Source organism: Rhipicephalus sanguineus, chromosome 4 (assembly GCF_013339695.2).
Source record: "Rhipicephalus sanguineus isolate Rsan-2018 chromosome 4, BIME_Rsan_1.4, whole genome shotgun sequence".
NCBI lineage: Eukaryota > Metazoa > Arthropoda > Arachnida > Ixodida > Ixodidae > Rhipicephalus > Rhipicephalus sanguineus.
The window spans coordinates 177156311-177281124 of NC_051179.1; the positions used below are offsets into that span (position 1 = coordinate 177156311).

The following is a 124814-nucleotide window of genomic DNA, read 5'->3' on the forward strand; positions in this document are numbered from 1 at the left end:
TCCTTCATTCATAGCGAAGGTCTCTTTCTGGCAGACTTGATGCCTTCAGGTAGTATGCGAAGGATTATTGGTCAGCTGCCAGCTCGTAAAAAGATCACGTGCTACGCGATGGCGACAGGCAGAAAAAGAGTGTTACACATTCGCCGTCATGGCTGCGATCGGCGCTGACTAACGCTCCTAGATTTCATCATCATCATCATCATCATCATCATCATCATCATCATCCTGTCTACGCCCACTGCAGAGCAAAGGCCTCTCCCATGTTCCGCCAATCAACCCGGTCCTGTGCTTTCTGCTGCCACGTTATACCTACAAACTTAATCTCATCTACCCATCTAATTTTCTGTCCCCCCTTCACGCGTTTGCCATCTCTTGGAATACAGTCAGTTACCCTTAATGACCACCGGTTATCCTGCCGACGTGATGCGTGCCCGGCCCATATCCATTTCTTCTTCTTGATTTCAACTATGATATCCTTAACCCCCGTTTGTTCCCTGACCCACTCTGCTCTCTTGCTGTCTCTTAAGGTTACACCTATCATTTTCCTTTCCATTGCTCGCTGCGTCGTCCTCAATTTAGGTTGAATCCTCTTTGTAAGCCTCCAGGTTTTTGCTCCGTAGGTAAGTACCGGTAAGATGCAGCTGTTATATACATTCCTCTTGAGGGATAGTGGTATGATTTGATAATGCTTGCCCAATGAGCCCCATCCCATCCTTATTCTTCTAGTTATTTCACTGTCATGGTTCGGCTCCGCGGTTACTACCTGTCCTAAGTAGACGTACTCCTTTACAACTTCCAGTGTCTCGCCACCTATCGTAAAGCGCTGTTCTCTGCCAAGATTGTTCCACATTACTTTAGTTTTATGCATATTCATTTTCAGACCTACTCTTCTACTTTCCGTATCCAGTTCAGTATTCATGAGCTGTAATTCGTCTCCCGCGTTACTCATCAATGCAATGTCATGAGCGAATCGCAGGTTACTGAGATACTCCTAGGTTTAAATGCACCTATATATACCCCATAATGTGGACGGGAGGATGACCAGCACCGTAGCTCAGTGGTAGAGCATCGGACGCGTTATACGAACGTCGCAGGTTCGATCCTTGCCGGCGGCAAGTTATCTTTTCGTCCACTTTACTTTCTTCACATTCATATTATAATTACTGCAAATAAGGTCCCCTATACTTTCCTTGGCATTATTGTCTGTTAGTTCTCATTAATATTGTGTCTAACAAAGAAAAAACGAGCCCTTAAAAGTCACGCACTTTATGACATTTTTAGTCATTCTGCGGAGAACCATGGTACCGCTAAATACATGTAAGGCATTATGTGCACTTTGTTGGTGCTGTGCCTGATGACGATGAATTAGGGCAGAGCCCTTTGTAATGGGTTGGGAGCATTCAACAACCCACTCGTTGCGCAATTCGCTTTGTGTGTCACCTGGTGGTTATTTTACTCTTCTACCATGCTATATTACATAGGTTAATGTGGTTCCTTCCCAACATTAAGCCTGTATAGGGTATTTTTGCAAAGCAGTTTCAAGCACCGGCATTGCTCTGAGGTGGAGTACCGCGCTCCCACGCAGAGGGCCCAGGTCCGAACCCCGTTTCTTCCTGGGTATTTTAGAGCGACAGCTGTTATGAGATCATTACAATGACCGTTTTTGGCGCCGTAGTTGTCCGCCGCCGCCGCCGCTGGTGTACGTAACCGCTATCGCACGAAATAAGAAAAAAGTAAATAAGAAAAAATTTCGAGGATGGAACGAGGTTCGAACCTGGGCCCACTGCGTGGGAGCCCAGTGTTCTCCCTCTCAGCCATGCTGGTGCTTGAAAGTGGGCTCCAAAAAGACCCTATACAGGCTTCATGTCGGGAAGGAACCACATTAACATATGTAATGTAGTGTGGTAGAAGTGTAAAATAACAGCCAGGCGTCACACAAACGCAAATTCTGTAACCGCGCGTCACACAATGCGAATTGCGCAACGAGTGGGTTGTTGAATGCTTCCAACCCAGTACAAAGGCCTCTGCGATAATTCTTCATCGTCATCAGCGCACTAGGGCGCGTCCCGCCGGACCTCATTAAAGTTATTTCAATCAATCAATCAATCAGCCACGGCATCAACAAAGTGCACATAACGCCTCACAGGTGTTAAGCGAGTAACACGGTTCTCCGCAGAATGACGAAAAATTGCATAGTGGCTGCTTCCCTACTTCACAAAAATTATGATAATTTATAACGTAGCGGGTTCGTCGCAAGTGCATTTCTATTGGTTGCCAAGGAAGCCCATAAGGCTCTGCCGATCCATTTCCTCGGGCTCTCAATAAAATTAATTCCCCCTCTCTCTCTCTCTCCCTCGCTCTCCGTTTCTGCGGTTAACGTATGTTATAAAGCGTGGTGAGACAGGTAAATAACGACCGAGCGTCACACAATATGAATTACGTAACTAGTGGGTCGTTTAAAGCTTACAACCCATTACAAAGGGCTCAGCCATAATTCTTCATCGTCATCAACTGTCGCATCAACAAAATGCGCATAATGCCTTACAGATGGTACCTCGCTTCTCCACAAAATAACGAATAATGTCGTGGTGGGTGCTTCCCAACTTCCCAAAAATTATGATTTGTGGCGTAGTGGGTACGTTGCTAATGTACTTGTATTAAGAGAGTTTATAACGTGCTCTAGAAATGCCGCTCTTCCAGCTTTCGCTGTGACTGTACTTCAGGCTTGATTACTTCAGGCTATGCGAAACGTCGCAGAACGTGCCTCGTCTGCGGCGTGTTGCGATGATGCGAGTTGATACTATAATACATATATACTGCATTATTTCAGCTTCGAGAACCTATATATATACTAGTATAAAGAAAGTCTCGGTTTCCTTCTAAATGGTAGTGCTTCGACTGATAACGCTCCGCTATATTTCAACGATCATTTTTGTAGCAAAGAAGCAAGTCAGCGTGGCGTGTTGAAACACGTGGATTTACATGGAAAATGGCGGGTCCTTGCGCGTGGCAATGGGGAGTGAATGAGGCATGGCAGTTGTTTCCTGTGAGGACTACCGTGCATTGCACAGCCTGGATCACCTCTCTTCGCGACCATTTGACGCGGCGAGACATTAATTGCCCCATTTACTCCAAGAGCGAGAGGCCACAGACACACGCTCCTCACGCCTTGCAGGAAAGTCTTCTCCAAGGAGCGCGAAAGGAAACGAACTAAGGTTCACTTTCCAAGCATCAGGAAAGCAATCCACGTCTCCTCCATTGTATACGCGATACGGCTCTGCTCCTGAATAGTGCGCCACGCTCCTAAGTGATTCCGTTCAGGCGCGTGAGCTTGAGCGCACCGAGGCCGGAACAATTTTTTGTGTCCACAGATTCGGGGTGTCGGCGCATAGCGTGCTCCGATCCGCTTGGGAGGTGGCGCCCTTGGAGGGACAGGAGACCTTCGCGCCGTCGTCGCGCGAGTCCCGTGCCGAAAGAGCGGACTCATCCTTGACCATGAAGTCGCCGGAGGCTGTCGGCCTACTTTCTCTCACATCGCGAACCTTAAGCCTAAGCCGGCTTCCTTATTTCGTCATAACGGTTTGCGTGAGGGGACACGTGGGAGAGAACAACACGGCCTCGGCGCTTACGCTTGGGGCGAGAGCGTAAGCGCCCGGAATGAATGCGATTGGGCGCTCACATTGCCTGGAATATCTCAGCGCGACATCAAAAGTGTGCGCACCGTACACTTTCTGTGAGAGCCTTACGCGAACGAACCACGTGGGCATTTGGGAGCTGCTTGTGGCTCACGAAACATCGGCTCCTCTAGGCTCGATTACAGTGGTCAGAGTGCGTGACTTCTCGTGCGGGGCTCAGCAGCAGCCATGGTGTCCAAGTCGGACATTCTGGCCGTGACCATGATGTTCGCCTACATGAACCCCAAACAATCGCCAGAGCATCTGGACACGCCTCTCAAGCAGTTGAGAAAGGAGTACGACTACATCATCGGCAAGTGTCACGTAAAATATTCTGCACAGTATTGACCACAAAGCGCTACATGATTATCACTATATGGTGACGCAATTGTCGTTATAAGGCTAAGTGCTTTCGAATTAGTTGGTGCCTGACATAAGTTGGCTGCTTCAAGTGTGCAAGCTAAATATAGGAACAACATAACTTTCACAACAAATTTATCGCTTAGCCGTAACAAATGCATGCTATAACCTAAACTTCCGCATTGACGGAATCATATTTCGCATCAGCGTCTATAGGAGCTATACTTCTAAATTACATATATCAGCGTATGGTAGTGGGCCATAGGCGTCGGCTTGTGGCAATATAAATATACCATATTGTGACTAGTTCTTTGAAAGGTCGTTAATTTTCGTTATAAAATAAAAAGAGAAATCGAAAGAAATATGCGGGCCATAAAATGTGTGTACGAATGTCTAGTTGTCTGTTGTTTTGTGTAAAATTTACATGCAGCCTGTACTGAGCAATCTGCATTGCTTTACTGCTTTCTGTCGTCTTTGTGTAGCTGGAGCTGAGTATGCTCACTGTGTTGTATTTCGTAGCATTTTGTTCCACATCTGGTCTTCATCTTAACTTCTTTCTTAAGGTTAGTTTTTTATGAGGCGATACCTCCGTGAAGCGGGAAATTAAATGATATACACGCAAGCGGGATTCGTCGTTCTGTTTTTATCGCAATGTAGCGCAACGTGTGATGTCAAGCAACTTTTCTTTTTTTTCTGACCTCATCGAACGTGGCTTCATTGCCGCGCAATGTTTATTTGGTTTTTGATGTATTCTCAAAGGAAAGGAGTACGCTGCAGTGGCATGGGCACGAATGCGACGTTTGATGTTTCTTTTTTTTCGGGGCGCCATAGAAAAACCACTGCAGTGCATGGAAGTGCAATGTATTCGTAACTAAAATTGCGGCTTTTCTGTCCTTTATGTCGGAGTAGTGCATACCGATCGGTCAAGGAAAAGCACGTACCTTAGTGGCCATAATCAAAGAAGCTTTTTTAATGTCGCGCTCGTTTCATTCACTTCTTTTATTTAGCACACACTACAGTCTGAAGACCAAGCAAGGGGGGCAAGAAAAATAAAGGAGTATAGTGAAAGAAGTGAACAAATTATGCAGCAGGTTATAATTAAGCATTACTACTGAAAGGCAAGCACGTACTAACAAAGATTCGTAAACATACATTTCTAGAAAATTTTGCACAAATTTTTAGAAACAGTTTTATATACGCAAAGGTAAAGCAACACAATTGAGAGAATGAGTTGTCATAATGTAGTATGGTGGCATCAACAATGTAGTTTACACGAAATTATTTTTACTTATTTAATTTATTTGAACATACTACAGCATTGAAGGGCTATCGCAGGAGTGGAGGTAGCATACAAAAATTGCAATAAAACACAAAATGTGCCGAACATAAATATCAATGGTTAGTAACTTACAAATCCAATTCGTCAAGTGGTAAAGATCTAACATGACCGGGTAAAGCATTCCATATTTTCATAGTGTGTACAAAAAACTGTGTTTGCGCTCATTAGTTCGGTGAATAAAAGGACACATGTTCAGCTCATGATGACCTCTGGTGAATGTTGGCTTAGCGGGTTTGATTTAGTTGCTTAGTAAAGGAGATCGTATACAGTGAATAAGAGTGTAAAGAAACTTCCAAGATTCAACGTGGCGACGAGAAGAGAGACTAGTAAGCTGAATACTGTGAAGATGAGGACTAGGTCATCGAGGCGTAGGCAGAAATTTTTTTCGGGGGGGGGGGGGGGGGGGGGGGGTGCACCTTCTCGATCTGAAGTGAGGGCCAGGCAGGCAGATGTGGTCGAGCTTCATTTTGTGCACTGTATGTCACTGCACAAAAAAAAAAAATTCAGAGGGAGGGGGACGGCACGGGTCTTCAGCTTACTAGTCTCTCTTCTCGTCGCCACGTTGAATCTTGGAAGTTTCTTTACACTCTTATTCACTGTCTACGATCTCCTTTACCTGGCTAGGCTACTGTTAGGGGCGAAAAAATCTATCGTAGCGATGATATATGAGGCGTATAGCTTTCTTTTCGACATATTGACTTTTTTACGTCTGTTACTTTGTGATGGTTTCATATGACAGAACCGTACTCGAGTATTGGACGAACCAAAGTTTTATAAGTGAGGAGTCTTGTGTTAGTTGGGCGGAACGTAATGTACGTTGTAGCTACTCAAGCCTTCTAAGCGCATGGTTACACATGACATCAATGTGATATGACGAAGACAAAGCCCTAGTAAATACAAGACCTAGATATTTGTATTGAGACACATTTTCTAGAGGCGAACCATTAAAGGAATACGTAAAAGAAGAAGGAAGAGAACGTTCTGTTTCGGTTTCGCTGCGGAATGTGGGTGAATATTCATCCCTTCGCAATTATTACTAGAGGCCGTTTTTGCGAAATCTCAAAGCTGCAATGGCTTCTTCGCAAGAAGGACTTCAATTCGCCCTTCTGGCATAACCGCCTCACTGCGCTAAATAAAACGTTAATTTAACTTTCTTTATTACTGTCCCAAAAGACGTCTTTAGCCATCTTAAGATGCCTGCGGCTACAGAAGAAGTAATTGTGAAGGCATCGAACAAATTTCGCATATCCCTGTTTTTTTAAGAATTTTGGACACATTTCTTTATCTTATTTCTTCATCTATTTAATCTTAATCTTACTAAGCTTATATCTCTCCTTTGGACAATTTCTAGTTTATAAACATCCTTTATTAAATATGGGTCCATGTATGCGTACTCTAAATGGGGTCGAATAAAAGTATTATTATAATCCATCCCTCAATACTTTTCACTGGTCACTCAATGAGAGAGCTTTGTGTGCTGCCAACTTTGACCACGGGACGGCGCCACCGGTGTTAAGGGCGCGAGGCCCACCACTGGAAACGCCGGCGCCACCGTCGGCGTGACGTGCATGGCAGGATCACGTGGTCTCAGCGGCCGCGTCGGCTGCTTGTGGAGCGCTGCCGCGCGCTTTGAAAACGACTTTCAAGTTACACCTGCGCTGCGGCCTGTTCAAATGCGGAGGTTTTCTCTAATTTTGAGCACAACTGAACACACTTTAATAGGAGTGGCTTCCTCCGAAGGCGACGAACATGCTGCTCTACTGCTCGGTGCCGCACTTACGCAACGAAGCCCGGTGTCAGCCTGCACTGGTACCCGCGGGACAATAAACTGCGTGAAGCGTGGGTTGTGAAGCTAAAAGCCGGCAAGCAGCTAAAGGCTATGTGTGCAAAAAGCGATTCCGCGACGAAGACTTTTGACACTGCGTCGGGGCTGCGATGTCCGGTGAGCATCAGGAAGCGGCACACTGAGGCGATCGTTCGCGCGCGCTTCCCGCCGGTAATGGTGCTTATCTCCGACAGGATGGATGAGGCGCTACTTTTTACCTGTTGCGATACCGTGTCAGAACCTTCCCGTGCGACCTCTCAATCGACAGCCCCGTGCTCTGTGTCCAAATTGGCTGCATATATCTAAGTCATCGTTTAGATACACTGGATTAAAAATACTCACAGGGTCCCTTATGCATTCCCCTAATATGACTTGAATGCGAAAGCCAGTTTCTTCTTCTTCTTGACAGTCAATGTATTCTCCCCCGCCCCCCTCCAAACGCTTTCTGCACCTAACGCGGTTTTGCGCTATACCTCCGTGACCGGCCCACCGATCACGGAGGCAGCGCAAAGTGACCATGTCGTGTGAATACGCCATCGTGTGAGGTCACGTTATGTGACATCATGATGACCTCATAGTGGCAGAAAACGGTAAGCTCACTGGAATGCAAAGAGCGCGGTAATTAGGGAGAATATTAAAATAGGCATCGCATTTGCTCACGCGTTAGTGAGCACCAAACGAAACAAATGCACTGAAATAAGAAACAGAAGCAGCGGCAATTGCCCGCTCAGAAGACCGATCAACATGCAGTGTGCGGCAACTTGTCAAATGACACTGACATCCCCCCCCCCCCCCCCAAAAGAAACATATCAATTGGCGGGACAGCACAATACGTTACCATAGGCGCGTCAAAGTCATAGTTGTGACGAAATTGTTTTTGAACTGCTCTGATAGCATCTGCGCAACAACAGTTGTTTGTGTACTCGCAAATTCTCATATTTTGCGGCCTGTAGTTGACAGCACGGTGCCAAAACGCGCTCGTAGCGAAAGCGAAGTCATGAGTACGGACATACATGCAGACGCTCATACATTGAGAAGCAACGTCGGTCGCCGCGAAAGCGTGCGATCGCTGGCTTGAGGCTACTTTCTGTTATGCTCCGTTTGGTTATGCAGGCAGTTCAATAAGATATTTCACACAGTTTGCACTCAGCGACTGACTACCTTTCACGCAAGAAGCCGCTCCAGCGGTCTCCATCGCTGTGACCGCGTGAAGTGGGCGCCCGTTTTCTGCTAAGAGACGGCGACTGTATACTAACTTGTGCTTTCTGTTCGTCGAAATTTATTATTTTGACAGTAAAGAACATATTTCGTTTCGAAAGTAGTTACAGAAATGTCCCGGAAGGCTCCCGCGCGGTGTTTTTTAGAGCGCGGACGGCAAAACCTATGGGGAGCGCCCCGGCAGTATCCTGCCTAGCACGCAATAGAGGCGCGTCCGACAGAGGGCGACTCCGTAACTCCTCGCCCGTAATACTCCAGCGTAAAGTCGACGCGCGCTTACGTCATCAAAGAAAATATGGCAGATCCCACGCACTGTGGGAATCGATGTAATTCGAAGCAGCCAGCAAAGTGCTGCATACATCGCATTGTTTTGTCGTTGGGGTAAATGAAGTCATTCATACCATGACATCTAGTTTACTATATATCGCATGTTTTCCATGCATAAATACATGTACAGTCTGGTATATACCATGGTAATGAAGCCAATTTCGGTATATAACCAGTTAACAAATCGGTCGGAAGTGCACCATGACATTGTCATGTAAATCATACCGTACATTACATGCATGCTATGATTCGCATGTTAGGACCTGTCATTCATGTTCGTCATACAGTCGCGTCGCGCAATACCGAACTTGGTACATGTCAAGCCAGCGAAATGGCCGCGCGCGCACCATGAGCGTGGCATGTAAATCATGTCGTATATGACATGTATATCAGGATTATCATGTTACAACCTCTCATTTATGTTAGCCATACAGTGTCGTCCCGCAATACTTATATTGGTCTGTATCAAGCTAGCCAAACGGCCGCGAGTGCACCCTGAGCGTGTCATGTAAGTAGTGTCGTAAATGACATGCGTGCCATAGTTTTCATGTTACCACCTGTCATTTACGCTCGTCATACAGTCACATCGCGCAATACCAATTTTGGTGTATATCAAGCGGGCGAAACGCCGCGAGTGCACCGTGATCGGGACATGTAAATCATGCCATACAGAAATGCAAGTCATACTTTAATGTTGCCACATCTCATTTACGTTCGTCGTACAGTCACGCAATACCTATTTTTGGTTTTATATCAAGCGAGCGAAATGGCCGCGAGCGATCCATGAGCGTGGCACGTAAGTCATGTCGTACATGACTTGCATATCATGATTTTCATGTTACCACCTCTCATTTACGTTCGTCATACAGTCGCGTCACGCAATACCTATTTCGGTGTATATCAAGTGAGCGAAATGGCCGTAAGTACGCCATGAGCGTGGCATTTAAATCACGTTACACATGACTTGCATGTCATAATTTTCAAGTTTCCACGTCTCATTTATGTTCGTCATACAGTCGCCTCACGCAATACCAGTTTCGGTGCATATCACGCGAGCGAAACCGCAGCGATCGGACAATGAGCATGGCATGTAAAGTATGTCGTACATAACTTGCATATCATGATTTTCACGCTACCACCTCTGATTTACGTTCACCATACAGTCTCGTCGCGCAATACCAATTTTGGTGTATATCAAGCGAGCGAAATCGACGTGAGAGCACCATGAGCGTAGCATGTAAATCATGTCGTACATGACATGCATGTCACGATTTTCATGCTACCATGTGTCAGTTATGTTCGTCATACAGGAATGTCTCAGCATACCAGTTTTGGTATGTATCCATTCATTCAAACGGCCTCGAGAGCCCCGAGATCATGTAATACAAATCATGCTGGACATGACATGCATGTCATGATTTGCACATTTGGACCTGTCATTTGTGTTCGTGACACACTATTGTCAGGCAATACCAATTTTGGTATATATCAAATTAACGAAACGGCCGCAAGAGCCCCAAAAGCGTGGCATGTAAATTATGCTGTTCATGGCATGCATGTCATGATTTTCATGTTATGACTGGTCATTTATTTTCGCAATACGGTCATGTTATGTCATACAAATTTTGGTATACATCCCATTAACGAAACGGCCAGGAGAAATCAAAGTGGAAGGCGGCTAGATAGATAGATAGATAGATAGATAGATAGATAGATAGATAGATAGATAGATAGAGATAGATAGATAGATAGATAGATAGATAGATAGATAGATAGATAGATAGATAGATACGATCAATGCCGCAGAAGTTCGCTAAGAAATGCTTCGCATTTAAAACAGCCCTCTATTACCTCTATAGTCCGGCGTCGGCTGACCGCCGACGCGGGCGACGGCTCCTGGGCCTGGCGCGCTCGGGCGTTGCTCGGATCCTGCTGCATTTCGCGCCGGACGCGCGCGGCCGGCGCGGCCGCGCTCGACTCGCATGCACAGGAGCCTGCTTCGGGGGCTGTTTCGTCGGTTCCCGACAGGTGGCGCGGCGCGTTCCTCGCTTTACCGGCTTTACTGCGCTTGCGCTCCTCGAGATGCGATCGCACCGGCGCGTTGGAGCCGGCTCGACTGTAACGGACGCAAATTTGCGCCTAGCGTAGCGTCGCCGGCTCGACGTGACGAAACGCACGTCGGGAAAGTCGGAGTATAACAGAGCCTTCAAGGAGGCGCTCGTCGACGCCAGCGAGGCGACGGCGTGGTGTGTTGGCTCTCTTGGCGTCGTGTTTTATTGCGAGTGTGCCGTGCTGTCTGTGCCTGTTACCGTTTTCGAACGCGACGAATAGTTATGGGTCTTACTACGAGTCTTACTACGAATAGTCTGACTACGAATAGTTAGCCGCAGCTTGACGGACGTTGCCGAAGACATGCTGTGTGCCGCACTGTCGCTGGGGCTGCAGAGGAACCACCGAAAAAGCTTCGTTGTTCGCGTTGCCCAGTGACCCCGAAAGCTGAGAGAAGTGGAAACGGGCGCGTCAAGAAACGGGTACATTGTCGTTTAGCTCACCGAACGTTCGCGTATGCGAAAGACATTTTGATATTTTGATAAGGAGGACATCATTCGTGAAGACAAGTGCGTTATACAAGGCACTGTCGATGAACAGTGCGTTCATCAAATATTGCCGCGTGAAAGAGCTAAGCCGAGGGCCGACGCAATTCCTCGATTGTTCGAAGGCCTCCCGGCTTACTTGAATAAGTACGCATCTCGCCAGCTGCCACATAGGCAGCCGGTCAAGCGTCCTCAGGAGTCATCAGATGGTTCCAGTGGGGAAAATGCGCATGGAGGCCTCCGACGAATTGGCTGGAGTAAATGACGGTAAATATTGCAGTTTTACAAGGCTTGCTCTGCTGTGCATATCCTCGAAAATCTATCTGCGTTCATCTTGAACCTCACTATATATTTTACTGCTGTGATTATTATTTATCGATTTTATTTATTATTTATTCAATACTGTGAGCCTTTTCAGGCCTATACAGGAGAGGGCATACAAAATAAAGTGGACTTCATATTGGGAAAATAAAAAGGGAAAATCCGTAGTACAAGGTAACCATAACAGCGACAACAGCAAAGAAAGAAAAAGTAATAGATGAGCCATGCATATAAGTATTTCAAGGGCGTAAAAAAAAACTAGCATACATGTTCAAGATAAATAAGAATATAGCATTAACAAGGTTATGCCCTAGGAACAAGATAACATGAAATACATACATGTGAGAACTGTTGAACACGTGTAACAATGTGCAGGTACATGCGCGATACAGCGTTTTTGCCTTTATTTGCGCACCGATACCAGTCAACTTATTCCAATGCCTCTAAATGAGATTCCAGCAGCGACAAAAATGAATCAAGTGATTGAGCACTGACGACGTCATTCGGCAGGTCATTCCACAACTCTATAACTGCGGGAAAAAAAGAATACTTAAACGTGTGACAACGTGACAAGAATGGGCGTATGCATTTCTCGTTGTTAGTTCTCCTGGAGTGACGGTTCGGAGCTTTTAGGTATATGTCCCTATTTATATTTACTGAGTTGTTCGAAAGAAGGAAAAGAAACTTCAGACAAGCCAGCTGTCGTCGGCCAGCGAGAGTTGCGATACGTGCTTGCAAACGCAGCGCGGAAACACTCTCCTGCCTAGCATACTTTGAATAAACGAATCTAAGAGCCCTATTTTGAATTTTTTGTAATACGTCAGTCATGTTCTTTTGGTGCGGGTTCCAAACTATTGCTGCGTATTCTAAGACGGTTCTAATTAGTGTTTTGTATGCTGTTAGTTTAACCTGAGAAGAAGTGCCAGTCAGTTTACGCCTTAAAAAGCCTAGTTGCTTGAATGCTCGTGCAGAAATCTGATCAGTATGAACGTCCCACTTTATAGACTGCGTTATTGTGACCCCCAAGTATTTTAAGGTATTCACGTGTTTCATGTCTCCCCAGAGAGAGTGTACTTAAAGTGGAGTGGTGTCTTTCTATAGGTAAATGTAATACACATAGTTTTATCTGTATTAACTTGCATACCGTGTTTCTCACACCATTTTTCAATATGCTCTAAAGATTTGTCGATCTTTACCTGGTCCTCTGTTGTGATAGTAGGAGAGTATATGACGCAGTCGTCTGCAAAGAGCCTCATTGTAATACCTGGTTCCATAGCCGTGTAAAAGACATTGATGTAGATGAGGAAGAGTGTTGGTCCCAGTACGGGTCCCTGGGGAACTCCAGAAAACACACCGGCGCGGGTAGACTCAGCATTATTAAAAAATCCGGCAGATCCCACGCACTGTGGGAATCGATGTAATGCGAAGCAGCCAGCAAAGAGCTGCATACATCGCTTTGTTTATTTTTGAGCCAAATGAAATCATTCATGCCATGGCATCTAGTTCACCATATATCGCATGTTTGCCATGCACGCATGCATGCATAATGTGGTATATACCATGCCAATGAAACGTATATTCTGGTATATACACTGCATGACCGGTCAATTATGTTCATCACGCACTCCTGTCATGCCATACCACTTTTGGTATATATCCAGTTAACTAAACGGCCGGAAGCGCACCATAACAGTGTCATGTAAATCATACCGTACATGACATGCATAACATAATTCGCATGTTAGGACCTGTCATTTATGTTCGTCATACAGTCACATCGCACAATACCAATTTGGTGCATATCGAACGAGCGAAATGGCCGCGAGTCAACCATGAGCGTGGCATGTAAATCATGCCACACATGACATGCATGTCATGGTTGTCATGTTACCACCTGTCATTTATGTTCTTCATGCATTCGCGTCACGCATTGCCAATTTTGGTGTATATCAAGCTAGCGAAACGGCCGCGATCGGACAATGAGCGTGGCATGTAAATCATGCCGTAAATGATATGCATATCATAATTTTCAAGTTACCACCTGTCACATATGATTGTCATAAGTCACGTTGCGCAATACCAATTTCGGTGTATATCAAGCGAGCGAAACGGCCGCGAACGCATCATGAGCGTGGCATGTAAATCATGTCGCACATGACTTGGCTGTCACAATTTTCATGTTACCACCTCTCATTTACGTTCGTCATACAGGCGCGTCGCGCAATACCAATTTCGGCGTATATCAAGCTAGTGAAACGTCCGCTAATGCACCATGAGCGTGGCATGTAAATCATGACATGCATGTCATGGTTTTCACGTTACCACCTGTTATTCATGTTCTTGGTACAGCCACATCGCGCAATACCAATTTTGGTGCATATCAATCTAGCGAAACGACCGCGAGCGCACCATGAGTGTGCCATGTAAATCATGTCGTACATGACACGCATGTCATGATTTTCATGTTACCACCTCTAATTTACGTTCGTCATACAGTCGCGTCGTGCAATACCAATTTTGGTGTATATCAAGCCAGCGAAACGGCCACAAATGCACCATGAGCGTGGCATGTAAATCATGACATACACGACATGCATGTCATTTTTTTCATGTTACCACCTGTTATTCATGTTCTTCATGCAGTCACATCGCGTAATACCAATTTTGGTGTATATCAACCTAGCGAAACCGCCGCGAGTTCGTCATGAGCGTGACATGTAAATCATGACGTGCATGACACGCGTGTCATGATTTTCATGTTACCACGTGTCAGTTATATTCGTCATGTCGAAATGTCTCGTCATACCAGTCAGTTTACGTATATATCCATTCATTTAAACGGCCGCGAGCGCCCCGAGACCATGTCATGTAAATCATGCCGCACATGACATGCGTGTCATGATTTGCACGTCACGACCTGTCATTATGTTCGCCATGAACTCTTGTCACGTCATACCAGTTTTGGTATTATGAAGCTAACGGAATGGCCGCAAGAGCCTCAAGGCCGTGGAATGTAAATCATGCTGTTCATGACATGCATGTCATGATTTTCATGTTATGACCTGTCATTTATGTTCGTAATACGGTCATGTTATTCCATACCAATTTTGGTATACATCCGATTAACGAAACGGCCAGGAGAGCACAAAGTCGTAGGCGGCTAGATAGATAGATAGATACGCTCAAACTCGCAGAAGTTCGCTAAGAAATGCTTCGCATTTAAAAGAAACATACTGGGTACGATTGGAGAGATAAGCAGCAATCCAAGAGTCTATTTTCGAGTTAACGCCAAGTGATTCAAGTTTTTGTATGGTCAACGAGTACACGACGCGGTCGAATGCCTTAGCGAAATCAATAAATATCGCATCTACCTGTTGTCTAGAATTAATAGCTGCGGCAAAGTCGTGAGTAATTTCCAAAAGTTGTGTAGTGGTCGAAAGCTTCCTTCAAAAACGGTGTTGGTTGGGGTAAAGCAGGTTACTATCCTCCAGGTAGTCCATCAGTGATTTATTTATGATATGGTTGTTTGTGGTTATGATGATGGTTGTTTGTGCTGCTAAATTCTTCACTGTTTGTGATATATTTTGTGAGCATGTAATCATGCATATTAATTTGCATTTCGGCACCTGTATGTATGCCTTCTTCCGTTTCTGCTTTGAAAATAAAATGTTTACAGCCTGCATCGAGTTGTTAGTTAATAAATTATGAAATATTTGAAGAGTACTGGTTTTCACTAAGGTGCTAAAAGGTTCCAATAGTTCGTAGATGAATCAGCCGCAGAAGACCCTTGTTTGACTTTCGTTCAAGTGAAAGGAGCTGTTGTACAGCACGGCTGGGAAAATACGTTAAACAATCGCTTGGCACTTTGCGGCGTGTGAGGGCCCTTAGACATTTTGCATGAAAAGAACTACCACATGTGGTTCTTCATCGTGCCCGTAAACCTAAGTACACGTGTCCTTGCGCTATCTATCTATCTATCTATCTATCTATCTATCTATCTATCTATCTATCTATCTATCTATCTATCTATCTATCTATCTATCTATCTATCTATCTATCTATCTATCTATCTATCTATCCAGTCGCCGACGTCTCGGTGCTCTCATAGTCGCCTCCTTAACTTGGCGTAGACCAAAATTGTAATGGCAGGGCAATAGGATTTCACGAATATGACTGTCGGGTAATGACATGAATAACCTGAAAATCCTGTCGCGTACGTCGTCAAACCCTTTCCTCCAGACACATGTGGCACATACCCGTTTGCGAGTTTGTAATATGCAGAGCGCTCAACGCATGGCAACGGCAGCGGCGCGCTATTGGCTGCGCGCACACAGGGGACGCCGCTGCGAGTTCCGCCTAGCAAACGCCGCGCCGCGCTCATCCTTCTCGGGTGCCTTCCGCGGGAATTTTAAACGGTGAACGCGGCCGCTGGGCCCCGTAGAATTTCGGTCGCCGCTTGTGAAGTGCTACTGCTCTCTCGCGTTGACCGAATACGCCGTCGTCCGCCGTATGGTTCGACTGTGCTTTGTGCATTTGTTTTGTTATAACGGTGAACACGTTCGCCCATGAACATTTGTGTTGTCGCCACTGTCTTTTGTGCCTTGGCGCTGCAGCAAGACGCGATCGCCGTTGTGTTCCACTGTGCGTTCTTTTTTCTTTTTTTAACAGTGACCACGCTCGCCCTTGATATCTGTGCTGTCTGCTGTGGTCTTTTGAGCCATCGCGTTGTCGCAAGACATAATCGTGTTGTGTTGGACTGATTGCTTTTGTTTTTTTTTTTTAACGCTGAACACGCCTTCACGTGAATATATGTGTTGTCGCCAGTGTTTTTTGTGATCTCGCGTTGTCGCAAGACGTGATCACCGTGGTTTCGAGTGTGCCTTGTGTTTTCTTCGTATTTTTTTTTTCGCGGCTGATCTTGCCAACGCATTTCGCAGCCCTGCAACGCCGGTCGTTGTACGGCTATGACCACGGAAAGCAGCGCATGTGAGACGCCGGCGCGCCGCGCGATCGAATGCGTTGAAGACAATGACAGTTCATCGCCTGACGTTGACGTGCCGCTGCCGTTGCCATGCGTTGGAGCGCTCTGCATATTACAAAACTCGCGACGTGGTTCGGGCGAGCATCACTGATGAACAAGACGCCTGCAGCTGTGTAAAAGATTACGGCTTGAAGACAAACACATCGTGGGTTGTAGACTTTCGTGAAGTCAACAGCAAGGTGTGAAAGGTAATACAAAAATGGTGTTTCATAACTTCAAATTAACTTGCGGCATCTTCTGTGGTGATTTAAATTCATGCTTTGGGGATAATGTCCAATGATGAGCCGTCTCAATGAGGTCGTCTTATGTGTGCACTTGAGCCGTCTCAATTAGGTCGTAATTAGCTGTGCTCGTTCTACTGCCCTAATTGAATTTTGGTTTGTATTTCTTTTTTAAATTTGCCATGTCAATCTGGCTCCCCAATCTCTGGCCCGATGCCAACTTGGGTCCTTGCGGTTATTCTTTGTAATTTATCTATATTCTGTCAGTCGCGGTGCTGTCAATTCTTTCCAACTGAGCTTCAGTCAATCCTTCTAAGGTGTTATGCATGCCCAGGTGCGTTAATCTCTCTATGCTGGTGCTTTCGGGCAAGCCTAGGGCCCTGCTTAAAAGCTTTCCTTACGAAAATATTGATTTTGTCCTTTTCTGTCTTGTTCCATTTAAGACTAAGAATGCTAGCCTCCTTCATTCCGTGATATACTTGTTTGTGATTTTCCTGATCAGCCAGTTGCCTTAGTGACCTTAGCCACTATTTTTATAAGGTATTGCTGTTAGTTCGCTTCGGACTCAATGTTGAGTACAAGGACCCTCACTGTTCAATGATGGGGACCTTTTCGTGCAAGTCTGTATCTCCTCGCACTCTCTCTCCTTCATCTGTCTCTTGGGCCACCTCCTGTTAAGTATGGGCCTGTAAAGTTCTGATTTCTCTGGTGAAAATTCAAGCCTAGTGCCTGTGAGGTAGACTTCCACTTTATCTACGACTTCCTGTAACTTCTGTTCTATTTACCCATCACTGCCTTGCGAGATCCATATGGCAACATCATCCGTGTATACGGAGCGATTGATTCCTTCGATGTCTTCACGTTTTTTCTGACAATCCTGTCATAATGAGATTAAGAGCATGAGCAATGTCATGGAGCCCTGAGGTGTAACTAAACTGTCCATGCCCTCACCTCAGACTCGAGTTCCCCCATGTTGAAGGTAACCTTCCTATTCGTTAGGAAGTATCGGATGTAATTGTATGATATTTCTCCTAGGTTTAAGTTGGTGACCTAAGTGAGGTTTAAGTTGGTGACCTAAGTGAAATGTGCAGGTTTGGAATACTTTCGTGAGATCCAACCATAATGTAGATCTGGTTCACATTGCGCTCTGATTGCTCTCATTTTTTTCCCATCCTATGGTACCTACGCCATAACATATGAATATAACTAGAACACAATTACTTATTGTGGCTGCGGCACTTTTTCGATTTTGTTTCGCCAACCGCACGCCACGTATAAGGGGGGCCAAGTGCACATAATACGACCTAATTGAGAACGGCTGATCATTGGACATTATCCCCAAAGCATGAAGTTAAATTACCACAGAAGATTCCGCAAGTTATTTTTGAAGTTATGAAACACCATTTTTGTATTACCTTTCACACCTTGATGTTGACTTCACGAAGTCTACAACCCACGATGGTTTGTGAACCACGGTGATCACGTCTTGCGACAAACGCGAGATCACAAAAACACTGGCGACAACACATATATTCACGTGAAGGCGTGTTAAGCGTTAAAAAAATAAACAAAATCAATCAGTCCAACACAACAACGACTATGTATTGCGACAACGCGAGGGCTCAAAAGACACAGCAGACAGCACAGATATTCAAGGGCGAGCGTGTTCACTGTTAAAAAAAGAAAAAAAGAAACGCACAGTGGAACACAACGGCCGATCGCGTCTTGCTGCAGCGCCAAGGCACAAAAGACAGTGGCGACAACACAAATGTTCATGGGCGAACGTGTTCACCGTTATAACAAAACAAAATGCACAAAGCACAGTCGAACCATACGGCGACGACGGCGTATTCGGTCAACGCGAGAGCAGTAGCCCTTCACAAGCGGCGACGAAAATTCTACGGGGCCCAGCGGCCGCGTTCACCGTTTAAAATTCCCGCGGAAGGCACCCCGAGTAGGAGAGCGCGGCGCGGCCGTTGCTAGGCGGAACTCCGCAGCGGCGTCCCTGTGTGCGCTGCAGCCAATAGCGCGCCGCTGCCGTGGCCATGCGTTGAGCGCTCTGCATATTACAAACTCGCTACCCGTTTACCACGGGCCGCGGTGTACGGGTATGCGCCACAGGTGATGGACAGTTTATATCTACCCAGGAACGGAGAGAACATACATTGGTAATTTAAATGCGAGAGCGTTAAGAAAAACCGACGCCGGCAGCTTTCACCCGACGAATGGAAATAATAAAAATTAGGATCCCAGCAGTGTTGGCTGTTGGTTTCTGTGTTGGCTCCGGTTTTATAGCAGTCTAATAAACATTGCATTTGTATCCCTATGGTTCAGGGTGCAAGCGGGGGGGTATATTTAAACATTGCTCGATCCCGGAGGAATACATTAAGGAAAGTTGGGTATGATATTTCCATGATTGCACCATAAGGTGCACTTAGTTTCAATAATACTGACGTATGTACTAACGTGAGGGCTCACGTTACGTAGCACCATTAGTTACTCTTTAAAAGCCAGTGTTGTCGACGTGCTTGGTAAGCCTACGATGTGCACACAGCTACTACACTTACAAAGACACGTCGATCCACCTCGTAACGTTTGGCTCAAAGCCATAAAATACAGCATAGATGTACTCGCTGACTGCTTCGCATGAAACCGATTCCCACAACGCTTGGGTTCTGCCGAATTTTTACAGCGAAAGCTGTTATGATATGACAACAAGGGCCGTCTTTTAGCGCCGTAGTTGTCCGCCGCCTCAGCCGCCGCCGGTGTCCGTAACCGCTATCGCGCGAAATAAGAAAAGAAAGACGAAATAAGAAAAAAATGTTTAGGTTGTAACGGGGTTCGAACCTGGGCCCTCTGAGTGGGAGCCCAGTATTCTACCTCAGAGCCATGCCGGTGCATGAAACTGCTTTGCAAAAAGGCCCTATACAGACTTCACGTCGAGAAAGAACCACATTAACATATGTAATCTAGCGTAGAAGAAAAGTAAAATACCAAACCGACGTCACACAACGCGAATTCTTTAACCAGGCGTCACACAATGCGAATTGCGCAACGAGTCGTTTTGTTGAATGCTTCCAACCCAATTCAAAGGGCTCTGCCATGATTCTTCATCGTCACCAGGCCCAGTATCAATAAAGTGCACGTAATGCCTTACAGGTGTTTAGCGGGTACCATGGCTCTCCGCAGAATGACGAAAAATAGTATAGTGGCTGCTTCCCTACTTCACGAAAATTATGATGATTTATAGCGTAGTGGGTTCCTCGCAAGTGCACTTCTATTGGTTGCCAAAAAGCTCACAGGCCCTCATGATTCATTTTCTCAGGGTCTGAATAAAGTTCTTTCCCTCTCTCTCTTTCTCACGTTAACGTATGTTATATAGCGTGGTGGGAGAGTGAAATAACGACCGGGCGTCACACAATGCGAAATACCTAACTAGTGGGTCGTTTAAAGCTTCCAGCCCATAACGAATGGCTCAGCCATAAATATTCATCGTCATCAGCCGTCACATCAACAAAGTGCACATAATGCCTTGATGATGGTACCTCGCTTCTCCGCAGAATGACGAATAATGGCGTAGTGGGTGCTTCCGAACTTCATAAGAATTATGATTTGGGGCGAAGTGGGTACGTCGCTAGTGTGCTTGTATTAGTAGCCCCAAGAGAGTTTATAACGGGCTCTAGAAATGCCACTCTTCCAACTTTCACTGTGACTCTGCTGCGCTTTCCGCGCAGGCCTGGCGATTTTTTTTCCGTTCTAAGGCGGTATTTCCTACGGCGAGCGTCGGTGCTACACGGTAACGTACCCGAAAGTAACTTTTAACTCGGTCATATATATTCTGAAGAATTTACCCTAAGTATTTTTTTCAACGCGTGAATACATCGTCACGAAAAAGCATCACCGCGTAGGTTGCGCGCGTCAGTACGCTTCTCGCTGAAGAGGCGTGATGCACGCCCGCCTCCGACGGTACGCGGCTGCGTACTGGCAGTGCTGGTCCCGGTTCTTCCGCTGACGTTGGCTACAGCCTCGACGAAAATAAAAAGCGTCAAAAAGGCGTGGCCAAACAGTGTCTGCTAATTCGGTGTGCAGTGTGGGGCTGCACGCCGATTTCGCCACGATCGAAAGGAATGGAACACTGCCGCCACCGAACAGACATTTATGGCCGCTACGCGCAGGTACAAGTTCCCTGCCTGTATGCGATGCAAGACCATAATATGAAACAGCGCTGCAATGTGTCCTTGAAGCCACCAGAGCGAGTCTCCGCGACGGAAACCTTGTAGTGCACCAAAAACACGCCGTTTGAGCGGCTGCCTTGAAAGCCTAGATGGATGCATGCTATGAGCGTCCCCTTTATAACGGTGTGGTGACAAGCGTGCCACCAGGCTCGACAAATAAAAAAAACTTTTTTCCTTTCTTTTTTAAATGTTGGCCTGTTGCCTCTACTTCGATTAAACCTATTATCGATTAAATTATCAGCCCAGTTCTCTGCCCTTTACGGCAGAATGTCTTTATTTTTTTCCAATATTTATTTTTGCCCTTTCTCTCTTATTATCAGCCACCAATACTCTAACCATCTCTTGCTTCAATCGCGGGTGTGTTCAGCTTTCCACTGTTGTCCCTAAAACGCAAGGCTTCATGTAGGCTCGTGCCCAAACGTACACCTGGGTGGATATCTCCACATTCAATCAGAACATGCTCCGCCCTTTCCTTATCTTCCCCACAGCATGTGCATTGTTCTTCTTTAGTGAATCTTGCTTTATAACTATACGCGTTCTAAGGCAACCCTACCTCGCTTCAAACAGTAAACTCTTCCCCTTGAGTTATCGTAAAATGCCTCTCTCCTTATTTCATTTTTGCCCTTTCGGTAGTTACTGAGAGCCGCTTTTTTCTCCATGGTTGCCGTCCAGTAAGTCCTCTCCGCCTCTCTGACTTTTCGCTTAACGCTCTTTGTCGCCATATCGCTTACACTACCAGCCATATATTTACTAGTGAGCCTCCTAGTTCTTTTTCTCCACTGTGTGTCCACGCTCTTCCCATACAAATAACGGAACACCTTCTCTGCCCATCTACTCTCCTTCATATTCCTTAGCCTTTCTTCGAACCTTATTTTGCTCTGAGCTTCCCTCGCCTCAAAACTTGTCCATCCCATTTCGCCCTTTACAGCCTAATTTGTGGCCTTCCCGCGATCTCCCAACGCGAGGCGTCCAACAGTCCTTTGATTTGCATCCATTCCTGATTGCACCTCTCTCCCCATGCACGCCACCGAGTTCCTAGAAGTAAGCCTCGGAACCATTACACCTTTCCACAGACCTCGAAGCACCTCGTACCTATTGTATCCCCACAACGCTCTGTGCTTCATAATTGCGGGATTTCTGTTTCCTTTTGCTACCGAGGCTTTTTTCTGTACCTCCATGTATCTATCACTCTCATTTACCCACACTCCGAGGTACTTGTATTCGCTTACCCTTGGTATTTCTTGGTCATGTATTGACACCGCCTGATCACAAGGTCATTGAATACCATCAATCCACATTTCGTTACACTAAATCCTAGTCCCAACAGCTTCACCTTCCCTTCCGCATACACCTGCCAGCCGCTGTATATCATCTCGACTGTCCGCGAATAAGACAATATCGTCCGCATAAAATAAACCTGGAAGCTTCTGCCCAATCATCACGCCGCCGTGTTTGTGTGACAGACTAAAACCGATGTTGCTATTTCTAGCGCTTTTTTCCATACTCACCATGTACAGCATGAATAACAGCGGGGACAAAGGACATCCCTGTTTCAGCCCTTTGCTTACATGAACGTTCTCGTTGCTACATATTCCTTTCCATTCTATGCAAAGTGCATTTTCTCGGTATATCTCCCTCAAAAGCTGCACGCAGTCGTCGCCTATGCCCATTTCTTTCAATATATATCCCACAAAATTTCCTGATTAACGTTGCCGTACGACCCAGTGATGTCTAGAAAAGCCACGTACAAGGGCCTATTTTCTATTTTAGATATTTCTATACACTGAGTCAGAACAAACAGGTTATCATCTAACTGCCTGTCGACTCGAAATTCATTCTGAAGTTCTCCCAAAATATTGTGTTCTGCCCACGCGTCTATTTATATTATTACTGCGCGCATCACCAACCTGTATAGTACCGATGTAATGGTTAGTGGTCTATACGAGCAAATCTTATCCTTTTCTTCCTTGCCTTTATAGATTAAGTTTATTCTGCTTTTTCACCAACTGTCCGGTATTTGCCTTTCCTGTAAGCATTTTTCTACGGCTTTCAGCAGTGTTTCTTTAGTGTTATGTCCTAGTTCGTTAATGCGGCTAACGGGAACCCCATCTAAACCCGGGGCAGTGCGCCTTGGAATTTTTCCTTCGGCCTTTTTCCAGTTGAAATTCTCAAGTACTAGCTCTTCCTCGGTTGCTCTCTCCGCCACACTTTTACTCACCGGGGAAATCCCCTGCACGCTCTTTTCAGACGAATCAGTTGTTACCTTTCGGATGTAACCTAGCGCTTCGTACCCTTCCAATTGATTTCCTCCTTCATCTACAATGTGTTGTTGCATAGTGAAAGACTTCCTACCTAGCGCCTTTACGTGGCTGCAAAATATCCTAGGCGCAACCTTCTTTTTTTCGTGAATCTCTGTCACCCAGCGTTCACTTTCACCTTTAATTTTTGCCTCGACAAATTTATGTACAATGGACTTTTTCTCTAAATATGTTTCCCATATTTCGTTGACTTTGTCCTGCGGTGGCTTCTCCTTTTTCTTGCCTTTCTATGCTCCCGTGATACTTCACGTCACCTCTCGATCGTTTCCCGGATTCCTTTGTTCCACCAACTTTTTGGCTTCCTCTTTCCCTTCCAGCTAATAGTTTTCTTCTGTTTCCCTATTTCTTTCGTCATTATATGTAATTGCTCACTATACTCCCAGTCCTTGCCTGGTATTTTGCCTACTTCTTCCTCGACTCTTGCTGCTATATTTTTTATTTGTTTGTAATTTAAATACGAGGTGCCAGACTTTGATTCTATGCTCTCATTTCCAGTTTATATCCCATTTGCAATGTTATTCGTTTATGATGACTACCCAAGCTTCTATTCTCTTCGTCGTCTATTTTCATTTCTCTCAACTTGTGATAAGTTCCTTCAGTCATGAGACAATAATCAGTACTTGATTGCTTGTTTCTGACTTCCCACGGGATCTGCCCATCGGGGTCTTCCCATCAGTGTTTGAATATCCGTCAAGGTCATGTATGTAAGCATTCATGTCCCCTAGAAAGATGATTTTGGCCCCATTACCAAATTCCTTAATATCCGCACTCATGCAATCCACTATCTCCTGATTCTTTTCTCTGCTGTTATTCCCCTTCCACAAGTAGTCTACCCCTATCCACGTTTTCTTTCCACCAACTGTGCCCAAAACCCAGAGGTGCTCTGAACACGTCTGTTTCACTCTAACCCATTTGGCTCCGCTGTGAACTAGCATTCCTATACGCCCACCTTTCCTTTATGATATGATCCTGTTGCACCCTCCCCAAACGTAACTGTCAATATTTGGTGACTCTTCCAAAACTCCAAGGTGTGTTTCTGTAACCGCATAAATGCGTATCTGTTCTTTTTGTAGCTGCTCCTCAATCTCTAACAATTATGCCTTTTTTCTGCCACCCTGCATGTTAATGTAACTAAGTGCAACACGCGCCTTCTCCCTTTTTTTCCTTTTACCTTTTTTCTGGTTTTACCAATACTACCTGTCAGAGTCCTCCTGGTTGTTTTAAATGCGAGGCATTTCTTAGCAAACCTTTGGCACTTTGAGCGTTGCTATCTACGTGTCTATCTAGTCGCTTACGTCTGGGTGCTCTCATGATCGCCTGCTTAACTTGGTATAGACCAAAATTGGCATTGGGGGGGGGGGGGGGTGTAAGAGGATCTGACAAATATGACTGTCGGGTCATTACATGAATAACGTGAAAATGCTGTCGCGTACGTCGTCAAACCCTTTCCTCCAGACACGTGTGGCACATACCCGTTTACCACGGGCCACGGTGTACGGGTATGGGCCACAGGTGATTACTGTTTATATCTACCCAGGAACGGCGAGAACAGACACTGGTAATCTAAATGCGAGAGCGTTAAGGAAAACCGACACTGGCAGTGGGTTGGTACAGCATAGAAGTACTCCCTGACTGCATCGCATGAAACTGATTCTCACAACGCGTGATATCTGTGGAATTTTTTTGTTACTAGCTACCCCGGACTCCGAAGGGCCCGCGTGCCCCCCAAAAAAGCTACTGCGCGTCCTGCCAGTCGCCAGCCCACCTCACGACCAAGCCTCTTATCGAAGTGGATTCTGTCTCTTTGGAAACCACCCCACCTGTGCACCTCCCTGTTTATTTCCACTACCTCGAAACCCTTCTCTCGACTAATTGGCAATATCTCTTTGTTTGCGTCGACAACCGCTCTTTGCAAGTTGCGGTTGCGCACTGGTACTTCTGGTACTGTACATAATACAATCTGCACCTGTGGTGGAGGGGGAGGAGTGCACGGCGCGCATCTCATCGACCCCTTTCACCAAGGTCGTCGTTAGTCCTGACTATTCTTTGTTCAAAACGGCATTTAGTCCTCTCGGAATCACCACGAGGGGACGTCTCTGTGCTTTAGTTGCGAGTTTTTGACTAGCTTGCCTCATGACTGACCCCAGTGTGTCCTGGCAACGTCCCTATCGAAACTCTTTTATCGCCTTTCACCCTCTCCTTGATTGCCTCTGTGCATAGAACTAAAATTCGAGTCGGCGGCAATAACAACCTGCTGAGACATTTCTTTTGAAACCTGCACCTGGCTGTTGACCTGGTGACTACTGTGAGTCGCGACTGCCGCTTTGTCCCCTCCCTCCCTCAAAACTACCTCCCTGAAGCTGGACCCTGTGACCACTGTATCTGCCTTTTTCATGCCTGATGCTCGTTTCGCCTCTCCCCCGCGTGGGGTCGTCGCCCTAATGCTTCCGCCATCAACTGCGTCTTCTTTGTTCACTTTGACGACCTTCGATAGGCCCTCCTCGGTTGTCCTAAGTCTTTCTCCCATGGCTTTCGTCTTCTCTCGCTCTGTCGCCAACGCATTCTCCAGCTCTGCGATTCTCGTCATGAACCCACTGTGGACCGCCATCATGTTTTCTATGTTCTCCTCGAACTCGCAATATCTACACTTGGCGTCAGCTTTGTCTGCTTTCTCATCCGCACAAACTTCCATCTTCCAACCTACCCCGCACCCTGAACACGTTACGGTTTTTTTGACCATGTCTACATCAGTTCACCGATGTCCACGTGTTAGAAAACTGTCACATCAAATAACCACGGCGTACTAAATACACTGCTCTAAGGCAAAAGAAACTACAAAAATCAATGAATACGCTACACCTCAAAGTACCTGTGCATGCACGTGGTCAGTCTACACGCACACCTAAGCCACGTGGTGGCAGGAAAACAAAACCGCAGTACAAAGTAATACACACACGAAAGAACAGTACGAAGTAGTAAACCCAATCAAGCTTTACGTTAGCGCCTTATGTGCTCACAAAGCTACAAACAGAGGCTACAAACAGGATTCAAGAACCGGCCAGCACTCTCCACCACTTGTAAGGCAAAGTTTAGGACGCGCAAGACACTTCTTTACTGTGTCGAGTATGAGCCCCACAACTCAAGCCCAAGCTTAATAATAATTACTATAGGGTTTAACGTCCCAAAACCACGATATGATTATGAGGGACGCTGTAGTAGAGGGCTCCGAAAGTTTCGACCACCTGGGGTTCTTTAACGTGCACCTAAAACTAGGTACACGGGCCTGAAACATTTTCGCCTCGAACGAAAATGCAGCCGAGGCGGCCATGATTCCATCCCGTGACCTCCAAACCCAAGCAGTGATGATGAGTATGTACATATCGGAAGATGAAGCGCATAAATACTGCCAACGAAAAGCATCGAAAAAGGCTCGAGTGGCAAAGAAGCTGCAGCTTAATAGTGGCACTTCTTCCTGTGACACTGAACTTCCGTGGATTCGGTGTATGGTGCGATGATTCCTTTAACTGCCAAGCTGTGCCATTCAAGCGCTTATTTTGCTTTGGCAGCGCCAATCTGTGACAATGAAATGTCATTATTGTTATTGGTATTGTAACGATGTAACGATGGTATGGATTTATTTACAGGCTGAAAATAATGAGAGATGTTTGGTGCAGCGCAAGGGACAGGACGGTCAGCCCCACAACGGCTCGCTGCTCGTGCGCCCTTCTCCTTCCTCTTCTTCTTGGCTCCAGCGAACTCATGCAGCGTGACAATTTCCCGGGGTGCAGACGAAGCTCTCCGAGCGAGTTACGTAGCCCGATGGTGGTAATGCTTTAGGCGGGCAACATGTACAGCTTGGGTTCTACGTGACCGCCGGTTGTCAGAGGACACTTTGGCGATGACGAACGTGACGTCACTCAAACGTTTCAATATGACGTATGGTCCGGTATACCTGGACAAAAACTTCGTGCACAATCCTTTTTTCCGCACAGGCGTCCAGAGCAAAACAAAGTCTCCACGAGCAAATGTGACAGGCGTGTGTCGAGCGTCATAACGAGCTTTGGCTCGATCTTGTGACGAAATAGTCCTGAGGCGAGCCAGTCGACGAGCTTCTTCAGCACGACATAAAGTCCGGGCTACTGAGAAGTCTTCATGTGGAGACCAGGGAAGTATCGTGTCGATAAAGCTTTGGGGATGGCGAGCGTAGAGCAAGAAGAAAGGCGCATACCCGGTGACTTCGTGCTTCGCCGTGTTGTATGCGTACGTAACAAATGGCAAAACAGAGTCCCAATTTTTGTGGTCATTGGACACATACATGGCAAGCATGTTGGTCAAGGTGCGATTCGTGCGCTCAGTCAGGCCGTTTGTTTGAGGGTGGTAAGGTGACGAATGCCGATAGTCCGATCCACAAAGGCGTAACAGTTCTTCAACGACATCCGCTGTAAACTGTCGTCCTCGGTCACTAATCACAACACGCGGAGCACCGTGACGAAGAATGACAGAGTGCAGCAGGAAGAATGAAACGTCAGCTGCTGTAGCGGAAGTGAGCGCCGCCGTCTCAGTATATCGCGTCAGGTAGTCCACACACACTATAATCCATCGACACCCAGCAGATGACTTAGGGAAGGGGCCAAGCAAATCGACGCCGATCTTTTCAAAGGGAAGGGTTGGTGGCTTAACTGGCTGCAAGGCACCCGCCTGAGGCGTTGTTGGTTGTTTGTGACGTTGGCAAATAGCACAGCTGGCAACGTACTGTTTTGTTGTCTTCCAGAGCTTGGGCCAGTAGAAACGCTGACGCACACGGTGCAGCGTCCGAGCGAAGCCTAGGTGACCTGATGTAATGTCATCGTGCATGGCGCGAAGGATCTCGGGTCTAAGATTCTGGGGCACGACGAGGAGGAGTGGAGCACCTTCAGCGGAATAGTTCTTCTTGTACAATAAACCTGCGGATATGGTGAAAGGTGAACTCCGTGCTGCTGACCGAGCGGCATCAAGAAGAATCCTTACGGAAGGGTCTTGCTCCTGTTCACGCTTGAAGGCGGCGGCATCGGGAAACTCCGTGGATATTCCGAAAAGATATTCGTCCAAGTCATCCTCCCCATCTCGGGTGCTTGCTGACGGAAGTCGAGATAAACAGTCAGCATCGGTGTGACAGCGACCACTCTTGTATGTGACGGAAAAGTCGTATTCTTGCAGCCGTAATGACCAGCGAGCTAACCGGCTGGTGGGGTCGCGTAGTCCAACCAACCAGCAAAGTGAATGGTGGTCGGTGACTATCCTGAAGGGACGGCCGTAAAGGTATGGTCGAAACTTCTGAATGGCGAACACTACCGCGAGGCATTCCATTTCGGTGACGGTATAGTTCCGTTCTGCCTTTGTGAGTGTACGGCTTGCATAGGCGATGACTTGTTGGCGTCCGCTATGTATCTGTACAAGTACCGCTCCAATGCCCACACCACTAGCATCGGTGTGAAGCTCAGTTGGTGCCTCAGGATCAAAATGGCGTAAAATTGGAGCAGAGGTAAGTAAAAACTTTAGCTCACTGAACGCAGACTCGCACTCAGCAGTCCATGCGAAGGGTGTGTCCTTGTGAAGCAGAGACGTGAGTGGATGAGCTAGACGTGCAAAGTCCTCGATGAAACGTCGGAAATACGAGCACAGCCCAAGGAAGCTGCGGAGGTGTTTCACTGTCTTCGGTTGCTCGAAGTCTCGGACGGCGGCAAGCTTCTGAGGGTCGGGACGGATACCTTCCTTGTCGACAAGAAAACCAAGGACAAGCGTTTGACGCTCACCAAAGTGACACTTTTTCGAGTTAAGGATCAGTCCCGCACGGCGGATGCAGTCGAGAATAACTTCAAGCCGTTGGTTGTGCTCGTAGAATGTCTTGCCGTAAATGACCACGTCGTCAAGGTAGCACATGCATATTTCCCATCGGAGGCCGCGAAGGATCGTGTCCATGAATCGCTCGAAGGTTGCCGGAGCATTACACAAGCCAAAGGGCATTACATTAAACTCAAAGAGGCCATCCGGCGTAATGAAAGCGGTCTTCTCTTTGTCTTGTGGGTTCATAGGTATTTGCCAGTAGCCTGAGCGCAAGTCGACAGATGAAAAGTATGAAGCGGAATGTAGGCAGTCTATGGCATCGTCTATTCGTGGGAGCGGATAGACATCCTTTTTCGTTACTGCGTTTAGGCGTCTATAGTCGACGCAGAATCGCCACGAATCATCCTTTTTCTTGACCAGTATAACGGGAGCTGCCCAAGGACTACAGGACTCTTGGATGACACCTTTCTGTAGCATCTCCTTAACTTGGTCGTCGATCACCTTCCTCTCGGTGGGAGAGACGCGGTACGGCTTCTGTCGAATGGGGGCTGCGGCCCCAGTATTGATGCAGTGGTGCACGCGGGACTGCGGTGGTGAAGGCAGACGCTCAGGTTGTGCAAAGTCAAAGACTGAGGCATAGCGCACAAGAAGCTCGTGGAGTGCGCGTTGGTCGGACGAGGGGAGCGACTTGTTGATCATGCCGTTGAACTTTGACGAGTGGTCAGAGAGTGGGGAAGTTTCAGTTTTGTCGGTAGTGACAGCAACTGCACGAATACCCACAGCGGTATCTTCTTCAAAGTACGCTAACTTCAACCCAGCAGGTAAAATAACGGACTCGGAGGACACGTTCACCGTCCACACGTGAGTAGAACCGCCTACGAGTTGGACAAGTGAACGAGGGACTACAAGGCTTTTCTTTAGCGTGTTAGAGTAGTCCGGCTCAATCAGTCCACAGGACAAACCTTCACGCGGGCGAGATGAAGTAACTGGAACAAACTTTGCTGTTCGCGCAGGCAAAAGCACATCACTGGACACGGAAAATACCTCAACTCGATCAGATGGCATTTCGTCACAAGCATGTGGTAGTAGATCAGTTCGCAGGGAAATTTCACCAGCTCTGCAGTCTAATGTCGCTCCACAGTCTCGCAAAAAGTCGATTCCAAGAATCACGTCATGAGTAGCGCGTGCTAGCACGGTGAATTCAGTTCGAAACTCCTGTTCACCCACGGTAACCAAAACTGAACATACTCCAACAGGTCGCAACAGTTCGCCGCCAACTCCACGAAATGTGGACTTCCCGTCCCAGGCAAACATCACTTTCTGTCCTAGGCGATTCTTGAAAGAAAGGGACATCACAGACACGGAAGCACCAGTATCTACTAAGGCAACAGTACTAACACCCTCAATACAAACACACACTTTGTTCTTTGACATGACGACAGGCGGAGGAATTTGCGAAGATGACCGTCCTGCGACCTCACCTCCATCGGTCGCACCAGCTAGTTTCCCAGCTGGGGTGGTGTAGGCGGGCGGCGCGGTGATGGCGATCGACGCGTCCGGGTTGGTGGCGGAGTCAGGCTGCGGTCAGACACCGGAGACGCATTCCTGGGCATGTATTCTCGAGGTGGCAGACGAAAAGGGGTAGCGGGGCCAGATGGTTGCCAGGGTGCGGCGTCTTGCATGCGAAGCGGATACGGACGATCTCTTGCAGTGCGTTGCGGACGACGTCTGCAGTACCTGGAGATGTGTCCCTGAACACCACAATTGAAGCAGACAGGTGGGTTACGGTGGTTCTCGTTGTTGTAGGACACAGGTCTCCTGGGCATTACGTAGTCGGAAGACACTCGCCGAGGCGGCACGTCCTGTCGACGCGTAAAAGTCGTCACTTGAGGCTGTGTCATGGTGCTCTCCATATGGACGTCATCGCGGTTGGTGTATGCAGGTCGCGACCAGGAGACCGGTACTTCCAGATAGCGCTCATCCAATGCACATTGGTGACACACGCGTTTGGCATCTCCACCTTGAAAGTGAGCCAGTTCGTCTCTGACAACACGCCGTATCATAGCGGCGAGGTTGTCAGAGGAAGAGATGTCTACGCTTGCTACAGTCGTGACGTTGTCCAGTCGGCCGAACTTCGGAAGTACCCGCCGTGTTTTGAGAGCTTCAAAGGCACGGCAGTGACGCCTCAAGTCGGATGGCGTCGTGACATCTTCCTTAGAGATAAGAAAATTATAAACATCTTCGGCGATTCCCTGGAGCAAATGTCCCACCTTGTCCTCATCTGACATGTTCGGATTCACTATTCCACATAGCTTCAGTATCTCTTCTATGTAGGTCGTGCACGTCTCTCCAGGTAGCTGTGCTCGCCGTGAAAGTGTCTGCTCGGCCTTTTTCTTTTTCGAGAGCGAATCACCGAAGCACTTCTTTATTTCGTCGACGAAGTTCTCCCAAGTTGTCAGTACATCCTCATTGTTGTCAAACCACAGAAGTGCAGTTCCGGCAAGGTACAGGACAACATGCGACAGTTGTGCAGAGGCGCTCCATTCATTAAGGCGGCTCACCCTCTTATAGTGCCGCAACCAGTCGTCGACGTCCTCATCCTCTCTTCCCGAGAATGTGCGCGGCTCCCGATAAGGAGTGCAGCCCGCCTGTCTTGGGCGAGCAGTCTCTTGTGCGGTTCTTTCATGGCCATCATCACGTCTGTCCGCGTCATTCATGGTAACGTCTCCCGGTGGTAGCCCGGCCAACCGTTTACTGCGTCGAGGGGGCGGTAGAGCTCGGTCGTCCAGTGTTACGTACCCCGCACGTCCACCAAAACTGTAACGATGGTATGGATTTATTTACAGGCTGAAAATAATGAGAGATGTTTGGTGCAGCGCAAGGGACAGGACGGTCAGCCCCACAACGGCTCGCTGCTCGTGCGCCCTTCTCCTTCCTCTTCTTCTTGGCTCCAGCGAACTCATGCAGCGTGACAGTATTATTAGTGTTACAATATTGTTAGCGCTGTTTGTTTGTCAGCGAAATAAACATGCTTGCTCTCGCAGTGGGCGGTGGTTCTGCGGGCTCTGTGTTGGCCAACCGTCTGTCACACGACCCCTCGAATCGAGTCCTATTGCTGGAGGCCGGTGGTGTCGAGGATTCAGTGACGGACGTGCCCATGATGGCCTCTGTCAGCCACCATACGGATATCGACTGGAGCTTCGTCAGCGAGCCGCAGGAGGGCTGCTCGTTCGCGCTCAGGGATCAAGTGAGTCCTCCTCCTCAGCCGTTAGGAGAGCCGCGCTTGGAATCGTTAGCACTCCAGGTATTCACGCTAAAAAGAGTATAACCTTCGATATGTCAGTTAGTGTCAGGAATGACAGTCTTCTGTTACTCAATACAGTCCATATAGACTGTGACCACCTTAAGCACTCCGGGGCAATAAATGCGATAGCAACAAATTGGAATGCTTTGCGAAGTGAAGCTAGCAGCTAAATCTTTTGGATCTGATATCGCTTAACTGTACAAAAAGCTGGTGCAAGCGGATGCGGCCGCTCCAGGAAGCGAAGCGGTTTTCGTGCTGTCTGTCGTATCAACGTTAAGTAAGCGGTGACAACGCACAACACGTACAATGGTACACGAGCCGTTACTGACATCTGTCGAGATAGCGCCCTTGCGACGTACAGCACCCCAAGAAGCACGCTATGTTGAAGACCAAGGCTGATATTAGAGCCAAGGCAGACTAGACACTTCCGGCGCCCCACGAGTACGCACAGCTGCGCGTGAAGATTTTGAGGCACTGTCTACATGGATGCCGCATTTGCTCGCGTATAACCCGCCCCTGCGTGTAACCCCGCATCCCCAATTACAGACTGCGGAAAAAAAAATCCCGCGCATTGCCCTGACGCTGTCTTCCTTATATTATCATGACACAGTGCCGTGAAGCGAACTTGCGCACCGGAATTCGGACCGCAAGTACTATGATTTCATTAAAAGATGTATGTCGAATTCTACGATATATCAAACTAATTATAGTTTTTTTTTTGCGAGATCGATATATGCGGGTTCGACTGTACAATATTGCTAAATGATTTAGTAGAAAGAGTACAGAAGATACTGGTTCTGGGAGGCAGCGTCGTAGATGATAGACATTGCAAAACACTAGATTTAGGCCCTAGATAGTGTTCTAAGCTACCTCTGATCCACCAGAACACTGCGGCGCGTAGGCGTATCGGGGGGAGGGGGGGCAAGGGGGGTGCCAGCCTTTACACTGAGAAAATCAGGGGGGCGGAGCCCTCCCCCCCTCTCGACAGTGGTCATTGTCGTCTGCGTAGTGGGAAAACAACCTGCAACATGTCCGGTGGAATTCGTCTATATCCAAGCTGCTGTGTGTCGATGAGTGTGCAGAAGTGTTGAGTGCGTTAGTTATGCCGAACTGGGTGAGCCAAAAGTTTTCTCCGCTTTCGTGTCCGATGAACATGCTTCGCGTTGCTTATCATAAGGTAGCTTGCAGTGATCGCGGTGGCTTGAAACGAATCTACGAATTAGGCAATGAACTCGAACGCATTGGGAAGCCTAGTTTTCAAGCTTGCCCGCAGCTTGATCTACCGGACTAGAGAGATAGTCAACGTCCACTGTTTTCTGAACTAAGCAGACTGAATTAAAAGCCGTGCGTTGGTGGCCATTAATCTAAATTGACTTTTACAGCGCACAGCGCAAATTACAAATAGGACGGCAAAGAAGCACTCGCGCAGAGTGCTGTTTCTATATATATATATATATATATATATATATATATATATATATATATATATATATATATATATATATATATATATATATATATATATATATATATATATATATATATATATATATATATATATATATATATATTTATATATATATATATATATATATATATATATATATATATATCCGCAAGGATGAATGCACAAAGATGTATACGGGCACAAACAGCTCAACATCGCTATACTACAACTGAAAATATTTATTATACTCACGTGAGTTCATCTCGCCAGCTGCTATAAGTAGATCCTTGGCCTTATGTCAACAGGACAGATGTGGTTATAAGAGCGGTCGTGGCCTTCCTACAAGTCACTCGACTGGATGCGCGTCTTTCGAGTTGGCCCAACGTGACGGGGCTATATTCGCTCCTCCCTAACTTGCCGTCGCCGTTCATTACTTTTCCATGTCCCCATTCCGCAGTGTAGAGTAGCGTGGGAGAGCAAACTATCGCTCAGGCCGACCTCCCTGCCCTTCTGTCGACAAATTCTCTCTCTCTCTCTAGGTATAGTTCAGCATAGTAATGCGCTGTTTAGTGTGCACAGGTCATTTACCACGTCGCATAACAAGCAGGCGATCTTAAGGCACACCGAAAATTTTTGTCCAATAGCGAATACCCATGCAATGGCCAAAAATATGCCATATTTAAAATAGCGCATTCCCTTGTTTACGTAGTCGTGCAAGAGCGGTCATTACGCGATGGATCATTTTCGCGTCATTTGTTGCATCGCGTTACGAGCAGGTGCTGTGCGCGTGACTCAGAAAATTTCGGCTAATATACAGCTAACGATCAATGTGGAAGGAAAAAATGCGCGGTAGTTTAACGAGATATTCGCCCACATTTTTTCAAACAAAATTTGTACTTACACCATATGCACAAGGGCATTTACTTGGAGCCCAGCAGTGTTGCAAATACAAATACCATAAGTACAAAGATTGTAGTACGCCTCTAATACCAGAAGTTTAATGAGACTTCTGGATGACAAGTTAACAATGCTAATAATATGCAATAGTAATATAGTAATGGCAATAAAAAATCAGTTTCACCACAAGGGCGAAGCAATAAATGCGAAGCAATATTGTAATGTTATACGAAGTAAGGCTCGCAGCTAACATTTTTGGATCGGATATCGCACAGCTCTACAAAACGCTTAAGAGAATAAGGTCGCTCCATGGACAGACGCTCTTTTCGAGCTGTGTCTTCGCGTTGAGAGTGCAGCAGGTACAATGGTGGTATAGGAGCCGGGCGCTGATGCTTGTCGAGATAGCGCGCGTGCCAGCGATCGCGACCGCGCCCTTACAAATCAAAGTTCACACTTGCTTCTCGAGCGACAACCCCCCCCCCCCCCCATGCGTCTTTTCATGCTCGTTCAAAACGGCCGGGGTGTTTCCTCTCTGCTTAAGCATTCGTCGGCAGGTCTAGCACGCGGGGTATTTTAGCGCAGACGCCCTCCGATCGACGGAGATGGGCCGGCTCATATGTGACATCTGCTTCAGCAGCGTTCATCGCCCCCACTCGCACGCGCTTACCCGCGGGTAGGACATACGATGCGCGGGGGAATGTTATCAATTTGGTCTTTATATGGAACATCACGGCGACGGCGACGGCGGCAACAAAAACCCGTCGAGAGTGTCCATATAATTGCTATCGATATAATAATAATAATAATCAATCAATCAATCATTTATTTAACGTGCCCAGGAACAACCGTGAGGTCTTTGTGCAGGCACACGCAAAAAAAAAATCAATAAAAATAAACAATACAATACAGACAGTCTTCAGAAATAAAAAGAGCAAAAACACGTAGACAAAGAGAAATGAACACAAAAGGGGAGGAGTAAAATAAGACAATATGAGAAATATTGAAGGGGAATAAAAAATTAGATTGCACATATACAACTATGCGGAAAGACGGAGAAGGGAAGACTTCGTACATTGTGCCATACTATGTCAAAACAGTGCAAAGCTCGGATAAAAACAATGATTGTGGACTATGAAAAACGTCAAGATCAAGAAAATTATTATTATAAAGACTTTGCATTCTGTGAACGGTAGAGTGTTGGAAGAAGCAGGCGGGTACATGAAACGGTCTGTTCTCTCTGGTTAACTTACGCGGAATTCGAAAATTAACACAATTGAGAAGTACAGGGCAGGATATGATACCGTGGACTAGCTTGTAGAGAAATAAGAGATCAGAACGATTTCGTCGGCAGTGAAGTGATGGCAGTGATAATGATTCAGCAGTACTTGAACGAGATTCAGAGTCATTTTTAGCAAAGCGATGGTTATATATGCTGAGGAATTTTTTCTGGACTCGTTCAATGGTGTTACCGCTGGATTGAGCAATGCCATTCCATATCACGGACGCATACTCAAGTTGCGGAAGACATATTGCCGTGTACAATTTGTGTAGGACCATGGGAGACCTGAATTCTCGAGATATTCTACAAACACATCCGAGAGAACGAAGGCCCCGCATAGCAGCACGCTTAACGTGAGAAGAAAAGTTTAACGCGCTGTCAACAATAACACCAAGATCACTGATTTCATAAACCTTGCATAACGGCACAGAATTGACAAAGTATTGAAATGACACGCTAGATGTTTTGCGAGTGATAGACATGAATTTTGTCTTTGAGGTATTTAGAGAAAGGTTATTGCCGTTGCACCATTCGGAAAAAGAACACAAATCTGACTGCAGCAAGCGACAGTCGTTAACTGAATGAATTTCCTTAAATATCTTGATGTCATCGGCATACAAGAGGAAAGAAGAATTACGGATGGCAAAAGAAACATCATTAACGTAAATTAAAAAAAGGAGTGGGCCTAATACCGACCCTTGAGGGACCCCACTAGTCACTTTATACAAAGAAGAGGTTTGGCCATTCACGGCAACATAACAAGATCTATTGAGCAGATAGCTGTGCAAGAGATTCACAATCGACAAGTCAACGTCAAAGTTCGCAAGTTTAACCATAATCAGTGTGTGGCTGACTACGTCAAAAGCCTTGCTCAGGTCACAGTAGATTGCGTCAACCTGTCCTCTCTGAGAAATAGGTGTGGAGATCTGCGTCATGAAACTAGCAAGATTTGTGGTAGTTGAGCGGCCAGCAAGAAAACCATGTTGATTTGGAATCAATGAGTTTTTCACACTAAAAGACAATATTTTGTGAAGAGCCAGTTCGAAGATCTTTGATGTGGCACATAGTAGAGAAATCGGGCGATAATTAGAAACATCTGTCTTAGAGCCCGACTTAAATACTGGGAAAACACGAGCAGTTTTCCACATGCTAGGAAATGTGGAAGTGCCCAGGCAGTTATTAAATATCGTAGTCAGTACTGGGACAAATATAGTACCATATGCTTTTAGTATGGCGGAGGGGATGCCATCTGGGCCACATGATAAGGATGGTTTTAAGCGCTTAATGCATTCGCTGATAAGATTTTCATCCAGCGACAAAGCACTGGATGAGCTAACTGCCTTGGGCTGTTGTCTGATATCAGTGCTGGAGTCTGAGGCCTTATAAATGGATGAGAAATGTGTGGCAAAACAGTCAGCGACGGCATGCACTTCTACCCCATTTGAGTAAAAGTCTGAAGGACTCTCCGCTTTTGCTAGACCGTTTACGTACATACTTCCAAAACTCAGCCGGCCTGTCAGAGGCGCTTTTTTCTAAGAATTCAATGTACGAACTATGATCCCGTTTATATAGGCGTTTAGAGAGAGTTCGAAAAAAGCTGAACTCTTCCTTCCACTCGCTGGATGGAGAACATTTAGATTTCCTGTGTGCGTGATCTTTATGCTTCAGTGCACTGATAAGTTCAGATGAGAACCAGTGGGGGTATTTACGTTGTTTAGGTGTATACTGAGGAATAAAATTAAGCATGCTGCTCAGTACAAGCTCCGTAAACCGATCAACCTGGTCATCAACATTAGGTTTGTCAGTAACCTGTGACCACTCAACGGTGGACAAGTGATGATAGAGGCCCGTGTAATCACCTCGCTTGAACGCAAATCTTGGAGATTTGTTTACGTAACTGCTGTAGCTCGTTGTTTCGGCTGATGCAGATAATCTTACGTTAAGTGGTGGGTGGAATTTGTCCGGACGTACAAGAGAGATGTTGGAGCGGGAAGCTTCAAGGGGTTGATCGTTTGACACACACAGGTCTAAGACGTTGCCACTGGAATTGACGACTGAATTATGTTGCACTAGATAATCAAAATCCTGACTTTGATAACTATGTATCTTTCTGTTCTTAACCGTGAAACTCAAAATCTCAGACTGTCTGACGTTGTATTTGATTTGCATTCTCTAGTTGCGTTTTGCATTTTTTTGCTCCCATTTTGCTTTGTTCAATTGTTGTCCTGTGTTCTACTGCGTTAACATGGTTATTACTTGAACTTTTTTTTTTATTGAAGTTACATTGTGAATCACTTTTTGTTATGCCCCCCTGCTTGGTCTTTCGACCGCAGTATGCTGTAAATAAAATAAAAATAAATAAACGCCAGAAAGTCCAAGAGCAGGCTGCACTTTTTCTCTGTGAAATGATTGTAATGAGAAAAGGTAAGCGTGCTCCAGTCAATTCCAGGTGCATTGAAATCCCCAAGAACAATAATTCTGTGCCCACTATGAGAAGATATCACAAGTTCAATAGAAGGCATGACATCGTGAAACGAGGCAGGGGAAATGCTGGGCGGTAAATAGAAGCATCCAATCAACAATTTTTCACGGCGCTCAAGGTTGATTTCTAGCCAGATCGATTCTTCGATAGTTTCTAGGTCTTTCCGTCTAACGGATTTCAGTGAATTGTCAATGGCAATCAGCACGCCACCGCCTAATAATAACAATGATAATAATAATAATAATAATAATAATAATAATAATAATAATAATAATAATAATAATAATAATAATAATAATAATAATAATAATAATGCCCTAGGAACACTAGTTCGACTAGGATCAAACAAGGCAAAATATAATATACGCAAACCTGAATATGTGCAAGAAAGTGTAGTACTAATTACTGAAAAGGAAAGGTGCAGTTATTGCTACCTACATTAAAGAAAAACAATTATTAGTGAGCAGCTTTTAGACATTGAAGAAATTCCGTAGAATGACACAAACCTATACTACTGGGAAGGCCACCGTCGACAACATTGTATTCATGCATTAAGTTGTGCGGGTAATGTGTGAAATTGTTGCCTTGATTATTATTTATTGTTGTTAACCGCCGCTACAGTATATACAACTCTCATCAGAGTGCGATAAAGTTCTGTGACGGTATAAGTGTATATATATATATATATATATATAGATATATATATATATATATGTGTGTGTGTGTGTGTGTGTGTGTGTGTGTGTGTACTGGGTGTCCAAGCTATTTTTAGCCCAGGGTTAAAAATACACTATTAGAGGCAGGTGAGTCAAATCGGTCGCCAATTGCTGAGAGCCACCTTGCGCACTACAGACAATTGTTTGTTGTGTTATTAATTAATTTGTTAATAATTAGGATTCATTAAACACATTGCTCAATATTGGCCTTAGTCAAGAAATGCGACTCGCAAAGTTCGAGAGCGTCTTCAGAAACACCCATTGAATTATTTGCGATAAAAAAAGCCTCGCGTATACCATTTTTTCCAAGCTGAAAAGAAAGCCCGCGAAATGCAAAAAAAAAAAGAGTTCACGTGACTAGCGCTTTCGCGCGCAGCGAGGGTGCTGCTCCCAGCCGTTGTTTGAGCGAACGAAATTAGCTGCGGCCGCGACTCGCCGACTCCGTTGCAGCGGTAGGCCGATAAGTTGGCGGTGGTTTCTTGGCCCGCGCCAGCCAGTTGGCGTGCGTGAAGGTGCAAGTTGAAGTTCTTTATTGATGAGCTTGAAGAACTTCTCACTGACGGTTGTATACTCATGGTGTTACCGGGAATCGCCTGTGACTTTACGATAATTCACAACGACGAAAACAGCAACAACCACCACCACCACAACAACAACAACAACAACTGCTACTTCTGCTACTACTACTACTACTACTACTACTACTACTACTACACTACTACAGCGAAGCTTAGCGGACCATGGTGGAACATTGGTGCCCGCTCTTATTGCCAGAAAGATCCACAAACACAGGCACACACACGCCTAATCGAATATGTGCCAAGTGTATACACCATACGCGAGCATACGTGCGCAAGGTGGCTGGCAGCGGATACCTTGATACAAAAATTCACAGGCGGAAATTTATAAAGCCGCTAAAGCACATTTCTAATCGCGGCTACAGACCATGCACTGAAATAATTGCCTCTGTGCCAATACTGACTGAGCGCGCGCCTTTCTTTCCCTGACCTTTTATCCATGGTGGCCAGAAACCTGTATGGACCCAGGGCAAAGTTCTGGGTGGCAGCAGTGTGCTTAACTTTATGATCTACAACCGAGGTAACCGGCGCGACTACGACACCTGGGCTGCAGGCGGCGCCACGGGATGGTCTTACGACGAGGTGCTGCCCTACTTCAAGAAATCTGAAGACAACACGAATGCCAGCTACGTGGCTAACGGTATGTGTTTATTGCATTTACTGTTGGAAGGCACGTGTCCAGCGTTGGTATGTGAAGCAATTTAAGCGCAATTGGATACCTGTGACTCCTGAAAGCAGCATTTGGCAGACAATAAAACAGCGCCGCAGCTTGTCAACCGCGCTTAATATTTCACGTTGTAAGCTGGAATTCCCTCGTTACACCGCGGCAGCTTAACCGCGGTTAGTCTTACCGGTAGTCAGGGGCGTAGCCAAGGGGGGGGTTGGGGGGGTTCAAACCCCCCCCCCCCCGAAATTTTTCAGTTTTGCTTGCGTATATAGGCACGCACGCATACAAACGCACGCACGAACATACATAAAGTATGGTTGAACCCCCCCCCGAAAAAAAATTCTGGCTACGCCCCTGCCGGTAGTTGAGCTCGCTCAGCCAAGGGTTACACCATCCATTATATCCGCTGGAGCTACACGGGGTATTCCGTTCAAGGTTATTGGCATAACGATGCCTCACGTGATCGCTGGTGCACAGGTTTTATTTTCGTCGTTTTTATTGCAAGAGTTTTCTTATTCTGCTAAAAAAAGCATATGAATTTTCCAAACTAAAATTGACAGAATAGTGTGCTTTAAGGACCCACGCGCCAAATGGGTGATTAACCCTCCACCATTTCGCCCATGTGGCAAACGTTGGGTTGGCAAACGTTGGGCCTAATTGAAGTTGTCCAGCTATAGCTTGACAGTTTTAACATATTGCCACGCCCGCTTCTTGCTTTATTTTGATGTATTCGGGTTTGACCCGCAAGGACGGTTAGCAACGCTGGGCGCTGACCGCGTCGCAGTGTTCGAGAAGCTTCGCGATTGTAGTAGATCATTTTGTTAAGATTGCGCACATGACGCGAATAGTCTAGATTATTCCAGAGCTTGCACGACCACCAGTGATAAGGCTGGAAAGTTCGATGCGTGATGTATAAAAGACGGCTCGTCCCAGCGATCGTCAGTTTTCCGACGGCCGACGCCGCTATCAGTGTACAGTGTGTATCGCTGTAGTATGACTTCCGTTTCCCGGCCCCAAGTTGCCAAATAAAGAGTTTCTACTTGGACACGTTGCCTGCTACCTTCGTACCCGTCACGACCCCGTTACAATATAGGTTAACGGTAAAAGTTGTTTGCGTTGTAACCGCCGTTTTTGCGAGTCGCGTAAATGTGATACACTAGTTTATCGATAACCGCGATTCAGGCTGCCCTTGCAACAGAGGAATTAAATGTGCAGTGACTTGAGCGGCCTAAAAACCGGAGGCTTTAAATTGTACGTGACCGTTCTAGCGCCTAATGAGGCATACAAAACTTCATGTACTCAACGATGCACGGTCATACACAATGAGTGTACAGTTTCAGGCAAAGAGCCCAAACGCAAATTTCTGTGTGTTTCACGGGAACTGAAAAATGCGCAGCTATATCACAGTCCCGAACAACAATGTGTGTGTGACTCTTATTCTCAGTGTATTGAATGTAGTGTGGAACCGCATTGTTACACTTGCTTTTTAACGCGCTCATGGTCGACCGACAATGGCTTTATGTTGTAGATAAGAAGCATATACAAGTTTCTAAGCCATAAAAGGACACAATCCGATGCATTAAAGCTTTAGTCTAAACATTTCCCATTGTCATCGCCGTTAGGTTAACGGAGTTTCTTCCTGCAGCCTTCCTTTTTCCTTGACACGCATGCCATTTCTTTGCTTTGTGCCCGTAATAAGAAGTAAGAAATATCCTTCTAAAGCAATTAACTGCATGAGTGCTCGAGAGTGAACCGAAGAGTTTCACACAGACGAGCTAGCGTGACGTGGCGCCGATTAGCTCCAGCTGGAAGAGGCCAATGGCAGCGGCTATGCTGCCAACCCTGCGTGAGCATTGCGCGCATTGTCGCGTTATCAACGGTTAGCGAGCGAAGCAGGCACATGATGCTGTTACGCGCCGGTATCTCCAGGAGAATACGGGATATAATGACATATATGACGCGTTCAGAAAAAGACCTCGAGCCTTGCCGACTTGATTGCTCCAAGGAAAGCCGTGAGCGTAAGCCTTGCGTGACCCACTGACACGCTGCACACTCACCATTTTCTTCCTTTCTTTTTAAGCATGCAGAATATACGCCATTCTTAAGTGCGGACAGTAGACACCTTCAATTACTTACCGTTGTGAATAAAATGGAAATATAACTAATGCAGATACATGCCAAGATATACGTCGTAGAGGCATTATGAAAACCTTGCCAGTTTCTTCTGAAGACCAGTGGCTAGCGAAGAAAGCTGGAAGCCGAAATATGAGGCATGAAAAGGAAATTCTATTTGATATATCAGCGACAACTTGCCGCAGATGGCCTCGGAATGTTCGTTATGTTAAACTATTTATAATACCTTACCAATACCTTCCGTTTCAAGCCACTAATTAAGATTATGAACCCTCAAACATGAGTTATGAGACCGCACCTCATTAATTTTTGCGTCCTGGTTATAGGAAGAAAGTTTTTTGTTTTCCCAGAATTTTTTCCTAACAGCATTCGTCACTAAAAATTGCCTGCGTTTATGCTGCTCACCTTCTAATAATTCTTGCGCGAACATCTCAAGCTGCGATCATCCGTGTTGCACTGTATGCCAGGCCAAACCCTTTGACAGAATTAGACAAGAGACTGGCAATAGTTTTTGAACATTCATGGTTTTGCTTCATCGTCACCTTCCTCCTCACCATCAACGCCTTCTCTCTCCTCTATTTTCCACCCCTCCCCTTTCCTAGCCCTGAGTAGCAGGTCAGAAAATTGGTTCAGATCGACCTCTCAGCTATTCTGCTTTTCTCGTTCCGGTCTGCCTCCGCATTATTATTACCGTTCAAATTGGCACAGTGGAAACACCAGCCGTGCTTCACGTTATGCTACGGATATTGCGTAACTCAAAATACATAGGAATAAAGAAATGTATGTTACATAGTATCCGCATTCTGATTAATATACTGTTGTTTCAAATAGTTGAATGCAATATTTATTTCTTTATTTATCAAATTCCCACAGCGCCTTCATAGATATTACATGGGGGGGGGGGGAATCACATAAAGTACATAATACAAAGTACAGGTTACATGGAGTAAAGACCGGAACATGATCGTAACTATACTATTACATAACATTGTGATACCTATACGACAACATCCTGGAGCACCTGGGAAAACGCGGCATTTGAACTAATCTTGACGACGCCACTGGGTAGCCGATTCCAGGCTCTAATTGTATTGGGGAAAATTATTTGTTATACGCGGCGCTTCTGCAGAATATTTCTTTCGCTTTGAGATCGTGATCCACACTCGCAGACACGTAATCAGGGCCATGCAAATATTTTGTCCGATCACTCCCTGTTCGTGAATGGCAGATGTCATGGAATAATTTCAATTTATGAGTGAACCATCGTTTTTGAAGATTGTCCCATCCAATTAATTTTTCTTGCCTCAGATACACTGAATTGCTTTTGAATAATTTCGAAATGCAAACCGTACTTCAGGCGTCTAATTTGTTCAAACAGCTTTGAGGGTGAGCGCCCCGCGTAGCTGCAGCTATGAAGAAGATAAGTCTCACTGCCACTTTCGAGTCAATGAGAAAACAATGAAACATGTCCGCGCGAGGGATAATCTAGCCGAGGAGATTTAAGGGGTTACAGTAGGGTGAGCAGGTTTTCCTGGTTTCAGCTTTATATCTCTGGGACTGTACCATATTTTGTAGTAAAATATTGACCGTGAAATTTAGCACGCTTATTCAACATGATATTGCTATTAATCCTAACTCATGAAAACGGGCTCCTACATTTATCTCACCAGAAAAAAAATTGTCCTCACTTGTCACGTGCCGTGAGATAGACTTTCCTATTAATCTCTTTTTCTTAATTATAACTTAAATAGTTTATCAAAGGTTTAGGTTTAGACTATTTGGAATAGTTAGACTATTTGGAAGCGAATTAGGTGTAATCAGGGAAAATTTGAGCGCAATCGGTCGGATAGTTTTCCAGAAAAGGTACATGAGGTTGGAAAATTTTTCAAAAACTGATTGTAAGAAAAACACTATTTTATGTTTAAAAACACGCGCGGAACATGCTGGCACCGTACAGCAATAATTACGCTAAAATAGCACTTTGGTGGTAAAACTTGCGGGCAAAATCTATGAAAAAGAGAGGAAGTGAATATATTCAACTGCTCTAGCCAGGGTTACTATTGAGAAAAAAATGCGTACACGCACAACAATGATGGAAAAGAGCCCGCGTATCCGTTAGGAGACGCGGTCTTTCGCTCCATTTTTAAAGGGCTTGGAGCATTTCTACGCGCTCGCCAATGCATAATTTTACTCCTCAGAGTGTCTAATATTTTTTAGTTATGAAGTGAAAAATTGCTTTTTTGGTCGATACCATGCCCCCTGAAGAAAAATATTTGCACGAGTTCGCCATTGTAGGCGGTACGCCCTTGAAAAGGAAATAAAAAATTGGCAAAGCTTGCACTAGGCCGCTCAAGGCTTGAAACCGCGAAACCGGATGATTTTGAAGACTAATCTGGTTGCTTCTAAGCTGTTTCTAGGACTTATTTAAGTAATGCAGGTTGTTTCTGGGTTGCTTCATAGGCTACGCTTTAGCTAGGTAATGCTAGGTGGTTTCTACGTTGGTTCTCGGCGCAGAAAGGTTCGAGTTAAACCACAGACGCTCACAGCCACGACACGGATGTCCAAACTGCAGAGACAGAACCTAGCGCTGAAAGCAAGCGTTCGCACACTTCATAGATCTACGGGCACGTCGTCGTTTACCCAATTTCTGTAGCGCATAACCGTTTGTGGTGATAGTTTTTTTATTCGTCGAGCAAGCAACGATTTGCTAAACAGCTTGGCTGTTAAAAACGAAAATATCGAGTACCTTCGCTGCGGAAGTAAGTGAAGTAAGGCACACGCTGAAACCATGCCATAATTTCCCAGTGATACTATGCATGCTTAAGAAATTTGCAAGTGTTTAACTACAAGAAAACAATTATAAATCACGAAGATTGTTTCGCACGCGACGCGTTTAGCGAACGTGCAGCTTGCAGCTTTTTCGCTGCAATATCTATGCATTACTTCGTTCATAGCACAGATCACAGTGATAACAGGGATCTGGTCTCGTGCCCATGTTCTGTACCGCTGTTTCGGATGACCTCCTGCCCGCGGCTGTAGCATGCGTTCATTACCACGCTGTTTACAAAGGCTGCTTCTGAAATTGTTCAGGCGCGGCTGTTTAGATGCGGCAGGCATCATTAGTGCGTGTCCTTTTTATATATGCCCGAGGAAAGGAGCGCTAATTTATTTTTCTTTTGTTCGCGCTCGCCAGGGTCATAGCTGGCCGGTCCAGTGTTCTGTCAACGCGCGCAGACTCTTTCCAACTCGTCCTGGCGTGAGAGAGCGCGAGCGCCAAAAGTTTTCCCGTGGCTGCGTTCTCCGTTACATCCGGGGACTCTGACCTCGCAGAACCGTTCTGTAGCCTTGTCCCGTTAGGTGATGCCTGGAAGCTTGGGCTGGGCCTGCGCATGCATTGTCCTTCTACACTGGCTGCCTTGTTTGGCTCACTGCACTTAAGCGCGTAATACGAGGCAGTGATTATGAAGTCTGAGCCCTTTTGTAGTACGTGAAGAATGCCTCGAGCACCTAAAATGCTTTTCCGTGAGAACATCGTTCTGCTGCAGCTCTAGTTCTTCATTCAGAGCTGCTCTTCAGACGATGCGTGAATGTCAAATAAATTATTTTCTTCGCATAACCTACCTCATTTGAATGCAATGTCCTTGTAATCAAGCACTATGAAGAGTCGAATGACAACGCTTTGCGCCAGTTTTTCAGCTACAGTGTGATACAAGAAAGTTTCCGTTGACGGTTTACGATGCCGCTCTTCTGTCGCTCACCAAGAATATCAATGAGAGGGGTGAATTCCACATATGACAATGTAGAACAGTAGCCTTAGAAAAACAGAAATACTCTCCATTATTGCTGTGCTAGTCATGTTTGCGCCAATTGAATTTCTCATAAAGTGTGGTAACTGTACATAAAACACGGCTCGCCTTTGTTTTAGATAACAGGACGCTGCGTTAAGATTTTTCACGCCTTCTTACAATATCGCAGAGTGCTTGCAAATTTCTGCAAACCCCACCATCATTTCGGCTGTACTGAATATATTTAACGGCCGTGTATTAAATGCGAAGCATTTGTTGGCGAACCAAAAGGTACTTTGACCATCGTATTTTTTCTAGCCCCCTACGTCCTGACGTCGTTATTTGAAAATGAATAACCATAAAAAATAGTTTTCCGACGGTAGCATTTGAACTCAGGCACTCCACAGCCAAACCAATATTCTAGCTGTTAAATTTTGATTATTTTTTTTTTCATTGACAGCCTCTCTTAACACACTGAAACGTGCTTAACAAAGAAGCAAAAGAACAATTACATTCTTGAATTTCACGTGCAAAAACAAGGGACGCCGTAGTGATGAATTCCGGATTAATTTCGACCACCTGTAGTGCCGCATAGGAATAGCCGACACCGCATCATGTGACCACTGCGGCACTGATGAAACTATTCAACACGTTCTGTGCGACTGCCCACAGTACTGTTCACAGAGACAGTCACTTTGCAACGCGCTGGACAAATTGGACGACCGCACTCTGTCAGAAGAAAGAATCCTACGCCATCGCCCGGACCCAACGTCACAGAAGAAGGCTGTGCAAGCGCTACTGCGCTTTCTGCATTCAACCGGTCTCTCAGAACGGCTCTGACTGGAACGTCTTGCATGTGTGTGCATGTGTGTGTGTGTGTGTGTGTGTGTGTGTGTGTGTGTGTGTGTGTGTGTGTGTGTGTGTGTGTGTGTGTGTGTGTGTGTGTGTGTGTGTGTGTGTGTGTGTGTGTGTGTGTGTGTGTGTGTGTGTGTGTGTGTGTGTGTGTGTGTGTGTGTGTGTGTGTGTGTTTTCGTCTTTATTTTATCGCTCTCTCTCTGTCCTCTTTCCTACCCCCCTTTTCCCTACCCCTGTGCAGGGTAGCAAACCGGTCACTCGCGCCAGGTTAACCTCCCTGCGTTCCCTTTTCATCTATTTCTCTGTCACACGGCCACCACCGAACTCCATTTCACTCCGTTCGGCAGTTAACTTCCTCATGGAGCATTACGAGAATGGAGTTGTGGCCGTGCTACACGGCTCGGTGCAAGCTTTCGACGGTTGCCGCATGGGGCAGAAACAGCGCTGCTGCGCTCGTGGAAACGTCCAATTTCTTGCCTGTGTAGTCGCCTTTAAAGCAACAAAAACGTGTTTTTGTGTGTTGATGAAGTGCTCGGAATCACCTTTGCTGTCACAGTGCTTGTGCGTGCGCCTCACGCGTGCAGATACAAATATGGTGCGACGCTTCACAGCGGCGGCTTGGCGAGGCGTTGGTGTGGAGAGTACAAGCGCTGATGTCCGAAAAAATACAACTAAAACTTACATTACGGGGCGTGAAATGCTACGCAAAAAAGAGCATAGTTTTTAAAATTATAATTGAGCTCATTAGGACGATTTTGCTAGTGCGGTTTTCAGCGCAGCAGTAGCTGGCTGGGAACGAGAGTACTCCGTCGAGCCGAAATGGTCATTACCGAACTTCCTCCACCAAAAGCTCCATTTAACTTCCTCAGCGAAATGGTGACTGTGTGACATGAACCCCATCTCCCTCGAGGAAAAGACGAGGTAGTTAAACGGAGTTCACGGGTGCCCGTGTGACAGGGGTATAAATCTAAGTACATAGGCGAGTTTGCTTGCGGCTCTTATCGAAATGCGCTGCCGGCGCAGCTGGAAATCAAATCCCCGTCCACAAGCATAGCAGCGCGACACCTTAGCCGCCAGTTGCAGTTGGTGGTTACTTTGCGACCCCGTCTGGCCACAAAAAATTCCGCTTGGCTCCATGGCTACTTTTTTGGCGACTTTTGAACCTCGAGTTAGCGCATTTAGTAGCCACTTTACTTGTTGTTTGCATGAGAAACAGAATGTTTCCAAGCTTTTTCGCTCGCGTCAGCCGATGCGCGCGTGCGTCCTTTCCGGTGAGCGGGCGGATGCGCATCGAGACACCCCTCCCCCCCCCCCAACAGAGTGCGGCGCGCATGCAAATGCAAAGTGGCGAAGTTGCGTACGCGGGGCCAAACGCGTGACTCTCACGCTGTTCACGGTGCCCGCAATCTATGCTGATGCTACTTGCCAGTTCGAATCTTTATTCGCAGCGCGTGTTCTCGTGTGAGGTTGACAAAAGCGGAGATCCTCAACAAAATGAAACAGGGCTCTCCATATTGAACCCGATTTCACTCTCTAAAGCTACACTGATACTAGAGAGTTTGAGAATTCGGGGCCCAAGGAACCTGGGGACCCAAGACGTTTGCGAGCCGCCAAGGCGCATGCGCAGAACCCAAGCCACTATTGGGCTCTTGCGCTCGCGTTGACCCAAGACCCAAAAATCGAAAACTAGCTGGGGTCCCCAGGGCGTCTTGAGTCGCCAGCGAGACGAAGCAAACGCAGCGCGGGCCATGACACAGTATGGCCCGCGTCTCGCATGATTTTAATTTCGCCACGTGTGGCGCCCCGTACGTTTGACTCAACATAGCTTCCATCTGACCCAATCCTCAAACTCTGCTGCTCCTCCGAACGCAAGAGCAGCCTACACAACGCTGCTTGGAAACCCAGTGTCTGGGGTCCCCAATTCTCAAACTCTCCATTATAATGTAACCTCTTCTAATCAAATTCAGTCTCCCGCTTCAAGGAAACACCAACTTCAAAGTTCAATGTTCCGACTGACTTTTTGGCTGCAGTGTTACGAAGTTACTCTGTATCTAGTATGAACTCTCTATTCCACATCAATATGCGGGCGCACTGAATGTATTATAATTTAGGCATTCCTTTCCAACTTACCTTGGGCTCTATGACCAAGCAAGAGGGGAAAATTGTTCTGCCCTTTCTATTCTTTATTCTTTGCACATCATGTACCCCGCCGCGCTAGAGGCGTTGCAACGGGGTAACTACAGCGGGGCGTAGGGGGTGGGGGGGTGGGGGTGGGGTGCTACAACATGAGCTAAGATACATGTTCGTTCACACTGTGCGCTTGTTTCACTGGTTATTTGCTCGGACAACCTGTTCCACTGATTAACTGTTAGGACAAAAAATGAGTCAGCATACATGTTTGTCAGTTGGCAAGGTACTTCAGGATTTTGCAACCATAATGCAACCGCTTTGAGATGTAATGACATTTGCTTAGCTAAGCTTTCTTCTTAATTCCAGCTTTATCATTGTGCACTGTACATAAGAATTTTAATCTCACTTTAGTACGATGTGTAGGAAGAAATTTCCGCCGAAGTTCATCCTTCATTGTATAGTGCAGATCTCTCTCTTTCCGTACCGAGACAAGAAGAACCTGGCAGCTATTTTTTCTTTTTTGCTTTTTTTGTATTCGCTCTAGAGCAGGGGTCGGCAGCATCTTGACATGGAGCCGACACGCCGAGGGCCGCACGGCGAATAGGAAGGGGGAGGTAGCAGGCAAATAGAAAACATTCGGCGATTTGACAATAATTTATAAAACTCGAATAGAAAGCATGTTTATTTTCAGCATGCATGTCACGAGGTTGCAAATTAAAAACATAGGTTACAAGCAAAGAAAAATATTTCTAATTTGCCAGAACGCAAGGACTAATGGCCGCCATCCTGGCGGACATGCCCCTCCCGCCAATCTGCTGCCTATCATAATTGATTTTTAAGGCGCAAAGCAGGACATACACAAGAAAGGACACGGGACGGAGCGCCACTAACAACTGAAGTTTATTCGCAGAAATTCACATAAAAATATATGTCGTCCTCAGCGCGTGCGCAGAAAGATGTATTGCCATCAATGGGGGCGGGATAAAGCATGTTCAATGAACTATTTCTCTGATTTGTACAATACTATAGACGTGTCGCTGACGCACATGTCACCTTTTTTATCGATAAAAAATGCTTCCATTAATTCTCTGGCAGTTTGGTCTGAGCTTTTAGCGATAACCCGCACGTCAGTAAATCGCGGTCTACAAGAGCTTAACGGGCACTGCCTAATGTGCTTAGGTAAATTGGGGCCCTGTTTATTTTGCTCTACATTTCGTTCGTGCTCCCTGATTCGCTCATTTAGGCATCTGCCGGTTTGTCCAATATAGGAGCAGCCGCACGCAAGAGGAATCTCGTACACTACCCCTTCAGCACATTTCGTGTAGGATAGCCCATGTCGAGTTCCACAGCCTCTTACATTCTGAAGGTCTTTTTCTTTTCCTATTTGAGAGCAAAGCCCTCCGAGCTTCCTGGGCGCAGAAAAAACGAGCGGAACACCATGTCTGCTCGCAACATTTTTCAGGTTATGGGCCAACTTGTGCACATACGGCACGGCCACCGGTCTGACCTCTTGACGAGGGACCTCAGCAGCTGCCCTAGGAGCCCTTTTCTTCATTTTTTGCAAGAGGCTTTCAGCGACTCCGGTGACGAGCGAGCCAGGGAACCCAGCTGAAGCCAGCCTGACCAATTGGTTGTCGAAACTAGACTGCATCTTGTGAATACACGACTGTCTGACGGCGGATTCCAAACATAGCGATGCGATTCCCCGTTTAACTAACTTTGAATGACAGGAGTCATATGGCAGAAGCGCCTTCTTTCTACGAGGGGCATACCCCCAACAGACCTGATTGGCACAAAACACAATTTGCAGATCTAAAAACTGCAAGTGATTACCATTAGGCAGTTCACTCGTAAATTCCAAGCCTTTTCCATGTTGTCTGAATAGCGATAAAATCTGGTCCACAGCCTCATCGAAGTTAACGCTTCCTTCCTTGATTAAAATGATCAAAAAAACCACAGCATATCCACGGAGTGAATGATGATGAGTGGGCGAAGCTGCGGAGGTTCATCGGTAAACCGTGAATCTTCCGTGAATTCTGCCCAGTACATCATCACCGACGTGAGATCGGGCGCGTTTATACTAAAGGTTCGATGAGTTATGACGACTTGCAGCTCACTTTAATTTTACATGTACGCTGTGAATTTTCATTGTTTAGAAAACCATTGCTTTAGAAAACACCTTGCGTCTTTCGTTAAGCAGCTGGCGTCTTTTTCGTTTTGCTTTAGAAACATCTGGCGTTCTTTCGTTTTGTTTTTACAAAACATCTGGCGTCTTTCGTTGGTTTATTTCATCAATTAACGGCGTTTTGAACAAAATTTTTATTGTTTAATCACGCACAGGAGAAATCTCACCAGGCACTACCTTGGAGGTAAACAATGGCTGCTAATGGGAATGAGAGACAGAAGAAGTCGGCTTTTAGCTAACACTTACACTTCTACAGAGACAGAAGAATTAGGCTTTTAGTTAACGCGCACGCTGCGAATTTTTTATTGTTCAACAACGCACAGGAGAAATCTCCCACCGGCACCACCTTGGAGGTCAAAGGGTAAGACTTGTTACTCACTACTACGAGCACGACGAGGGACGAACGGGTGCCGCCTTAAGGAGCTTCGCCCCTAAAATCGTCCACGTACCTAAAAACTTTAAGAACAGTGTTAGAAGGTAAAAGCTGCTGCAAGACCCGGTCAATTTGTGAAAGGAAAATATTACATAAAACAGGCGCGACACAGGATCCAATGCATATACCGGTTTTCTGCAGATAAAACTGCTCGTCAAATGCGATAAAAGTCGACTTCAGGTAAATGTTTAAAAGGTTTAAAAAGTCATCAATGGAAAGGGCAGCAGTGTTTTGAAAGGAAACAGGGTCATTTCTTTCAATGCACTCTCGAACTGCAGCAAATAAGGCTTCATGTGGAACAGAATAAAATAAATCAACCACATCTATAGAAAAGGCCCGTCCAACATCATCGTTTGCATGGAAAAATTCACACACATCATCGGACCTTTTCGTTAAGAACGGGTCGTCTACGTTTAACATGCGCAAGAGATTCAACAGATAAAGGCTCAGCTGGTTCTGCCATGAACCCTTCTCGGTAACGATTGCTCTAAACGGCAAACCATCCTTATGCGTTTTTACTGAAAAGAAGACTTTGAGTGCGCTACTTTTACATTTGTTGATTCCTTTAGCGAGGTTGTCCAAGCCGAGGCGTTCACACAACGCCACAGCTTTGCTTTTAACCTTCGTAGACTTAACAGGTATGGGTGAAAAATTCTTATTAACTGCCTGGCCAGCTCTTAGTTTAAAGTCATTATCAGCCATAACAACAAACCCACCCTCCTTATCAGCTTGGAGCAATGTTAAACAGTTTCTGCTAAAATAGGACACGATACATCTGGTGGACATTTCCTTCCCACGTGCAGGCTTCGGAAAACCTGATTTTAGAAGGCAGTCTACTCCTTCTAGCAGGCACTTTTCTCGCTGTTCTGCTTTCCGAGCGATTCGGCGATTAACGGCGATCAGTTCGTGAGGGGTAACCTTTGGTTCTAAACCAAACTTGGGTCCTTTTTGAAGCACCGACGACACTTTCTCAGGTAGGTTAATATCCCCCACAATCACTACATCACTTCCTACTTTCCTCTTGCTCTTTCTAACTTCCCTGAGCAGCGAGTTCAACTCCTATACCAAACCAAACCAGTAGTTATTTCTCTCTTTCTATGCGACTTTTGGTGCTGAACATTCCAACCAACTATTTGATGTTGCTCCCCGAAAGACGAAGAAAGTCGTGAAGGAGTTAATTGGTTACTGGGGAACGCAAGTTTTGTTTGATGAACCTCTCGATAAAGTCTGTTCCTCAATGAAGCATGTTGCTGGCCGAGTCGGTCGTACATCATTAAACACGGCGCTGCGCGGCGGAAACACGGACAAGGAAGTGAACGAGGACGGGCGCAGACTCGCGACTGAATTTCATTGAAAAGAAAACACATATTTTTAAAACAGAGACCGCAAATTCCTCTATGCGCGTGCGAGAAACCTGTCATCATTATCATACAATCTTATGGAGGTATCACTGACGCAAGTTGTGATGAAGAAAGCCTCGGCAAGCTCATGTGCCAACTGGTTCTGACTACGCCTCAAGAGTTTCGTTGTCGCCAGCAAAGGCTGACACGGTTTGCCACAGACAGCCGACGGTCATGCGCGGCAGTGAAGAGGCAAATTAGAACCTTGTCCGTTCTTTATCGAAAGTTGGTGTTCCCCTAGTCGTTAACTTATACACCGGCCCGTTTGGCCGATGTATACTTTCCCGCATGTGTGAGGCATTTCATATACCACCCCCGTCGAGCACTCGACGAAGCGAGTGGCGTGGCTCTTAGTGCAATGTTGCACGCTCCTATCAGGGGGAGGTTACTCCGTATACCTCCCATAGGACGCCTTAATTCATGACGTCAGCGCTGGCAGCGCCAAACGTCCCTTCAGTTAATATTCTGGCGGCTGGGATTCAGAGACTCGAACGGCAGAATTTTTCAGTGGTTATTCGGGAAAGGAAAAAGGCACCTAATTTCTGTCTGCCTATAGGCGACACGGCGCAGTGCCTTGTAGGGGTGCGCGCCGGGTTTTTTTCTTTTTGTTTTGTTTGCGTGCGCTGGCTCCCTCTCCTTTTCTTTTATGACCCCCTCGTCCGCGTGTGCGCCGTGCAGCGCGCCGGGCCCTTTTTTTTTTCTTTGCATCAGCTGCGCGTACTGCGCCGCGCGTTCGTTGCGCGTTTGAATGTGCGCAGTTTGCAATCAGGCATTCTGCAAACACTGCAGTCGTGCAGCATGTGCCAGAACGCAAAAGAATGAATTGCACTCACAACACAAAATATCTTTGGTCTCGTTTTATTGTCCTCGTTTCCGAAAATCAACATTTTCATCAAATGTGGTGCGATACAGGCTCAGGACATTAACAGAAGTTATCAACAGGAGATTAACATACACGTGTTCATGATCACTAAACAACACGAAAGTTCTTGGCAAAGTTAGGAACTTAAAGAACAGTGGAATAAAAAACAGAACATAACACTAGGGCGCATATTCAAAAACACAATTTTTATACTGAGAAAAGTGCAGAACAGCTTCTGATATATGCGCTAGATATTGCACAAAATTATCATAACTAACAAAATTGAACATTTCTGGAATGCACAAACCATGAAAGCAGTTGAAATACATAAAAAAAGAACAATAATGTAAAGATCATTTTAAAGATGTCAAAATGAACTCCACATCTAACACAACTAATATTGGCCGCACTTTATTGACTACATTTCCAAAAATGTTGATTTTCATATAACTAGTGATAATGAACGCGGAGAAAATGAACGGCTGATATCGGATGATTCATGGCATCTCTTAAGTGCGCCGATTCTGCAATTCTTCAGCTTTTCTCTGGGCGCACCGATCAGCTGTGTTGCGTTCCGAAATACACCCTGAAGAAAAGGGCAAGTTTCAATCAGATAAAGAGCGCCGTCGACTCGTGCAAAAGCGAACTCGTTTGCTCGTCTCAGAGCAGCACAAGTTTTCATACATCCACCTAATGTCTCACAAACGTGGTTATGGACGATGGCGAGTAATTAACCGGAGACAAATGCAAAGCACACACTCAAGCACGCGGTTCTGCGAGAGTTGTAAACCTGTAACTATAGTTACGTCGCATGGGCTTCATGTCCGCTGCTTGTTCGTATAACGATTTAAACGCAGCGTCGTGCCCTTTTCAAATCAGTCATTTTTGAAAACATTAACTGAAGCCCCACTGCATAGAACAGCTACTAGGTATGGACGTGAATTCAAATTGACACAATGAAAACCGCGACTCAAAGGGCACGCTCACCTGTCGTTCTTTTCGGGGCCGGCACATATATTCCGGGACTTGTTCTGGAAGTATTCGAGCAACAAAGCACTATGCACGAACAGCGCGAGTCGTAAAACATCGCGTCGCACAAGCACACAGCGAGCGAGCACCATGAAACGGACGAGCGACGACGGCTAACACATGTCTTATCAGCGCCAGACACGAAACTTTTTAACGGATTTCAAAGTCGGCGGTAGAGGTGTGCACGGGCTCCGGGTAGCCCGAAAGCCCGAGCCCGACCCGGCCCGCGGGCCGGGCTCGGGCGGGCCGACGTATATTCACCTCGGGCCCGGGCCGGGCTCGGGCTACTTGGAGTTTTATCGGGCCGGGCTCGGCCCGGCGCAAAGCCCGACTCAAGCCCCGAAATATAGAGAATGAGCGGGAATTGTTTTCCAGCACGCATACAGCGCCTTTTCCGCGACCGCCCTTTACCGCTTTTCCTTTCTATTCGCTACTTTGAACAAAAGGGGAGCAGGTAAAGCACTGCCTCTGTTGCACTCCGACAAACAGAGAAGTAACACCACCTGAGCGGCGCCACGCGATTGGTCGCGTTAGGTTTAAGGCCAAATCCCATATGAGTGGAAATGCACGCGACAGCGACGAGCGACCCGACGTAGATCGCCTTCGTGGAAGCTGACGCTTGCATGGGCATACCTCATACACGTGACGGCTTTGGCGAGCGAACTCCATTGTTGCTGGCATGAGGCCGTCTACTTGCAAATTGTAATCTGTGCAATAGAGACTGTTCGTCGTGTGTCGTTTGATCATATTTGATATGCTCAATAAAATGCCACATTACCGGAAAATGATGTTTTGTTTTCGCAGCGAACCTTCAAAAAGCCGGGCCAGGCCGGGCCCGGGATTGTGTTTTCGTACGTCGGGCCGGGCCGGGCGGGCTCGCAGCCCTTTGCCGTCGGGCTCGGGCGGGCCTTCGACAAAGTCAGCGGGCCCGGGTCAGGCTCGGGCTAGGAAATACGGCCCGTGCACAGCTCTAGTCGGCGGCGCCAGCAAGGCGGCGGAAAGCGCGCCTCCCGCAGGAAATGGAGTTGATCCCACCAGAGAGGGGGTTGAAGAGAGTTGGGAGGAAAGAGACGGAACGCAGATTTTAACTCTGATCCCAGTCAATAGATGGCGCCTCAATTTGCCATACCGGTCACGTGGGTTTCTTTCACTAGCCTGCTCCTATTTGCAGAGGCGATGAGGGAGCATAGTGAAGCCAGTTTTCTTGGGGCAGAAAACACCACCGGTGGTGTTTTCTGCCCTCTACAATCTCGTGAAATGCACACGACATTTTTGCAGCACCGACAAACTTGTACGCGTGTAACGAACACAGTTTTAGCTTTAGTCAGGGCTGACCTCAAAGCCGGTAATTTATCTTCCCAAATGCGTATCAACGCCTCCGTCGTCTCAACGGTCCAGTTGACACGCTTTTGGCTCGATATTTCGCTGGGAGCCTAGCTGCTCGCGTCCTACATGGGGGCCGCCATGTTGTCAGTTTACGGCGCTAACAGGGGTTGCCTACCTCCGTTTACGAAAACGGTCGTTAGCGGATTAACTGCGGTTAGGGTTGTCATGTGACAAGGTACAACAGCCGTTAGACTTAACGGCCGTCGTAATTAACTGCGGTTAGACTACCCGTGTGACAAGGGTATATCGCTACCTGGCAGGAATTCTAACGGCAGATACGCGATACCTACACTAGTCTCGAAAAAAAAACAGAGCGAGCAGAGCAGGCACTTCAGAGCCGATTTCAGAAGCTGAATGAAAGCGTAGCCATGTTCGTCGAGGACATGTTGCGAATTTTCAAGCGTTCTGACCTATGTATGGTGGAAGCGAAAAAGTCCGTCTGCTGATACGTGGCGTAAAGGAGCAATTGTTTGCAGGACTGATGCGAAGCCCTCCAGCTACGGTAGCTGAGTTCGTCAGCGAAGCATCATCTATGGAACGAGCCCTTCAGCAACGCTCCTCAGTATACGACCGCCAAATCACTCTGGGATCAGCATCGTGACCCGCGTTGCCGTGTGACACTCATGCTCTTCGCGAACTTGTGCGCAGTGTCGTGCGTGAGGAACTCGCTCGACTTCCGGGAGGGCGATTTCAGCCACCCGTAATATCCCTCACGGATATTATCCGCGAAGAAGTTCATCAGGCGGCACATCCGTTCGTGCCAACTAGACCCGAAGCCCCCGTGCTAACTTACGCGCAAGCACTGCGGATACCCGCGACGCCCATGAACAACCGTTACCCTCCCCCCTCTGAAGTACAGCTGTGCCAGTTCCACAGACCCTCTGCACATACGTCTACGTACGAGTCCACGAGCCCCCAACTGAATAGGGAAAAGTCAACCGCGTGGCGCACATCCGACAATCAGCCACTCTGCTTCCGCTGTGGCGAAGCGGGTCACTCGTACCGTGCCTGCTATTACAGAAGAATGGGATGCCAGGCATTACACCCCAATGCTCGCCATCCACGAGAGGAAGAGCGGCCAAGAGAAATTCAGCAATTTCTGGCCAGCCAGCATTCATCGCAGTATGACAAGTTCCCGCCTCTCGAACCGTTCTTGCCGACTGCCCGATCTCCTTCTCCACAGAGGCGACATTCCCGATCACCACCTCCTCCATAATTCACTATGATGGTCCCCTTTATAACGGAGCGGTGACAATGTCCGCCACCGTGTTCAAAAAAGAAAACGCGCCGTTGCTACGACCACCCCATTCGGTACGTTTCTAATCGAAGTGTAGTTTCGTCAACGCTTTAACACGCCGCGAGGTGGTGGCTTTAGTCCAAGCCTCGCTCATAGCATCCATACATATCGAAAAATACCTCTCCGACGCTCGCCTGGCTGTCGCACCGCGGTCCCCACTCGCCCTGTGAAAATTAATGGCGAGGCTAGAGGTAAGACACGGTGAGTGAAACACACAGAGCGAAACTACGGCGGGGACACAGGAAGATAAAACACACAGCCCTGACACGATGCGCGTAGCGTTTCTCTTCGCGTTTCACGACGCTTTGAAGGAGTACACATGGAGTATCAGTGTTTAAACGTGCTTTTTGATGCCATCTTTGCGCGGAATTCACCATATGCGGTGTCCACGTATATGTTGAGAACTTCAGCTACCGCAATGGTTAAGTCATAATCATGGGCGTTAGTCATCGGTACGGAGATGTGCCACTAGGCGCCATCGGGAGTCCACAAAAAGCGGTGCTATATCTGCCAAACAACAGGAGACACTGTACAACCTCTCATATACCAATGCACTATTCGCCGCGAGATCGGGCTACAGGTGACAGCACCGTCGCCGCGTTTGTGTGGATAGGCGGTCGGCGGCGCGTATACAAATGTACGCAGCCGCGCTTCGCCGTTGGCGGTATGAGTCGATTGTCGGCGAATAAAGCGCGTTTACTGCAGCCTAATAATGATGTACACGCCCTCCATTGCCAAATTAATGCGCGAAATCGGCCTAACATTCCTATTACGTGTGAGAGAAGCACAATATGCCAGTCAATGGGGTACTGGTCTTCGGTCACATTCGTGTATTGCACTGTGCTCGATGTTTTTTTCTTGCTTTATTTGCACGTCTTTAAATTTTGTTTTGCCCATACCACAATATAAATAGTGTTGGGCGACTGAATCAATTAAGTATTTGCTTCTTGCTTTAGCGTCTACAAAAAAAAACGGTAGCCTGTATTTCTGTGTAATTATAGTTGAAGTAGAACTTTCTGCACTGTGCTTTTCCGTTTGCACGAGTACGCGTACTGCTATAGAAATGCGTGGCTTCAAGTCTTTTTTTACCGCTAATCGGCCTCTGCAGACGTTACTTCATGCTTTGCGGCATCACAAGGATTTCCAGTTCACGAACGCTTCACGAGATGGTGTCGCTAAAATTCTGCATTCACACCTCGACATTTAGTACTTTTTTTTCGTTTAGGACGACGCGAAATACACTCTGTGATGTGCTTAAACGACAAAGTGGTACCCACAGTGAAATGATTTTGGCGAATAGACGGTGCGATGGTTAGACCTAGCGCCATACCGACACGTGCATGTACTCGCTTATTAGAGTGCATTCTCGCGCAGTTTAAGAAAGTTTATCGCAATGAGCCAACTACCCTGCCAGGACGTATTACTGAAATACAAGTCTCGTAAGGCGAAATGGTCATGTATATCGTGTAGGCATACATACAAGCATTTCATACTGTGCTAGCTCAACGGAATAAGCTGTAATCTGAGGACGTGCATGACGTACGCACACATGCGAACACGGTGTGGCTAGCAGACGACGCAAGGAGCCATCCACACCACGGGGTTTCTCCGCTGGCCGCTAGATGCCGACTCTGCTCGATCTCGCGGCCAATATACAATCAACTACTTCTGTGACGACACGATTCACTTTAGTGCTATACCGATTCCTATTACAGAGGGATCAGCCATCTTTTATTGCTTAACGTAATCGTCGCTCTTTTTCTGCGCGTAGACTCTACTTACAGTATCGTATTCATAAGGCATCAATGGGAGAAAAGATTTATGTGAAATGGATTATTAGCACTAAGGTTCGGTATTTATTTATTTATTTATTTATTTATTTATTTATTTATTTATTTATTTATTTATTTATTTATTTATTCATTCATTCAAGTGCATCACAGGTTCCAATTGGAATATTTTGTGAGGGAGGTTGTACATCATAATTCGAACAGCATGGAGCATGTGTTAGTGAATCTACAAACAATATTGTGCGAAGTGAATGCTAAACACAAATTGTTTTAACACACTGAACGTTTTGGAATTGTAGTGATTAGGCCGAAAGCGTTAGTAAATAGGCAATAAAATTGTTACATCTGGAATCAAGACCACCCGCGAGTAGAAGAAGAGCGACACCTTTTGCACAAATCGAATCATCTTTATATTATGTTCGAGGTAACGTGGCTACGCTCTTTGTAAGAGGTTACGTGGAAGGAAAAAGCATAAAGACTGAAAAAAAAAGTTATGAAAACATAACGTGAAGTTCTCGTTTGAAGACCTTGGGTCGCGTATGTCCACCATTTTATCTGGAAAATCATTCCAATGTTCTACAGCACGGGGTAAAGCTGATGAATTAAAAGCCTTCGTCCGTCCGAACAGACGTTGCAATCTTCGATGATTGTGAAGACATCGAGATGTACGGTGCGCATGAGTAAGCGGTAGTGTATATGTATGATGACTGCAAATAATTTTATGTAGGAGGCTGATAAATGCAATGTTCCTACGTGCCTCCAATGATAGAAGTGATAGCTTCGACTTCATCAGACACGCTTGGTGCTCGCCTGTAGTCGCTGACGATGAAACGAGCTGCACAATTTTGTATGGACTCGAGTGATTGAAACAGGTGTGCTTGGTGGGGCGGCCATATGGGTAATGCGAATTCGAGCTGTGGACGGACAAATGATAAATATGCTAGTTTTCGTGTAGCTGACGGTGCATCCCGAAGATTTCGTTTTAAGTATCCAAGTGTGAGCGATGCCTTTGTGCTTACTTTTTCTATATGGCTAGACCAAGATAAGTCTGGTGTCAGATGAACACCTAAGTATTTGTACATAGATATCTGCTTACAAAATTATTGCTAAGCGAGTAATCAACTGTCGAGTTCGCGCGTTTACGACTTAAAGTAACTTGCATTTAACCGTGTTAAGGGTCATTTGCCAAGATGAACACCAGTTGGTGATTCTGTCAAGCTCGTGCTGCTAGGTGATGTGGTTAGTATGAGAGGAAATCTTACGATAAATCACACAATCATCCGCGAATAACCCGATGTTAAATACAATTCCATCGGGAAGGTCAATTGATGAAAATTAAAAAAATAAAGGGTCTAATACACTTCCCTGTGGGACTCCAGATGTGACGTCACTTAACTCGGAGGAATGGTTGCCTACGACTGTGAATTGATCGTCGAATAGGAAATTTTGAATCCACGACGTTGTTAACGAATCAAGGTGTAAAGATGACAGTTTAGCTATAAGGCGGGTATGGGCATCGCGACCGAAGGCTTTGGAAAAGTCAATGACTATACAATCAGTCTGGAAGCCCTCGTCCATATTCTGTTCTAGTTCATGAGTAAGTTCGATGAGCTGTGTTTCACATGAAAGCCCTTTCATGAAACCATGCTGATTCGCAAAAAAGAAGTCGTTACTTTCCGAAAACTGAGCAGAGTGAGAAGCGATGATGTGTTCGAGCATTTTGCATGGGATACTTGTTAGTGATATGGGTCTGTAGTTAGTGACACAGCGTCTATCTCCAGTCTTCCAATCATCGGGTATGTTACCTGTTGATAAGGAGTGTTCGAATATGTCGGACAAGATAGCGCTGGAAATGCTGACAGTGTTTTTCAGGATTTTCGAGTTAATGCCGTCTATGCCCGAACTACTCGATAATTTAAGTTTGTTGATCAACTATGTAATTCCGTGGGATGTAATCAGTATATATAGGTGCCATGTACTGATAGCTTACTTCAGAAGGCAGTAGCATATTGGAGTGGCCTTCCTTAGTAAATACAGCGGTGAAGCAATAATTCAATATTCCTGAGCAGTCCTCTTCTGCAGCAGGGTTCCCACTACTGTCCAATAACGCTAGGTCATCACTGGTATTTGGAGGAGCACTCATTTGCCAAAACTTTCTAGGATTGTTTTTATTGAGGGCGGGAAGATCATGCGAATAAAATTGTTTTTTAGCGCTACGAATAGCGTTACAGTATTCCCTTTCGATTTCCTTGTGTTTTTTCCGTGATGCTTCTGTGCAGGCGCGACTCGCAATTTTGAAAAGGCGCTCCTTCTTGTTATTCAACGTTAGAAGTGGCCTGTGCAATCAAGGTTTTGATATGTTTACACGTAGCCTTGTGCGAGGTATATGAGCGTCCGTTAATTTCTGTTTGTAGGCGATCCAGTTTTCGCTAACCAACCTGAGTGAGAAGTTTTTAGGAAAGATTCAGAAAATGATCGCAGGCTGTCATTGATGGCTGTAAAGTCAGCTTTTTTATAGTTCAATATGTACTTTGGTTCGGCGTGGCGCGTGGTAGACAGCATTTCAATTGTTTCTTCAAGAACGCGGTGATCACTAAAGCTATCAACACATCTTACAACACCGACAGTCTCTGGAACAGATGGTAGCACTAAATCTAACGTGTTTTGATTCTCTGGCGGGTGTGTCGACTAACTGTACGAATGAAAAATCCAGGTTTACATTAAGAAAATCACGACAGTTTCGTGAGGAAGAACGCTAGTTAATCCCGTCAACGTCAAGGCAATTGAAGTCACCAAAAAGGTGCATATGGGCTTTTGGAAACTTGCTTCTGATTTCGGCAATGTTGTCATGGAAGTTAGTAACGAATGTATCTGGGCTATCTGGCGGTCGGTAGCAGATGCCAATAACGGTTTTGGACGTGTTATCAGCAATGCAGATCCACAATATTTGTATGGTAGTAGCAGTATCTATGGTGAAACATACGATGGGATTCCTTACAGCAATGAAAACGCCCCCTCCCCTCCTATCGTCCCTGTCCTTTTTGAAGACGCTAAATTGATCCAAGTCGGGCAGGATCTCTGCATCAGCAATTTCGAAATTTAACTACGTTTCGGTAAGCAACGTGATATCGCAATCGCTGTTTTCGAGATATGAGGAGAGTTCCATAGCCTTAGGAAATATGATACGTATGTTAGTGAAGGATAGCGATAGCACCGATTGTAAATTTCTATTTTGAGGACAGGAAGGGGGATTAGTAAAAACAAGTGTCAGTTCTGTGCATTGCTTGATAAAGTCGGCTGTAGCGTCGTACATATAGATACAGTTATTCATTCGCTGTTTATCAACATTGAGCTTGAACGACGTGTTTTTGGTTTTCGCAAACGCCAACAATTTTTTCCTCGCTAGCCTTGTTTGAATAGAAAAATCTCTCACTGCGAGGGGCGTACCTATCAATTTGTGATCTTTCTCTAGAATCTGCCGCTTGTCTTTAAAAACCTAAAATTCACAATGATTGGCCGACATTTCCCGGTGCTGTACTTTCCCAAGCGATGTGTTCCTTCTATCCGGGCAGGATCAATGGTTATGCCAAGATGTTGCGAGCACATTTCAAGCACTTTATTTTCGGCTTCGGCCTCGATGCAAAAAAAAAAAGAGCAAATTGGACCGATGCATGCGGTTTTTTGCGTCGTCGCAACTACATTCGATTGCTTTTAGTTTCTCGGAGATGTCTTGAGAGACTAATCTGCCGGTACCGTCTGAGGCAGAAGGCTGGGTGCATCTTAGCTCTGTCATGTCGACCTCAATGCTGCAGATTCTGGCCGATAGCTGATTTAGATCTAGATCTACGGACGCCTGCAAATGTTTAAGGGTACGGAGTTTGCCACGAATATCATTTTGACCGGCTTCTATTCTCCGGACTGTGGCAAGAACAGTAACCAGCACATCGTTCTTAGTGGGACCGGGATTTTCTTCCACATCGCCGGAGTTTAAAAGAAGCATTTCATAAACACAGTATGCGGTCAATTCACAACAGACACTGAGCATCACTGACAACTTTTTGGGGCACGACACGAGATATAGGGAGCGATTACTGCTTTTAAAGCAGCGAGTGTAATTCAAGTAACCAATCTTGAAGAGCGAGAACGGTGAGTGCTTCAATCCCGAACAGGTGTCCTGCCCCAAAGGAAGTCCGTCGCAGTGCTCATTAAGTACGGCGTCGGATCACGCACTGGAGGCGAGGGTACACATGCCAGGTTGCCAACCGAGGTTGCCTGTCTTGTCCAGAAGGAGAAGGGGCGTTCTCGGTCCCGATTGTGGCCGATTATCGAGTGGTAGCGTTGTTGGAACCGGGCAGTCCGATGAAAGGCCACCGTTATAATATTTTGTCCGATCGTTTTAACTAAAGGGGCATACGGGGAGCACCTATGGACAAGAGAGGGACGCATGGTTTTTGTTGAAGACTTCTCTTTCATATGAGTCTTCCTCAGTGTATTTACTGTCGAATGTATTCGAAGCTTTCTTTTTACTTCATGCACAGGCTTCCACGGCACGGGTGGTGAGCTGACGGTCAGTTCGGCCCAGTACCACTCGTATGTTCTCGACGCGTTTCTGAAGGCGGGACAGGAGATGGGCTACAAGATTGTCGACTCCAACGCAGGCGAGCAGACAGGTGAGGGAAATCACCCACACTGTGACTCGTTTTCATTTTTTTTTCACGTGTAGCGACACTTGCTTCTTTGCTTTATAAAAGATAGCCCATAAGTGATGCACAAAGCACACCTCTGAAGCTGCGTATGAGTGTACGTGTATGTGCTGCTGCCTGAAGCAGCTGCTAAGATATACATGAGCACGTCTGCACATGCATGAATATCATGGAGAGAAATTATAAAATCGTGATTTGTGTCGGTGGGTAACCTGCCAAAGCTGCGCGTGGGAGTCACGCATTGCGTAAAGTACACACTCGTGCGTCAGTGGAAACATGAACTATGGCCACACTGCGCTTGCATAGGCGGCTCCACCAGCGCGGCTGGCGTTCAGCGCCAGCGCGGCCGTTTCCGCGTCCCTGTGGTGATAACCTCCCCTCTCAGACAGTGATGCCAACCCTAGGAATTTATCCTAGTCTAGGGAGTTTCTGTCTGTTTCAAGGATTTGGCGTCTTTTTATTGAATCTAGGAATTTTCGGGAGGCTCTGGAAATATTACATTAAGCGGCCTAATGACAGGGGTTACTGAGTAATCACGCTTTTTCAACTAGAAAGGCTATAAAAAACAAAATTTTTCGCGATTTGCTGGGCCTAGTGAAGGCGACAGCACTTCTGTAACACCAGATTATTTTATGCTTAATAGTGGGGGGAAATGAAACTTTTTGTCGTGAAGTGCTTAGCATGCATGCACGTATCATCGTGAGTGCCCTGAGTGATTGCTGCTCTGCGAAACGAACAGAAATTTTGCTTTGTAGTGCACATGAAAACGTGCCTAGTTCATGCTCGCCACGTACCTTCACCGTGCAATGTATTCATGTCTAATAACTTCTGAACCAGGAGTCTTTGATAGAAAGAAAGCGAAAGTCGGAGTTGGTACGGATTCATTATTATGATCATGGCGTGACGAAAAGACTGTTCGTGTGTTTTATTCAGTCTTTCCGTCACACCATTTTCATAAGAACGAAAATAGTGGCAGAAATATTTCGCCATAGGGAAGCTGATCAAAGGTACACAGGATGGCTATCAGCAAAAAAAAAAGGGCGCTATTTTTAACGAAATTAATACAGTTGAAGACCAATTCTTGCTTAGTGCAGCCTTAAACAGTATTTTTAAGTGGAGCAATAAATGGGGCATGAAACTAAACTCTTCTAAGTCTGTGCTCCTGCGTTTAACTAAAAAAAGCAGTACCCCTGAAGTTTTCATACTCCATTGGCCAAGACCCTTTGATTGAAGTTAACGAGTACAAATATCTTGGAGTTACCATTACTAACAACCTCAACTGGAGCACCCACATTTCTAACACCGCCTCTTCAGCTTTCAGAAAATTGTGTCTACTTCGCCACAAGCTTAAACATGCATCCCCTGACGTGAAAACTTTAGCCTATACCACTTTTATCAGACCCAAATTAGAATACGCCTGCATTATTTGGGATCCTTTCACCAAAACTAATAATAATACTCTTGAAAGAATACAGAGAAACGCTATGCGATTCATTTTTTCTAAATACAGCCGCGAGGATTCTGTAACTGATCTAATACGTTCTAACGGTTTTCACACACTTCAAATGAGGCGTAAAATATGCCGACTGAAGTTCGTCCATTCTTTGTTAAATGGTAAATTTTTTATAGATCCCAGTCCTTACATAACCCTTTCTGAGACCAGGAGAACCCGTCATTCCCATTCCCTCGCACTCTCCCCTTATGTTGCCAGATCTAAACTCTTGAAATATTCTTTTTTTCCCCGCACCATAGAAGAATGGAACCTGATACAATTTGATTATCTGGACTAGGCTGAATCAATACAGAATTACTTCCTCACTATTTCCTAATTATTTTTTATTTAGAGTTGTTTTTATCTTTACTTGACTTGTTTATGATACCAAATTGTGCATTGTACGTGTATTTATGTTGTACCCTGCCCCTCCTGCATGGGTCACATGGCCTGCAGTATTTTGTAAATAAAAATAAAATAAAAAATAAAAAATCTACTGCATTTCAGGCAACGCTGATTGCAAATGTGCAAAATTAGAAATTGAGCGCCACATTGCAAGTTGCAAGTAGAAGAAAGGGGCTGCAGACTTGAAGCTCTTTGGGCTTCAATGAGTGGGCAAAGTGGGAAAACTGGCGCCATCTGCAAGCCCTTTATATGTAATTACTGCATAGAAAATGCAGAAAAAAGACCTTGAATGGCTGTTAATACGATATTTTTTTTTACTTCTAATAAGACTCAAACGAATTTGGCCACAAAGCGAACTGTCTTTATACCTTGTTAAAGGGGAATCAACCGGAATGACGACATTGAAAAGCTTCCATTTCTGTAATGGAAGCAAAAATAAACTTCAAACTTCAAAACTTCAAACTTCAATCCAGGGATTTTTCTTGCAATGTGGGGTATTTCCGGGGGTCAATCTAGGAATAAAACGTTGACCTAGGTTGGCGTCAATGCAATCATGGTGACGTCTGCTTGCGTTCCTCTGCAACTGCTGGCTGGTTTTCACACTGTCGAAGGTATGGATAAAATTTTGAGGGGAGTAAACATCGATAAAGGTAAGCTTTTGTTTGAGGCAGGTCATGTACATTCACGCTCAATATGATTTGCAACACGGGCCTCGCGAGTTCAAAGATCACCCAGGATTTTCACTATCGCTTTTTCCATAACTAAACGCTGTTCTTACACGTGGGGATGATCCCAAATAAGAATTTATTATTAAGTTGTGGAAATCAGTGCAAACTGAAGCCGCGTGCTATCTTGGAACTCGTGAGGCCATTCGCTCCCGCGTTGCAAGTCATATTGATCGCGACTGTACATAATGTTAAAGAACTTGTCTCTGCGAACGGAAGCGTGGTGACAGGTCGATGCGTGTCCCAAACGCGCATTAACGCTCCGTAGAAGACCATGAGGTTGACAGTGAGTAAGCATTTTTATTCCATGGTTTCGTTTTAGTTCAATCTGTTTTGTTGTTTTGAAGCTCTCTCAAAACAGATGCGTCATTGACGCGACCTGGGACTGCGGAGCAGGCACAGCCGGCTAGTGCAAGCACGCTGCGGCAGCGGCCGTGTACCGGTAGAAATATAGAAAACTTATTTTAGCACGAATATTTTTGTTATTTAAAGCTAACAAAAATAACACGAGCATGACAAGCACTAAACAGGCACATCAGCCCTAAAGATATAAACTGTGAATCGAATACGTCTAGAGCGAAACAAATATTCATTGCTACCAAGCCTAACCAACATGCAAAACACGCATCAATATTACCGCACCTTTCGTAACGTTCACATGAGCGAGCTGTTCCAACACCTCCTATGTTCCAGCTTTCTTGTAAGGGAATGGAAAAATCGTTCGGAGGTAGGCTGGGTGCTCCTATTCACTGGCCTTAGCATTGCCCACGAAATGCCTACATTTAATTCTACTATTTTCTGTGCGCTTCCAAAGTCTGTTTCATCAACGCTGCGCATGAAATCAGAACTAGAATTAAAAATCCGGCAGATCGCACGTACTGTGGGAATCGATCTAATGCGAAGCAGCCAGCAAAGAACTGCATACATCGCCTTGTTTTTTTCTTTGGGGCAAATGAAGTCATTCATACCATGACATCTACATCACTATATATCGCATGTTTGCCATGCACGAATGCATGTACAATCTGATAGATACCATGGTAATGAAACCAATTTTGGTATATATGTCCAGTTAACAAATCGGCCGGAAGCGCACCATGACATTGTCATGTAAATCAGACCGTACATTACATGCATGTCATGATTCGCATGTCAGAACCTGTCATTTATGTTGGTCATACAGCCGCGTCGCGCAATGCCAATTTTGGCGTATATCAAGCTAGCGAACCGGGCGCGAGTGCACCATGAGCGTTGCATGTAAATCATGTCGTACATGACAAGCATATCATGATTTTCATGTTACCACGTGTCAATTATGTTCGCATGCAGAAATGTCTCGTCATACCACTTTTGGTATAAATCCATTCATTTAAACAGCCGCGAGTGCCCCGAGATCATGTCATGTAAATCATGCTGTACATGACATGCGTGTCATGATATGCACGTTAGGACCTGTCACTTATCTTCGTCATGAACTCTTGTTACGCCATAACAATTTTGGTATACATCAAACTAACGAAACGACTGCAAGAGCCCCAAGACCGGGGCATATAAATCGTGCTGTTCATGACATGCATATCATGATTTGCATGTAACGGCCTGTCATTTATCTTCGTAATACGGTCATGTTATGGCATACCAATTTTGGTATACATCCCATTAAGGAAACGGCCAGGAGAGCACAAAGTCATAGATAGATAGATAGATAGATAGATAGATAGATAGATAGATAGATAGATAGATAGATAGATAGATAGATAGATAGATAGATAGATAGATAGATAGATAGATAGATAGATAGATAGATAGATAGATAGATGCTCTTTAAGACCAATATCTCAATTAATTGGTGCTCTATTTGGCGCATTTTGATCTCGTACCTTCAACTATGAGTTATCAGTGGTTGTACTCCAGTAAGGACATTTTTATTGAAAGAGATGGCTCCGACCAGATATTTTTACTAAGAACTTCCTGTTAAAGAGTTTGCCGGCGGGGGGGGGGGGGGGTGTTAAGGCACCTGGCCCTCTCCGTAACTCACGCGTCTGATCAATAACTATCGAGCTGGCGTATGAACACTAAGCCCACATTAGAACACTGCACGGGCTCGGGCCGACCCGAAAAACCGGTCGGGTAAAGTAGTTTTCACGGCGGGCCCGGGCCGGGCTCGGGCCTGAAGCTCCGGGCTTAGGGCCGGGCCCGGGTTTGAAGTGGCGGGCTCGGGTCGGGCCGGGCTTTGACTTTGCTCCGTTCTTAAAGGGTCACTAAAGTGAAACACTTAATCTGTTTAGACTTATAAAGTGTACCCTGAGAACCCGAACGTCATTAATTTCACCATCAATGAGTTTATTAATAATGGAGAAAATCAAGGTCAAAGTTCCATTTTGAAATTTCGCGCTGAAATCTCCGCACGTGACGTCACGGATTTCAAACTATATTCGTCGTATTTTGGGGACATTGGCTCGACGAAATTTCCAGAAACTTGGTATGTTAAGTCTATGACCCCCTCGGAGGTCAATGTATTCATCTTTACCCACTATAAACTACGTAGGGCCCGGTAGATGCCGTGAGAATATATGACGTAACGGCATTTGCTGCGTGAATTTCAAGTTGGCGTCGTTACCTGCATTTTCCTGCGGGTTTTCTCTCTTACCAAGAGCCTTGTAGCGGCGAGCGTGGTGCTTTTTGGAATGGTAAAAGAGTAATTTACTGATAATAGAAAAATCGTTTTTCTCTTTAATGTGCCTTGTTCCGCATACGCTGTGCATACATATATGTCCTACATTTTATCTCGAAAAAACGCTTTTTTTATGTGGGGTAAGCTATTTGGAGAAGTTTTATGAGGGATAAGTACTGAACTTATTTTGCTTCTTGCATATGAGCTACTTGATTTGTCTGAAACGGGCGAGCTAAAAGTAAAAGTAAAAGGCACATTCTTTTTCTGTGACTCTGTGACGGCTCCCAGTAGTTATGTGGCGCGAGATGGACATGCACAGCCTGCTTTGTGTGCCTGCATTGTTAATGTCTGAGCTTTCGTCTTGTTCCGCCATATCAGGGGTCTAAAACTCATCTCAGCTAACGGGCCCCATTCACGAAAATTTACTCCCGCAAAGGCTAGGGCAATGGCGAAGGTAGGAGCGTGGGAACGGGGAATAGGTTTTAAAACTACCATCATTTAACAGCAGACCTTTCTCATATGTCATATACGGGATCACTTCTGAAGATTTGGCGGCAGGATTCCCATAACATATCGATACCCATTGTTGCAATATAGTGCGGAACGGAGCAACTTGGAGCGTGCCAGACTCTATCGAAGAAGAGGAAACCGAGGGACATCGAGGGCACGTGCACGTGGCCGGAGCAGCAGTTTGCCTTTAGTATTGCCATTAAACAGACGTCTCTCTTTGACGTCTGGGGAACAAGTCATTTCGTATCAGCCATAATGACTAAAATCTGGACGCCGATTCTGAAATATAGCTTTTGTTTCACGGTTATGTATCAACACACGGTGACCGTAGGGGGTGCCTCACGAAAAATATGGTTTCGATCAGTCATGCCTGTGTATCTCAAGAACATACTTATACAGAAAAAAAATGGGATGAAGACAGTCATGTGCGGGCGGAGGGCCGCTAGCGAGAGGTCCGCGAACCGTGTGTTTGAGGCCCTATATAGTACGCTATATAGTGCGAGAGCTACATGATACTGCCGCAACAGCGTTGGAATGTGCAGGAATAGAATAGGTCCGTTAAACAAGGCGTGGGGGGAAGTATATTCGCTTGACGAAATATCTGGCTTCAAAAATGACAATGACAGATTCCATGCCGGGTGATGTCCCCTTACCTCGAACCATGTGCATCCAATGAGTAAGCTTCGAGAAGCTTAGTCCGCGCCTTGATTACCAATTTAAAACTCGAACGAACCCAGAAAATATATCGATATCGCGTCGTCTACCTCCTACCAGTCCTAACAGCGTTGTCCAATGGCCACCTTCTACCGGTACAACATCGCTGGGAAGGCATAAACCATTATAACATGGAAAAAACGAGCACGGTGCAAACCGTGCATAACATACACTTCTGAAAAATGCAAGGAGAAGCCCTCAAAGTGGAATTTTATAGATCACATTGAAGAATGGCACGACGTTCGGGAACGAGAGGAGTGAATGGATGAGCTGGACAGCTATGGTAATTCTGCAGAGGTCCACAAAGACATCCTAGATTTGCTCCAGTGGTGGAAGTTAAGAACAACGACTGCCGACGCCTTCGAAATTGGCAAGGCAGATGTGGTGCGCCCGTGCGGCTAGCGCGAGCAGTGCAAGAAGCTTTAGCACGGCAGGATATGTGATGCAACAGCGCATGGCGTGCGTAAAGCAGGAACCTCTTGATACTTTGATTTTTCGCACAATAACATGTGAAGAAGTAAACTATAAACTATGCCATAAAAAACTTATAGACTGTATATACTAGCAGTGGTGTGGTATATGAAAATAATGCTATGACAAATAGTTTTTTTTCTTCCTTTTGGCTGATTATACGCATACACGTGGTGCACGCGGTTCCATACCTTTACCTAGATTAGTGTATTTACAACAACGGCCACAAATTTGGTTTTTTCCCTCTGTTTCTCTTGCTGTGGTAAGGTACTATACAATGGTGAAGACAGGTGCTACATATCGAGAAGGGTGCATGGTTGGCTTTGTGGTTAGAGCATGTTAAAAATTTCAATAGGCTATAGAGTGCAATAAAAACAAAGTGAAGTGAGCGTTTTGTTCTCTGCCAAGCCAATCTAGAACACATGCTCTGGCAGTGCTCCGTGTTACGCGGCGGCGAAGTCATCACGCTGTCCAAATGGGAGGCTGCTATTGCCAGCTCTGCGCTATAAGAACAGCTATATGGGCAGTCCAAGGGGCCCGCGACGCAGAAGAGAGACTTGGTCTTTCTGTTCCGATGTCGGAGCGGCCCGCAACGTGCTAGAGCGCGTTCCAATGGACCATAATAAAGTTTATCCATTCATAAATCCATCATTTGTTGTTATTGCGCTCCCTATCGAAACTGAACTTGTGCTGCAAATCGCTTTTCTTGCTTATGTCTGCTACAAAAGGCCCTTCATGATCCGCTGTGCATTTGCAGAAAAAATGGGTATGGTACCACTGCCGAACAAACATTCATTGTATCCAGTATGTCCGCTCAACTGTTTGCACCGTGAGTCCCTTTTTACAAGAAATTACCGTAACTATGTTAAAGTATAATAGTTAGCGAAACATGCGCCAACAAAGCGTAGATATGTGCTACTTAAAAACACCTTGCTGTCGATTCCATGTTCGGGCAACACCACCTAGATTGCTGGGTCGGGCCGGGCCGGGCCAGGTAGGCGAAATTTTTTGTCGGGTTCGGGCTGGGCCCGGGTCTCGTTTTGAATCACCGGGTCGGGTTCATGCGGGTAAATTTGAACGAGCCCCAGACCAGGGCCGGGCCCGGGCCGAGAATTGCGGCCCGTGCAGTGCTCTAGCCCACATAGGCTGATAGTAATGCTGAAGTTGTGTAGAAAGAACCATAGGTCGGCAAAAAAGTGCGGAGCTTGCTCGAACTCACTGAAGAAATATATCTTGCGCTTAGGGCTCATTCAAACTCAGACACACCGAAATTTTCCTCAACCGGACTCACTCGTACTCACCAAAATATTACTCACACGGACTCACTCAAACTCAGACTAACGGTTTGATCTGAGTCTTAGTAGAGCAGACTCATGAGTGAGTGTGCCGACCTGTGGTCATACGTGATACTTCACTATTAATGTGATTGTTTACCGAATAAAAGATAGTTGGCATAATGCGCGTCCACGGCTGAGTGGTGGGCTATTTTAGGACTGTGCTGCGTGTTCCCTCGCATGCCTTCATATTTAACGGCTCTCCAACACTGGGCGGTCCCTCGCCTATATAGCAAATGTGTGAAGGACTATGTGGATATTTTGTTATTATGCTTGCCTGGTTTCCAGAGTTTCCTTTCTTCTTGCTTGAGAAACCATAGGCAACGGTCTGCTACGAAATGTCCTACACTTTTCTAGAACCCTTTCTAAATAACCTGCTTGAATTATTGTATTCTTTCTTGCCTTCCGGCAGGAGAGAGAGAACTCTTGATTGAAAAGCAGAGAATTGAGCCGGCGTATGCAAATCACTGACTTGCTACTCTGCGTGGGGAAGGGGATTGGGGACTGACAGACAGGAAGAGAAAGAGAAAAAAAAATCACATAAAATGTTAAGATAGAATAATAAAAAATTACACCATCTCCCGCTAAAGGGGACCATGAGGCGATGCGAAGCCGGAGCACTTGCACGATCGCGTTCCGTTGGCGTTCGTTGGGCATGCTACCGACCTCGCGTCGTGGAACGCGAAGAGGGACGCTACGCGCGTCGTATCTTCCATCAAGCCTGGCCGTTAATTCTCACAGGGCGAGCGGGCAACGCGGTCGACAGGCGGGTGAGAGGGGGGCAGCGTAGGAGAGGAGGGAGAAGGGGAGGGGACGCGCATGCGCTCGAGCTCATCGCGGCGTTGCGCAGGAGAGAATTTCGGCATGTCTAGCCCGCGTTTCAGAGGAAGATTGGAAAGGGGGAGGGGAGAGGGGTACGGGAGAGGGAAAGTGGAGAGGGGAAGGGGAGAGAAGGTGTGTGGACAGGGTATGCGCTTGCGCAGTAAGGGTGGTCACGCCGCACACCACCACCACCACCACCACCACCGGATTGAGCTCCGCCTTAAGATACTTCGCATCTAAAAGACAGTTTTTTTTCATGGGCGGGGATGTGCACTGACAGGGTCTCTCATTGCATGGTTTCAAGGTGCAACTAAAGTTTGTCGAGCTGACCGATACTACCTAAATACGTGAATAGCAGTTTAATCGCACGCTTCTGTTGCGTGAGGCAGGCTAAATGGCCCAACACACACAGTCAAATGGTAAAAGTTCTTTGGGTTATCGAATGCATGCAATGTTTCATAGAGCGCACGCTCGTCGGCATAACGCTCGACACTCAAATAAAGGTATGTTCCACAGTTTAGATGGTGCCACAGTTTTTGCACGATGGACTTGCTGCTTGACCAAAGCGGTACCTTAAGCTGGTTCTTAAACGTCTATGTCCGTAGAACAGTGCAGCGAGCACAGTAACGCGCGAAAAACGTGACCGACTACTCACTCTCATCTGAACTCTTACTGGATGCACAGCAACATGCTATATCACGTACAAGCCGCACATAAATCTGAAAGATATGTTGACAGACTTCAAGTAAGCTGCAATTCAACGGAACTGTCTTGTTCTCGCTCCACATTTGGTCTAAGTGTTGCACGGTAAAGATGTGATGATCAGAGTGTGAGACGCAAGCATAGAGTTATGACGGAAGCACTTGTGTCGCAGGTTTCTGTCCGAACCAATTCACGATGCGCGGGAAGGAACGCTGGTCGACGTCCAAGGCGTTCGTGATTCCCGTGGCCGGAGAAAGACCGAATCTGCACATCTCTCTCTTCTCCATGGCTACAAGGGTGAGCACGCGGTGATCGCAGTGACAGTTTTATGGGTGTAAACCTGCTGCACCATTTGCATGTTCAGTGGTATTGTGTGCGTGGTAGGTATGCCTCCATAAAGCGCGTAAACTTACTTCCGGGCTCTACAGTATTCGACTCCACTTTTAAGACGAAAGCGTTCAACTTTGATTGAAGCTCCGTGGTTAGTGTACCGCCCTTTGAGAAACATAATCCATACGTCGCGGGAAATCCCGATAGCTACCACGAGGTTACATTGGCAGATCGCACACTGTAAAAAAATGGCCCTGCTTTACGAGAAAATTTGCTGGCATATTGTGACCGAACACTTTTTCGTAACTTAAAAACGACCTTTCCGTTGGACGGCCAGTGGGTTTTGTAGAAACCGTACAACAAGGTATAGGTGCCGTCGTACTTAGCAAACAGAAGATTTCGTAAACCATGCTGGTACTTAACGAGTGAGCCGTTAAGACACGTATGTGCCAATAGTGCAACAGAAGGCCCCGTCTTCTGTATCTGTACTCTACAAGCCGTCCGTAACAATACAAAGTGTGTCAATAATTTGACAACAGAAGACCACATATTTTGTGTATCTACACTCTAAGGGCCAGCTGTTAAAATAGTGTTTTGCAATAATGAGAAAATGTAAAAAAAATCACAGCATATCCACGGAGTGAATGATGATGAGTGGGCGAAGCTGCGGAGGTTCATCGGTAAACCGTGAACCTTCCGTGAATTCTGCCCAGTACATCATCACCGACGTGAGATGGGACGCGTTTATACTAAAGGTTCGATGAGTTATGACGACTTGCAGCTCACTTTAATTTTACATGTACGCTGTGAATTTTCATTGTTTAGAAAACCATTGCTTTAGAAAACATCTGGCGTCTTTCGTTAAGCAGCGGCGTCTTTTCGTTTTGCTTTAGAAACATCTGGCGTTCTTTGTTTTGCTTTTACAAAACAATCTGGCGTCTTTCGTTGGTTTATTTCATCAATCAACGGCGTTTTGAACAAATTTTTATTGTTTAATCACGCACAGGAGAAATCTCACCAGGCACTACCTTGGAGGTAAACAATGGCTGCTAATGGGAATGAGAGACAGAAGTCGGCTTTTAGCTAACACTTACACTTCTACTTCTACTAACGTTTCCTACTGGAACATGCCAATGGCTGCTAATGGGGAATGAGAGACAGAAGAATTCGGCTTTTAGTTAACGCGCACGCTGCGAACTTTTTATTGTTCAACAACGCACAGGAAAAATCTCCCACCGGCACCACCTTGGAGGTCAAAGCGTAAGACTGGTTACGCACTACGACTACGACTACGAGGGACGAACGGGTGCCGCCTTAAGGAGCTTCGCCCCTAAAAGATACGAAGCTGAACAAACGAAATAAATTAGGCATATTTCGTGCCTATACATAATTGGAAAAAGTTTATACTTCAGGTGATAGGTGATAACGGTTTACAGGCGACCATGCAAGAAATACGTACTATGTATACATCATACTGCCCACAAAGAGCAGCAACAGTTTTGCCCGTGCCGAGAAATAAAATGCGTGCGTAATCGAAGGAGGTCTTAAGTACTTTATTGCAACAAGATGTCGAAGTATTTCATCACAGCTTACAAACAAAAGAAAATACATTCTGCAAATGATGTTACAAAAGCTATAGAATGGCTGGAAATGCTGGTTGCAGTCTCACTCCTTAAGTATGATGGAAAACACAAAAACTACAACTCCAAGCTACATGCTTAGAGATGTAGGAAAACTAAAAGCTACAAGCTAAAACAACACAAGCAAATTAGCCAATGCAGCTGAGGTTACTGCATAATTTTACACGAAACATTATACTGAAAATGACGCATGATATTGCAAACAGGAATAAAAATATATAATGTCGAACACTTATGCTATAAGAACAGTACAAGGCAAAATAATTAAAAGTATGCCAGAACTGAGGCAACACATCAAAAGTGTGCACTATGCAACATACAGCCGAAAAATGTCAACAGCAACACAAGAGAATGCCGTTGACGTAACTCACTAAGCAGATGCAATGGTCCAGGAAAAAATTTAAAAAGGCTTGAATACAACCACCACTGAGCATGCAGCGCACTTCACACGCATGAGTAAAATATGCCAAAGTCCCGCCGGAAGAAAAAAAGTCTGTAGAGATTGAAAGTGTAAGAAAAATAGTGAAAGATCCTATGGATGAATCTGAATGAAGAGCATGCATGAATGGTGGTGTTTAACACAAAGGACCTTAGCACTCCGTGAACGGGAGCACTTTTCCGTAGTTTCCAGAAAGATTTACTATATTCTTTTTTTTTTTCTGCTTTTTGCCCGTTTCGGGCCAAACGAAGGAGTCTCTGCATCATCACGTGTAGACATTTGGTCATGTTTCAAATAGGATCAGCTTCCGTAACGTGGCGAAAAGTTTTGCGGCTTTCCTCAAACAGAAAAAATTTCCTTGGGGTTACGTGCATATTCCTTCTAAAGCTACGAAAATATTTTTACAGTACACGATACAAGCAAAAACGGCGAAAGTAGTGAGGCTTACGGGACCATAAGTCCCGTAATGGTCCCGTGCTGAAAACCTTCTCAAACTGTGGCATACCGCAGTGGTTCGTAACATAACGCAATGGTTCGTAACTTTATTGTGTGAAGGTTCTTTTCGAGGGAAAGCGCGCTGTGGGCGTCACATTCCTGAAGGACGGTGCCGAGCAGACCGCGCTGGCCGCTCGAGAGGTCATCCTGTCGGCTGGTGTGGCCAATTCGCCCAAACTTCTCATGCTCTCCGGCGTCGGACCCAAGGACCATCTCAAGGAACTCAAGGTTGGACTAAAAATTGCAAGGCTTTGCGGTTTGGCATATGTACCTTGGCCTGGTTCGTCAATGTAGTTATTGGACTTGTTAAACTTGTGCGTTATTTCGCCCATACAGAGATCTCAGTGCTTTTAAATAGTAGCTGTAGCTAGCAATTATTAATGAACCACAGGCAAGAACGTGCCCTCACTATCTCAGTATTTAGAAAGCAGGGCGCGAGAACTCAACAATGAATGAATGGAATGAATGAATGAATGAATGAATGAATGAATGAATGAATGAATGAATGAATGAATGAATGAATCGAGTGCACGCTGTCTTTGTAAGAACCTCAGCATTATCTTTTTCCCGACTAACAGAGATCGTCGTAAATATTTATTGCAACATGCTTCTACACATTTCGTGACGTTTGTGTGCATTGTGATGCATCGCAGAGCTATTATACTTAACGCAAGCCATACTACTCTCTTTGTTATTCTTTTACATGACTTGGATCACCTCCCCCCCTCCCCCCCCTTTTACTTCTTCGTTTGTTTAGCGGCACTGCGATTCTAAGCTTGGTGGCCACCTCATTTCTTTCTTAGGGAAGCCAATAGATTTCCGGCCATTTAGGAGCCGACTCTAACAATGTAACAGACAAAATCATAGTAATAAGTGTTGGGGTTTAACGTACCAAAACCACGATATGATTGAGAGACGCCGTAGTGGAAGGCTCCGAGAATTTCGACTACCCGGGGTTCTTCAACGTGCACCTAAATCTAAGTACACGGGCCTCAAACATTTTCGCCTCCATCGAAAATGCAGCCGCCGCGGGGCGGCATTCGATCCAACGACCTTCGGGTCAGCAGTCGAGCGCCATAACCACTAGACAACCGTGGCGGGGTGACAAGATCATACGACAAAACTTAATGCGAGGAGGGAGTACACATGCAAAAGACAACAATGCGACAACACCTTGGGAAAGCAATCCCTAGGGCTTAGCAAAACAAAGGAAATGAAAACAAAATGCAGTTAGCTTCAAAGTAAATATTATCTTGTTTATAGACACACAAATTGTGCTGAATATAAAATATAGCCTACATTCTGGGTTCACGGTTGCAAATTAAAACGAAATAGCGCTGACTAAGTTACTTTATTGCCGATGACATATTTGTACGCACCAGAAGTGTCATCATCTTCAATCAACTCAAAAAGAAAAAAATCTGTTGTTCTTTCTGCACTTCGGTGCACACGCAGATTCCCGTGCTTGCTGACCTGCCAGTGGGAAGCGAACTTCAGGATCACGTGATAGTCGGTGGTATCGGTGTGCACCTGCGAGATCCATACAACCCAGGTGTGTCAGGAGTCAGGGCAGCGTTGGACTACTACCGCTACAACACAGGTGAGAACTGACGGATTGCAAAAAGATGTAAAAATGATATACATAACAGGCGTTTCGCACTTTCTTTCTGCGATCCCTTTACGCATAAATTAGAGGCGCTGTCAATCACTGGCATTTAAAGTACTTCGCACACCTTCGTAACTGGGAGCTCTTAAACACGACGAAATGTTGAGGGCTTGCATTTCCATTATTCATGTGGCCTTTTCCGTCGAAAATTTATGTAATATTTTTTTCACACATATTTGTTCATTTTCTCTCCTGTCCTCAAATAGATTTCTTTACGATAAGAACACTCTTTAGAAACTCGCTTATTGAAAACTCCATGTTTTCAAAGTATTTAGAAAGCGTAAACTTAAACGTGTCATACCTGTGGACAGAAGCCACTCGTGATTATGCGTGCTAAACACCTATGCGTTCGCGATTACAGTGTGGTTATTTAGAATATTGAAGGCGGTGAGGGCAGAAATACCTGATTTCGAAAAATCTGCTCTTTGGTGCTTATTAGACTGCTGTGCTGTCCAGGTGCTTGGACTCTACCGGCCGGAGCAGAGGCCATAGCTTTCGTCAAGACGAAGTACGCAAATGCCAGCGACGACTATCCGGACGTGGAGATCATGCTCATCGGCGTACCGCCTAGCTCGGCCTTCGTGGAGACCTACCTGACCGGACAGGGGCTCAAGCAGGAGGTATATGATCACATGACACGCATGCAGCTGCGTTATTTCGTGAAGATATAACAAGCACCACGCAAGCGATCTGGCGTGAACTGAATAAATCATATCGGTTTCACCCACATTTAAGTATTTGTGTGTGATAGACGCGACCCGTATTCTTGTTGCTAAGTTAACATAAGTTTTGCTTTCTATTTTGTAATATGGCTCTAGTTTCGTCCTTCTTTTTTTTAGATTGCAACTTGTAAATAAGAACTGTGCTGTCTTTCGCATGTAGAATGCACTGTTTCCTTTTCTTCCGTGCTGGAAAGCGTGTTCCCATATGTCTCGATTGTGTAATTTCCGCGCTCTTCGCAAGCTTCAATAGAGACTCGGAAGAATTCAAGCTACCTCACAATTAAAAAAATTCAGCCACGCCGTGAAAAGCGCCGGACAGCGATCTGGTAAGCGCGACAGTGTGTGTGATCGAGCATGATCATCATCGCTTCGGCTTATATATTCTTCATTCACTTCCCCTGTGGTCACGCGACCTGCGTGACGCGTACGACGACGACGACGACCGCGGCACAGGGTACAGGTTCGCTGTAAAAACTTATTCCAGTCAAGAGACGAGGGCTAAGGAGTTTGGTCAAGGTGTGCAATGGTTTGTCAGCTTTAATCCGCGGGGTCATGCAGGTGTACGACCAGTACTACAAGCCGTTCCGTGGTGAGCCATCATTCCAGATGATCCCGATGGTGATGCGGCCCAAGTCGCGGGGTTTCGTCAAGCTGCGGTCTGCCGACCCCTTGGACGATCCTGTCATTGACCCGCGCTACTACAGCCATCCGGATGACGTGGACGTCATCGTGGAGGGTGGGTCATTCATGGCAGTTTTTTCCACTCATCGCATAGCTGAACTGTCCGTCTCGCAAGCTGTCACTCCACGATGTGTAGACAAAAGAACAAAAGCACTGCACGCCGAACGCTGACACAAAATCAACCGTATACAGTAATAATGAGATACAGTGAAACCTCGGTGATACGATCACAGCTCATACGAATTTCGGGGTGATACGAATTTTTCGTTGGTCCCGGCCAAGGCCCATTGGCCTGCAGTGCAATAGAGTACGGTTGTTGCGAACCGATTTTCACCCAGCGACGTTTGATACGAACGTACGCTACCGCCCAGGTGAGGTGCTGTCCGCGCTGTTGTGGAAGACGCGCGAAGCACGAGCGAGCGCGCGAACGCAAGCGTGGGCATGCGCGTCGCACCTCCAAATCGTCAGAATCGCAGTGTAAGCAAAACACTTTTTTTTTACGGTCAGAATAAACTTTCAGAGACGTGTCACGACCTTCTAGATTGTGTGCACGAATCTTTGAGGCTCTGACATGCCTCCGTGTGCCTTCGCGTTTAGATCACAGATGACATTAGCACCGTGCTTTTTTTGTCTAACGCGTTGACGCGGACTGCTGTCGTTGTACTGCGTTTACTATGCCTGCCTCTTGCATCATACAGCCTGAGAAAGGTGTACGAGGACCGAAAGAAGGCGAGGACGGTCTTGGCGAAGGAGTCAGGCCTCACAACGTCAATATGCGCGACCGTTGAGGTCGCACTTGTGCGGGCACGGCCGTAATCTCCCAAAAAACATCCCCAACGCCTCCGCGATAACAAAATCATAACACAGGACCGTGGTTCTGTAATTTTGTGGCCTTGATCCGTCGCGTGGAAGCACTTCTTTCGTTACTTCCGCTGCAGTACTCCGGTGTCAAGAAAAAAAGCATACTAAAATTTGGAAGGGGCTATCTGTCTCGGGTCACAACGCGCCTGGTTCATTAATACGCGCGTACAGGCTGTGCATTTACGAGTGCTGGTATGATATCCGACATATAAAAACTTAACTGACAATCATTCAGGCTTCTTCCTGACGTTGCTGCGGCCCTGTAAAAGAATAAATGAAAATGTACGCCAGCTTTCTTTTGTCGCATGCTATTTTTCCATGCCTTCTGGTGATACGAATTTCGGAGGATACGAATATTTTTGGTGGTCCCGTGAGATTCGTATCACCGAGGTTTCACTGTATATCGTGTGTGTCATCGACATTATAGTAGTCGGCAAACGTCTCAGTTAACTCAGGTAGATGGAGGTAAAAATACCTTGAAAGAAAATTTCAGTTTCACTGTTAACTCTAAATAAGGTCTGCGTATGTTGATACCTGACTTAGCACATCCGATCAGCACCTATCATTAAGCATGAGCACTAGGCACACACTTGTGGTATCGCTGCTGTTCACCTCAGCGTCGAGTGTGCAGTTGCCGCCTATACAGAGCGTATGTTAACGCGATAGCGTTAAAGAGCTCGTATCGCAGAAATACCGCCGTCGGCGTCGGCACCGTTGGTTGTGAGCGAAAAATCATCTTGTCCGTGACCGAAAAATCGAAAAAGCTGCAAATAAAATAAACAATAAAAATGTTGGGTCCGAGTGAGAATCGAACCCAGGTCGTCTGCGTGGCAAGCAGGTGTTCTGCCATGCAGCCACGCGTCTGCTTGGAGCTGCACTGAAAGTAACTTTGATGCTTCCCAAAAATACGCGTCCTGTATACAGGTGTCACAGAAGACGAAATATGGCAGTAATATTGCGTGGTACAAGCGTACATTGCCATCGGGCGTCACACCACATCAATATCATAACGACTTGGTGGTTTAAAGACAGCCCACCATTACAAAAGGCACACACATTACTGCGCGTATTCCCTTAAGGCCATGTAGTGGGTGCATCGCAGCTTCGAAAAAGGTTCTCGCGCATAATTACTCCTGGTTTAAAGCATGCTACCCATTACATAAGGCACACACTTTATTGCGCGCATTCCGTTAAACACTCGTAGTGTTCGAAGTGCGCACTAGGGGCAGGATATTGCTATCGCGTTCAACTCTTAAAGGAGAAGCTTAAGCGTCCCTCAATTTTTTTAGACTAACCAGAGTTTGAGCCTCGAGACTCCCCTCTGGCCAAATCAAAATAGTTTCGGCAGCAAACTATTTTGCAGGAAACAAAATAGTTCTGCAAGAATTCCGGCAGATCGCATGCATTCCGGGAATCAATTTCATGCCATGCAATGAGCGAGTAGCAGCCTATGCCGGATGTCTCGCTTTGGTGAATCGACGTCTTTGCGCAAATTGAGTAGTGCGGCAGATTTTTTCATTACGCAGTGTCTGTAGGCACTCCACACAACGCAAGCATATTCGAGGATGGGACGAATGAGGGTCTCATATGTTAGAAGTTTGGTTTCTTGAGGAGCAAGACGCACGCGTGTGACGTAGGTAACCAGGTCTTTTAAGGGCATTTTTACAGGCTTGACCATGAGACATCACGTGTGAGCAGGATACCTAATATTTAAATACGGACAGTTTAATTGAAGTAGTACTATTAAAGACACAGGTACAGAGGAAAGGGCGCAAACGTTGTGTAAATGACACGGCAACGGTCTTGGAAAACGTGATATTGATTTCTCATACTTTGGACCAGTTACAGAAGTCAGCGAAAGAATGTTAAGCACATCATGGTCAGTTGGTTGTTTAATGAAATTATATAAAACGCAATCATTTGCAAGGAAGGAAGGAAGGAAACAGAAAAAAGAGAAGGCAGGGAGGATAACCAGAAACACTTCCGGTTGGCTACCCTACACTGGGGTATCGGGGAAGGGGGATAGAAAGACGAGAAATTGAGAGGAGGGAAGAGAGAGAGAAAAGAGATGCAGTGAATTCATTGCAGCGTGCGGGATTGCACCACAAGTCAGAGGCGTTCGCACAAGCCCGTCGTTCTCAAAAAACACAAGAGTGCTTTCACTGCCTTCTGGGCCGTCGAGAGATGTGGACAGTGCTGTAGTAGCACCTGCACTACGCCTAAGCTTGGCATCCAACCAAGCAAAGATGCATTTTCAAGTATAGCGAACAACTTTGCATAATCCTGATAAAAAAAGAAGACTGGACGACGGCAATGACCCCAGACAAGACGTCCAGCTTCAGGCTGTCCAGAGGGCCCGTGAACGAGCGGAGAGGCATGGCCTCTCTGTTCCGACATGAGACTAGCCAACGGCTGGGTGGGGGCCTACCTAGTTGGGCCGCTGCCTTGCCTCTCAGGACTACAATAAAGTTGTTTGTCTGTCTGTCTGTCTGCAGCGCACAAAACACTCGGACGGGACAAAAGCCAGGAGGATATGCGCTGAAATTTGTCAGAATTATTTACCAACAAGCCCACCTCACCACTTTAAAATTAACCATAAGTTTAGTGTATGAGACAGTGTCAAAGGCCTTATCGAAGTCGAAGTGTACAAAAGTAGCGTGGATCTGGTGTCGAAGCGTACAAAAGTAGCGTGGATCTGGTCACCTCTGTCTAAGGAGCTGCTGATGTCGAGAACCAATGATGCTACAGTGCTGTGGTCTTGTCTAAATCCATGCTGGAAAGAACTCAAAATTTTGTTAGTTTCAGAATATTCTACAATGTCTTTGAAGCAACCGTGTTCCACTAATTTAAATGAATGTGCAGTTACGGTGATGGGCCTATAGTTCAATAATAATTGCACGTTCCCTGAATGGTGAATGGAAGCAAGTTTCCACGGTGCAGGAAGGAAGGTAATTGAGAAAGATTCGCTCAAGATCACTGTTAAACACTTGTCAGTGTTCCAAAACAAGCTCTTGGATGTTGCAACAGCTTGCTCATATCCGTGAGCATATTTTTCGAGAACGGAAGAGAGGAGGTCCACATATTGTGCAGCCGTTCTAGTATGCTGCAGCAGCACTGTGGAATCGTTACGACCAAAGTCTTTAGTACAATCCTCTTTCTGTAAATAGGGCTCTGTAACGAAGGAAAACCTAAACCACATCATGTGGGATGCCCTTAAGCACCCCTCCCCTCTCCCTCCGTGAAGTGTTAGGAAATGAGGAGCGATGGCAGGGGCCTTGTTGCAGCTCCAAACCCGACATCCAGAAGGCCAACCTGGGTTGGGCAGAGGGTTGCCGAGGACTACCGTGCCTAGCAACCTCCCGCTCACTCTCTATCCCTTTGCCCGTTTCGTTTCAAAGGGAAAAATAAAATTTTCACTTACCTACCTTAGTGCAAAACGAAAGATGCAGTTTGTAAAGAGCGTACAATATGAAAAATAAAACAAATAAATCAGAAAAAATTGCGGCAGATGCCACGTGTTGAGAGAATAGAATTCATGCGAAGCAGTCGGCGAGTAGTCCATGCCAAATTGTCTTGCTTTAAGCCCAGCATTGCGAGATGGATCAACGTATTTGTATATATTTATTAGTGCGCATATTGTGGGCTTGCCAGACACGTCCACTACGCTGGCACCTGCAGGGGAACATGCTCTGACGTAACGTCAGCACTCGAATTAGAAGAGCACAAACGCCAGCTTTATCGAAACGAAATGTGCGTATCGTAACTAGCTGTGGATGGCGCATTCTTCTGGTATCGATAAATGTGTGACTATAGACTGATCGTTCATACGAGTACATATGTAATGTTTATTACATTGTTATAAAGGCGGATGGCCAGCACTGTAGTATTTAACGTTGCAGGACTGGCGTGGCTCTGTGGTATAATACTTGACTGCCACGCAGAATCCCTGGGTTCCATTCCGGCTCAAACCGTGGCTTTTTGTTCTTTGCGTCCGTCGGGATGTTGCATTCACCGACAACGCCACCGACGCTGGCAACGGATCTTCTGATAGGCGGGCTCCTTGACGCTATCGTGTTAAGATTACCAATGTCTATTCTCGCTGTTCCTGGGTTGAAAAGCTTGGAGGACGCTTGAGGTTCACCTGCAAGAGTAGAACGCGAAAGCGTAATCAGGCCCCATGCGCATCGCCTTCAACCGTGCCTCAAGGAAAGGATAGTTTGTGTGCCTAACATTGGCCCTTTCGAACTATCCTAGAATGCTTACTGCAAGTACAAGTGCCAAGTACCCACTACGTCAGAATTGTTTTTTTTGCAAATGCCCACTACGCGTCCGCAATGTTTTGGCGCTTGGTGCCTTTCTATGATTCTGCCACGCAATATAACATGCGTTGAGGAGACTCGTCCTACTATATGACATTCTTATAGCGGTTTTTTAGAAAGCAGTTTCAAGCACTAACGTCGCTCCGTCGTAGAACACCTGCTTGCCACGCAGATAACCTGGATTCGATTCGCGCTCGGACCAAGATTTTTTTATTATTTATTTTTCTGCATCTGTCTCGAATTTTTGCTCGCGGACAACGCCGATTTTCTGCCCACAAACAATGACGCCGATACCGGAATTTCTGCGAAACGATCTCTTTAACGCTATCGCGTTAAGAAGACTGTGGATCACTTGTGACGCACACCCGCATTCCAAGAGCCGTGGTATTCGGGTAGGACGTGACTGAGAGAAAAAGTTTCAGAACCTAAGCGACAGGCACGTCACGTTATTCATGCCATTCATAGTAAATTTACAGCGTGAAAAAAAAGAGAGAGACAGAAGCAGAAATACTACACAGAACAAGCACTGACTGCCAACAACGTTTATTGCGCATAACACATGCTTAAATAACATCGCTACGTGCCACGTGAACGTGAGGGGACGACAAGGTAAAAACTTATTACGAAAAAAAACAAAAAAACCGGAGCTGTAGTAACTGTCAGGGCATACGATGATAGTTACAACAGTTCCTGTTTGTTTGTTTGTTTTTCTTAATAAGTTTTTACCTTTTCGTCCCGTCATGTTCACGTCGTGCGTAGCGATGTCATTTAAGCATGGGTTATGCGCAATAAATGTTATAGTTGGCAGTCAGCGCTTGTCCTGTGTAGTATTTCTCCTTCTGTCGCTCGTTTTTGTCGCGCTGTAAATTTACTATGAACGCTTACCAACTAGCCCGGCTTAGCACTCTTTTGATATTCATATCATAGCCCGTTAATCGTGTTCCACCTACACTCATGCCCCCCTATGCTAATTCTGGTATATAGCAACTAAAGGAGACGAACACGAGAGCGCCCAAATATAGATAGATAGATAGATAGATAGATAGATAGATAGATAGATAGATAGATAGATAGATAGATAGATAGATAGATAGATAGATAGATAGATAGATAGATAGATAGATAGATAGATAGATAGATAGATAGATAGATAGATAGATAGATAGATAGATAGATAGATAGATAGATAGAAGGAAAGAAAGAAAGAAAGAAACGGTGAAAGTGCCTTTGGTCCGCCAAGAAATGCTTGGAATTTAACAGCTGCAAAAACTACAATAATTAGGGGCATATTTTGGACCTTTTCATGAAATTTCGTTTTAGCTTATATGCTCTTTCGTAATATGCATATATAGATGATAATGCCGTAAGCATCTAAAAATTGAGTATTGGAAACTTACCTGTGAATCTTCCTTCTCTTCGCTCTAACATTTATAAGTACTTCCTGTGCATTTATTACTGAACGCGCATTCACGTATTTGTTTCAAACAGGAAAACTGTATTGATCTCGTAAGTGACCACAGTTGAATTTAACATCAGTTTAATAAATGTGGCGTGAAATTTTTAGGTCCGCTTGAAGTGACACCGTATTACAGCTTCCCAGGATTTATTCCAGCTGTCCTCGTCATGCATACGCACTTAGTTGCTCTAGATACAAGCAAGGACGCCCTAAATAATATAACGGCAATCGGCAGGGAGAAAGCCAGCAAACATGTGCAATTGGATTCCTGCGCCGTAAAAAATAACAGCTACCCCAAGGACCGCCAACCGCCGAGTCCCGCAGGCAGTGTCCTAGTTTACGTGCGATCTGTTATACAGCAAGAGCGACCTTTCTGAGAGTGTCACGTGGCCTTGCAAACGTTCCTGGCAAATTCATCCTTCGAACGAGCTTTAGCTTCAGGCAGTTTGCTACAGTAGCCCATTTTCGTGCTTGTAAAGAAACAGACAAGGAATATTACATTTATTTATTTAGCTTCTGCGTCCGAAACAGACACATGTGCTGCGCGGGACGTCAAAACCTTCGGATCGAACTTAACGCCATGCGGCTCTCCGACTTGCACCTAAATACACGAGCATTTGTTTTCTTGTTCCCATTCTGCCTTCGCATAAACTGTAACAATGTGACCAAATACCACCCGACTTCATGCCCCGCAAGAAGGCGCCATATCCAGAAACCACAAGGATCAAAGCGAACTTTCAACCTACCGTTCCATAATACTAAACAGGCTAAGGAGAACACAACAAGCACTGTGTGCGAGAACGAGCGTAATATTTGCCGCAATAGCAGTGGACCGTGACCGGTAAGTCACTCACAGGAAAAAAGAAACATCGCCTCAAAATACCTTCAAGTTTACACAGAGTTACACAAACGTTGAGTACAAGCAATGACTCGTGGTTATGTGTGAAGTGACGGGCTATGCTCCTTACAGCGGACGCAACTTGACCAGAAGTTGTTATGAACATTCAGGCATGCGCTCTCATCAGTGAAGTATTTACTGTTGTTTTCTGTATTTGTTGCGTTCTTTATTTATTTATCTTATTCATAGTTTATTCATTCGGTTACACTGCTACGCAACGTAGAGAAATGGAGTGGCCGAAGTGCCCTCTCCACAGCAAATCATGCATAACTCAACAGCACAACAGGCACTGAACTTGGGAAGGTGCCTCAATATCTGGTGTATTGCACTGCGGAGCGGAAAGTGACAGAAAAACAAACAAACGTAAGAGAGAGGTCGTGAACACAGTGTCAACCCGTCAACAAGCGGGTCTGTGTAGCCGCTCTAACTGGTAGTCCATCTGCACTATTCATTCAATTGCGCCTAAGCCCACAGAACTGTTCAAGCTTCTTGAAGGACAAGAGGAAGCAACGATTACCTATGTATCACCCGATATGTGACGCTGAACGAATTAACACAAAGGGCAATAGGCCAACTGCCTTTGTTTATGTTCAAATATCTGTAGAATAAGTTTCGCTCGAGATCTCTATTAGTTTTTTTTATGCAGTTTCCACGTGCTCTTTCCCTTTGCTTCTTCTACTTTATTTTACGGTGTGTGGCGTTGTAGCGTAATCAATGCTTCATTTGCTGTGCTGTGTCCTTTCTTCTCAGGGTCACCTTATACGAATTAACTATTTCTAAATCACTTATCTCTACCGAACAATTGACAGCCGTTCTGGGGAAGATGGATGCTTCAAGCGACAAAAAATCCTTCTGCAGGGAATGTCGAGCAGTCGACGTCAAGGCAGCAATTAGCCTTGACGAAGAGAAGTGCACTTGTGGAAACGTTGGCGCCAGCGACATTCTCTGCTCAACGCTCTTTCATTGTCTCTACCAACCAGCTCAGATTTAAGCGCTGTTGCAATTTTGCATTGCACACAGGCTTGGCGAGAACAAGGGCTTAAAACTGGCGCACAAAATGCCATGTCTCCGTCTACTGGAGGCCGCGAATTCGTAGTGAACCTTTTCTTTACCATTCTGGTGGCGAAACAACCGCTCCAAGAGCAACCGATGATTTAACAATGCAAATGGCTGTAGGGTCAAGTTCGGAACCGCGTTTCGCACTCGTGAAAAACCAAGCTCCCAGTCCCGCATTTCAGGTACTCTTTTTTCGTGGTGTATCTAGCGCAGAAATAAGAAGGCCTGTAGTTTAGGGGGAAAGTAGCAAGGTAAAGCACTTTCCCGAATGAAACGCTGTATGGTGCATTTCTACAATGTACCTTAATTCGCGCTTTGCGAAACTTTTTTCTCAGGAACGCGACTTTCGTTTCATTGAACCGCCATCATAGGAAAAGTGCGCACCCAATACTGTCTCCATTTCCACGTTCTAATCTTCATTGCAAAGAAAGTGATTTTTTTTTACTATCGTCCCTAACACTTGGGCAGGGTGCATTGTTGGCAACCTTAGATTCTGGCGTGGGTGGTACTAGAGCTCACGCACAATTTGGATATCTCGCCCTTCTGATGCAGGGCTGAAAGTATGCAAACAGATCGCCGATTCGGAGGCGTTCCGTGCTCACGGCGGCAAGTTCTGGACGGTCCCCTTCCCAGGCTGCGAACAGCACGTGCAGTTCAGCGACGAGTACTGGCGCTGCCTGGCCCTGTCTTTCGCATCGACTGCAGCGCACCCGGCCGGCACTTGCCGCATGGGCAGCGACCCCCTCGCCGTCGTCGACCCTCGACTCAGGTATGGTGCATCCACTCAGCTAACATAGGCAGACTTAACCAATTGGCGATGAAAAAAAAAAAAAACTGTTCCCCAGGCGAGGCTCGAACTCACAACCCCGCTTTTGGGCCAAAATGTAAAGTGCAGTGTGATCACTTCAAAATCACAATAGCTGAAATTGACGTGTAAATTATTGACTTTAGCACTGATTTCGTGCAGGTTGACGAAGTTTCTCGCGTTCTTTGAACAATGACACTCTCTTCACTTGTCGTGCACGGCTTTTCATAAAACAACCAGAAGTAACAGCCTTATGAGGACAGTAACAATCAGTACGGCATAAGTGTGCTGTAAACCACAGCTGCTGGAATTGAAGTATAAATTTTAGTCCCCTTTGCAGTCACTTCTTGCGTGAGGACGAAGGCCGAGCATTTAATATTACGTAGTCGCAGTCCGCTCCTTACCCTAAAGATTGACACAAACACTTCGTCGGATATCCGATTTATAATGTCGATGAGTTCAGAGTTCTCTGGATGCGTAGGCTCCAAATTGTCCTATCCACTTTCAATTGCGGTTTAAAGTTGCGTTGAGCAATAGATTGTGTGAAAAATGAGACCCCATGCAAGTTTTCCCTGAGTCTAAGACACGTATCCAAAAGCCTTTTCTTTGGTGTAATGCGTATGCCCAGTTCAATTCTGGGAGGTTGAAACGCGTCTTTGACTCCATGTTTTCACATGGAATACTCGAACGCCAGCGGCTGCCACATCTCCAGATACTGAAATTTTGGTTCAAATCGAGAGAACAAGAACGTAGCTAAATAGCCAAGTAGCCAAGACGTTTCTTTTTTTCTGTCGCCACCGGCTTAAACAAGTAACCAAATCGGCGCAATGTAGGCAGACCTGCTCAACCGCGCTGTGAAATAAGAAAAATATGTGTGCGTGACATTGGCCGTTGTAAACTCTTCTAGGGCTCCCGCTACAATTACAGTTGAGAAGTACCCATTACGCCTAAGGCTATAGCGCACCTACGTAGCTTCACTTTGTTGATGCGTTGTTGATGCTTTGTTGATGCTGTGGTCAGTGGTTTAGTTGGTTTCAACCACCCACTCGTTAAGCAATTCAGGCGATGTGGCGATCCTGCGCTTCTGCCACGCAATATGAAATCTGTTAGCGTTACTCCTTGCCCAACATAACAATTGTTTAGGCTCTTTTTCCGAAGCAGTTTCAAGCGCTGGCGTGACTTTGTGGTAGAATACTTGATTGCGACGCAGAATACCTGGGTTCGATTGCCTCTTGAACCTTGATTTCTCTTCTGTGCATCCATCGCGATTTTTCGCCCACGGACAACGCCGATTTTATGCTGACAACCAACGCCGCCAACACCGACACCGCATATTTTGCGACGCGGGTCTGAAACGCTATCACGTGAAAATTATTTCGTGAAGCGCATCTTGTATAAGGGACAGGTGGAACTGACTTGGAGTACTAAGGCTCTGTGGGACCTTTCAATTGATGAACTTGACAAATAGAGTGCTTACAGAGCACATTTGTTTAATTTATGAAATAGTAGCATCTTGTAAACAAAAAGCAACAGGGAAAATTTATTCTAGGGTTGTTAAAAGTTATTATGCGTATTACCTTATTTTTAATGTGCTGTTATGTATTCAGATGAGTGGAGTAAATTTTTCTCCATGTAGACATACAGTAATAAAGATGACTCTGAATAAGCACGCAGTCGAGTGATATAACTGTTAGACGTTCTTGAACTGCGCGAAATGAACAGGACACAAGAAAAAAAAACACAGAGAACAACACGAGTGCAGAACTGCCAACTGTTTAATTTCTGGTCTGCAAGGAACAGATATTTCAACCAGGAACCCGTACACGTGACTAATCCATGATTCTCGCATGTGCCGACAAAATACGAACATTGCTGGATGAGAGGGCAGCCCAAGATCGCTGCCGAACGAGCACCACAAAACGTGGGACCAATCTCTCTGAGCTTTGCGCATGTGAAGGGACCCAAAAAGCCAGCTGTCACTTGACATATAACCTGAACAAAGGTGAAAGAATGAGGATGTAGCATGGCTTGATGTAAACAAAAGATTGATCGCTCATTAAAATGAATATGCAATAAAACCTCATGAAAACTAAAAATATGGCACAATGAAAATCAACAATTAACAGAAGTAAAGGTGAAGACGACGGAATTAAAAGTGACAACGTAAAACAGTAAGACCCCTCGTGGAAAACTGGTGGTCGCCCGCTGTTTTGCATAAAACCGACAAACAAACAGCGCAACAAAAGGCATAAAAAACGCGAAAAAATACTTTTACAGGGCACTCCAGGAAAGCAACTTCTTCGGGCTATTACGAAAGAGACGGCATGTCAATACACTTGTCCCCAGTTTTCATGATAGGATAGGCTTCGACAATCTCCCTTTCGGTCTGGTCTCTCAATTTAAACAAGAACTTGGTCCTTTCAAGAATTGGTTTGCAGGATGTGTTTCTTCCGTCCTCATCTTTTCCTCTGCATCTGTTACAGTGTTGTGCCAAAGTGCCTCCTGCATTGTTCTTTACATGCCATAGGTTACATGCCATTGGTGATTAAATAACAATGCAGGAGGCACCTTGGAGCAACATTGTAACAGATGCAGAAGAACAAAAGTGTGGTCGAGCCTCAATGATAACACCGCGCGAGATATTATTGAGGCCTTTTACATTCACAAGTCAGCTGACGTATGTGTGGCAAGGCCATCGGTGAACTTGCATAAACTCCAGATTGACTATCTAACCGCAAACCTGTATTCATAACCACGCGTTTTTAAATGCGAAGCATTTCTTTGCGAACCTCAGGCACTTTGGGCGTTTCTATCTACGTATCTATCTATCTATCTATCTAGCCGCCTACGTCTGGGCGCTCTCCAGGTCGTCTCCATAGGTTGTAATATACCAAAATTTGCATAGCACAGGATGAGTGTATGACGATCACGATTCACTGGTGATGACATGAATAACGCAAAATACCTGTCGTGTACGTCATGAAACTCTCTCTCAGTCACGTGTGGCACATACCCGCATACCAGAGTTCATGTTATGCGGGTATGTGCCACAGGTGACTACAGTCTCAATCAACGCAGTAACCGTGAACATACACATTTACACGGAATAAAAGTGATAGTAATAGAAATTGTTGGGGATTTAAGTCCCAAAACCACGATATGATTATGAGAGACGCCGTAGTGAAGGGCTCCGGAAATGAGGACCATCTGGTATTCTTTAACGTACAATGACATCGCGCAGTACTCGGTGCTCTAGCATTTCGCCTCCATCTAAATTCGACCACCGCGGCTGGGATCGAACCCGCGGCCTTCGGGTCAGCAGCCGAGCACCGTAACCACTACACCACAGCTGCCGACGCAAGGAAAGTTAGGGAGCTGAAGACAGAGCACCCCTGGAAGACGCTGGGCTACCATCAACTCGTCCATGTGGTCCCCGTGGATTACGCAAAAACCGGGGTCAAGGCATCCTACAATAACTCTGCCGAGAGGGCCATGTCCCTCATTATTACCGGTGACTTCAGCATTGATTTATCAAAGCCCAACAACGCCTGGTTCTTAGACGGCATGAAAGACGGCTTGGGTGTCGACAGGGCATCACAACACCTCGCTACCACGTCCAGGATAGGAGGCATCATAGATCATTTCGTCGCAAAATCCATCCTCGGTTTCCACCAGCTCCACTATACCTCGCACTTCACTACACTTAGACCATTCGTAGCCGCGATCACGAACGGATCCGATAACGAGTCCTGCCCAGCGGCTGGTGCTCACTGATCACGGTTTTGATGACCTTATTCAAGAACTGCCAAGAATGCCTTCCATACATGCGCACGGGTTCATGAAACGTGCGCGCGTTCTCCATGATACCGGATACGTATAGGCATAACAACTGTAACGCAACTCTAACAACTGCAACTGTGACTGTAACGTACGTGCAGTGCGCCTGCGCGTGCCACTCGGCTGTGTATATATCTAGGGAATCTTTTCTGAATAAAGCCTAGTTGCGAGTAACGCCTGTCCTGTGCATCTGTGTTCCCTCATTGTCCTATTTGAATTCGCGCTATCCAGTATTCAAGAATATAAGCACTACATATCAGCCCACTGCGTTTGGTGTTGGTAACACCTATGTTGCTGTTGGCATCGTTAAGCAACTGTAAGCAACTCGTTGTATAACACATGTGCGACTCTTCAAAATATGTGTGTGCGTATACCATTTGCACATTTCTCTAGCGTCATTCCGTAACGTTTCACTCAATGTGAAAATTTGCGACACAGTCACCTTCTTGCGCATGCTTCGCATAACATCGATTCCCACGCTACGTGGGATCTGCCGAACTTTTTTGCCTTTTTCATTTTCTTTATATGTGTGCTTTCTGACAATAAACCTTCAGTTGTTAGTCTGCGCTCGTCTCGTGGTTCTTCCCTTCGTGTTCGTGTTTTGTGCGCGAAATGCAATCCGGATTATTTATCAGTTAAGTTACTATGGTCTGCAGGACTACAGTAATCTGGCCCTATGCACTACTCCTTCAATTTTTTGATGCTGGTCACCCTTTGTGTTGTGACGCTTCTTTTTTCCCCGTTCCTTGGTCTCCTTGCAGAGTGCGTGGAGGGGTGACCGGGCTTCGCGTAGTGGATGCCTCCGTCATACCGGACATGCTGTCAGGCCACCTGAACGCGCCTGTCGTGATGATCGCAGAGAAAGCCGCCGACATGATACTGGAGGACGCCAGAAACACCATTCAGTCAGGAAGCAGAGTGGTGGCGTCAAGTCTCCAGGAGGCCCCAGTCGGCGAAGGCAGGGTATTCGCTTCGGCCGCAGCCTCGCCCACAGCGTCTCCTGTCTGGTTGTGGCTGTGCGCGATGGTGATGCTTGCAACCCTACAGCGCCCGCATGCATTGGCTCATCGATGAGACTTCATTTATCAGGAATCGTTGGCTCTTCCCTGGATCGCAGCAGCAGACTGACGTGTTAGCAGTCACCACATTCCCATCTTGTACACAATTTCAACGCTGCCGATGCCGTTCAATGTAAATAGTAGAGTTGGACATGTCACATTATCGAAAATGCCTTAGCGTCATCTTTTATTCATTGTGAGTGCACAAAACTGAACAAGTAAGCACAGTAAGCACATGAGCAACTGGCTTTCACGCTTTCAAAAGGACGCGTAGCACACTTATTCTTGAGTCAAAAAGGCTATGGCGTGCCCCAACATCTACAATCACTTTCAATGAATTAGAAAGGTAACCTTTCTTTCATTTGCAGATTAAATTATGAAAAAGTAATCCTCCAGCCTTAATTGACAGTTTCATCATATTTTAAGGCATTACAAACTCTTCACACTTTCCATGATATGTGTTCTACGACAGACCGCCAGAGCGCTCTCAGCACTCAGCGGTACGAGAATTCCGAGCTTCTTTGTAATTCCGAACTTCTTTGTAACGTGAGGAGCTCAACGCTCCTCACGTTAGCACATCACTTCTTCGCGATAAAGCAGCTACAGAAAAGAGAGTGATAGCTGTGCCCCATAAATAAAGCAAGGAGTTATGCTGTCCTGGCATGGGCCGCTGGTGAAAGCATGTTTCACAGTGGTGATGCAGTGGTTATCGCACTGCCCGCACTAGTCAACCGTTGAGGCGAGTGCGGTCGTGAATGAAGTATAAGATTAAGGCACCTTTTGTATTCACGTCCCCTCTTTTGAAAAAAATGCTATTGAAAATCGGTAGGGTATTTTTTATCCCCCATCTGTTCTCTTCGTCGGTGTTCCATGAAGGTTTACCGCAACTACGAAATCACCGGTGAATGCACTCGCAAAACCCAGTGGCGGCGCGCATTCGTAGTCAAACACCAACTACGTCGCCCTTTGACACGCACGCACTCGCACCGTCTGACACAATACATATGCGGTGAATTACCTTATAGCCACCTGTAGAACAGCTGCAAGCGTGTTGGCAAACGGCTCTGTACCCTAAAGAATTAGGCAAAGTAGTTTCCCAAACTGCTTAATACCCCAAGCCCAAGAAATAAACGCTTTGTAACGTGTCATTCGTTCAACAAGGCGAATAGCTTTATGCACGTCTTCGCCATTTCACTCGCGCTTACAATTTTCACCAGAAGCTTTCGCATCACTTCTTCTATTTGAAGGAACGTTGTGTCCCGTGCTACCCAAAATAATTACTTAAAAAAAAACAGCGGTAAGCGAAGAGAGAAAGAAGAAAGGACTGCAGTACTGCGTACTAAATATCAAAACTCTTCGTACGCTCGTAGCAATACCATGTGTTTCAATAAAATGTTTTCGTGATGCTTTCATAGACTGCTAAAAAAAAAAAACAACAAGTTCATATGCTTTACTAACTGGCGTAATTGGCACTAAATGGCATACAAAATTATTCAAGAATCTTCAATGTTTGTGATCAACTGAATATGATTATTAACACATAGTTCATTACATAACTGAACTTGTCGCGCTTTCGGAGTTGCACAGGTGTTTCATAGAGTTTATTTTTCCCTAAGAAAATGACCTTATGCAATCCGATAGCAATCTTAAGCTTAAGAACCGAACCATAATATAACGCCCTCTTGCAAGAAATAGCTTAGAAATTGTGCCAGTCAAAAGACTTCCGCATCTTGTAGTTGGCTTCAACACTCAACTTATTGAAATTTTCAACTATACCTTGATCACAAAGCTACAAATATTTAGCATTTCCTGAATTCATTTCAGTTGTTTGTATTGAGCTCATTAGTGACATCATAGCAGCAGCTGCCCTCAGTGGCAAACAACGTCGTTAAAGAATTGAACTTTGAAAGGGTATCAACTTCAACTTGTTGGCATGGCTTCATCATAGGAAACAGCGCGGGCACACGGGACTAGTGAGACATACGTGCGCAGTGCAAAGTCCTGTCTGGTGTCGTGTGCCCGCGCTGATTCCTATGATGTAGTTAAGGAAGCGCAGCTATATTGCAAACGGGCACCTTCAAAGATTACTCTAAGCGCTAGCTGAAGCAGAAAGACATGCAGAGTGGTGAGAGAGGTAAGACATGCAGAGTGGTGTTGTTCAACCAACATTTTTGTATGTTCGTGCGCGTGTTTGTATGTGTGCGCGTACATATGCACGTGCAAAATTGAAAAATTTCGTGGAAGAGGTGAACCCCCACCCCCCCACCCCCCAACCCGCCCTCTCCTGCTGCGCCAACGAAGTGGGTAGGCGCGCACCAGACCCGTAGCCAGGAATTTTTTTCGGGGGGGGGGGCACTTCCTGAAAGCCTTGACTATTTGAGAAAAAACGCCTATTTTCATGATTTATTTTCGATAAAACACCATGTGTCATCAAAATTTCGGGGGGGTGGGGGGCGGGGATGGCCGGGCCCCCTGGGCCCCTTCACCCTCCTGGCTACGGGCCTGGCGCGCACTCAACTAGCTGTTGAGCGCAAGTACTCAGTTTCGGGCTCTGCGTGTGCGATGCGTCTCGTGAGCTGTGGTTCCTTACAGCGTGCCGCCACTTCGTAAACTGTGCTCGTCACATTAAATGTAAAATTTTTAGCCTTAACGAGGGCTACTAACGCAGTAGTTGGATTAAATTCATTATAGTTGACGGAGTCAGCCAGTTAGTCTTCACCCAAGCTCAACATTCATAAGACAGCGTGTTCGACAACCACCGCACAAGAGTTAGTATTTAGTCCTTTTCTTGAGAGAACTTTCATGTCTCAGCTCACGACCATTTGGACAGCATGGTGAAACGCTGAGGTACCTGCAGCAATAATGATTACCACTCATCTCTCTTGATTTTATCGTGTCCTCTCACAGGTTCTATTGTGGCGTCTGCGTGGTGTTCTTTACTTGTCATTATATGTCACGCTTGTTATAACTCCATTATTGCCAGCTTGTTTCTCACCTTACATCTCTGTCACGGTCGCACTTTTTTTCCTTCACCAACTTGCTTGCATTGCGCAGGCTAGCTGTTGCAATATTATCGTCCTACTGATCGCGTTTTACAATCATTGTTGCTACATATACTCACTATATTGTCAATCGTACGTTTAGGAATGCTTTTGGTCATGTGCTTCATGGAACTCGCGTTTTCGTTGTTGCGTGTGCCTTTGCATTTATTATTTGTTAGCTAAGGCATTACACGGAGTGCTTTGTAATTATGCTCACTTCAGATACGTCGTATAGTGATTGTTCCTCTCTGTGATATACATTCTCAAAACTGTAAACTGTCATGAAAGTGCAATAAATGTCCACGATACTGCTGTTCAAGCTTCTTTACTTAAATGCGGTGCCAACCGTCTACCTCGTCTAACATCAGTGAAAAAATGTGACGTTATTACGTCACTTTCCGCTTTGACATCACAGTTGCTTCCAATACATGCAGAAGCCTTGTTCAGACGCGTACGCACGCACAAAAAAAATGTACTGCATAGCACATCCAAATACAAGCACACACAAAAGCACGCTATCTCACATACATGAATGTATGTACACAGACACACTGTCACGTAGAGAACGCGTGATGGAAAGAAAACACGCCGGCAGTTCTCTCTTCATTCTTCCTGGCTCTCAATAACTTACGCTCACAGAAAAACTTACTGACACTCAATGTCAAGTCGTGTAAATCGGTTTACACCTAAACTTGCACCTTTCCCTTCAACTTACCCTCTGTCTGGAGGGTGTTGAACAATCAGCTTCTGCAGTGAGTCTTCAGCGTTCATCACCGACAACGCTATTTACACACACGAACTATTTACACAGTGGGGAAATTACGAAGAAGTGCCGTATACGTTATTATAGGGGAGTGCCTGCTTATAGTTATTTATTGAAAATTCTAGAATATCCGCTCACGAAATAAAATATTACTAATTCTTTAAAGTTCGGCAGCTGGCACAATTGCCGCGAAGTTCCAGAGATTGCTGAAAGGGATATGCGCAAAAATTCTGGGTATTAAAGTATACGCTCGCCAACATATTAGAAAGCATAATATATGTAAAGCGAACAAAGAACTGACCACAAGAGCAGCAGGCAGCTTTCGAACAAGAACGAGGTAGGCACTATGACGAGCTCGCGGAGGGCTGGCAATCTGGGAGTCGCGCCGGGCATACTTCTTCGCTACAATCACTCCTGGTCGGAAAAGGAGCCGTGGCTCATGGTGAATATATCAGTGGGTCGTAACGCCTTCAGGACGCGGACGCTTTCATGGTCACGACAGCGTTCGCTCGTGGGTGCCGAGATAAGCTCGATGATATATAGATGACGATCATATATAGATGATGGAGCATATTCTAACTGAATGTGAATATATCCGCCCAGTTTTTTTGTTTGTTTTTTTGTAGTTGTTGCTTAGACACCAATTTACATGAAGCCTTGGATATTAGGGTCAGAACTGGCACGGCCGCTACATAAACAAAACGTTATGTCTCCAATCAACGCTGTGAAGGTCAGTGAAGCTGTAAACGACACCATTGCGACGTCGCTTGAATGGTCTTCCGCATTAGAAACGTGCAAAAGTGAGATTACCGTCTGACCTTCACCGGGAGCGTTGACGAAGAGTTACGTCCCATTTTGTAGAGCGGCCACGCATGTTTCGTCGTACACAACCGTCTGACTCGACGCGTTTATAGCCATGACGCATTGCCTTGGCTCATCCAAGTCGTCGACGTCCATCAGCCTCTCGACCCCATCTATCTCTCCTTCATCCGCGAGACGTTCGAAAGCTGTACGTTGAAGCGAATTTTGTTGAATTGTAGAGCGGACTGTGGAGAATAACGTCTATTAAATTTAGAATCAGCACCCTTATTTAAACGGTTTGAAACGGTGAAAAGAACCCTTGTACCTTCGTCGCTTAGGCTGAGTGCAAACGAGGAGCGGCGTCGAGAACGCCTATTAGAGTCTGCAGCCTTGAAACGGTGCGCCCGAGTACGACGCCGTTTCTTAAGAGCGAAGCTGTTTAAGTCGCCGTTAAAATGTGCGCGTTTCACGAAAAGCCAGCGGCGCCGTAGCCATGGAAACCAGCGACACGGCAGCTGCTAGAACAGCTAGAACGCCTGGCATAACATCGTGACGTCATGCGAAGCCGCGCAGGCGCAGTAGTGACAACCACGCAGCTGCTATTGCTTAGCCACGCCCAGCGACGGAGTCACCTCACGCAACCTAGTTCCGCCGCACTTCCGCCGCTCGATCAGATACAACCATGGGACGCGCAAAGAAAGTATACGTATGTACACCCTATGAAGATGCAGCGCACCGTGAAGCGAGGCCTGTCGCTGTACGAGAACGGCAACGGCAGCGACGAGCAGGTCCAGAATACGCAGCCAGGGAAAAGGAGAACAAGAGACGATGACAAGATACTGCCAATCACCGTCAGTGGAATGCTGCCTGCATGCGAGGTCTACGCCAGGATCCAGCCTTCCGGAAAACCGAGTACGAGCGGCGCTGTGCTCGGCCAGCTTGACCGTGTCTGATGCCTTGCGCGGCCGATTGCAAGCTTCCGCCTCGTTTTTTTTTTGCCCACGTAGACGAAACCGTTGGGGTAGGGGTATACAGTTTCGCTCTAAATGGTGCGGCCTGCTGCGTCGCGTTGCCGTCAATGGGAGAGTGCATCTCGGCTGAGTTGTCAGTTGCGGCCGCTGTTTTTGGTGAGGACACCGCTGTTCGGGGACACAAAGCGGACGCCGCTTTGGGCCAGAATGGGGTCGCCTCTCAATTTATTATTGTTCGTGAGCTTTTTCGTGTGATCGCGTGTGTGAGCGAATTTTCTTCACTTTTCCCGTGCCTGTCTAGAATTCTTTGGTGGGCGCGTATGTAGCAGCCAGTCTTTTTTGCGGTGCGATGCAGCGAAACTGTTGTGTGTCGCTCTGCGACTCAAACGCCAGAAAAATACACGACTGTGAAATATCCCGAGTTCGCCTGCAGCCTACATCGTTGAGAAGCGTCGCTGAAGCTTATCTCTCGCCAAGGGCTGTCGGCAAAATGAAGCAACTTGGAGTCAAGCGACCGGTATATGGTGCTAGGTTGTCGCGTAAACCCCTCTGCAGGAAGGTTCTCCGTTTATCAGTACATCCTTCCTTGTTTTTAGTGAAATTGCAATCAAGATGTTAAGACGCTGGTAGAATCACTTCGCACTTTCGTCGCCGGCCACTTACACTTACAAAGCATCAACAACTTCACGTATGTTCATATTGCCACGAGCATGGGATGAGATTGCGCTATGCTGCTGTGTGTATGTGCCACTGTGAAACAGAGGAGAGGACAAGGAAGTAGAAAAGACGGTGAAGTCGTGTTTCCAATTTCCTTCAAGCAACGAAACGTACACCATTTTAATTCTGAATCCAACAAATATTTGTTAAGTAATTAAAAAAATGGGTTAAAACCTAACAAGTCTATTCGAAGTTATTCTGATCAGGTTAATACGGCAGTCTGGTCCGCCGGCGCAATCGCATTGTCATTGCAGTATTTATTTCATGCGGTATGCACTCTTCAAATTTTTTTTGTTTTTTTTTATCATTCTTCATTTTTCAAATTAACTTCCAAATTTTAAACAACGAATTCTTGTCCTATCCCTCCAGAGTGGGTATGTGCCATGGTATAGAAGGGGAATGAAAACAAGTGACTGGCTCAGCTCGGAGTCGGGGTTGCGATAGACAGAGGTTCTGTGCTGTTGAGTATAAGGTGACAACATTTTTGTTTCCGATTCATGACTTAAGAAGGTACATCCAGGCATGTGACCAGAAATTTTTCCTATAGAAGGCAGCGGTAGCAAGGTAGTTTTCACGCCAAGTGCGGGAGCGAGGGGAGCTGTTGGGAGAAACATGCTTATCGAGAACACAGGCAGGAGAGATAGGAAAAGTTGGATTCTGGAGAAAACGGCGCCCGGACACTTAGGGTCTCCCTCACATACCTGCCTGCGTTACTGGCTGCTTCGTTTAGAAGAAACACGTAAGCACACTGACGACAATTATTTATATTCAGGAATTCTCTTCATTTCGAGTGAGTTGTTCTATTACTTCGGGAACCGGTTACAAATCGTCTTTCCTGTAGTTTTCCATTAGCGGATGCACGTGTTCCCGTGAAGTACGTAAATAAAAATTCGGCAGATCCCACGTACCGTGAGAGTCGATGTTATGCGAAGCATGTGGCGGGTAGGTGACAGTGGCGTAACTTTTTTTACTGAGCGACATGTTACTAAATGACGCTAAAGATTTGTATAAATTTTTTACGCACATATATATATATGTTGAAGAGCCGCATATGTGTAATATAACCAGTTGTTTACGGTTGGGTAACGCTGCCAATGGCAACGTGGTTATTGCCAACACCAGAAGCGGTAAGCTGATATGTAGTGCTTATACGTGTTCCGAGAGCGCACGCACGTTTCACGAACCCGTGTGCATGTGTGCAAGACGTTCTTGACAGTTCTTGAACACGGGCATCATCACCGTGACCAGTGAGCACCAGCAGCTTGTCATGACTTGTTATAGGATCCGGTCGTGATTGTGGTGATGAGGGGTCCATGTGTAGTGAAGTATGTGGTATATTAGAGCTTTTGGAATTCGTGAATGCCTCGGTCATTTCTTCGACAAATTGTGTGTCGAAAGAGCCGGCGACATGTCGGAACCTGAAGCCACCCTTCGCGTTGGTGAGGTATAGGCCGTCGAGGCTGGTAGGCCAGGATAGTGCTACGTAGACCAACATCAGTGGATGGTGTATGTCGTATTCGTAGACTACCTGGGCGTATGTGGCATACGTAGCCTAGTCTACAAAGCGGCTGCCCATCAATCTGGCATTATCCTCGATAAGCATGAGGCCATCGCCCAGCCTCGTAAGAAATGAAGAGGACGCTACGTCGTTCTGGTAGACGAAGTGCACTTTACGGTGCGGTGATGTGGATATCATATGTAACTTTCGTTAATGTATTGCTCCGGGGTCGAGCAATGCTTCAATATAGCTTGCTCAATCACAGGAATACAAACGTAACCTTTATTAGACTGCTATAAAAGAGGAGCCAACACTGGAACCACAGACGTTAATCTGATATGACGCCTGTATCGTAGAGTACACATCGTAGGAGTATCATGTAGTGTTCAGTAAAATTAGATAGCCAGCACCACAACCAGACGTTGCACCGCTATTACGCCTGAGTAGGCTGTTTTCTAAACCAATATATAGACCTGGCGTGGCTCAGTGGTAGAATACCTGATTGCCACGCAGAATGCTTGGGTTCGATTCCTGCTGGGATCGTAATTTTCATTCTTTACATTCGTTGAGTCAACGCTGCCGATGTTGGTTTTCCTTACCGCTCTAGCATTTAAGTAACCTATGTCTGTTCTCGCCGTTCCTGGGTAGATACAAACTGTCAATCACCTGTGGCGCATACCCGTACACCGCGGCCCGTGGTAAACGGGTATGTGCCACACGTGTCTGGTGGAAAGGGTTTGAGGACGTACGCCACAGGATTTTAACGTTATTCATGTCATGACCCGGCAATCATGTTCGTCAAATGCTCTTACCCTCCCATGCAAATTTCGGTCTACACCAAGTCAAGGAGGCGATCATGAGAGCACCCAGACGTAGGCGGCTAGATAGATAGATAGATAGATAGATAGATAGATAGATAGATAGATACGTAGATAGAAACGCTCAAAGTGCCAGAGGTTCGCTAAGAAATGCTTCGCATTTAAAATAGCGATGGAATGTTTCAATCAGAACGTCCCAATATGAGTGCTTTACCTGCTCACGCATTCAGCGATACGGTCACGCGGGCAACCACCACGCAGTGTGCAGCGTTCTCTACTAGGAGGGGCAAGGTTCTCACCTCTTATTGGTCGAGTTCGAAGAACCTTCGCAATGAATGCCAGAGGGAAAATCAAGCGATGACGTGCATCTCAGAATGACCTGCCTTTGGTCCCCGGCTTTCTCAGGATAAATGTGGAAAGTAGACAGCTCTTGGAATCATAGCTCGGCATGAGTGCGCTCACTCACACTAATTTGAACGTTGTGAGTGTGAGTGAGTGATGAGAGGCGTGAGCAGAGGTGAGTATGGACATTAGTGAGTACTCATGTGTGTGAGTAGAAGTGAGTATAAACGTGAGTGAGTACTCACGAGTGTAGGTGGAACAGCGTATGAACGTGAGTGAGTACTCATGAGGGTGAGTAGGCGAGTACGGACGTGAGTGAGTACTCATGAGTGCGATTAGACGTGGGTTTGAACGAGAGTGAGTGCTCATGAATGTGAGTAGGCGTGAGTATGAACGTGAGTGAGTACTCATGAGCGTATCGAATGTGAGTATCGACGATTCTGAGTGAAAATGAGAATAAACTTTGCGTGAGTACGTATGAGCGTGAGTATAAGTGAGTATGAGAGAGGATGAGTATCAATGGATGTGAGTAGAGTGAGTATGAACGGAAGCGAGCGCTGATGAATGTGAGTAGACGTGAGTATGAATTTCAGCGGATGCCGATGAGTGTGAGTGGGCATGAATATGAACTTGAGTGTGTGCCGGTGAATGTAAGTATCAATGTGAGTATCGACGACTGCGAGTGGAAATGAGAATGAACGTGCGTGAGCCCCGATGAGTGTGAATATAAAAGTGAGTTATTTGGATTTAAAATCGCTCTTTATGCAACGCACCGTAGCTATATACACCTATGACACGAGTATTTTGCTTCAAACAATTTCTCAACGAAAACAAATTTTAAGAAAAAAGAGGACGGGAACCTCGTTTTGTAATAGTCACAGCCTATGTGCGAATGAAAGCACTCCTGAAAAATCCCAAATTGCTCCCGGAGTAAGCCCGGCTTTGCGCGGCATATCCGGCGTTCAAGCGCACCCATCGGCAGTCATGGGCACGCCATGAGGGGTTAATTACCGCGTCTTTTACAAACGTAATCTGTCCTTAAAGGCTGAGGTAAACACATGCGAGCACGAGCGCCCGAACGACACCGAACGTGCGCGGACGCCGTCTGCGTTGACATCAGACATACCATACGATATAGAATCGCCGTACAAAGCACTCACAGAGCCACGTACGCTCATTCTGTTCTGTTATAATTTATAACACAAAACGTCACCGCAGATGCAGGTAAACCCCGAAAACCAGAATCGAGGGTAGAAGCGTACAAGGCGGTGGCCCCGGCAACGCGCGCCATCGATATTGTATTATCTAGAACTGTTCGCCTACCCACCGAGGCATGTCCAATTTAACAAAATGCCGCGCGCGCGCTGGAAGGACCGTACTGAATCTGCGCCTCAAACTATCGTCTATAATAAAGAAAAGCCATTATATTTATTTACTACACCGAAGTGTTCTCAATACGGATTTACTTTTAGGGGCGAAGCTCCTTAGGGTGTGGGTCGTTCCCTCCTCTGTAGTAGTAGTAGTGTGTATGTAGCCAGCTCTAGTTTAATGAATTGCTCACTAGATGGCGTTTCATGTATTTCTTTTTTTTCTTTTTTTCCTTTTTTCCTTTTTTTCTTTTTTTCTTTTTTCTTTTTTTCCTTTTTTCCTTTTTTTTTCTTTTTTTTTTCTTTTTTTTTTCTTCGAGCCTGGTGGCAGACATGTCACCGCCCCGTTTTAAAGGGGACGCTCATAGCATCCATCCATCCATCCAGAGTTGCTGTTTAAAGATGACAGATGGCACTTGCATAAAGCGAATGGCGCATGTCATTGGATGCCTGCGATCGTAAAAGGCAGTCGTTCTTGGCGCGTTTTCTCTTTCGCTCGGAGTCGCCGGATGGAGGCAGACAAGGCGCTCGCTCTTGGCGCGCTTTCTCTTTCTCTCGGAAGCGGACACTTTCCCTGCATTTTACCGATCACAAAGCGGTGATAATGAAGGGACCGTAAACCAACAGTACAATAAAAGTTTGATGTTTATATATACACGGTGTTTCACACTCTTTATATGATGTCATCATCATCATCATCATCATCAGCCTGTCTACGCCCACTGCAGGGCAAAGGCCTCTCCCATGTTCCGCCAATCAACCCGGTCCTGTGCTTTCTGCTGCCACGTAATACCTGCAAACTTCTTAATCTCATCTACCCACCTAATTTTCACGCGAATTTCACGAAAGAGTTTCACGGTGTACCGATGATTCCCTCCGGAGCTTCGCCCCACTCATCATCATTCACCCCGTGGATATGCTGTGATCTTTTTTTAAACGCTTCCGCGAGTGGACGGACCCTGCACCTTGAATATCGCTGCAAATGTTATTAGGGCTTAGACCAATCCGCACCTCAAAGCGACATATTGTGCCTTCAGCAGTGCGGACACAATCTGCAGAAAGCAAACAGTCTCCCTCGATAATTTATTGCAACATTCATATAACGGGAGCCTGTACAAAGACACACATAACGGTCTGAACTCGTTGGCTGACAGTTTTAGTTGGGCGTCCACAACAGCTCAGCGGATGCAGGCTGCCAGCCATTCCGCAAGACACATTTAGTTGGGCGTACGTAACGAGCCTACGTACGCAGCACGGCTGCGGGAGAGAAGTGCGCATGCGCAGTACGTAACGTATCTATTCCAGGTATGCGCGCGTACGCCCTTAACAAGACGTGCATACGTAACGCAACGGTAACTATACGTTGCGTTCTCGCGAGACCTCGAACAAACCAGAAACGAGAGCACATGATGGTGCAGTGGCTTTCGACGCAGACAGCAACAGCGGACCCGATGCAAGTTGTGTGTACTCCACATTGAAAGGACATGTTTCCATGCCAGACAAAGTACAATCAAGCGGCACGTTTCGGCGTCCTGACGAGTGGTAAGGCATAGCCTGGCGTCTCACAAAAATCCTCGGGCAACCGTATTCAACAGGTTGTGCGCGGAAACGTGTTAATATCTTTCTCTCAGGCCTCTCTGCGAATGACCCCGCAAAAAAAGGAGAGAAAGTAAGCTTAGTACGAACAGTTATTCATGCTGCAACACAACACGCATAGACGAGGCAACCTAAAGTTCGCGCGCGCGGCGCCAGCGCCGGATGCTCCCCTGGTAGGCAGCTGAAAACATCGAAGGTCTTCGGCTCGCCCACGAAAGCGACTGCGCCTGTTACCAGTGACTGCGTTTCCAAGTTGCAAAGAAAGCTACGTCATTTCACAAGTCAGTACGCAACATTCTTATGCCGCGCAGTGCCGCATCGGCGTTGAGAAGATTAAAAGCACTGAATTAAACTGGGGAACTGCATATTCAAGAGAAACGCACAGGCAAAAGAAGCGCCAAGCTGTACGCAGACTCAAATCGTCATTTATTTTGAGCCCCTTATTTTGATCATTGTCGCACGGCAAATCAAGTGGTCCTTACGCATACAGCAATAAAGTTTAGTCGCCTCTTCCCATATCGTCGCGCCCATTCAGTATCTTCAGTAAAGAGCACACTGGAACACCAACTGAAATATGAAAACCCGTTGTGGTACTGAGCATACCGCGGAATATTCAAGTGATCGCGATTGCGTATCTTCACTGGTGCTCTCCGATAATCCTACTTGGGGTATGCGAGCCTGTGAGGCAGTCGCGTGTCAGAGCGGGTTCTGTATTGTACTCATCACATAAATTCACCAATGGCGATTGTACTTTTCATTATTAGTATAACTCGATTAGTTTACTCTGATAAGCCTTTGAAAGTCCTTTTATCATTTATTGTGCGCAGTACAAACCAAAACAAAGACCCTTTCTGATCGTTTGTGTCATCATGTAGTGTCATCATGTAGTGGATGAACGACATGTCGTTCATCCACTACTGATGACACACATTTTGGTACCAAGCAAAAGCGGGCGCTCAAGCTACTTAACTTTTCGTTTTTGTTTCAAACGCGTAAAGAGGCCATACTCGTGCAACAGATATTCAATCATTCAGTTCGTTCTAGACATTGACTACGCTGTAGAAAGCCATTGTTGTTTACAAAAAAATCGCGTCCATGTTTCTGAGGCAGAGCATACAGAGCATAAAACAGCTTTGTTTATGCTCTGTATTCCTAGACGAAGGCCGTTCCCACGGCCGAAACGTCGAATTAAGCTGTGCTACGTACGTCGTGTCTCAAACACCTTCCTATACATATAAACATATATATATATATATATATATATATATATATATATATATATATATATATATATATATATATATATATATATATATATATATATACAGTCGAAACCCGCGATAACGAAATCCCGAGAGAACGACATTCTCACCGCAACGAAATATTTTCAGAGCACCGGCGAACGCCTATAGGAGTCAGTGCATATCGTAACTCGCGACTACGAAACATATTCATACCGCAGTCCCTCATTAACGAAATTTTTGAAACACGAGTGCGCAAATAATCTACTCTCGCAACACTAACTACATTCGAAAACTGCTTAAATGCATTCATGCTACACTTAAATTGTGCAAAACTATCGCTACAGCGCACTTGAGAAGTAGCCCCCATGATTGTTTACAAAAAAAAAAAAACAAAGCTGGCGACAACGATGATGAAGATGGCTTGCCGAAACACCTGCTCATTATCGCGGACTACGTAGCCAAATCCACATTCCTCATGGAGTTTCGTTCGTTGGCTTGGCTCTGTGCTTGGCTTTGTCGGCTTTGCGCGTACATGATCGCGTGTGTGGAGCCATTTGTGAAGCGTTTGCTTGGTCGCTTGGTGCAACGTGAACTGTGTGTTGCGATTGTTTCGTCCGATTTCGCTGCCTGCGAAGATGCCGCCTCCAACGAAAAAGCGGAAGTTCACGCTGTAAGATAAGGCTGCAATCAATCATCAGTGAGGTGGAAAAGGGCAGAGAAAAAATGGACATCGCCGAAGAATTTGGCGTTGCGTGCAGCTCGCTGTCCACGATTCTGCGCTGATCCAGCGGAGCCGGAAGAAGGTTCACCTGTAGGCGCACTTGATGACGGTACCGGTGACAGCGCAGTGCCACCGTCACTGACAAGTGCATGGGGCGAACTTTGTGCCGTGGCAAACGAGATTCCCGATCGAGAGGCATGAAATTGCTGCATGGTAAGGCCCGCCAAAGAAAACACACTGACTTTCGGAAATAAAATGTTTTTTTTGTAAATTCCATGTCTTTTCTGCCGAATTCTCGCGCCAACGAAATTCTCGCAAGAGCGAAATTTTGTGCTTTCCCCACTGATTTCGTTATTGCGGGTTTCAACTGTATAGACATATGTATATATTGTAGCGAAGCGTTGGAAGCCTGTAATGGGTCACCCTCTCGAGCGCTTACTAGTGGGTCGTCCTCTTCCGCTCTTCTCGGACAGCACGCTCCTCGCGCTCAGAGTCGGCACCCCGCCTTGACTGTCGCAGTCGTGTGTCGTCGCCTAGTGCCCGCTAATAAACGTCTTTATAATATATATATATATATATATATATATATATATATATATATATATATATATATATATATATATATATATATATATATATATATATATATTGCTACCCGCGCTTCTTTCTTTCCATGTTTTATTTTACTGCCTGCCCCTTCCACTTGTTACTTCTCCATCTCGCCAGCCGCGCGAGAATATCTGGGAACGTTCCGGATTATTGTGGAATCATCTGTTAAGATTCTGGAACTAACGCGGCCACCAGCGATAAGGCTCGAATGTTCGACGCGGCATGTATCAATGCCGACGCGCCTTCCGCAGGGCAGTTTATCGATGGCCGACGTTCTGTTCGCTGCTATCAGTGCAAATTGTGTATTGCTTGTAGTTTGACTTTCTGTTTCCCGGCCACAAGTTCAGCCATATAAAGAGTTTCAGCTTGGACACGCCGACTGCTGCCTTCGTCGACGTCACGACCCCGTGACATTGTGTGTGTGTGCGTGCGTGCGTGCGCGCGCGCGCGCGCGTGTGTGTGTGTGTGTGTGTGTGTGTGTGTGTGTGTGTGTGTGTGTGTGTGTGTGTGTGTGTGTGTGTGTGTGTGTGCGCGCGCATCTTTTTTCCACAAATTTTGGCAATGTGGATATTATGTTGCTCTGAAATGACATTGGCAGGAGATAAGCAGCAGTCGTGTTTTTTTGTTCGCACTGCTCTATTTTCGAAAACCGCAGGTCCAGGAAAACAGCACATCTCAAACTTTGGGAAAACTTATGCGCAAAAACGGAACAGTGAAGCGAGCAAACGCGAACGCACCTCTACGAAACCGAAACTAAAAGTGCCATTTTTGAGTGCATCATAAGATTAGCTTCATATGTAGTATTTTGTTGGTTATTTAAGAATCATATCAAGTGCGAACATGTAATAATGCTCTAATAGCGTTGTCAACACATCATTTTTAATCATAAAATCATAAACTTCTCACCACGTGGACGCGCAATGTCATACATGTGTTGTTTACGCTCAAGGGCCATGGAGGAAAGAAAAAAATATAGGAGGGAGCACGCCTAGCGTTCACAAGCCAACCTCCTCTGAAGCCGCTCGCCCCTCGCGCTCGAGGCTCATTTCCCATGATGCTCCTGTTTAATTTCCTTTTTTGGTGGGCTCATGAACACAAAACAAAAATTGACGAGCGCGCCCGTCTAGCGTCCACAAGCCAACCTCCTCGGACGCCGCTCCCCCCCCCCCCCCCCTCTCACCGCTTGCCTATCACGTGAGGGTGCTCATTTCCCAGCATGCCACTGTTTTGTTTGTTTTGGCTGGGCTTCAAGAATGTCACGTGACGCTCCCTCCTGGTTTTTTTTATTTTTCCTCCATGTCAAGGACACCTATGTGAGCCTGCCAATCATGTAAGTTGCTTTGTATGATGCTGTGTGGCATTTAAATAATGGCAACAGAAGCACATTTGATATTTCGAAACAAGTTGGTATTTATCCTGGCCACTACACTGCAAAAACTTCCCTCACAAATCATCGGCACTTCATCGTGAAAGCATCCCGTCATGGCACAGATGCTGTAAAGCAAGCTAGAAAAAAAGTGCAAGTTGCTGCTCGAGCAAAGGCACACAAGTGTAAGGACCAGGATGGAACTAGCTACAAATATCAAGGATTTTGACGCTGCTGATCACCTTGTGTATGCGCTGCACCTGTTACAAACCTTTTTTTGTTACTTTTCTGAGAACTTATACTTTTGGTATTTTTCCCTTGCGCGAACTATCATAATTCATTTTCTAATAAAGATTTTTCATTAAAATGCGGCACACTTCCTTTTCACATTAGCGGGTGCGCAATGAACCTCAATAAGCAAAATCTTGTCACAAGATTTGGTATAGCTGCTTGTTATACAAAGGTGCCCCTAGTGGCAGTGCATCATTTTTTGGTGTTTTAACTACTATGTTTTTAATAGCCATCTCATCTCATCTGTTTTGGTTCATTTCACTGGCCAAAGGTTCTTTTATGTCCCTACAAAAATTGCGTTTTTTTATTGAGTGGTATTTGAGTAAGGAGTGTTCGCGTAAGGCCCACTTTTAACGAAATTTTAATTATGAAAAATTTTTAAAAAATAGGACTGGCTTTATAATTCTCACATGCACCTAAAAAAGTGTACTTTATAATGTAGACTAAAAATCTTTAGTGCTTATGGCTTTTAAAAAACTTTTTTTTCCGACACTTGGCCTCACATACACTGCATCAGTCGTAAGAGTTCATTTGGGGCTACTGCAAATGAGCCATTACTTTTCCTGTTCAACCGCGGCTACAGTGGCACCAGCAAAATGGAAAAAGAAGTTTCACGCGCTGCCCTTCTAGAGCTGCCTAGGCCATCATCATCAGTATCAGCAGTACGAGTACCCCAGCCATCAAAAGCACCAGCGAAACGACTCTGCGCCGACGCCATGAGAGACCAGCGAGCGCCATTAGCTGGACTCGAGCGACGACCGCTGTCCGTACGGCGTTTCTCCGCGCGCGACCTCTTATCGCTGCCTGTTGTGGGATCACTGGCTCTAATCCTGCTGATCGTGCTCGTCGTGGTGTGCTCTCATCTTCGCTTCAGCGAAGACGGGGCGATCGATTCGACGAAGAAGGGTGCCGCAGTGAGTACCGACGTTTTTAACGCGTTTGCGTTCGAGAGCCCGTGTTGCAGAACATGCGGTGTCGGCGTCGGAGGCGTTGTATGTGAGCGAAAATTTCTGATGCATGCAAAGAACAAAAATCCTGCGTTTGAGCCGCAGTCGTGCCCAGGCATTCTGCATGGCAGTCGAGCGGTCTGCCTCACAGCTCTGCCAGTGCTTTAAGCTGATTCGGAAAAATAGCCCATGAACACGCCATTGTGGGCAACGAGTCGCGTAAGAAACGTAATATTGCGTGGCAGAAGCATAGAATTCTGCCAGGCGTTACACCCTCTGAATTGCGTGAAGAGTGGGACAAAAAAAAAAACATGGTTCATCCCTCCGTCATATGAATCCGTATAACACAAAAGTAAAACGTGCCTTTACAGAAGTACTTGAATCTTCACTGTATACTGGTATAAGAGAGCTTCCACAATGTCTATTGGCGTTTGGCAGCTATAGCACCGTTTAACGTCGATGCACCCACGTTGACGCTTGGTGGTACATCTCTATCCCGACGACTAACTTCCATGACTAATGACTAAAAAAAACCCTTGTGGTAACTGTAGTAATTAACGTTTAGAGCATATTCAGCAAAAGCGGTGCGACAGCCAGAAGAGCGTCGCTTATTGGACGCAGAACTTGGGCTAAGGTCGCCATCCCACGGCATGTTAGAGCACGGCCGGACTATAAAGGTGCACGAGCGTTCCGTCTTACGGCCTTCGCGATGCGTCTGTTTCCACCTCCCGCAACGCTCGCGCGGCTTTCCAGTCCGGCCGTGGTTAAGGCTGATTCACATCGAAGGCGAGGCGGCCAAAGCGGTAAACCAGAAAGCGATGAATATCTCTCCAGGCGGCGAAAGTGGCCGGAAAACGAGGCAGCAAGTCCGATCCCTCCCGGACCGAATTTTGCCGCCTCGTTTTCGCCGCCTGGAGACGAGGTTTCCCCCGCTTTCCACTTTGCAGCTTTGGCCTCCGTGGCTTCGGTGTGAATCCGCCTTTAGAGTTACTCAAAACCACGGCCGGAGTAGAGGGAAAGGCAACGCGTGTGGTGTCTTCCCTGTAGCCCGGCCGCGATTTTTCTCGGGACGAGCGTAAGCGTCGAAGACTGTGTTACAGCTAGGCGAGACAGGCGCACGTCGCAGAGTTATTTTCGGTATGAGTGAATGCTGTGAGCGACGCCGACGCTTGGGCTAAGGTCGCCACCCCGCAGTGTGTTAAGGCGTTAAGAAAATTGCACTTCTATTAGAAACGCGCCGAATGGGACGGATGCGTAGCAACGACGTGTTGTAGGAGCTAATAACGGAGGCCACGGTCATGGTGCATTACTTCACTTTGCCGCTCCCATAGGGCTACACCACCCCGCCGAACAAGAGCACTGTGAGAGGAAAGTGTGAGATATAAAAGGTGCGCTTGTAAATCCTCCAGTGTGTGTGACCGTAGCGCAGTGGACAGCGTACCCGGCATCTGTTGCCGCGGACCGAGAGGCCGTGGGCTCGACTCCCGTTGACTGAACTTCATTTTTTTTGCCATCTGATCGTATGCATTCAGATCCTATGCCTTGTGGGAATTGTAGGTTTTATCCGAAAAAATCTGATAAACATTCGCCGGTAATATTTCTGACAATTCGGATTTATCCGATAAACTCCGATTTCCTGGGCCAATATGACCTGGTTCCGCTCTTAATCGAAATGGAAAGTTCTAAGCGCTCTTTCATACATCTTTTGGTTTGACCGATTTCAAGTTTACCGCGCTTAGCTGTATTAGGCGACGCAGCTGTGTTGTGCTCCGACTCAGCTTCCTGCATGCAGAAGCTTCACCAGGACTTCCCCCTCTCAAACCCCGAATTCAAGATGCTTCACTTCAAGGATCCGTGCCACCTACTCAACAACGCTCTGGCGGATGGAATCAGGGCGAGCTCGTTTAACGCACTTCACGGTTTTGTTGTGCACTTTCCTGCCCTGTTGAAGTCGTCGCGGGAGCTGCGCCGTAAGTTTGGTTTTATGTGCTTGGCCATGGGCATGTCCATCAAGTCGCTGAGAACCATATGTCCGTCGAGGTAGTTCTCTTTTTATGAAGCTCTAGAAGATATTTTGGACTAATGGCGCGCCATTTTGTCTTTCTTGAGAAGCGACGAACCCAAGGGAACGAAGTGTGAGAAGCTCAAGAGTCTTATTACATCGCCTAAAGCTGTGCACGACTTGCTCGTTAAGGTGAGGTTTCTGAAGACCAAGTTTGTGTGCCGTGCTCTCAATCATTAAGGAGCTTGAGGCAGAGAGTACCCTGGTACACCAAGTTTATCCCATACTGGGGGTCAGTCATTGGCGTGATCCAACCGAGGTCTTCGCATCAGATGTCACGAGTCTGTTGGACCTCCTTGGCGAGACGGACCGCTTAACGACCGTCGCAGACTTTCACGGATACTACGCTGATGTCGCCGAAAAGTGGAGCGAGACATCTGAGAGGAACCTGCGCGATCAACTCCGGTACACCAAAGAATCGTTTTGGTACTGGGTTCAAATTGTGAACCCAAATGTGAAGCATGAACTGCCCTGCGCGTACAAAACCTATTCGCCTATTTTTCAATTAGTGACTATTGAAACTGACGACATGAACCAGTTCCTGAGTGATTTTGCGAACTATCAGTGCTATGAAATATGTAACATTGTTGAACCCTTGTCGTTTTGGAGACTTCACAATGTCCAGTGGCCAGTGCTTTCTCGCTGCGCGCTGCGTCTTCTGGCGTGTCTTCTGGCAGCAGGAATCGAACTCAAGTGTTCAGCGTTGCACTCGGGTATTCTACCACAGCGCGGCGCCAGGTTTTGAAACTACTGTGGAAAAGGACCTTATGCAGGCGTAATGTCGATACAACGTCAGTTGTGGTTCCAGTGCTGGCTATCTAATTTTATACCAAAGCAATAAACAATACATATATACCCCTATGATACAGGCGTCATGTCGGGTTAACGTTAACTGTGGCACCTGCAGCGTTGGCTCCGCTTTTAAAGCAGTGCAACAAACATTACATTTGCGAGCGACGATCAATCACCGGAAAAACTTTGTAAAGGCAGTGAAAAATTACTCTGACTATACTGGCTGAAAACCTCAGTGAGGTAAATAATTACTACCGTTTCTGCGTTCAAAAACTCAGTTAGCATGAGAGTAAATCTTTACCTCGACTGGTAAATAGTAAAAAAAAAACAGGAAAGGGAATGCGCTAGAGGACAAGCAGTTTACTACCTTTTCCGGTTATTTTTGTTTAGTGTGCAGTGTGCGACCGACAATGACCACTGTCGCAAGAAAGGGACTCGGCCCTCCTTCCCCCTCCCCTCGGCAGATACGACTATTTGTACGTGTCCTAAAGAAGTGATACATCTAAAGAGTGCTGTTTCATGGGGGAGTTGGAAATTCATTATCAAAAGGGTAGCGGGCTTACGAACACGGAATAAAGAAAGGCACACGGACACACAGACGGAAGCGCTTCCGTCCGTGTGTTCGTGTGCCTTCCTTTAGTCCGTGTTCACAAGCGCTACCCTTTTCAGAAGTAATATATGTTCACGAATTATTTCTTTCGCGTGACGACTGTGGCCCATTTACGAAAGCAGACCTATAACACATGAAACGACACACAGCACGCCTTTCTTACAGCAAAAGTGTTTCTTAACTGCAAACACGTTGTACAGGTTATTTTAAGCTTAGCTTTAATTTTCCAAAACGATTTGTCCCCTTTCCCAATACCAGTGGCCCCAGGCTTCGTGGTTTCGTACAGTTGATTATAGTAGACGACAAGGGCAGTCGCGGCACTGTCTAAGGCTCTGTTTTAAAGCTTACTTCTTGGGACAGCTGTTTATCACGTCCTGTGTGTGTCAAGATAAGATTGAACACGACGTCCTGGTCACCATTCCCGATTTTGATGAAATTTACTGTAGGCCTAGGCATAAGACGCAGAACAATCGCTTCGAGGTTAGTATTGCGAAAAAAAATTCGTTCACCTGAAAAAAGAAAATATATATATATATATATATATAAATTTGGCCGCAAAAAACACTTTTCCGCCAATTTCGCGATTTCTGAATTTTGAGCGCACCCAGAGGCAAAATGGTGCACTTCTCGGTCACATATTTATTCTCCTCAAAGAGCAAGCAAAATACAATCTTATGATTCTATTATTTCTCTTTCTTGTTGAAGCACTTTTCAAGCAAAAAATCACGAACATGGCAAATCAATCAAAATACCTGTATTTGAGGAATTCATTGCTGCAAACAAGTTGAAGTGAGGATAATAAATAACGGTACATGTTCACTTTAATATATGCGCTCTCTTTTAAGATAATTTCTGCGGCTTTGTCGTGCCCTGTTTCACTCGATAAGTGGGCTGAAACGTAAGTGATTTACAAAGAACGCTGAAGTTTGAGAGTAGTTTTCTCAAAAAGGCCATTTTTAATTTTTTTAGATCGCTCTGATTGAAGTCAAGGACGTCATCTACCATTCTGCATAAAAAATATTGCATTATTTTTGTTGCTAACAAGTTATAATGCGTGAAATGTGACCAAGTTAGCTTAGCGGCCGCGCCGTTCGTTGTGTGTTGAAAATCGGACATAAGTTGTTCAAGGTTATTCTATGCGACATCAGCGGCTACTCGATGCTGCGGGCGCTCACATTACATGAGTGCTGCTTCGACTGAGGATGAGCTCCGCTTGCGCTCCAAACTACGCTCAAAAGAGGAAAGACAGAAGGAATGGATCACTGTGAAAGTTAAAGGCTGTTAAGTGCCAATAAAAGCCATATTATACAACGAAAACTCTGGCGGCAATTTCGCAGTGAGCCCCTTATATACAGCACGTATGTGTTTTTTCCCTGCTGTTATGCCCGCAACATTGAGTGGCCGCTGCTGCGGGTTTGTAAAGCGGCTGATCGCAAGGCAAAGCTTAGTGAACCATGACACCTGGCTGCGCATCTGTTGGTATGGAGCTACTGCTTTGTGAGTATGTCACGTACAAAGATTTTGAACAACTTGCATCCGATGTGAAGCACATAACGAACGGCGCGGCCGCTAGGCTGACGTCTTCACGTTTGACGCATTATAACTTGTTAGCAACCAAAATAATGCAGCGTTTTTTTATGCAATTGGCAGATGACGTCCTTGGCTTCAATCAGAGGGATTTAAGAAAATTCGAAATGACATTTTTGAGAAAACTATTTTGAAACTTCGGCGTTTTTCATAAATCTATTACGCTTCAGCCCACTTATCGATTGAAACAGGGCACGGTAAAACCACGAAAATTATTTTAAAATATAAAGCATACATTAAAGTTAATACGTACCGATTTTATTATCCTCACTTTAACATGTTTGCAGCCATAAATTTCTCAAATACAGGTACTGCGTGCGCTTTGCCATGTTTGTGATTTTTTTCTTCAAAAGTGCTTCGATAAGCAAGGGAAATAATAGACCTATATGGTTGTATTTCACTTGTTTTCATTAAGGGGAATAGATATTGTGGCCAAGAAGTGCACCATTTTTTCTCTAGGTGCACTCAAAATTAAGAAATCACGAAATTGGCAGAAAAGTGTTTTTGCGGCCAAAATTTATATATTTTTTTTTCAGGCGAACAAAATTTTTTTTCGCAAAAGTAACTTCGAGACTATTCTTCTGCGTCTAATGCCTAGGCCTACAGCAAATTTCATCAAAATCGGGAATGGAGACCGGCACCTCGTGTTCAATGTAATGTGGACACGCCCTTCTGCTGTCTGTGACAACGTCACAGTGGTAATTCCGAAATTGCTTCTCATGAAGAAGCAATAAAAAGAAATAACGTGAAAGCGACAGCGTCTATGCGATCGTTGTCGGAGGTATCCAACTTAGCTGATCACAGATGACGACGCAAGCGCCGCCACGGTGCGTTTCCTCCCTCATTGCGCTGCGAAAGGGACTGTCATCGGATATGCAAATAGCAGACGGGAGTTTCTTCTGCGAATAAAACCTACGTATAACGATTAGGGATGGCACGTGTCTAAGTGAACCATCGGTCGCACTCCATGAGAAAGTTACCTGTGCCACTTTTGATTATCTCAATTTTTACAGCGAAACCTGTTATGAGATCATTTCAACGGCCGTTTTTGGTGCCGTAGTTGTCCGCCGCCGCCGCCGCTGCCGCCGGTGTCCGTATCGCATGAAATAAGAAAAAAAAAAAGGAAATAAGAAAAAAATCCCAGGATGGAACGAGGTTCGTACCTGCGCCCTCTGCGTGGGAGCCCAGTGTTCTACCTCAGAGCTGTGCCGGTGCTTGAAATTGCGTTGCAAAAAGACCCTATACAGGCTTCATGTCGGGAAGGAACCACATTAACATATGTAATGTAGTGTGGTACAAGAATAAAATAACAACCAGGCATCCACACAATATGAATTACGTAACTAGTGGGTCGTTTAAAGCTTCCAACCCATTACAAAGGGCTCTGCCATAATTATTCATCGTCATCAGGTCCAGCATCAACGAAATGCACAGAATGCCTTACAGATGGTACCTCTCTTCTCCGCAGAATAACGAATAATGTCGTGGCGGGTGCTTCCCAACTTCCCAAAAATTATGATTTGCGGCGTAGTAGGTACGTTGCCATTGCACATGTATTAGTAGCCACAAGAGAGTTTATAACGGGCTCTAGAAATGCCGCTCTTCCAGCTTTCGCGGTGACTGTGCTGCGCTTTCCGCGCACGCCTGGCGTTTTTTGACTACGCTTCCTTGTTGCACCTCTTGTTCTGCGCATGAGAAGTTGAATGCACTTATATATATATATATATATATATATATATATATATATATATATATATATATATATATATATATATATATATATATATGTTCACCTTTTTTCAATAAAATATCAGTTGCGAGCAGCGCCGTGTTGTCCGTTTTCGTTCTATTTTGTCCTTGTGTTGCGCTGTAATCGAGTGAAAAAATTAATCCCAACCAACTGGCCCAACTTGCCGTTTCGCTAACTTCCCCTTTCTCATTGCACATTGTGTGCCTTCGTGTTCCAGTGTAGCGGTAGTCTTCTTCCATTCAGGAGAGCGCAAGCATGCTCTTCGTTGTTCCATTGTGGTATTTGGTTCATCCACATATTGTGAGATAACAGCAAGCTGTGCGACGGCTCACTTCACCTCTTTCTTAGTATATTTCGCTTGAGTAAGACCGACAAGGGATAACCTAGGATCACTTGCAGTGGTTTTGATCCGGTAATGAATGCAAAATTTTATACGGATGATGGGCGGGGGGTGAGGGCGGGAGTGTTGAGATCGCCATAATAGTGGTAGTGGGGTGTTGGTGATTTGCCATGCGTTTCCTGCAACTCGCAAAGTTAGAGTGGGCAGTTCGCTGAGTGGATATGCTTCTACGTATTCTAAGCATTAGAATTGAACAATAAATTCCGTGCTTCTAATTGCAAGAAGCATTTAAGCAACACTCCTCAAACGACGTTGTCTGCTGCCGCCACCAAGAAGATTAATCGAGGCGGTCACCACTACACCGCCTGACACAGTAGGTTTTGAGCTTGCAGAGAAGTGCTCAGAGAGGCCCTTTGAGCTTGCAGCGATGCGTCTATGTTGTTTCCTTGCGTTCCTGTCCCTTCAGTGCGCTATAGGTGTTGACTCATGTATGCCCAGTATCCTACATATAGCACGCTTCCTGGATGCACTCTCAGATCGGTGTTTCTTCAGCTGATGACTAGCGCCACCTACAGCACATCAAGCAGGCCTCATTCTCAACGTGTGCAAGCCTAGACATTGCTTGCTTTTCATGCTGCCACGTGCCGACCGCTTTCGCCGGGCAAACGTGTGCTTTATGTGAAAAACGTCATGCAGAGGAAGAAGTGCACGTGAAATGGCGAGCGCTTTCTTCGGGCAAACGCGTGCTTTGTATGAAAGACGTCATGCAGAGGAAGAAGTGCAATGTCGGTGTGCACGTGAAATGTTTCAAGGCTTACCACACCCGAACATAGCGCCCCTAATGCCCAGTGTCCTATTTGTATAGGACGGCTTGAAAAACAGTGTTGCGTTTACCTGGCAGTAAATAAAGAACTTGTGCTTTCTTCTGAGGGTAGAAGTACACTTTTTCTTAAAAAAAAAATTTGTTTTGTCATTTTATCTAAGTTTGGACATATATGGGTTGAGGTGGATTACCAACATGCCCAAGCTCACGTTCTTTCAGGTTGCATGTGTCTGCACGTTTTGTACTGCTTTTTGCACTCCCACAGAGAATAATGTGGTCGTCATACTGTGAACTCTCGATCGCGATCGAATCCGATCGGCATAGAGATTCTTGATCACAACTGGCTTATTTGCGCAAGATGCGGTAGTGTGCCAATCGCGATCATGAAATTCGTTCTGTATAGGGCGCGATCGAAAGTGGCCTCATGACGCCGGTATGAAGGAAGCCCACAGTAACATTATTTCTACAGAGAATGGAAGGTTATTGCAACCTTCAATGTTTTACGTCAGAAATAACTTCTGCAACGCCTCAACTGAAGGGGCTTTTCTGCATGATATTCCTGCAGGCAAGATTGCAGCCCGAGAACAACCGAAATTTATTCGTCACGGTGGTTCCTGCCCCCTCCGACGAGTGTGAGTCTCAAGTGTGCCTGTGGAACCGCGACTACCTGTTCCGCTTCGGGTACAGCAATATCCGACCTTGCGAGGACTTCTATGAGCACGTGTGCGATGCATTCCTGTGAGTACGAGCGCTGCAGATCATGCGAAAACAGTCAGTCACCTGCTAACGATCTGGTTTAGCAGAGCGATGAATTGGGCTAGTTGATCGTTTACTACGAGCCATGGACTAGCGGACAGGTGGTGCGAGCTTGCCCATAAGAAAGTAGGAAGCGCCTCCAGCTAGCTCCTTAAATTTATAGCACTCATGGACAAATCCAGTACTCGAACTGCTTTAAATACGAAGTATTTCTTAGCGAACCATAAGCACTTTGACCGTTTCTTTCTTTCCTTCTATCTATCTATCTATCTATCTATCTATCTATCTATCTATCTATCTATCTATCTATCTATCTATCTATCTATCTATCTATCTATCTATCTATCTATCTATCTATCTATCTATCTATCTGTATGTCTGTCTGTCTATCTATCTATCTCTGTCTGTCTGTCTGCCTGTCTGTCTGTCTATCTATCTATCTATCTATCTATCTATCTATCTATCTATCTATCTATCTATCTATCTATCTATCTATCTATCTATCTATCTATCTATCTATCTATCTATCTATCTATCTATCTATCTATCTATCTATCTATCTATCTATCTATGTCTGTTTCTATCTATCTATCTATCTATCTATCTATCTATCTATCTATCTATCTATCTATCTATCTATCTATCTATCTATCTATCTATCTGTCTATCTATCTATCTATCTATCTGTCTGTCTGTCTGTCTGTCTGTCTGTCTGTCTGTCTGTCTGTCTGTCTGTCTGTCTGTCTGTCTGTACCAGCATAGCACGCATACCACGGGTGGTAGTTCCCGGGTATGCGCCACAGGTAATTCACAGCCTATATCAACCCAGGAACGGCAAAACAAGACATTGTCATAGATAAAACCACGAAGTTCTTGAACACTGCAAGATTCACGGATGCTTCACCATACTGTGCCAACGCAATGAATATGGTGGCGGTTGTTGTAAACAGAAGAGGTAAAATCACGGCCTGTGCTTCGGTTTCTCGAGCAACCATTATAGAAGCAGAAGAGATAGCCATTGCCTTAGCTATAAGAGAAGGTATGGAGCGCAACGCTCCACTAACAGTTATCACAGACTCTCAGGCCGCATGCAGGAATTATCAGAAAGGAAAAGTCAGCGCCAAGGCACACAGGATACTTACCGAAAGCAGCAGAGAACTCGACAGTACCTATACCCAAACAATAACTTGGGCCCCGGGACACGAGGGTGTTACTGGGAACCTCTATGCAGATGAGGTGGCTCGAGGTTTCACTAATTACCGAGCTGCCGATAGCAACGTCGTGGAGGACCCGACACCCATCGAACCGAGTTACAAAGCAGTCCTGCAATATTACAGGGAATTGAGGAGACTCTACCCAGCACCGCACAAGAACCTTTCAGCCATGGATTCTGCGGCGTTACGTAGGCTCCAAACGGACACATATACAAACATTCATAGATTACATGTGTACTACCCCACAGCATACAAAGACATATGCACATGGTGTGGGAGCACACCGACGCTGTACCACATCACATGGGAATGCACGGCCCATGCCGAAGAGCAAGAGGTGGATAACACCAGATTGATGTGGGAGGCATTGCTGTCCAGCCCTGCCCTCGGTGACCAGCTCAGGCTGGTCCGGAGGGCCGAAAGGATGGCGAGGGCCAGCGATGCCCTGGAATAGGGGCCCGACCACACAGCGTTGCCTTGTTTTCGAGGCAACGAAGTCTTGCGCAAATAAAGTTTTGTTCTTCTTCTTCTAGCGAAGCCTTGGAACTCTTGGACCAATACCTTCTAGTGGTTGCCCTCTTCGGCTCCTGTCGGAGAGAACGCAGCTCGTGCTGAGAGTCGGGCACCGCCTTGACTGTCGCTGTCGTGCATCCTCGACGAGTGCCCCTAATAAACGTCTTTACAATTGGAAAATCGAGCGCAAGAGCCTTATGGAGCCCATGTCGCAGAAAAGCCGGTGTCGGCGGCGTTGTCGGTTAGTGAAAATTTACGACGCATTCCAGCGAAAATCATCTTTCGATCCCGAATCAAACCCAGGCAGTTAGAGTGACAGTCAAACAATCTACGAAATATCCACGCCAGGCCTTGGTACTGCTTAAGAAAAACACCTTACGCATGCGGCATGTCTAGGAAACATGAACTGTTGTTGCAGTGTTGGCTATCCGCTTAAAGAAAATGTAAGAAACACTAAATATATACTCCTATGACTCGGCAAGCTATGTTCACCCCGGAGGAATACACGCTGACGAACGCTCCGTATGGTATGCATATCACTGCACAGTAGCATGCACTTCATTTCGATAAAACTGACGTCTGGGCTCTAATGTGAGTGGTCACGCTACATCGGGCCATAACCAACCCTTTAAACGCCATTGTAAACGGCATGCCCAGTAACGCCACGATAGGCACACTAATAACACGGCACGTCGATCCATCTCGTTACGCTTAGCTCAAAGCCAAACAATGTAGCATAGGCAGCTTCTCGCTGACTGCTTCGCATGAACCGATTCCTACAACGCATGGGATCTGCCAGCATTTTTTGGGTGGGGATGGGGGGAACAAATTAGATCACGAGAGGTTCTGGCTAACCTTGCTACGCTCAAGCGCGTCCAGGAAGTCTTGTGTCTGCCATTTCGCCAGGAGTAATAAAACATTAATGAAGTATTATCAAAATAGCCTCACTTCCCTTACAAAAATGGATTTAGACAGTCTATAGAGTGTCTATAGACTTCTTGTAGATGAGTTCGCCTTTATGTAGATTTAGTATTTTGCCTAAAGAAAATCTTTTGACAATCTATCGACAAAAGTTTATTAATGGCGGGTCATCTTTTGTCTAATTGCGTTCTTTTGATTGTCTATAAACAAAAGTTTTTAAAAGCGTATGGTTCTTTTTTTCTATTGTTAGTCTATATACAATCTATAGACAAAAGTTCAGTTGATGAAGTTTGTCTTTTGTCTAATCCCAGCGTATAGGTTGTCTATAAACATAAGTTCATAAATTGGTGTTATTGCCCATTGTCAAATCCCAGCCTATAGACTGTCTAAAGACAGAAGCTAAAGTGGAGTTATTTATTTTTTGCTGAAAATAAGGTTTTTCATTGAAATTTCATCAGACGTGTGTACTTTATGATATTTTGCTACTTTTTTGTTTATATAACATCTAAGCATGCACTCCTTATTGCCCCATTGGGCCCCCCTAGCTGTAAGGTATGTTGAAAAAGAACTAAGGGGGCTCGTTAATTAACTGAAGCACCATGTGAAATTGACCAGGAATGCGTTTTTTTATATCTCATTAACACATTCTGGCGCACATGGCACATATATATATTCCCCTCGAATCTCGCATGCTCACATAAGAACTAAAAATGTCTCCAGTAAGTATGTCGCACTGTATGGCTCACCGACTGGATGTACTGCAAGGACAGTGTGGTTCTTTCCACCTTCGTTGCTACAATGCAAAGGGCAATGTATTTCGTGGAATACTGGAAAGCGCAGCTTTGAAGCGGGATGATGGGCAAACAGTGAACACTGCAGTACAACAGCTCTTTTTCAAGACACAAATAGCAGGGCCCACTGCAGTGCTTTCATTTTTGTTACTATTCAATATACAGTATTTCGCCATTCTTTTCATATACGAAGCACTGGGCCCAGAAACCAATTTTGTTAAAACTATTTTGCGAATTAGCTGTGGCCCTTTCGCTAGCTCATTATATTTGTTCATTTTCACGACATTTTCAGAAGGTAATATGTTAGTTAAGATGTTCTTCAACAAATATGCATTTTTCTGTTTTCATTACGACGACGTGCAATGTAATTTTAAATCGTGTTTCAGTAAGCAATTTCAAATTGATAATGTGTGTATGCACTTGCTTACATCTCCCGCTTAGAATATATTAATTTAAATTAACAGGGAACATCAATAAGAAAGAAGTTGCAGCTGAATCGCCCTAAGGGCGAGGCATCAATGGTGACACTGCTCGGTGCAAATTTCAGAGATATCACTCGGCACCGCGGACACTTGCTGTCAAAGGCTCAAGTTTTCCACATGCTTGTGATCATACACACGGACACATCCGTGAGGGCAACAGCTGTTACAGATAGTAGTAAAAACGGACCGTTCGTGTACATATCCTGTACACGAACGATCCACGAACGGTATGTTTAAACAGCAAGCACTGTAAATAGAATTGAAGATTCGCTCAGACGCGGCCTCCCCACTATGGAGTTGCTTTTTCGTTCAGGC

General features: G+C 45.8%; 1 protein-coding gene across 1 annotated transcript; it reads left to right on the forward strand.

Annotated features, from left to right (window-relative positions):
- Positions 1-3863: 3863 nt before the first annotated feature.
- Positions 3864-94797, forward strand: LOC119391876 (glucose dehydrogenase [FAD, quinone]). Its single transcript, XM_037659528.2, has 11 exons — positions 3864-3987; positions 32341-32543; positions 40450-40639; positions 64490-64621; positions 74676-74800; positions 77468-77635; positions 78863-79007; positions 79530-79693; positions 80354-80531; positions 89619-89835; positions 94470-94797. Exons 1-11 carry the CDS (start codon positions 3864-3866, stop codon positions 94780-94782), a joined length of 1959 nt encoding a protein of 652 aa, XP_037515456.1. The 3' UTR covers positions 94783-94797.
- Positions 94798-124814: the final 30017 nt, after the last annotated feature.

Excerpts from the sequence above, each read along its gene's own strand:
- LOC119391876 (XM_037659528.2), top strand. The coding sequence starts at position 3,864 with ATGGTGTCCAAGTCGGACATTCTGGCCGTGACCATGATGTTCGCCTAC. Across the intron at positions 3,988-32,340 it reads GGAGTACGACTACATCATCG|TGGGCGGTGGTTCTGCGGGC; the intron begins GCAAGTGTCACG and ends TTGCTCTCGCAG. Across the intron at positions 64,622-74,675 it reads CAACGCAGGCGAGCAGACAG|GTTTCTGTCCGAACCAATTC; the intron begins GTGAGGGAAATC and ends CTTGTGTCGCAG.